The sequence below is a fragment of the Felis catus genome, chromosome C1, assembly GCF_018350175.1.
Source record: "Felis catus isolate Fca126 chromosome C1, F.catus_Fca126_mat1.0, whole genome shotgun sequence".
Lineage (NCBI taxonomy): Eukaryota > Metazoa > Chordata > Mammalia > Carnivora > Felidae > Felis > Felis catus.
This window is the reverse complement of record NC_058375.1, coordinates 26628234-26771399: the sequence shown is the minus strand read 5'-3', so window position 1 is coordinate 26771399 and position 143166 is coordinate 26628234. Positions and strand designations below refer to the sequence as shown.

At 46.1% G+C, this 143166-nt stretch overlaps 2 protein-coding genes across 8 annotated transcripts; both read left to right on the top strand.

Moving 5' to 3' along the window:
* The first annotated feature begins 32138 nt into the window (after positions 1 to 32138).
* On the top strand, positions 32139 to 94489 carry DLGAP3 (DLG associated protein 3). 4 transcript variants are annotated; one of them, XM_023258445.2, is made up of 12 exons: positions 32139 to 32326; positions 53473 to 53555; positions 54852 to 56009; positions 60431 to 60636; positions 60950 to 61022; positions 71947 to 72160; positions 72444 to 72757; positions 73089 to 73174; positions 91000 to 91484; positions 92432 to 92523; positions 92761 to 92904; positions 93617 to 94489. In XM_023258445.2, exons 3-12 carry the CDS (start codon positions 54903 to 54905, stop codon positions 93833 to 93835), a joined length of 2940 nt encoding a protein of 979 aa, XP_023114213.1. In that variant the 5' UTR covers positions 32139 to 32326; positions 53473 to 53555; positions 54852 to 54902; the 3' UTR covers positions 93836 to 94489. The 4 variants fall into 4 exon arrangements, with proteins under 4 accessions (XP_023114213.1, XP_023114215.1, XP_011283044.2 ...); XM_011284742.4 differs by lacking the exon at positions 32139 to 32326 and adding an exon at positions 36394 to 36417; XM_023258446.2 differs by lacking the exon at positions 32139 to 32326 and adding an exon at positions 48623 to 48955.
* Positions 94490 to 99269: 4780 nt separating this feature from the next.
* On the top strand, positions 99270 to 103265 carry SMIM12 (small integral membrane protein 12). Of its 4 annotated transcripts, none has more exons than XM_003989843.4 (2): positions 99270 to 99421; positions 102334 to 103265. In XM_003989843.4, the coding sequence occupies exon 2, from the start codon at positions 102339 to 102341 to the stop codon at positions 102615 to 102617; it is 279 nt and encodes a 92-aa protein (XP_003989892.1). In that variant the 5' UTR covers positions 99270 to 99421; positions 102334 to 102338; the 3' UTR covers positions 102618 to 103265. The 4 variants fall into 4 exon arrangements, with proteins under 4 accessions (XP_003989892.1, XP_044891451.1, XP_023114212.1 ...); XM_045035516.1 differs by lacking the exon at positions 99270 to 99421 and adding an exon at positions 99499 to 99640; XM_023258444.2 differs by lacking the exon at positions 99270 to 99421 and adding an exon at positions 99499 to 99648.
* The last annotated feature ends 39901 nt before the right edge of the window (positions 103266 to 143166 follow it).

Sequence of the window (143166 nt, the reverse complement as noted above, 5' to 3'; positions counted from 1 at the left end):
AAAAGATTTATTTATTTATTTTTTCAACGTTTATTTATTTTTGGGACAGAGAGAGACAGAGCATGAACGGGGGAGGGGCAGAGAGAGAGGGAGACACAGAATCGGAAACAGGCTCCAGGCTCTGAGCGATCAGCCCAGAGCCTGACGCGGGGCCCGAACTCCTGGACCGCGAGATTGTGACCTGGCTGAAGTCGGATGCTTAACCGACTGTGCCACCCAGGCGCCCCAAACAGCAATGAAAAAGATTTAACTGCATGCAATAACATGGGTGAATCTTACAATTGTAAAACTGAGCAAAAGATCCAGACGCAAAAAGCTACACTCTGTATGATTCTATTTTTACATAAAGTACAGGCAAAGCTACTCTATGCCAATAGAATTTCAAAAAACAGTGGTTATCTCTTGGAATGTATTAAGTGGCATCATGCATAAGGGAGCTTTTATGGGAAACCAGAAATGTCTATATCTTCATCTGGATAACAATTACATATGTAACAATTCACAGATCTATACAATTAAGATCTGTGCAATTTATTGCATATAAGGTATATCCCAATAAAAAAGAAGAAACTCTTATACTTCTAAAAAATGTATAGGAGTAATGATGTGATAACCATTTAAAATTTTAAAAACTTATTTTTAAAATCATTTTTTTTTACATTTATTTATTTTTGAGAAACAGAGTGAGACAAAGTGTGAGCGGGGGAGGGGCAGAGAGAGAAGGAGACACAGAATCTGAAGCGGGCTCCAGGCTCTGAGCAAGCGGTCAGCACAGAGCCTGATGCGGGGCTAGAACCCACAAAGACCTGGGATCATGACCTGAGCTGAAGTCGGACCTTCAACCGACTGAGCCATCTAGGTGCCCCAAATTTTAAAAACTTCCGTTAAAATTCTAAAAGTTTCATTTAAAAAAATATTTAAGGGGCGCCTGGGTGGCGCAGTCGGTTAAGCGTCCGACTTCAGCCAGGTCACGATCTCGCGGTCCGGGAGTTCGAGCCCCGTGTCAGGCTCTGGGCTGATGGCTCAGAGCCTGGAGCCTGTTTCCGATTCTGTGTCTCCCTCTCTCTCTGCCCCTCGCCCGTTCATGCTCTGTCTCTCTCTGTCCCAAAAATAAATAAAAAGCATTGAAAAAAAAATTTAAAAAAATATATTTAAAAAATTTTTAATTTCAGTATAATTAGCATACAGTGTTGAATTAGCCTCAGATGTACAATATAGTGATTCAACAAATCTGTACATTGTTCAGTGCTTATTATGGTAAGTGTACTATTAATCTCCTTCACTTATTTCACCCATCCCCCCAACCCACCTCCCCTCTGGAGTTTGTTGGTTTGTCTCTTTTTCCTTTGTTCATTTGTTTTGTTTCTTAAATTCCACATATGAGTAAAATCATATGCTATTTGTCTTTCTCTGACTGACTTATTTCACTTAGCACTATACCCTCTAGACCATCTATGTTGTTACAAATGGCAAGATTTTGTTTTTTTCTGTGACTGAGTAATATTCTATTGTATATGCATACCACATCTTCTTTATCCATTCATCTGTCAATGGACACTTGGGTTGCTTCCAAAATTTGGCTATTGTAAATAATGTTGCAATAAACATGGAGGTTAATATGTATTTTTGAATTAGTACTTTTGTATTCTTTGGGTAAAGATCCAGTAGTGGAATTACTTCCCACCAACAGTGCACAAGGGTTCCTTTTTCTCCACATTCTTGCCAACACTTGTTGTTTCTAGTGTTTTTTATTTTACCCATTCTGACAGGTGTGAGGTGATACCTCGCTGTGGTTTTGATTTGTATTTCCCTGATGATGAGTGATGCTGAGCATATTTTCATGTGTCTGTTGAACATCTATATGCTTTCTTAGAAACAAATGTCAGTTCATGTCCTCTGCCCATTTTTTAAAATTGGATTATTTGTTTTTCTGCTGTTGATTTGTATAAATTCTTTATATGTTTTGGGTACTAATCCCGTATCAGATCTGTGATTTGCAAATATCTTCTCCCGTTTAGTAGGTTGTCTTTTTGTTTGTTTCTTTTGCTGTGCATAAGCTTTTTATTTGTAGATAATTATTTTTTAAATATTTTAGTTTTAAGTAATATCTACACCCAACATGAGGCTGGAACTCACAATCCTGAGATCCAGTATCACATGCTCTATTGACTGAGCCAGCCAGTCACCCCTTGTGATAATTATTTTTGACTTCCGTATTTTCTTCTGGTATTTTCCAATATATATAATACTAGCTTGAGGACTCTGAGAAGATGGCAAAAAAGGAGTCACCAGGAATCTGTCTCCCCACCGAGAGGACAATTGCACTGGCAGAATCTCTCTGATGCAACTGTTTTGGAACGCTAGAGTCTTTGAAGGCTTGCAACTTCTGGGGAAAACTTAGGATGGTAAATTATGGCTAATTTTGGTCATTCTTAGCTATTAGTACAATAACACCATCCCCTCCCCCTCAGTCACATAGCAGACAGCTGCGTAAGTATTCCTGGAGCAACTTGCACATAGTACATGGGAGATAGGGTGTGCAACTATGATCCTGTCTTCCAAATATACGGGATCTGTGCTCTGATCACTGATAGTTGCTTCTGATCAAAGAGGTGCAAAGAGATGTGCGGCCATTGTCGCACCACCCTGATCCCCCCTTGTTGAAAAACACATTTCTGCTGAAGTGATTTGCAGGAGATTTAAAGGGTCAGGGTCTCTTTTTCCTCCTTTATTTTTGCTTTTTCCCTTTTGAGAGACAGATATGTAAGATTAGAACATTGAAAAGCAACTGCATATATAGAGAAAATTAGAAAGTGGCCACACTTGCCCAGGAAAAGGTCCAGAAAGACCAAAGATATTAAGCTTACACCTTATTCTGACCCTCAGCACAGAAATGGTCTAAAATGACCAAACAAACAAAACTCACAGTAAATAAAAAAAAAAAAAATAAGATTGAGTAAACCCTAGGGAGGGGGAGAAAATGATTTCCTGAGTTACCATAATTTTAGATTCAAATTTGTTGTGTTCAGCAAAAAGTTCCAAAGCATACAAAGAAACAGCAAAGTGGCCCATTCAAAGGAAGGAAAGGGGTGCCTGGGTGGCTCAGTCAGTTAAGCGTCTGACTCTTGATTTCAGCTCAGGTCATGATCTCAGGGTCTGTGAGCTCAAGCCCTACATCCAGCTCTGTGTGCTGACAGCTCAGAGCCTGCTTGGAATTCTCTCTCTCCCTCTCTCCCTGCCCCTCCCCTACTCACACACACACTCTCTCTAAATAAATAAACATTTTTTTTTTAAAAAAGGAAGAAAAATAAACCACCAGAAATGGTCCCTAAAAAAGACCTAATGGCAGACCTACTAGACAAAGACTTTCAAACAACTGTCTTAAAGGGCACCTGGGTGGCTCAGTTGGTTAAGCATCTGACTTCAGCTCAGGTCTGATCTCACTGTTTGTGAGTTCAAGCCCTGCATCAGGCTCTGTGCTGACAGCTCAGAGCCTAGAGCCTGCTTCAGATTCTGCAACTCCCTCTCTCTCTGACCCTCCCCCACTCACGCTTTGTCTCTCTCTCTCTCTCAAAAATAAATAAACTAAAAAAAAAATTAAAACAACTGTCTTAAAGATGCTCAAAGAACTAAAAAAACTGTGTGGAGAAAATCAAGAACATGGTGTATGAACAAATGAAATATCGATAAAGAAATAGAAAACCTAGGGATTCCTGGGTGACTCAGTCAGTTGAGTGTCCAGCTCTTGATTCTGGCCCAGGTCATGATCTCATGGTTCATGGGATAGGGCCCTGTGTTGGGCTCTGTGCTGACAGTGTGGAGCCTGCTTGGGATTCTCTCTCTCTGCCCCTCCCCTACTTGTGCTCTCTCTTTCTCTCTCAAAATAATTAAATAAACATAGAAAAAAAAAAAAGAAGGGAGAGATAGAAAACCTAAAAGAAATCTGAAAGAAATTCTGGAAATGAAACATACACTAACAGAGATAAAAAATTCACTAGAGGGATTTAAAGGAAGATGTGAGCCTGCAGGAGAAAGAATCAGCCAACTTGAAGACAGGACAATGGAAAGTATTGAGGCTAAGAAACAGAAAGAAAAAGATGAAAGAAAAGTGAGCAGAATCTCAGGGATCTGTGATACAATCAAGTGGACCAACATATGTGTCCTAAGAATCCTAGAAGGAGTAGAGAGAGAGAAAGGGTCAGAGTTTTTGAAGAAATAATGGCTAAAAAATTTGATGAAAGACATTTGATGAAAGACATGAATATAAATGTCCAAGAAGCTCAATGAATCCAAGTAAAATGAATTCGAGGAGACCCACACCAAGGCACATTATAACCAAACGTTCAAAAAACCGAGAGTCTTGGGACACTTGGCTGGCTCAGTTGGTACAGCATGCAGCTCTTGATTTTGTGATTGTGAGTTTGAGCCCCATGTCGGGTGTAGCGATTACATAAATAAATAAATCTTTAAAAAAAGAGAGTCTTGAAAGCAGCAAGAAATAAGTGAATCATTATATTTGAAGATTGTCAAAAGATTATCAGCATATTTTGCATAAAATTTGGAGGCCAGAAGAGAGTGGCCAATATATTCAAAGTGCTAAAAGAGGGGTACCTGTCTGGCTCAGTTGGAGGAGCAGGTGACTGTTGATCTTGCGGTCATGAGTTCAAGGCCCACCTTGGGTATAGAGATTGCTTAAATGAATAAAAACTTAAAAATAATCCCAAAGTCCTAAAAGAAAAAAACTGTCAATCAAGAATCCTATATTTGCAAAACTGTCCTTCAAAAGTGAGGGAGAAATTAAGACATTCTCAAATAAACAAAAGCTGAGGGTGTTGGTGGCCACTAGACCTGTCCTGAAAGACAGGTAGAGTCCTGCAAGGTGAGAAGAAAAAACACAGTAAACAGTAATTTTTTAAAAATGTTTTTATTTATTTTTGAGACAGAGAGAGACAGAGCATGAGCAGGGGAGGGGCAGAGAGAGAGGGAGACACAGAATCTGAAGCAGGCTCCGGGCTCCGAGCTGTCAGTACAGAGCATGATGCGGGGCTCGAATTCACACACTGCGAGATCATGACCTGAGCCGAAGTCAGACGCTCAACAGACTGAGCTACCCAGGCACCCCAGTAAACAGTAATTTAAAGTTGTATGACGAAATAAAAGATCTCAGTAAATATAAATAGATAGGCAATTATAAGCACTAGTATTACTGTCACAATGGTTTGTAATTGTATTTTTTGTTAGTTTTCTACCTGGTTTAGAACACTAATGCATTTATTTATTTGTTTGTTTATTTATTTATTTATTTATTTATTTTTGAGAGAGAGAGAGAGATAGAGAGAGAGACAGACAGAACGTGCACTCGTGCACACACAGGGGAGGGGCAGAGGGAGAGGGAGAGAGAAAATCTTAAGTAATCTCTATGCCCAGCACAGAGCCTGATGCAGGGCCCAATCTCACAAATGGAGACTTAACTGACTGAGCCACCCAGGCACCCCTAAACGCTAATGCATTTAAAGAAAAGACTTATTAATGTAAAGCCTGTATTACTATAACTTTGGTTTGTAACTCCAAACCTTGTTTTTTACACAATTTGGGGTACTAATGCATTTATTACTTTATGTTTTTGGACACTTAATGTTTAAACATGCAATTTTGGGCACCTGGGTGGCTCAGTCAGGTAAGTGTCTGGTTTCAGCTCAGGTCATGATCTCCCAGCTCGTGGGTTCAAGCCCCACGTTGGACTCTGTGCTGACAGCTCAGAGCCTGGAGCCTGCTTTGGATTCTGTTTCTCCCCCTCTCTCTGCCCCTCCCATGCTTGTGCTCTCTCTCTCTCTCTCTTAAAAACAAACAAACATTTAAAAAATCTTTAAAAATGCAATCCTGTGATATCAACAACCAAAAGGGATAGGGACAGCTGTAAAGGAGCAGAGTTTTTGTATGTTATTGAAACTGAGCTGGTATAAATACAAATTAGAGTGTTATAACTTTAGGATGTTAAATGTACTCCCCATGGTAACCACAAAGAAAATAGCTTTAGAATATACACACAAGGAAATGAAAAAGAAATCTAAATGTTTCACCAACAAAAATCAACTAAACGCAAAAGAAGCTAGTAATGCAGAAAATGAGGGACCAAAAAGGTAGAAGCCATGTAGAAAACAAATAGCACAATGACTTAAATAAGTCTCATTAGCAGTAATTACTTTAAATGTAAATAGATGAAACTCTCCAGTCAAAAGGAGCAGAGCTTGGTAAATGGCTCAACTGTCTAGTATCTACAAGAGACTCACTTGAGACCCAAAGGCACAAACTTTGAAAATGGAAGGATGGAAAGATTCCATGCCATGGCAACCAAAATAGAGCAGGAGTGGCTATACTAATATCAGGTAATACAGTATTTGAATAAAAAAAGTTTACAAGAGGCAAAGAAAACCATTACACGTTAGCAAATGATTTAATATGGTAAGAAGATATGCTTTGCTCTCCTGCACTTCTCAGATACTGTATTTTTATACACTGAACGTTTGTGGTAACACTGCAGTGATATTTTTTCCAACATTTGTTCATTTCATGTCTTTGTGTCACATTTTGCTGTTTCCCATAATATTTCAAGCTTTTTTTCATTAGTATTATATTTGTTATGGTGATCTATGATCAGGGATTATGATTTGATGAAAGTTCAGATGATAGGTAGCCTTTTTAGCAATAAGTTATTTTTTTAAATTTTTTAAAAATGTTTTTATTTATTTTTGAAGCAGAGAGACACAGAGCATGAGCAGGGGAGGGGCAGAGAGACAGAGAGACACAGAATCTGAAACAGGTTCCAGGCTCTGAGCTGTCAGCACAGAGCCTGACGCGGGGCTCAAACTCACAGACTGTGAAATCATGACCTGAGCTGAAGTCAGATGCCCAACCGACTAAGCCACCCAGGCGCCTGAGCAATCAGTTATTTTTTAAATTAAGGTATGTACATTTAAAAAATTTAAAAAAATTTTAAACATTTATTTATTTTTGAGAGACAGAGAGAGACAGAGCAAGAGCAGGGGAGGGGCAGAGAGAGAGGGAGACACAGAATCTGAAACAGGCTCCAGGCTCTGAGCTGTCAGCACAGAGCCCCATGCAGGGCTCAAACTCATGAACCGTGAGACCATGACCTGAGCTGAAGTCAGATGCTTAACCAATAGCTAACCAGGCGCCCCTAGGTATGTACTTTTAAAAAAAAACATAATGCTATCATACACAAAATGGACTATAATATAGTATAAATATAACTTTTACATGCACTAGGAAAGCAAAAAATACACTAAACTCACTTTATTGTGATGTTTGCTTTATTGTGGTGGTCTGGAACCTAAGCTGCAGTGTTTCTGAGGTGTGCCTGTAAAAACTTTTCACACCTAATGGCAGATGATCAAAATATATGAAGCAAAAACTTACAGAATTGAAGGGAGAAATAGGTCTACAATGATAACTGGAGACTTCAATGCCCCACTCTCAATATTGGATAAAACAACCAGACAGGAGTTAAGTAAGGAAATAGAAGGCTTAAGCAACACAATGCACCAACTACATCCAACAGACGTATACCGAACACCCCACCCAACAACAGCATACACATTCTTCTCAAGTGCACATGGAACATTTTCCAGGATAGACTATATGTTAGGTCATACATTAAGTCTCAATAGATTTTAGAAGATAGATATCAACAAAGTATCTCTCTGACCACTATGAGATAAGGTTAAATGAAACAGTACATTTTCCAAACAACCAATGACTCAAAGAAACCACAAGGAAAATTAGGAAATACTCAGTTGAGTGAAAACAAAAATGCAATACGTTGAAACTTATGAGACATAGAGAAAGCAATGCTAAGGGGGAAATTCATAGTTATAAATGCTTACATTAAAAAACAGGAAGGATCTCAAACCAACAACCTAACTTTATAGCTTAAGGAATTAGAAAAAGAATGAACTAAACCCAAAGCAAGCAGAAGGAAGGAAACCATAAAGATTAAAGCAGAGATAAATGAAATAGAGAATAGAAAACAATAGAGAATGTCAGTGAAACCAAAAGCTGGTTCTTTGAAAAGACTAAGAAAATTGACAAATCTTCAGCTAAATGGACTAAGAAAAAAAAGAGAAAACTCAAGTTACTAATATCAGAAATGAAAGTGAGGACATTATTCCTGATTCTATAGAGATAAAAAGGATCATAAGAGAGTACTATGAACAATTGCATGTCAAAAAATTGGATAGCCTAGATTAAATGGACAAACTCCTGGAAACACAAAACCTAACCAAGACTACATTATGAAGAAATAGAAGAATCTTTATGTAGCTATTATAGTTAGGAGATTGAGTCAATAATCAAAAAATCTCCCAATGAAGAAAAGTCCTGGACCTGATGGATTCATTAAGGAATTCCACCAAAAATTACAGAATTAACATTATTCCTGCTCCAACTCTTCCAAAAAATTTAAGAGAGAATACTTCTTTTTTTTTCAAAAATTTTTTAATGTTTATTTATTTTTGAGACAGAGAGAGACAGAGCATAAACGGGGGAGGGTCAGAGAGAGAGGGAGACACAGAATCTGAAGCAGGCTCCAGGCTCTGAGCCACCAGCACAGAGCCCGACGTGGGGCTTGAACTCACGGACCGTGAGATCATGACCTGAGCCGAAGTCAGACGCCCAACCGACTGAGCCACCCAGACGCCCTGAGAGAATACTTCTTAACTTATTCTATGAGGCTAGAGTAACCCTGATACCAATCTAGACATAGATAATACAAGAAAAGAAAACTACATACCAATCAATATCTCTGAACACTGATGAAAAAATTCTCAACAAAATACTAGCAAACAGAATTCAGCACCATATTAAAGGATTATGCACTATGACCAAGAGAGATTTATCCCTGAAATGCAAGGATGGTCCAGCATATGAAAATTGATCAGTGTCATATTTGACATCAACACAATGAAGGGAAAAATCCACATAACCATCTCAACTGATGCATTTGACAAAATACAACACTTTTTCATGATAAAACCACTGAACACACTAGGAATAGAAGGAAACAGCTTCAACACAATAAAAGTCAAATATAAATAAACCACAGCAGACATTATACTCAATGGGAAAAGACTGAAAGCTTTTCCTCTAAGACCAGAAACAAGGCAAGGATGCCTACTTTCACTGGAAGTTTTAGAGCAATTAGGCAAGGAAAAAAAATGCAACGTACAGAATGGGAGAAAATATTTGCAAATGGTATACCTGATAAGGGATTATTATCCAGAATATAAAGAGAACTCCTAAAATTGTAACAACAACAAAAAGCAAGCTGATTCAAAAATTACGAAAGGACTTGAATAGACATTTTCCCAAAGAACATATATGAATAGCTAGTAAGCACACGAAAAGATGCTCCACATCACTAATTTCTAGGAAAATGCAAAGCAAAACTGAGACACCACCTCACACCTATGAGGATGGCTACTATTAAAAAACAGTAATAGCAACAGAAAATAACAAGTGTTGGCAAGGATATGGTGAAATTGGAACTCTTATACACTGTTGGTGGAATTATAAAATGATACAGCTGCTGTGGGAGACGACATAAGGGTTTCTCAAAAAATTAAAAATAAATTACCATATGATCCAGCAAGTCTACTCCTGGGTATATACTCAAAAGAAATGAAAGCAGAGTCTTCAAGAGATAGTTGTACAGTCATGTTCACGGCAACATTATTCACAATAGCCAAAATGTGGGAGTAACCCTTGTGTCCATCAACTGATGAATGGATAAGCAAAATGTGGCATATACCTATATTACATCTTAAAAAGTAAGGAAATTCTGTAATATGCTATATCATGAATAAAACTTGAGGACATTATGCTAAGTGAAAGAAGCCAGTCACAAAAAGGCAAATGGTGTAAGATTCTACTTATATGAGGTACATGGGGTAGTCAAAATCCTAGAGACAGAAAGTGTAATGGAGTTTTCCAGGGGCCATGAGGAAGAGAGAATAAGGAGTTATTATTTAATAGGTAAAGAGTTTCAGTTTTACAAGGTAAGAAGAGTTATGGGGATGGATAGTGGTGAAGGTTGCAACAGCAGGATGAATGCATTTAATATCACTGAAATGTACCCTCAAAATGGTTAAGATGGTAAAATTTATGTTATATGTCCATTACTATAAAAAAGGAAATAAACTTTGTTGTTCAATATGACTCTTGTTCCTGTAAAATCTAGTTGACTGAAGTAATATTTACTTATTGAAATTTTATATATAATTTCTTCTCTCACTATATTGCCCATTATATTGTTAATCTCATTTGAACTCTTTATCTCAGAAATGATTACTCATTTTGTCATTACCCTTTTATCCACTTTACATGTTTTCCATTCTATAATAAAATTTCAAAATCATCTGTACTATACCCAGAAAATATCTATTGATTTCTGGAAATATAGTGCTTTTGTTAGTTACATACCAAATATAATATTATCCTTTTAATAATATCATGGCAACGTTCTTTATCAAAGTGCATATTTGTTTAGTGCTGACAATTGTTGCTCCTTTTTTTATCCTTTTCTTCAGACATCTTATTGGATGTAATTTCAACAGTTTTAGATCCAGAGGGACAGAGGCATCCTTGTGTACTTTAATAAATTGTGGTGTGTGTGTGTGTGTGTCTGTGTGTGTGTGTGTGTGCGCGTGTGTGTGTGGTATGCAAGACTCTCCTAATCACAGGGACCAGATATGGACCTCTTTTCCTTCAATTTAAGGAGGCTACTGTCTGGACCCATATGTTTGCTTTCCCAACACTTGGCCTGTAGTAAGAAAATAAAATATTGAGAACAGTCTTCATTTCAAATAGTTAGACTTATTGTCCTCATAAGTGGGAACAGCCGTTTACTGTTTCCTACATCTCAGGCACAGTTCTACACATTTTATACTTACTAGTGAAACATTCAGTATTTAATCACAAGAATTCTATAAGGTAGTTTCCACTGTTATACCTATTTTAACAGATGAGGAGACTAAGGATAGAGAGGCTAAGCAAATTGTCTAAACATTAAAATACCCCAAGAATGTCAACACTTTGCTGTTAAAATTTTCTCTCTTGAATCTAGGAGAAGCACAAAAATTCATAACAAACTATGGTTCCCAGTTCTTGTTTCAGAAACTACCGTCATCAAATCTATCTATCTATCATCTATCTATCTATCTATCTATCTATCTATCTATCTATATCTATCTATCATCCATCTATCCTGGAGTTCTCATACCACAGGTCCACCTGTCTATGAGGGAGAGTCTCCTGGGAGTCCCACAGACATCTCCAACTCAACATGTTTGAGGTAATATGAGTAGTTTTCTCCTCCAGTCTTGCTTTTCCTCCTGTGATTTTTATTTTAGTGAATGGCACTGCTCAGTCATCTGAGCCAGACCCTGGGGAGATCTGAGCCTCTTCCTTTCTTCTTCTACCAAGTTGTCCTTATTTAAACATATAATTTAGTGCTGATAATGTGCTGTTTCTTGATTAGGACAAGTTACAGGAATGTGTTTACTTTGTGACATGTTGATCAAGTGGTACACTTACAATTTATGCAGTGAATATATGTATGTACATATGTATGCACATTATATACAATCCAGTTGTAATTCAATATAATTATTTTATAAATTTAAAAATGTAATTTACTTAACATTTTAATTAACTTAAAAAAGAAAAATATACTTCAAGAAAGCATTTTAAAAACTGCTTTAAAAATAAATGTGGGGCGCCTGCGTGGCTCAGTTGGTTAAGCATCCGACTCTTGGTTTCAGCTCAGGTCATCATCTTGCGGTTTGTGAGATCGAGTCCTGGGTCAGACTTGGGAGTCTCTCTCTCTCTCTCTCTCTCTCTCTCTCTCTCTCTCTCTCTCCCCCCTGCACTTTCTCTCTTTCTCTGTCACAAAATAAATTTAAAAACTTACAAAAATGATATAAATGTAACAGAATGTTATGGTTGTGTATGAACTGGGGCTCAGGTGTTTCTGAGAAAGGTTGGACAAATCCTCCTCTCTTTGTATCCTTTTACATCTAGTGATTTACACAAGGCCTGAGGAACCCCTGGCGAGAAGTCTTAAACTCTTTTCAGAGATATACAATATGGTGGATGAAAGGGGTGACCTTAAAGAGAAACCAGATGATAAGGAAGGAGACCAGAAACCACTGAGGGAAAACTCCCTATATAAATGGGAAAAGTTGTTGAGTACATAAACCAGCTCTAACGATAGGTCACAATAATGGAGAAGAGTGCCCAGGTATAGGACACTGGCTGAAACTGGAGGTGATTCCAATCCAACCACTCTGGTGGCAGATGTGCATCCTGGGAGACATGCATTATGAGTTTTAATTGGAAGAGTTAAATCACTGATTTTTTTAAGTTTGTTTGTTCATTGATTGATTGATTGAGAGCTGGGGAGGGGCAGAGAGAGAGGGAGAAAGAGAATCTCAAGCAGGTTCCATGCTGCCATCACAGAACCTGATGCAGGCTCGAACTCACAAACTGTGAGATTATGACCTGAGCTGAAATCAAGAGTCAATGCTTAACTGACTAAACCACTCAGGTACCCCTAAATCATTGATTTCTGAAATACCCTGGGGCTCAGTCAATCTCGTTATGTGGTTCCCCTCCTCTCTTACCCTGAGCATGTCTCAGGAGAATCTCTTTCTTACTTTCAAGGGGTGAAGACATGGACTTTCTGCCTTGAGTGTGATGCAGTGTCCAAGTTTCATGGCCTTCAGGCTACAGCTGAATTCTAGCACCAGCATGTGGGAGTTCCTACATGGGGTGGTAGGGATGACATCCATAGGAATAGAGTTCCAGCAGGAATATGACTCTTATGGAGACAATAAATCCTGAGGTTATGGAGTCCCTGCCTGGATGTCTATGGCAGTAAGAAAAAGAAGGATATAACTAACAGCTCAAGCAATTTCATGGCAGGACCTCTCCAACTGAGCATAACGTAGAAAAAGCATTCTCTCTATTTCACAAGAGATAACTTTAATCTCAAGCATCAAGCCAAAGCTGCAGCATTTCAGCTCCACAAACAATGGCTTGTGGCAATGATGGGATTCGATTGCCAGTGTGGGGTGGCACTTTCATGAATGGTTGGGGCCTGAGCATGCAGATTTCTGGCTCAGCTAGCCATGGTCCAGAGCTCCCACTTTTTGCTTGCTTGCAAAAATCCTTGGTTTTAAGCTAACAAGATCTAGTTGCAAATGTTGATGGGTGACATTTGTATTACCAACTGGTAAAAGTTGAGAGTTTTGGTTATCTTTGTACAATTACACGTAGGTGTGTGTGCATGTGCATATGTTTATATAAGACTTGGTCTATACCCATGTTCTTGTTAGAGTGTTTCTTTCTTTCTTTTTTTTAAAATTTATTGAGAGAGAGAGAGAGAGAGAGAGAGAGAGAGAGAGAGAAAAGAATGATTGGGGGAGAGGTACACAGAGAGAGAGAGACAGAAAGAGAGAGAGAGAGAGAGGGAGAATTTTAAGTAGGTTCCATGCTCAGTGTGGAGCCCACTGTAGGGCTCCATCCCACAACCCTGGGATCATAACCTGAGCCAAAATCAAGAGTCACATACTCAACCAACTGAGCCACCCAGGCACCCCTAGAGTGTTGCTTCTTAGAACAAATTTGACCATGTTGTTCTTCCTTACATGAAAACTCTTCACTGACTCCTCATTGCCTAGAGGTCCAGCTTCTTAGCCAGGTTCACCACACCCTCCATAATCTTGCTCCTGTCTGTATCATTAATCTCATCCTCCTCTGCTATCCTTACACAGTGTAATCATTCTGAAATGGTACTTGGATTCCCACTTTCATTGAGTGTCTCGTATTTAAATTTTTCTACAACTATTTTGGAAATTATGTACTCTCTTTCTATTCTTTTATTGATTACTCTAGAAATTTTAACATATTTACTTATGAAAGTCTGAAGTCAATCCCCTTACACCGCCACTCCCACCCCAAATACAAGGACCTTGGACACTTTAACTCCACTTTTTCCTTTCCAGAGATATAAGCTACTGTCCTACGTTTTAATTTCATCTTTGGAAAACTCACCAGAGCTTATGATTACTATTTTAACAGTCATGGTTTATGCATATGTATCTACATATTTACCATTTTCTTTGTCTTTATTATTTCTTGCATCCTAGACCTTCCATCTTAGATCACTCCTTACAGAGGAGATCACATTTGGTCTAAAGAACTTTTCTTGGATACTAGCCCTTTGTCCGATATGTCATTTGCGAATATCTTTTCCCATTCCGTTGGTTGCCTTTTAGTTTTGTTGGTTGTTTCCTTTGCTGTGCAGAAGCTTTTTATCTTCATAAGGTCCCAGTAATTCACTTTTGCTTTTAATTCCCTTGCCTTTGGGGATGTGTCGAGTAAGAGATTGCTACGGCTGAGGTCAGAGAGGTCTTTTCCTGCTTTCTCCTCTAAGGTTTTGATGGTTTCCTGTCTCACATTTAGGTCCTTTATCCATTTTGAGTTTATTTTTGTGAATGGTGTGAGAAAGTGGTCTAGTTTCAACCTTCTGCATGTTGCTGTCCAGTTCTCCCAGCACTATTTGTTAAAGAGGCTGTCTTTTTTCCATTGGATGTTCTTTCCTGCTTTGTCAAAGATGAGTTGGCCATACGTTTGTGGGTCTAGTTCTGGGGTTTCTATTCTATTCCATTGGTCTATGTGTCTGTTTTTGTGCCAGATTTTGCAGTTTTAACATGATGTAATAGGTGTGGGCTTATTTCTATTTATTCTATTTGAAATTCATTGGGCAACTGTAGCTTGATACCTTTATCAATTCTGGAAAAGCATCAGCCATTATCTCTCCACATATTGCCTCTACCCCATGGTCTCCCTCTTTTGGGGGGGCTTCTGATTAGATGTATGTTTGGCCAACTCACATTACCCTTCACGTTTTGTAACCTCTCTCTCAGAGCTTTCTCTCTCCAGGATGTCTTCCTCATATATTTTTCAGCTCTTTCTGTTCACTGATTCTATTAGCACCTGCATCCAGTTGGCTGTTAAACCCATTTATTGAGTTTCTAATTATAGTTATTATATTTTTCATTGCTAGAAGTTATATTTAGTTCCTTTTCTTATCTACTTGATCATTCTTTAAAATTCCTGTTCTTTGCTCATATTTCAAAATTGTCTTTTATTTTTTAATGAATCTGAGACACACAGAATTAGATAAATCTTAATCCTTGATTCATGGTCACTCACTGTCATCATTGGACACAGACCTCTATTTTGTGTATGAATGTATGTGTGTATGTATGTATGCATGTATTTTTTTTTAAATTCTTATTAATTTATTTATTTTGAGAGAGAGGGGTGGTGCAGAGAGAGGGGGAGGATCCCAAGCCGGCTCCAGAGTGTTAGCGCAAGCCCGTCGCAGGGACCGATCTCAGGAACCTTGAGATCATGACCTGAGGTGAAATCAAGAGTCAGAGGTCTGACTGAGCCACCCACGCACCCCTGCGTGTATTTCTAAAAGAATGTAATGAATTACCTAATCCCACCATCCAACTCAAGAGCTAGAAGAGCTACCTATCTGCTTCTTCCCATCCTATAATTCTGCTTTCCCCCTTCTGAAATCTGTGATTATTGGGGCACCTGGGTGGTTCAGTCGGTTGGGCGATAGACTCCAGCTCAGGTCATGATCTCTCAGTCAGTAAGTTTGAGCCCCGCATGGGGCTCTCTGCTGACAGCTCAGAGCCTGGAGCCTGCTTTGGATTCTGTGTCTCCCTCTCTTTCTGCTCCTCCCCCACTCGCACTCTGTCTCTCTCTGTCTCTCAAAAATGAATAAATGTTAAAAAAAATTTTTTTTGAGATCTGTGATTATCATTCATTTTTTTGTTCTTATAGTTCTAATAAATATATATGTGACCTCAATATATTGTTCAGTTTTAATAGTTTCTGAACTTTATGAAGAGTATTATGGCATATATAATATTCTGGGATTTTAAAAAATATCTGCATTATATTAACTAAGACTTTTCTATATTTTTGCACACTCTATAATTTCCGTTGTGAGACTATTCCATGACTATTTTATTCATTCTTCTCCTAATGAACATTTTGGTTGTTTCTATTTTTTTCTACTATCAACAGTCTTGCTATGAATATTCCTTTATCTATTTTTTGATAAACATGAGCAGAAATTTCCACTGGGCACATAGCTATGGGTGGAATGCTGGGTTGTAGTGTACATAAGATAAATAGTCAGTGCACATCAGTATAGCTACAGGCTAACATCTAGGCTGGTTGGTCAGGCACTCCACTCTGGTCAATATCCATGTGACATTGGTTGTTAATACTTTGAATATTATCCTTAAGGATTTATGAATGGCAGACTTTGTAAGCTAATATCAAGTTATTTTAAATCGTTGTCCTAATTTATACTTCCACCAGAAATAATATGAGATTGCGTTGATCCACATTATCTCCAACATTTGGAATTGACAGATATCTTAATTTTTGCCAATCAGATGGGTATGAATTGGTATCTCATTCTGGTCTTGACTTGCATTTCCTGTTTATTAATAAATTCAAGCATCTCTTCAAGCATATATGGCCATATGCATTTCCTCTGAGAATTTCCTGCTCATATATCTTGCTCATGTATCTTACTCATGTATCATTCATGTACTTTTCTATTTGATTGTCTTTTTTTTTTTTTAAGTTTATTTATGTATTTTGAGAGAAACAGACAGCATGAGAGGTGGAGGGGCAGAAAGAGGGAGAGAGAGAGAGAATCCCAAACGGGCTCAGCACTGCCAGTGCAGAGCCTGATGCAGGACTTGAACTTACAAAACTGCAAAATCATAATCTGAGCTGTAACCGAGTTGGATGCTTCACCAACTGAGCCACCCAGCCATCCCTGTCTTGTTCTTATCGATTTGAAAGAGTTTATTTTATTTTTTTATTTTTTTTCAACGTTTTTTATTTATTTTTGGGACAGAGAGAGACAGAGCATGAACGGGGGAGGGGCAGAGAGAGAGGGAGACACAGAATCGGAAACAGGCTCCAGGCTCTGAGCCATCAGCCCAGAGCCCGATGCGGGGCTCGAACTCATGGACCGCGAGATCGTGACCTGGCTGAAGTCGGACGCTTAACCGACTGCGCCACCCAGGCGCCCCTGAAAGAGTTTATATGAAGAAAATTTAAAATCCCTTATGCCAATTCTTGGTCATTTATGTATATAATGAATATGTCCTCAACATTTGTAGCTTTTCACTCTCTTTAAGATGATTTATAAAATAAAAAATAATCAAAAATGAAAAAAGATGATTTATGAATAGAAGTTCTTCACTTTCATATAGTCGAATGGGTCGATATTATCTTTCCGAGATAGTGCTTTTTGTATGCCTTGTTTAAGAAAACCTTCTTAATCCAGGTTCAGAAAGATATTTACCTATACTTCTGTGATGTGTCACACTAGTTTCATGTGTCAACATGACTGGGTCATGTGGTACACAGATATTTAAATATTACTTCTGGGTATGTCTGTGAAAGTGTTTCTGGATTAGATTAACATTTCAGTAAAGCAGATTGCCTTCCCCAATGTGAATGGGCCTCATCCAATGCGTTGAAGTCTGAAGAGAATAAAAAGGCTGAGTAAGAAAAAATTCTCTGTGTCTGCCTGTCTTCAAGCTAAGACATCAGTCTTCTGCTTTTGAACTTGGACTCCAACTGGAACTTATGCCATCTGTTCTCCTGGTTTTCAGACCTTTGGACTTGGACTAGAACTATACCATTAATTTTCTTGGGTCTCTAATTTGCCTACAGTAGATCTTGGGACTTCTCAACCTCTATAATTGCATGAGCCAATTCCTTATAATAAATCTTTATATATATATATGTATATATTTAACACATATATAAATTATGTATTTGTATATATATTTATATCCTTATTTATGTAACTCATAAGCAAATACATATTTATATATGCAAAATATATTGACACGTATTTTATATTAAATATATACATATATATATTTTTAAGATTTTTTTTAAAGATTTTTAAATTTTAAGCAATCTTTACACCCAATGTGGGGCTCAAACGCACAAACCCAAGATCAAAAGTTGCATAGTCTACTGACTGAATCAGCCAGGCACCCCATATACTTAATGTACATAATGTACATAAATGTACCTTAAAATAAATATAAATCTATCTATCTGTCTATCTATCTACCATCTCCTATTGGCTCTGTCTCTTTGGAGAACCCTGACTAATACAATTTCTATAAGACATTTAAATTTATTTGATATTTAAGTCTTTAACCCATATGGAACTGAATTTTGTGCATTATGTAAAGTAGGGATCCAATTAATTATTTTTCTAAATAGATCATCAGTTCCCCTCCTTTTCCCATATATCTGCTATGCCACCTCTGTTGTACATCTAAGTTCCATATGTAAATCTGTTTTGAACAATCTAGTCTATTGTACTGATCATTTTGTATCTCTGAGCCAGCATCAAATGGTCCTGATGCTATACCTTCTTAATAATCCCTGGTATCTGATAAGGCAAATCACACCACTTTATTCTTTTCTTCAGAAATGTTTAAGGTAATTAATTAGATCTCTTAGTACCCATTTTGGAGCTTTTAATATGATTTCCAATTAAAAGAATCCTGGATTCTTGGAAAAATGGCTATTTTTCACATCTGGATAGAAAATGTACAAAATGAGTCGAAATATTTTCTAATATTACAAAATGAGGAAATTATAAATATTTCTGGGACTGCAAATGGCCCGGTGGCCAACTTGAACCCTGGTCAAAGATGGAAAAATAGAGTATAAGTACAACAATAACTTTGATGGGTTAAAATACTTCAAATATATTTTAATACATACATTTGTAATGATACTAAAAATCTCTCACTGGTGACCTTTGGAATATGCTAGTGAACCATTACTTTTGTTTGATCATCTTACTTTGTATTGGGTTAAAAAAGACACAGCAAAATGCATTTAAATGTATAGGCCTTAATATGTGCAAATTAAATGTATAATCTTAAATGTATAAATTGATGAAAATTTACATTTATATACATCTATGTAACTATCACTCAGTATAAGGTATAGAATAATTCTTCTCAACTCTTAACGTGTATATGTATCAGCTGGTGATTTTCAAGTTCTGATTCAGTAGGTCTATTGTGAGACCTTGGATCGTATGCATTTAATAAGCTCCCAGGTGATGCTGATACTGATGATTTGTGGCCCACACTTGAGAAGCAAGAATATAAATTCTTCTATGTTGTAGCGTGTAGTAGTAATAGTAGTTTTTTTTTTAGTTGCTGAATGATTTTCATTTGTTAATAGAATTACTATTCCTACATTTATTACTTATTTTACCATTAATGGACATTTTTGTTTCCAATTTTAGGCCATTATCAATTAAATTGCTGTGAAAATTCTTGTACATGTCTTTGGGTGGACATATGCACTTACTTGGTAGGGAGTATATACCTAGGAATAGAATTGTTGGGTCATAGGGTCTCTGTATAACTTTAGCAGATACTGTCAAACAGTTTTCCAAAATGGCTATACCGTTTCGCTCTTACCAGCAAGGTATCAGAGTCTTGGTTGGTCCATATTTCACCGACACTTGTACTGTTCTTGTTAAAATACAGTTATCCTGTTGAGTGTGTGGTGGTATCCAATGCAGGTTTTCCGGCCAGTGGGAGACCCTCTTTCGAGAAGTTCCTCCTCAAGTGATTTTTTTTCCTACTAAAATTTGTGGCTTGTTTTTTTGTTTCATATTGGCTTGTAGGGATTCTTCACAGATTCTGGATGTGAGTTCTTCATTTGATCGATATACTGCAAATACCTTTTCCCAGTCTGTGGTTTGTTTCTTCACTCTCTTTAATGATGTCTTTAATGAACATAAGTTTAATTTTAACAAAATCCAATTTGTCAGTATTCTTTTCTTCAATTTTTGAAAGTTGTGGTAAAATACACATAACATAAAATTTACCATCCTTACCATTTTTAAGTGTACAATCAGTGGCATTAAGTACATTCATACTATTGTGCAACCATCACCACCATCCATTTCCCGGACTTTTTCCCTTGCGAAACTGAAACTCCGTACCCATTAAATAACCACTCCCCATTCCCGTTTCCCCTCAGTTGCTGGTAATCATCATTCTACCTTCTGTCCCTAGGATTTTGACTACTGTTAGTACCTTGTGTAGGTGGAATCATACACTTACACTTATGGAATAATACAGTATTTGTCTTTCTGTGACTGGCTTATTTCACTTATTTCTTTGTCTCTTGCAATGTTTTTTGATTTAAAATTTATTTTGTCTGATACTAGCATAGCCACTCCTGCTCTTACATTACTGTCCTCTCTTGTGCTTATTTTTTGTAGTGAAATGCTTGTATTCCTTTCTCATTTCCTTTTGTGTATATTTTATTTCTTTTTTTTCTTTTTAAAGTTTATTTTTGAGACAGAGGGAGATAGAGCATGAATAGGGGAGGGTCAGAGAGAGAGGGAGACACAGAATCCCAAGCAGGCTCCAGGCTCTGAGCTGTCAGCACAGAGCCCGATGCGGGGCTTGAACTCATGGACCGCAAGATCGTGACCTGAGCTGAAGTTGGACGCCTAACCGACTGAGCCACCCAGGCGCCCCTATTTCTTTCTTTTTTTTTTTTAAAGTTTATTTAGTTATTTTGAGAGAGAGAGAGAGAAAGAGAGCGAGCATGAGCTGGGGAGGAGCATACTGAGAGGGAGAGACAGAATCCGAAGCAGGTTCCCCATTGTCAGCAGAGAGCCTGACGCCAGGGTTGATCTTACAAACCATGAGATCATGACTTGAGCCAATATCAAGAGTCCTATGCTTAACCAACTGAGCCGCCAGATGCCCCATTGTGTATATTTTAGAGCTCTTTTCTTTGTGGTTACTATGAGGATTTCATTGAAAATTTTTAAGTTACAACTACTTTGAATTTATACCAGCTTAACTTTAATAACATACAAAAAGCTCTGTCCCCACTGCTTTTGGTTGTTGATATCACAAAATTATATCTTTATATATGGTGTGTTCTCAAACATAAACTAATAATTATTGTAAGTGCATTAGTCTCCTAAATTAGGTAGAAAACAAGATGTGAAGTTACAAACTAAAGGTGCAGTAATACTAGCTTTTACACTAACACTTTTTTCTTTAAATGTATTAGTCTCTGAAATCATGTAGAAAACAAACAAAAAATGCAGTTACAAACCATTCTTACAATAATATGAGGTTTTATGATTGCCCATGTTTTTACCTTTACTGAGATCTTTTAAAAATGTTTTTAAAAAGATTTTACTTTTAAGTAATCTCTACACCCAATGTGGGGCTCAAACTTCATGACCCTGAGATCCAGAGTCACATGCTGTACAGACTGAGTCAGCCAGGCTCCTCAGCTTTTATTAGGATCTCTATTTCTCCATACAGCTTTGAATTACTGTCTAGTGTCCTTTCATTTCACCCTGCAGGACTACCTTGAGCACTTTTTTGCAGGGAAGGTCTAATGGTAACAAACTTCCTCAGCTTTTGTTTTCTGGGATTGTTTTAATATCCTTCTTAGTTTTAAAAAACAGTTTTGCCAAATACAAGATTTTTGATTGACAGTTTTTTTTTCTCTTAACAATTTTGATATATTGATGACTCTAGTCTGGCCTTCAGAGTTTCTGATGAGAAATCTGCTTATGATCTTATTGAGGACACCTTGTAATGCGACAGGTCACTTCTCTCTTGTGCTTTCAAAATTCTTTGTCTTTGTCTTTTGGCAGTGTGAATATAATGTGTCTCAGTGTAGGTCTCTTTGAGATCCTCTTTGATTCTTTGAGCCTCTTAGATGTTTATATTCATGTCTTCCACCAAATTTGGGAAGTTTCAGCCAATATTTTTTCAAACATTCTCTCTGTTCCGTTCTCTCTTTTAATCTCCTTCTAGGACTCCCACAATATATTTGCTGGTCCTTTGATGGTATCCCATAGGTCCCTTAGGCTCTGTTCATTTTTCTTCAATCTCTTTCCTTTCTGTTCCTCAGCCTCAATAATTTCCATTGTCTTACTTTCAAGTTCATGGATATTTTCTTCTGCCTGTTCAAATTTGTGTTTGAATGCCTCTAGTGAATTTTTCATTTTAGTTAGTGTATTTTTCATCCCTAGAATATCTTTTTAGATTTTTTTTAAACATTTATTCATTTTTGAGAGACAGAGCGTGAGTGGGGGAGGGACAGAGAGAGAGAGAGAGAGAGAGAGAGGGAGACACAGAATCGGAAGCAGGCTCCAGGCTCTGAGCTGTCAGCACAGAGCCTGATGTGGGGCTTGAACTCACGGACCGCGAGATCATGACCTGAGCCAAAGTTGAATGCCCAACCGACTGAGCCACCCATGTGCCCTTCTTTTTAGGTTTTCTATCTCTTTATTGATAGACATTTTGTTCATACATTATTTTCTTGACTTTCTCCATAGCTTTCTTTAGTTTTTGAATACTGTTAAAACAGTTGCTTTAAAGTCTTTGTCTAGTAAATCTAGCATTAGGTCTTTTTAAGGGACTGTTTCTGTTTGTTTATTATTTCTCTTTGCATAGGTCATACTTTTCTGTTTCTTGGTATACTTTGTGATATATTGTTGAAAACTTGAGATTTGTACCTAATAATGTGGTAACTCTGGAAATCAGAGTTTCCTCCTATCCCCAGGGTTGCCATCTCTGTCTCTCCCTTTCTTCTTTCTTTCTTCTTTCTTTCTTTCTTTCTTTCTTTCTTTCTTTTCTTTCTTTCTTTCTTCTTTCATCTTTATTTCTTCCTTTCTTCCTTTAAATACATTTTTGTAAACTGTTTCTATGCCTAGGATCAACCTGAGGTGTAAACTTAAGGTCTTCTCCACTGTTTTCTGAGACCACGTCTTTTCCTGCATATGCCCAGTGACACTCTAATTTCTCCTATATATGTAGTTGCTTTTAAATATCTTAGTCTTTAATGTCTGGTTACCAAAAAGAGAAAGAAAAATGAAGGGAAAGCAGGATCTAGCTTCTTAAATCCCCTGGAAGTCACTTTAGCCGGGGTGTGTGTGTGGGTGTCTTGCAACAATGAGAGGAGGTCCAAATACAATGGCCACCTCCTCTTTGTCTACATCCTGTTATTTGAAGTAACTTTCAAGGGTCAGAGCACAGATCCCTGATATTTGGAGAAAAGGCTACTTTTGGCACCCTGGCTTCTGCAAGCTGCTCCAAGAAAACATGCACAGCCACCTGTCAGGTAGCTGGAGGTGGGGGATAAGCAGATGTTACTGTGCTAAACCTGAAATTGACCAAAATTAATAGGAATTTATTGTCCAAGTTTTTCCTGGAAGTTGCAAGCCTTTCCAAAGACTCCAGAGCTCCAAAAATAGATTCTCCAGTGCAATTGTTGCCTAGGTAAGGAGACAGGTTGTTGGTGCTTCCTACTCCATCATCTTCCTAGAATCCTACTATGATATTTTATTATATGGTTATCACCTTTTGCATCCTGCTTAAGATTTTCCCACTCCAAAATCATAAAGATATTCTCCTATATTTCCATCCAGAAGATTTAATACTTTACCATTCATCTTTAGGTCTGCAATCCATTTTGAATTGCTTTTTTTCATTAAGGAGGGCACTTGGGATGAGCACTGGGTGTTATATGTAAGTGATGAAGCACTGGATTCTACTCCCGAAGCCAAGACTACACTGTATGTTATTTAACTTGAAAATAAACAAACAAAAAACAAAAGAAAAACAGAAAAAAAAAGAGTTGCTTTTTTGTAGTCAAGATTTTTTAAAAATATTTTTTGATGTCAAGGTTCATTTTTTTAAGTTTTTTACTTATTTTGAGACAGAGAAAGAGAGAGAGACAGACAGACAGCAGGGGAGGGGCAGAGAGAGAGAGAGAGAGAGAGAGGGAGAGAGAGAGAATCCCAAGCATGCTCAGGACTCAATTTCATGAACCATGAGATCATAACCTGAGCCAAGATCAAGAATTGGTCACTTAACCGACTGAGCCACCCAGGCATTCCAAGTCAAGGTTCATTTTTAACCAACTCATGGTTTCTCAAACTTAAAGGGAACAAATCAAATGTTTTTTTGCTTTTCCTGTATGAACTATGCATTGAGGAGAGAATATTTCTCTTCATAGAAGAGATAATTGAGGAGTGATGTTTCTCTTCATAGAAATGATCCAGCTAATAACTGAGGAGGGAATTAAATAATTGGTATATCACCATTTTGCAACCTCTAATGCATAAAAAAGAGGCATCATATAAAGAGATATTACCAGATACAATCATCCACTGATGGAAATATACAGTACTAGCTATAAAAAATTGTTGCCCTCAAATTGAACTTGTGTCTGATCAAACCTCTAGGTCTACTTAAGAATTTTATAAAATTTTACAAAAAAATATGGGGGGATAGAGAAATATGATAAACAACTTTGCAAGAAAACCTTCAAACTATAGGAAATTCTCAAGATAAACAATCTTCTTTCTGCAACAAATGAATTTGCTGAAAAAAAATGGAGAGGGAATCTATAGGTTAAAAAAGACTTCAGTGACATTAATCAATTGTATGAGAAGAATCAGGGAAATTTGTATATTTTACTATATATTTAATGATATTAAGGGATTATTGTTAAATTTTTAGATGTGATCATTACAATTATATTTAACAAAAAATGCCTGTATTTTAGAGATACATACTAAAATGTTTATTAGTAAGATATTATGTCTAGGACTTGCTTCAAAATAATACAAAGAGAGGAGGAAGTGGAAGATGTAAATTAAATGAGATTGGCCAGGAGTTTATAATAATTGAATTGGATAATTGAATAGATACAGGGGGAGGAGTATTATATTATTCTTTCTTCTACATTTTTGTTGTGTGTGTGTGTGTTTGAAATTTTTCATGATAAGAAGTTTAAAAACTGTCCCCTTGTTGTTTACTTTTCCATATTGATTTTAGAACCAGCTTATCAAATTACATGATTTTTTATTGAAACTGCACTGAATCTAGGATCAATATGGAAAGAACTGACTTCATTATAAAGTTATACTTTTTAAATTCATGGATATGAATTATCTTTCCATTGATTAGCTTTTTTAAAATTTCAAGAAATGTTTATACTTTTCTGCATCTTTATTAGGTTATTAAATATCTAACCGCTCATTGTAATACAGTAAATGATGTACTTTTGCAGATTACATGTTTTAGTATTGTGCTAATGTAAAAACATGCAAGTGACTTTTGTAAATTGATCTTCTATCCAGGCACCTTGCTAAATACAGTTGCATCTAACAATTTGTCTTTCTTTTGTATTTTCTAGGTAAAGAGTTATATCATCTGAAAATAATGTTAGTTTTATTTTCCCTCTTTAATCGTAACATGCATGTGCCTAAAAAAGTACCTTAAAAGAAAATTTGATAGGGCTACAATAGATAGGAAATAAACAAATCCACCATGATAGTGGGAGATTTCAATACATTTCCTTAAATTGGTGATAACACAAACAGATAAAAATACACTAAATATGTGGAAGACGTGAACAATAAAATTGTACAACAGAGACTTGACAATTAGTACAATTAAAGAGTACAAAATCTTCTCCAGAACTATCTTAGTATCTATCTTACACTACTGAGAAAACTCAGTAGTGTAAAACAAAAATAAGCATTTAAAAAATACCTCAATGTCTATGGGTCGGGAATTCAGGAGGAGCTTGGCTGGGTGGTTTTGATTCAATACATCTTTTTAAAAAATTTTTATTTATTTTAGGGGGAGAGAGGCAGAGAGAGAAGGGGACAGAGGGTCCAAAGTGGTCTCTGTGCTGACAGCAGAATTGGCTCAATTTTCTCATGAGATTCACGGAGATGATTTTAGTGACTGCAGTTATCTGATGGCTTGATTGAAGCAGAAGTATCTACTTTCAGACTGATTTACCCACATAACTAGTAAGTTGGTGCTAGTGGTTGGAAAGAAGCCTCAGTTCCTCCTCATTGTAGGTCTTGTCACAGGGCTACTGGAATATCTTCATGACATGGCAGCTGGTTTCCCTTAGGGTGAGCAACCTCAGATAGCAAGGTGGAAACTGCAAGGTGTTTTATGACTTAGCCCCAGAAGTCACATGCTATCATTTTTGCAACATCTTATTGCTTGTACATAGCAGGCTTATTATTCAGTGTGGGAGGTGACTACCCAAGATTATTAATGCCTTGAGATGAGAATAATTGAGGGCCACCTTGAAGACTGATAAGCACATGTGTTACATTTACAAACACCGATTATATACTAGTCACAGAGCAAGTTTCAACAAATTTTAAAGAAAAAGTATCATACGGGCAAGGTTCTTTGATCACAAATATACCCTAAATACTGCTATTTAGAAATGAAAAACATGCTTTCAAATAACTCATGTGTCAAAGAAGAGATCATAATGGAAATTTAAAAATACTCAGAACTGAATGATAATAAAACATGTGAGATACAGCGAAAATAGTTCTTCAAGGATAATTTTTAGCCTTACATATTTATATGAAAAAAGAAGAAAAGCTGAAAATTAGGGAACTAAGTTTCCAACTTAAGTGGTAAGTTAAAGAATAAGTAAACCCAAGGAAAGTAGAATAAAGTAGATAACAAAAATAACAGTAGATATCAAGAAATTAGAAAAGATACAACAGAAAAGATCAGCAAAATTAACAAATTGATTCTTTATAATGATTAAAATATGGACAAAGAGTCTCTGCCAATGAGAACCAAAAAAATAGAGCAGACAAAAATAAATGTTAACCAAAAAAATAGAGCAGACACAAATAAATGTTAACCAAAAAAATAGAGCAGACACAATCACAGAGGAAGCAGAGATTCAGATGATAATAAGAGAATTTTGTCAACAACTTTACAGCAATACATTTGAAAACTTAGACAAAACAGACATAGTATTAGAAAAATATAACTTATTAGAACTGACTCAAAAAGAAATAGAAAACCTGAAATAGTGCTTTAAATATTACTGTTAAAGAAACAGAAGAAATAGTAAAACAAAACAAAACACTTCCCATAAAGAAAACACCAGTTCCAGATAGTTTTACAGATGTGTTTCACCAAATTTAAAAATATCAGATCATTCCAACTTTATATAAACTTTTTAGAGAAAAGAAAAAAGATAATACTTGTCCAACCCATTCTATAAAGCTAGAATAGCTTAGATACCAAGTCCTAGATAACAAAAAAATGAAAATATCAGGCTTATTTTATTTATTAATATAGATGAAAAAAATCCAAAACAAATATTAGCAGATCAAGTCCAATGATATATGTACAATAAATCATAAAGTTCTTTGAGGAAGTTGGGTTTATTTCAGGAAAATAAAATCAAATATCAGGAAAATCTCTAAATATAATTGACCACAACAGCTTATAGGAGAAAAACCACATGATCATGTCAAAAGATGCAGAAAAAGCCCTTGATAAAATTCAATGTGGATTTAATTAAAACTTTTAGTAAATTAGAACTAAATTTGAACTTCCTTTACTTGATCAAGAGAGGTCTCCAAAAACTCTGCAATAAATATCATCATAAAGAAGAAATGCCAGAGCATTAAATTCATACATAAGACAAACTTACCTGCCATCATCACTTCTAACATTGTACTTTAGGACCTGGCCAGCACAATAAAAAAAGGAAAATAAGTGAAAGGCAACAGGATTGTTTTATCTCTAAATATATTAAACAGTTATTTTATATTCTGTGTTTCACAACTCTAAGTTGAGTTATTTGCAGATGTTTCTGCTATTTGTTGTTTTAGCTGGTTCTTGTTCTTTTTTCTTGTTTCTTTTTTTAAGTTTATTTATTTTTGAGAGAGAGTGGCAGAGAGATGGGGCGGTGGGGGGGGGGGGGACAGAGGATCTGAAGTGGGCTCCATGCTGACAGCAGAGAGCCTGATGTGGGGTTCAAACTCATGAACTGCAAGATCATGACCTGAGCCCAAGTTGGCTGCTCAACTGACTGAGCTACCTAGGCGCCCCGCTGGTTCTTGTCCTTGATGTCATATTTCCATGTGTGTTTGGTGATATTTGATTGTGTTCATTCATTTTCTTTGGAACCTTATCTGTGGAAATCATTCGAGGCCTGAACTTTATATTGGCTTCTGCCTGGCACCTGGGGCACTACCAGTTTGGAATCATTTAATGCTAAATTCTTGGTTTGAGGTTTTTCAGATGTCCCAGATAGTTGCATATTGTGTGAGGTCTAAGTTGTAGTTGTGGAATCTCAGGAGATGATTCTTTTTTCCTACATTCATTGCTATTGCCAAGGTTTAAAATGTAATTTTCTTGAGGCACCTGGGTGGCCCAGTCAGTTAAGCGTCTGACTCTTGATTTCAGCTCAGGTCATGATCTCACAGTTTGTGAGACTGAGCCTCGCATCAGGTTCTGATGCTGTCAGCATGGAGCCTGCTTGGAATTCTCTCTCACTCTGTCCCTCCTCCACTCATTCTCTCTCTCTCTCTCTCTCTTTCAAAAATGAATAAATAAACGTTAAAAAAAAAACCAGTTATTTTCTTGCAATTTCCTGGGTGTGGGGATGGGGCAAGTTTTTTCTAGTTCGCCTGTACCTTAGAGTAGAGAGAATGCTTTGAGGTTCTAAGTTTTTTTTTTTTTTTTTTAATTTTTTTTTTCAACGTTTATTTATTTTTGGGACAGAGAGAGACAGAGCATGAATGGGGGAGGGGCAGAAAGAGAGGGAGACACAGAATCGGAAACAGGCTCCAGGCTCCGAGCCATTAGCCCAGAGCCCGACGCGGGGCTCAAACTCACGGAGCACGAGATCGTGACCTGGCTGAAGTCGGACGCTTAACCGACTGCGCCACCCAGGCGCCCGAGGTTCTAAGTTTATGCAGGGGAGTGTTTGCTCAACTTGGGCAGACCCTGTGCTTTATCTTTTTTCCCATATTGCCCTGAGAGATCATGAAAACTGAAGCTCAATTTCACCTGTTAGCAAATACCCGCATGTCAGTTATTTCTCGCCACAATGTTATGGCATAACATACCGTTCAAAAATTCAGTGGCTTAAATTAATAAGCATTTATTATTGCTCAAGAGTCCTCAACTTTGTGGGATGGTTCTTCTCATTCAGCTGGCCTCACTTAAGTGTCTGCAGTCAGCGACAGTCAGGTATATACCTCTGTTGCTCTTGGCTGCTCATGTTTGGGGGTCAGCTGGCTATACCTGACCAAGAGATGGTGGCTCTGATGGTCTTGGCTGGGAAAGCCTGGCTCTCCTGCACCTGTCTCTTGTCTCCAGCAGGCTATCCCAGGCTTACACTCACCGTGGAGGCAGGAGTTCAAGAGAAAGAGCAGGAGTATGCAAGCTCTAAAGCTTAGGCTTAGAACTGGCACGTGACTTCTCACTATTCTATTGGCCAAAGCAAGTGGCAAGTCAGATTCATGGTGTGGGAAAATAGAGTGATCTCTTGATGCAGGGAGTTTCAAAGTCATATGGCAAAGGACATGGATGCAGGGAGAGGTGAATTGGTGCCATTTTTGCAACCAATGTATCAAAACCGCCAAGACTAAAGTTGCCTTCAGTGCTCTGCATACTTCTCTGGTTTTGCCTTCAGTTAGATTTTGGCTGGGGTGATTTTAATTTTCTTGCCAGCTCATTGATGCATTTAAGAAGATTAAAAAAAATTTTTTTTAGCTATCACTTTTTAACACTTATCACGTTTTCAGTGGGAGGATCAACGAAGCACCTAGTCTGCCATACTGCTTGAATGACAGACAGTTTGATGAGTTCTTGTCTCTGCACATGTGTGGTTTTCTACCCTAATTCTCTCTCCCAACTTGGAGCCTACTCAAATGCTTCCTTTATGTTTCTTTGCTTTTCTGACTACTCCTCTTCACTGAGGCAGAGTTGGCTGTTGCCTCTAGACTCAAAGTATTCTGTGCTTATCTCTATTAAGGCATGGAATTCCTAACACGGCAATCATACTTTGTGAAGTGCAGGGTCCCTTGTTAAAGATTAAGAATTCCAAGATAGTGACAGCAGAGCATTAAACCAAGAGTGGGGCCTTTTTAAGTGCGGGACTCTGTGTGACTGCACAGCTCACACTCCTAAGAAGCTGGCCCTGATCGTAATTATTGGCTTACATTTCCATCTCCCTTATATGTCACTGGATGGCTATGAAAGAACACGGCCTAAGGTAAGCCTGTCTGATTAATCATAATCAGTAAATCGTTGTTGAGTTAACAAATGAAAGCTGCCCTATATTCTCAGTTCTCAAGCATATCAACCCTTTGATGACAGCTTTAAGAGGAAAGTAGAAAACCATATTAAATGTCCCTATCCATTATAAGATGCATTCCAACGTCAGAATAGTTAACAAAATGTGTATCTGAGAAACCATGGTGGTGCCTTTTGGTGTCTGACATGATGGCTATTCTCATACTTCATGGAAAGCAAAATGGTTCTTTCGGTTCTAAAGTGGGTTCCTGAGAACAAGTTTCTACTTTATTTTCTGTCATATCTGCTCGTGGGTGGTCCCTGGCCTGGAAATGGTCTGCAACCTTAGCTCATGATTGAAAATTCTTGATGGAACCGGTCTTGTGGGCAGCAGGGCATGTAACCATTCTGCCAGACCCCCGTCCCCAGACTTCTAAGTTTCCTTGGGGAAGGGCTTTCCAAACTCCTTTCTGTCATTTATGTCATGTGGCATCTTGACATAAGGGGAAAGGGTGTAGCTCCCTTTTGGAGCTTTGAATTCTACTTTCCCTGCTCCAGTTTCCCCCTTTATACAAGGAAGAGCCAGGAACCCCAAAGGGGTACAGGGAAAAGGGAATTGTTGAGTGGATGTTCAATCATAACTACTCCAAGATCCGTTCCTGGAGAGGAGGACAGTTGGTTTCTCAAGCCTGCAAGCCCTCACTTCACCACCCCAAAGCTTTCAAGACCAGACAAGGTGAAGGAAGGAAGATGGGAAGAGGGCTTTAAGGATTCCTCTCCACCCCAACTTTCAGCGCCTGAAGCAGTGTTCCCTCACACCCACCCTGGGAAGTCAGGATCCAGGACCAGCCCCTCCCCCACATTTCCAGCCCCTCCCCCTGCGGCTTCCCCCAAGCACCCCCCCCCCCCCCCATTACAGCATCGCTTTGGGCGCCAAGACGGATTCCAGCCAGGAACTGCTGCAGTCAGCTCTCCTCCGCCTCTCCTGGCTCCTGCAGCCTGTGTCCTGGCTCTGCAGCCTCCGGCTGTGCTTCGGACAGTCCCCTTTCCCTTCCCCACCCCGCCCCCGCCATGGCACAAACCCTGGCTCAGGGCCTAGAGGTGGGCGGGCACAGTGGGCAAGGGTGGGAGCCCCAGCAAAGTCGCCAGGTATAGCGGGGTTCTCCCTCCACACTGGGAATGCCTGGGGCTGTGCGGACTGTGGGTGGGGGACTCCGGTCCGTGGCTTGGAGGCCGGGCACAGCGCCCCACCCTGGCAGGGGCTGGGGCAGAGAAAGGGGGCTCCTCGAACCCAGGCCAGGAGCCGAAGTCGGGCAGCTGACTGGGAAAACCCGAAGGGTCTCCCGAGGCAACGTGTATGGGGGGCTGTGTGTGACATTCAGGGTGTGACTGTGCCTCGGTGGGCGCGATTCCGTGCCTGTGAGGCTGTGCGACTGTCTCCCCGGCCGCCCGCCTCGGGGCTTGGGTCCCTGTGCCTAGGTCGGCTGTGCTTGGTCGTGACACCGTGTGCCTGTTCCTGGGTCGGGCGGACACGGACCCGGTGGTCCCCGGGGAGGGGAGCTGGTTCGCACCCCCGAGCTGGGGGCCTCCCCAGGGCTGTCGCTCCGCCCGGCGGGCGCTCCTCCGAGACCCCGGCGGCCGTCCGCCGGCTGCGACCTCGGCCCTCCTGGGTCCGGTGCGGGGGCGGGGAGCTCGGTCCCCCTCCCTCTCCCGGGCTCGGCAGCCCTGCGTGGGGGCGGGGGCGGGGGCGGAGCGCGCGGGCGGGATCCCCCCGCCTCCCCTTCCTGGTCCCCGGGAAATCCAGCCTCCGTGGCTTGGCCGCCTCCCGCTCCCGCGCCCGCTGCCGCTCGGCGCTCGCTCGGGGCTCCGCAGCCGGCGCGGCCCCTCCGCTGGGGGCTCCGCAGTGCCGGGCCCCGTCCCTGCCCGCCCGTCCGCCCGCCCGCCGCCGCAGCGCCCCCGGCCCGGGCCGCCGGCACCATGTAACCCGGCCGGAGCCCGAGCCGGGCCAGGTAAGCCGCGGGGAGGGGTGGGGACGGGGCCGCGCTCGCGGCGCCCTCTGCAGCGCCCCCCAGCCTCGGCCTGGCTGCGGCCCCGGCGCCGCCCACGCCCCGGGCTCCCGCGGCCTCGGCTCCCGGCCCCGGGAGCGGTGGGGGGAGGGCTGGGCCTCCTCCGCCGCCCCCGCCCCCGCCCCGGCCTGGCGGCCGCGGGCCTGACCCCGGACACGGGCAGGGGGACCACGCGGAGCGAGGACCGGCCCTCCGGGGTTGAGCCTCGGGGGCCGGCCAGCCCCGGCCCAGTGCTGGCCGGGGCTGGAGGCTCGGGCCGGGGAGGGAGTAGCCAGCCGGGTTGTGGGGGGGAAGTGGTGGTGTTGGGGAGATCCGGAGAGAAGTTTCCTTTGCAGGTGTGTGAGTGTGAGTGCGTGTCACTGTGTCTGTGATGAGTGTGAGTGTGTCACCGTGTGGGTCTGTGGGTGATTCTGTATGGCAGTGAGTGTATGCAGTGAGTGTGTGCGTGTGTCATTGTGGGTGAGTGTGTGTCAGTGGGTGTATGCAGTGAGTGTGGAGTGTGTTACAGTGTATGTATCTGTAGACATGTGTGTGAATGAGTGTGTGTGCTGTCACCGTGTGTGCCTGTGTATGTCTCTGTGCGTGTGTATGTGAATAGGATGTGTGTGTGCCAGTGTGACTGTGTCTCTGTGAGTGGGTCCAGGTGTCTGTGGCCTGTGTGTGTGTGTTGGCTGTGTGAGAATGTATCTGAGCAGGGTTCATTCTGAATCACTGACACCTGGGCCTTGTCCCTCCTCTCCCCAGGGGATTCCTGGTGGTGTGGAGGCATGGGACAGGGAGATCAGACTTTTCTGAGGTCAGATCATCCCTCCTCCCCTGTGACTCCTCACCTCTGACTCAGGCAAGAGCTGCATTGTACTCCCCACCTTGATCCTCACCTTCACCTACCTCAGGGGGTATCCTCTAGGATGCTACTGGTTGTGTCCTTCCTGCCTGCTGGGGCCCCTGGTGGTAGTATGACCAGGGGTGAGCTGGAGTGTCTGTGTGCTTCATCTTGGAGCCTGGGAACTTGTGTCAGCCCAGTAATGTTTCACCAAGGGCCCTTTAGTGCCAGGAGCTGAGGAGGCCAGGTGGAAGCTTCTGTCCTGTTGTTAGTCATCAGAGCAGGTGGCTGTCTCCCAGACTTCCAAGTCCTAAATTTCCAAGTTCTGGGTCATTTGTTCAGTTCCTTGGCTCCAGGTGGGTCTGTGCTAAAGCTCTTTGAAGTAATAATAGTAGGAAAACAATGCCCTTCTATCAGCCCAGGGCTTTTGAAAAATACTCCCCTCTCAACTCTTTCTTCTTATCCCCAAACAGCCTTGGGAAGCAGGCAGGCCAGGTTAAGCCATATGAAATTGTCAGTATTCAGTTGTTTTTGCTTTTTACCTACGAAAACAGCAACTTCATGTAATTCAACTAAATACAATGCCAATTTACAGATGAGGATGTTGAGGTTTGAGAGGTGAATTGCATTTCTCATGATTTCACCCTGCTAATCAGTGGAACAGAAAGACTCCAACCTAGGTCTTTGGGTGATTTCAAAGAGCTGGGCTGGGCCAAGGTTAAAGAATAGTACTCCCTGGTGTGTTCTCTCTGACCCTGGGGGCACTGATCTTCACCTCACCCCAGCATTCCCTGACTGCTGGGGCTACTTCTGCACCCAGCTGCCAAGGCCTAAAAGGGAGAGAGGGGGAGAAAGAGAGGAGGGAGGGAAGGGAGAGGCTTCGTGAGTTGGCAGTGAATCAGGGTCTAAAAAGGGAGCCGGGAGGGCTAGGGTGGCAGGTGTTTCTAAAAGGAACATGAACATAGGATGAACAGCCTCAGATACAAGCCCTGCATCCCTCACTCCCACTGTCCCACTGATCTAGCAGATAGTGCCCACTGGCATTTTATGCCAGGGTGCTCATGTCCAAGGAGTGAATTTGTATGTAGCTATTGAATGATGGCCAGAGAAAGGACCTTAGAATTAACTTCGTCTAACCTCTTAATTATAAAGTGAGGACACTGAAGCCCAGAGAAGGGAGGGGACTTGCCCAAGGTCACACAGCAAACCTGTGTGTTCCTGGCTAGTCTTAGCCCAGGAACTTTCCAACCCCCCTTGTTGCTTTCCCTTCCTGGAATTCTCCCCCTCCCACCCCCATCCGTGCCCATCAGAGCTCAGCAGAGGGGATTTGAGGAGAAGAATCAAAGACTAACTAAGCCTAAGGCTGTAGATCTTTCAACCTGGGGCCCTTTTCAAAAAGAGAGATAGATGTTATTGGGGATGGGGATTTGTAACCATACCCACCACTGTGTAGGCCATGGGTTTGTCTTGATACCTGCTGGTGAGGGGCTGGAGTTGCTGAAGGCCAGACTCCCAGACTTTTCTTCTGTGGCAGCTCGGCTGCTGCCTGGCACCTCACATCATCTCTCTCCAGCTGATGTTAGGGCTTGAGCTGGCTGAGCTCCATTTTCCTTCATCCCACCCAATTTCTGATGCATTTTGCCTCTAGCTGGCCTGACAATTCCTTATTTCATGGATTCCTGTTGGGTAGAGAAACTTCTGGGGCTTTTCTGGTTTGGGAAGGGTCTATAGTTACCCTTAAACCCTTTCTAATTAAACTTTCTGGAAGTCTAGGGGAAATGATAGGATAATTGTCCCCATTTCACAGACGGGAAGACTGAAATTCAGACAGGGGCCTTCTGTTTGGCTGTTTTTTGTTTGTTTGTTTGTTTTGTTTTTTCTCTTAGTCTACTAAGATCAGTAGAAGAGGTTCTTGGAGTGAGGCGATGAAGGGAGCAAGTAACAAAAGAACCTTTTGTCTAGAGGGGCTTCTACAGATCCCTTCTAGTGTCTTATCATCCCCATGGTCAGGAAACCTTTCCAGAGTCTGATATTATTCCCACTTGGTGGATTCAACGTGTTGTCTCAGTGGGAGTTGGAAGAACAGCTGTGTACCCTCCACTATACAAGCATTATGTCTTGATTCCTTCTTTACCCGCCCCCCAGTCTGAAGACTGCTGGCTCAGCGGGCCTCCTGCTGTCTGGGGAGTCTGGGTTTGAGCTGGGGTGAGGCAGTGGCACCATCGTTATGGTAACGAGCTGCCAGCTCATTGTTGCTAATAACTTGTCGAGTCCCTGGGCTCAAATGCAGCATGCCTTCCCACCAGCTCTTCTTCCCATGTCACAGAAAGAAAAAGTGAGGCTCTGAGGGAGGGGGCCAGTAAATAAGGGCTTCTAGAGAAGTGGATGGCCTTGTCCTTGGATTGTAGCTAGAGAGCTGGGGGTAGGTCACTGGGGGGCTGATTTACACGTTTGATTACATAAGTTTGGGTATGATTGCCTGAGCTATTACATGTGAATACACTCAGAGCATTCTTGTATAGACCTGTACATGCTAGCTGACATGTTCATATGCTTCTACACAGCAACCCACATGGAAACATGCTTTCAAGTATCAGAACATGCTTGCACATGAATACTGCCTCTACCATCTGCACATAAGTCACCCAAGAAATCTGGGTTTGTGGGGGTGTCCAGGTATGTGGGTGGGGATCTGATCTTTTTCTGATGCAGCTTCAAAGTGTCTTGTTAACAAAGGGACAGAATGGTACCAGGGTTCCTCCTTCCTTCCAGTCAAGAGCTGAGAATGGGAGTGGGCTGGGAATGATGTGGGGGGCTCAAACTCCCCGCTCCTGAAGGCCCCTGCCTCTGTGTCCTTTGAGCTCAGGTATCTCCTGCTCCCCTCACTCTCTGTTCTTTCTCATCCTCTCCTCTTCCTATGTGTAAATATTAAAGAGCTGAGCCTGCAGGGCTGATGTAGACATGGGGAGAGAATGAAATTAAAAAGGATTCCCTTGCCCCCATCTCGACACCCCCACCCCGCAGTCCCCCGCTACTGCCTCCTCCCCTTTCCCTTCTCCCCTCCCCTCAATCAGTGCTTCCACATGTCTCTCCTCCCCCCAGTCCAGATGGGAGCTGGCTCCTTCAGAAAGGGGGCTCAGATCAGGGTGTGGGGAGCTACCTCTCTCTGCCTCCCCCCACCACATCTGCCTACAGGGCTGGGAGCCCCCACGTGAGTATTTCTCTTATCTTTGGGGTGGTGGTTAAGAAGGAAAAGTGGTTTTTAGAACCAGCTGTGAGTGGCGTTGAGAGGCTCAGGGCTGAAAGGAGGTGGGTGGGGTCCTCTCTCTAGGCTCCCTCAGGGAAGCCTCGTGTCTGGGTTTCTTTTCTCTCTTTGGACATAGAAGGAAGGGAGCAATACCAGGTGCTCCCGGTGGACGGGAGCGAGTGTGGGATGGGCAGGGGAGAGGGGCTTCTGTTTTAAAGAGCACCCTTGTGTGGTGGGGTGAAGCATCCTGGGTTTCTGGGGACTGGCCCCTCAGAGTCGCTGGGAGCTGTCCCGAGTGCTGAACGGGACTCGGCGGGAATCTGCTTCTTCGGAACTGTCTTGGGTCTTGAATGGGGCTGCGTTGGGACCCGATGATGGAATGGTGACTAGGCAGTGCTGAGGGCTCACTAGAAAAATTCTCCCAGATGACCCACTTTCCAAGGAAGGAGTCCCTGGATGGAAAGATAGATTCTGGGGTCCTCCCTCTGTCTTTGGCCTCACAATTATTAGTGGTATTTGAGAAAAGGATTCCTCTTTTCCTGTTTCAGTTCCCCCTCCCCTTTCCAAAACCACCTTTCTGTTAGTGTGGAGGTAGGAATGGAGGATGATATTGTGGCTGTGAGCTCTCTTCTGGATAGTTTTTAGTGCAAGAAGCTCAGGGGTATGGGCACCAGCTTTTCTCTTACTGGGTCCCAGAAGTTCAGACTCAAGACAGTTCTGGATTAGGAGAGCTTAGGTTTACTAGTTAGGCCTGGGGTAGATAGAGCTCAGGAGTTCAGGACAGTTTGATTGACTATGTGGTACTCCTTTGCCCAGCATACTTTGGAATTGAGGCAGGGGACAGTTAAATATTCTGCAAGCCTGTCTCATGCTCTGCCTACCCCAAACACAGCTCAGAGCAGCATTTGGGAGAGACTTTTGTTGGGGAGGAAGATTTCCAAGCAAAGGATTCAAGAGTGGGTGGGGTTGTTCAGAGCCACAGAGCAGAGAAGGAGGAAGCCACTGGAGACAGGGCAATGAGAAGAGGAAGATCTGGGGGAGAACCCCCCCCCCCTGAAATTAGGGGATAGCGTCTGGGTTTCAATCCTCAGCTTCCTTGGAAATCTTTTCCCCACTAACCTAGAGTTATCTCAATTTTCTGGGTTCTTGGACTTCGTCTTTGTAACTCAGAAGGGAATAGAGCAAGGCCTTATTTCTCCAGGTCCTTTCCCTTGTCATCCCAGGGGGATGAGAGCCAAATGTCAGGACATGCAGATGAGACTATGGGGGAACAACAGGCAGGAGGGGTTGATGGCAGCTTCACTTCCCATCCCCAAGGGCACAATCAAATATTCAAATGGGATCCTTCTTGAGGGGAGAGCAGAGAGGGTTCCAGATGATGCTGGGCAAAAACTGGGTGTGGCAGGGAGTTCAAGAAAAGGGGGAAGTATGTAGGGACCCCAAGCTGAGCCAGTTCATTCTTTCCCAGATGTGACTTCTCGTTAATAAGGAGCCCATCACCCATCATGGTTTTGATGTAACTCATCAAGATGATTCTGCTCTTCTCTAGCTGCTTGGGAGGAGCTGAGTTTTCCTATGCTGTGGGTGCTGGGAGGTGGTGGGTGTGGGTGTGGGTGCCTGTTTGGGGAGGGGAGGTGTTTGTGCTCCACTCAGCTCCCTTGGTTACATAACAGCTTTGATAAGACTTTACTTTGGATCTGCTGCTACTGCCTGAAGCAGTCACCCCTCCACCCCCACACGGAATACTGGATGTCCACCTCCCTCTCCCTGGCCCCTTGGAGAGTCCTGCTATTCATGATCCAGTGTTCCGGCAGCCACTTTCCTGCTGGGAGGTGTCTTCAGCTTCCCTCCCTGCTCCCTACCCAGCTCCTGTTTTTTTAAATACTTGCTTTTTTTGTTATCTTGAGCCAAGGTCATCATCTTTACATTTTGGAGCCTTGAGATCCTCTCTTTGGCAGGGTCCTTGGGCTGGGGTGGAAGAGGTCCACTGAACATCATGAAGTTGCCCTCTAGGAAAGGAGAGGCATCTCAGGAGGTTTTAGGGCCCAGAGATAATCTGACTGTTCCTTCTTCTGCTCCAGTAACTGTTTTGGAGTCTGGGAGCAGTGGACCATATCCAGAGGTACTGGGAGGAAAAACTCTGATCTTGATATTTTCTCTTTATTTTCTCTTTTTAAATTTAAGAGTTACATATGTATATGGGGGTGGGGGTGGGAGCTGCCTCTTCGGTGGGTAAAAGTACACCTACTCCAAGGTGCACCTGCTTCATTGTTACTGATCCTCCAGGTTGCCTGAGGAAATATTGGTTACTACAGGCATCGGACAAAGGGATAACAGAGCCCATTTTTAGAATGACTTTTTTTCTGAGAGTGGGTGGGAATGGGGTGTGTCCAGGAGTGGGACATATCCTATTGATAGTAGGAACAACTTTCCAAATGGAGAAGTGGGAGACTGGCAAGAAAGAGAGGGAGTGCAAACCTGTGATGTCCTTTGGAGAGAATATGGACTCCTGGCTTTCTTCACAGGATAGAAGTCAGGGGATGGACTGTATATCTCTGCTCTTCCAGTGCACATGTATGTGTTTTTCTGCCTGTGAGTGGGTATGTGACTGTGGATATGTACACATATGCATGAGTATGGTGTATGAATGTATTCAAACACATTAACGGACTTGTGTATAAGTGTTGAGACATGTATACCTAAGTATATGTATGTATGACTTTATGTGCGCATCCACGTATATATGTGACTTCGAAGACAATTAAACCTATGTGTGAGTGTGTGTGTGTATTGGGGTGCTCACTCAACGGTGCATATGTGTTTAAGTTTGCATGTGAGCATGGATGTGGGGACATATGTGCACACATGAATTAATAGCATATGAATATATGCACTTAAGTTGGGTCATGTGAATAAATGTGACCGAGAGAAAGAGTGAAAGAGAGAGAGAGATTCTGGCTAAACACTGGGGCTGTCCAAAAGTTGTTTTCCCACAGGCTTGAATTTGATCCACTCTGATGCCTGTGGCTCTTCTCCAGAAAGCAGCCTCTTTGAGATGTCTCAAATTTTCATGTTCCTCACTACCATCCATAGGATGTGGGTTTTCAGAGGAGAAACCTATACAGGCCTTGAGGATAGCTAAGTGAGGGAGTCGAACCCAAGCTGATCAGATGCTATGGCGCTTAGGAGTGTATGTGGGGAAAGAATATGGGAGATTAAACATTAACATGATCACAGACATTTCAAGAATCAAGCAGAACAAAGTAGCCTTGGTGGGTGAAAGGGGCAGGGATATTAGAGAGGCCTGAGTATGTGTATGAGTCTCACACGTGCAGGGCATGTGGCAATATGTGTGTATGTGTGTCTGTGTATATTACTTGTCTATGCTTCAGTATGCCTACCTTGACCTAAATGCACATTCTAACATGTACACACATGAATAAATCTACAGGAATGTATTTGTCACCATGTACTTACATGCTAACAAACATACATATAAACAGAGTATGCAGAGATATGTGGGCATATGCTAACACTGGCCTAATTGCACCTGGTGAGTGCATACATGTGCACCTCACTCACCCACTCACATGTTAACAACAGCCTGCAGATCGTCCCTTTTACACCACATGTGCCTCATCCAATGCATCCCTTCATTCAGCCAATGTTTATTTTATGCCTACGATCTGCTACAGTCTGTACTGGACACTGGGGATGGTCCTTGACCTCAGGTAACTTACAATCTAGGGAAGGTAAAAGACCTGGAACCAAGTAAGGAGAGTATTAAGGAAGGTGGTGCAACATAAATGTTCGTTGGAGATGGTGGAGACCTATAGAGAGGTTGGTCAGTTCTGGGGTGGGGAGGAGAAGGGTTTGGCAAAGGATCCATAGAAGAGGAGGCCCTTGAGCCACAGCCTGAAGTTAGAACAGGTATTCCCCAGGTGGACAACTGTAGGAAAAGGTGTTTCAGTGACAGGAAATGTCCTAGCTGGTCTCCCTATTTCCACCGTTGCCAGCCCCCTCCCCCACAGATTCTCCCCTGGAAAACCAGCCTGAGTAAGATGAGGTCCTGCCTTTCCAATGGCTTTTCATCTCAGAATGGAATCCAAAGTGCTTAGTGGGGCTTGAGTGACATAAATGCTGACCTCCCAGTCACCAGTGACCTCCCTGATCTCAGGTGTCATCCCTACAAGGGCTGCCTTTTGGTTCCACAAGAACCAAAGATGGTGAACACAGTCCCACCTTGAGGCCATTGTACTAACTTTTCCCTCAGCTTGAAACGTTCTTCCCCCAGATACCCATGTGATTTGCTCTCTTACTTTATTCAAGTCTTTGCTCAAAAGTCACATTTTTGGAGAGGCCTCCCCCACAGTCAATCTTGACTATCCCCTTGTCTTTCTGTCTCCTCACCCCACTCCATTATTAAATATCTTTGTTTATCATCTTTTTCGGAGTCAGGGAGCCAAGCCCGAGGCTGATCAGACGCTGTGGTGCTCAGAGGTGTATGTAGGGGATATATACCCTATACATTCTAATATACATGCTATAATACATGCTGTACTAGAATATAAACTTCTTCAGAATGGGAGCTTTGTCCGTTTTGTTCACTGCTGTATTTACTGTGTCCAGAGGAGTGCCTGGCTCGGAGTAGGTATTCAATACATATTTGTTGAATAAACACATTTTAGACAGATCACACTGGCAGCCAGTGAGGAGAATAGATGGGGGTTGGGCCAAGATGTGAGGTAGGGAGACCAGTTAGGAGCCTGCTGAGGTAGCTTTGGTGAGAACTTAGGATGAGGGCCGCTTTGATGTAGAACAGTGGAAGTAGAGGTGGATAAAAGGAGATGCAATGTGTAAACACATGCGTGCATGCACTCCTGTGCACACACATGCACACGTATGTATTTTGGCCAGTCAGATCTATTGTCTCAGCTGGAGACAGCTAAGGAAGAAAGTAAAAATGTCTTTATGTGTGTATGTGGTTTGCATGTCATGAACACCCCATGGCAAGCCGGACACCTTCCAGATAACCCTGGCTGACATTCTCCCTTCCTTTTGGGTCTTGTCACCACCACCCCACCTAGGCCTACCCCTGCCAGCCAGATTACAGAGGGCTGCTGTGTAGGGGTCCCTCTGGTTCCATTTGGTCAGTGATACAGGGCTCCTGCCTTAGGGAACAGGGTAGGGAACAACATTCTGGACAGGGAGAAGGGTCTTAGGAGGTCAGAGCCACAGAGACTTAGGACAGAGGCCCTTGGGTCTGGACCCAGACCCGGAAAGGATTCAGGGCTCTGGGCCAGCCTTCCTGAAGTCAGATATGGTGGAGGCAGGGCAGCCTCCTCAGCATTTTCCCTCCCCTCTTCCTCTCCCTGCTCCATTCTGGGTCCTCTCTCCTGGTGGGGTGGGTGCCTTGGCCGAGTATGGGCTCAGGAGTGAGTGGTTCCCCCAGGCTGTGATGTGAATTCAGGTATGTGGGGACATCCAGGGAAAAGGGACCCGTTTTCCAGAGGATGGGGGGGGGGGTTGGTGGGGGTGGTAGGGGAGGAATCTCTCGGAGAGTCTCAACTTTGGCTGTTTTCCTCTCTCCCAAGAGACACGGGGAATCGCGCCGGTGTAGCAGAGTGCGGGACTGAGGTTAGACCTCAGGCGGGGCTGGTTGGCGGCGGGCGGGAAGGGACTGAGACTCGAGACGTGGGGCAAGCCGGGAGGAGGGCCGGCGAGAAAGGGGAGAAGTGGGAGTGGTGGGCCAGCCCCGCCCCGTGCCGCTCCCCGAACTGGGGTAGGGCCGGTTAAGGCCTACAGCCCTCTTTGAGCTGCTCCCCCAGACCTCCAGGCTCGCGCTCGGGTTGCCTCATCCCCCCGAGGCCAGTGCTAGAGCCCCCTGCAGGCTCTAGGTGTCTGGGGGCCTTCTGCCAATCTCCTCTCCATCTGGACTAGGGGCGGGGGCGCTGTCGCCGCTCCCCTCCCACCTGGGCTCCGAGCTTGGGGGTTGGGCCGAAGCTGCCGCCAGAGCCGCCCACCTGCCCGCGGTGTCATGGCAACGACTCTGCCCACGTGGACGAAGAGGAAAGGGAGAAGAGAGGAGGTATCACGACAGACGTGAGGATGGGAGGAGGCTCCTCAGGGTCCTATGTGCTGGAGCCCCCACCCTGCCCGTGGTTTGGCCCTAGCTGCTTTCACCCCAGGGCCCCCAGGGCAGGGTGGGGCTTGAGCTCCAGTCCTGGCCTCTGAGTGCCCGTGCCCTTTGGGTGTCCTGAGTAATGCTGATGACCTTGGCCTCCTGTGCTGGGGGTCTCCCTGGCAGCGTCCTGGGGGAGATGGGGCCGGGCCGTGGCATGTGCAGATCTCTCCTCACCCCACCCGACAAGTCGGGGATGGTGCCTGGGGCTGAGGGGATGAGAGCCCGACCTACTTCTCCATTTTCTCACTATTTTTCAAAAGGAAAATGACCCACTTTTCAGCCAATGGGACTGGGGCCTGCTCCCAGGCTGATTCCGTGAGCCCCCCTGCCCAGGCCTCTGCCCCATTCTCAGCCTCTTAGCCACGTGCTGGACCCACTTCCTGAGGGAAGCAGGTGCACCTGTGTGGAGGGGTCCTTCCCTGCCATCTGCATCAGGCTGTGGAGGGACCTGCTCTGAATGAGGCAGGGGTGTGCTAGGCCCCTACCGATGGTAGGATCAGCCCCACTTTGGGCGGACCCCATTGGCAGCCACAGTCCTGGGCAGTTTGAGTGTCTGTCTGCTATCCCCATGCACTCCCAGGATGCATCTGTGGAGGGGAAGGGAGGGGTCCGGGGGGGGGGCACAATCCTCTCACTCTGTATCAATGGATGGTGGTAGGCTTTCTTCTCAAGCATGGAAAGGGAGAGCCTGTGGCCCTTGAGAACCATGTCAGTCTGTCTGTCTGTCTGCCGGCCTGCTAGAGCTCCTCCCTGAGAGCACTCCTGGAGGGTTCTGTCCATCTCTTTCTTCCCAAGCCCCTCCCCCTCTCTAGGATATTGGTCTGGGCCTCAGAGCCCCCTCCCTCCCTCAGCTATATTGGCCTGGGCTGGCTTGGGGGGGTGATTAGGGATTTAATTATTTAGTTTCTCCAGCTCAATAGATTAATTCCATCCATCACAGGCAGGCTGAGCCTTCTCCCCCTTTCAGGACTGCCTGGCCAACCCCAGAGGGAGGGAGCATCATTGCTCACCTGGGCCTAGTACTGGATCTGGGAACAATGGATAAAGTTCTTGTTGGGGGAGGATTTGGTGTACGACATTGAGCAGATGTGGGTGCCTGAGTGATGTGGAATGAACATGTATATTTGTTGTTTGGGGATAAACATGTGAATGAACATGTATGTGAGGTTTGCATCTGTGCAGCTTCTCTGTGTAGAAGCATCAATGTCCATTGGATAAAAATGCAGATGTGTGAACCCTTGTGGGAACAAGTTTGTGTGTATTTGTGCACATTATGTAGATGATGCCTATATATATGACAAATGCCACGTGAATTGTGTTGGATGATATGCATGGCTGTGTAATCTGACTCTGGATGAGCACATATGTTAAACTGTGAATAAGCAGCCTTGGCAACATGTGCCCATGTGCGAGGGAGGGATAGCAGGGATGGAGGTTTTCTGAGGCTGAGTGATGAGTCAGGACACACTGGGAGTCCACTTGGGGGCCTCATCAAATCCATTTGGTCAGAGAGACATGCAACTTTTGACCTGCTTGGGCTTGGTCTCCCAGTGGTTGAGAATGTTGGGCCTGGACTCAGACCAGATTTCAGTTCCTCTTCCTCCACCCCTGTGACCTTGGGCAATTTTCTTTATATTTTTCAATATGCCTCAGTCCCTCATCTGTAAAATGGGAGTAAAAATGGTACCCACTGCAAAGGAGAGTTTGCGAGGATTGCATAAAGATATGCATCAAAAGCACTTGATACAATGCCTGCTCTGTTGTAGGCATTCACAGAGCTGCACCTTGGACTTCAGAGTTGAAAGGCAGCAGACGTTGTCTGTCTGAAATGTGTTCAGTGCTTGAATCCATTCTATAGCATCCCTCCAAAGTGGCCCTCCAACTTCTGCTAACATGCTTCCCTAGACAGAACATGCCCCGTTCTTCAGGAAACCCACATCACCCTGGTCCAGCTCTGCCTGCTGGGGAGTTCTGATCCAGCTGCAGGCAGTCATTTCCCTGCTGCCACCTTCTGTCTCTCCTCTACGCCCTGTGCCCCAGCTGAGGGGTACTACTTCTTGATGGCTCAATCACTTACTGAGCATCTATTATATGCCAGGTCTTGTCCATACAGAAACAGATCGGATGAATCCTGGTTTTCAAGGAGCTCACAGGCTACAAACAAATATTTACCCTATTGGGTTGAAGTATGGGGCCTAAGAGGAGATAGCAACTGCTGTGTCCTGGGATTGATGGGGAGGGCACTCGTAAGTAAGTAAGGTTTCTTGGAAGAATGGATACTATTCTTCAGAGGGCAGAGCTGGGAGGGCAGGCCTTCCATACGGAGGGATCTCACAGTCTGTACTGTCTCCTCTCCCCATGCTGTCTCCCACTGTGGTTGTGGCTCCTGCTAAGCCTAGAAATCCAGAGAGGAGAGCAGAGGCTAAGGTACCCTGGAGGCTGGGACAGGATCAGGCAGTGGTAAGGGGTGGGAGGTGTTACCACGTGAACTCTGGCAGTCAGCCAACCAACCGGCCTTCATGGGGGCCCTGTGTGTGACTCCCCTGTAGGAGAAACCCAGAGGAGGAGACAGGTCTTGATGCAGGCAGCCCCCGTCCAAGCTGACACAGAGAGCTTACAGGACGGTGTGCTAACTCAGGAGGCAGACCTAAATTCTGGATTCCATGAGGAAACCAGACATCTGGGCCAGATAGTAAGAAAGGCCATGGGCCTGGCCTGCCTGAGAAGCTGCTGCCCAGTGGACCCTTGCCATGGGCTTGGGATCCTACCTGTTGTTCTCTAATGGCTCTGGCAGGGTGAAGTCTGGCAGCATCATGGAGGCCAGAGAAGCAGCAGCCCAAATTTTATCAAACACCTGCAAATGGCAGAAGGTGCTGGGGTGCTAAAGTCAAAAGAAGCCACCATATGGAGACATAGTGTCAGCTGCCTTGGTTAGATCAGCTTGTTTACTCATTGCCACAACCTTAGGAGGTAGGTATTATCCCTATTTTCCAGATGAGCAAATTGGGACTCAGATAAGCAAGTTTTTCAGCGTCATGCAGGTAGGCTGCAATATAATGGTTTGAGGCAGATGATTGTCTTTCCAATACCCAGCAACAAGGTCACTGGGCTTTCCCTTTCAGATCCCTGGCGGTGGAAGAGAGACCACCAGCCCTGGCTTCAGGGTTTGGTGGGTCTGCAAATCAAGGGCCTCTAGTCTCAAATGCCACTATCTTTGGCCTCCAGGGCTGCTCTGCTATCTTCAGCATGCTCAAGGTGTAGGAAGTCTTCCAAAGGAGCTCAGGCAAACAGAAAGTCCTGGGTGAAACATGAAACAAATGAGTTTCCAGAGCACCCATTTCTGATCCAAACCTGAGTCAGGTATGGCTACAGCCTTTGCCCACGGCCATTTGAGAATGGTCTTAGAGACCCTGCTTCCAGACCTCACACACTTTAGTGGTTTCTCCCTCATTATCAATAGGATTGATGGACAGTTTGCCTGTATTATCTTAATCTTTGTGACAATGCAATGAGAAAGGAACTATTTTTGCCCCCATTTGGAAGTTGAGGTGAAGAGAGCTCAAGAGAGATGAAGGGCCTTCCTTAAGCCCACATGTCTAGTAAGTGGTGGACCTGGGACATGAACCCAAATAGTTTAACTCAAGTCCCACAGTCTCTCTGACTAGCTGCCTCTGACCAGGGTCCTCTAGGAGTCTGGTCCTAAGAGTCTTGCCTTACAGCAGTGGGCAGGCATGACTTCCCCCAAAGGAGGCTTCTGGAGATCTTCAGGAGGGGGAACATGGACATGACAAGGCAGAAGAGACTGAGAATTGGTTCACTTGGCAGGAAGGGAGGAGCAGGCCAAAAGCAGTTGGCCATGGCTGCAATTAGGAAGGAGGAGGGGGTGGTGGAGACCAGGCTGAATTGTGTCCCGCAGGGCCTTTGGCAGCCCTGGAGAAGGAGGAAAACTGAACTTTGCTCTGGTGTCTCTTGGCTATATGGCCCCAGCTGGGAGAGGAGCTGGAACCCAGAGAGTCTGAATAAAGAGACCTACTTGGTGTGGGTGGTGGACCCTGAGCCCTGAGATTCCCTCTTCAGAGTCTCATTCTTGTCTGCAGTGTGGGGAGAGTCATTTTCCCCACTCTTTCTTCCTCTTTCTCCCAAATGCCTTCCTTGAGCTGTGCAAAGGGGCACATCTGGAGAGACCCAGATGCAGCTAGAAAAAAACCCATCTGTATCTGCCCAGTTGAGAGGGGCTAGATAGGTATGGTGAGCAGGGCTGGGTTTGGAGGCTGGTCTTCTAATACTAAATCCTTTAGGGGCTCTCTAAAGCTTTTAGATGGAAAGGAGTGGAGGTCCTTTCTCTGGGCTATTGGGCACAGGAGTAGAGTGGATGAGGGTAGCAAGTGAAGACTTTCATTCATACAGATACACAGATATATATGTCTATATTTGTATATCTATATATTTAGTTTATTTTTTGAGAGAGTTAGTTTATTTATAGGGAGAGAGAATGAGTGGGGGAGGGGCAGAGAGGCGGGTGGGGGGGTAGAGAATCCCAAGCAGGCTCTGTGCACTGTCAGCACAGAGCCCAGTGGGCTCCGATGTGGGGCTTGAACTCACAAACCGTGAGATCATGACCTGAGCCGAAATCAAGAGTTGGACACTTAACCAACTGAGCCACCCAGGTGCCCCCATGAAGATATTTTTTTGAGCACCTGTTAATGTCAGACATTGTTCGAGACACCCAGAATACTGCAGCACATGAAACAGACAAAGTCCATGCCGTCCTGCAGCTTATGTTCTACTATCAGGAGACATACTATAAACATGTAACAGATAAAGAAAATAATCTCAAAGAACAATAAGTGCTATGAAGGCAATGAAGCAGGCTGATGTAGAGCGTACCTGGGGGATGGGGCTCAACTTTAGTTAGTGAGTGGTCAGGGAAGGCCTCTCTGAGCTGAGACCTGAAAGATGAGGCAGAGGAAGCCATGGGAATATCTGGGGCAGAGCGTTCCAACAGAGAGAACATCAAGTGCAAAGCCCCCTGAGGTGGGATTTTCAAAGAGATTATAGGTAGTGTGGGTTATTCACAGACTGAGCACTGTCCAATGGGTCAGGAGATGGATTTAGACTTGCCTCTACCTAAATGTCTCGAGTGTTTTGGGGCAGTAAGCCTGTTTTCTGTAAAATTCCTACCCTAACCCCCCAGGAAGACTTGATTAAATAAAGCAATAAAGGGGAATGAAAAAGACCCCAAGCCTTCCTCCTAATATTCTGTTCCTCCTTCCTTCTCCATTTTCTGGGGGCAGTAAGTGTAGGAAGTTTTTCTCTGGGGTCCTAAGGGCTGGTGGTAGGATTGAGAGAGGTCAGGGACAAGGGCACCAGCCCAGCTACAAGAGATGCTGCCAAAGGCAGCTGGGCAAAGCCAAGTGTTGAAATGGTCAAGGGGGCTCAGGCAGAACTGGATGCAGGAGGAGGCAGACAGCTGGGGGAGGAACGCCTACCCATGTACACAGCAGTATGGGCTACAGGTCATTGGCTGTGTGTTAAGGCTCCCCAGTAGTGAGCCCCCGCCACATATGCTGCTGTTAGGACAGGGGGTGGTGGAGGACCGGACAGGAAAACTGAAGCAGAATCCTGGCCATGCTGGTTAAGTTGACACAGGGAAAGGGGATGGGTAGGCAAAGCCTGAAACTTGCAGAAGCCCAGGACTACAGCAGCAAAATGAGTTCCAGGCCTTGCTTGTGGCAAGCTCTGTTGTGTTGGAACTGGTATGGGGATGACCTCATAGGTTCCAGTGTGAGGGGACTAGATAGGGCTGATCCCCAGCAAGAGAGCAACTGTACCCCTTTGCTGCCATCTGGACCATTGTGTCCAGCGTGTAGCTCTCCCAGACAGCTTCGTGGGGGGAGGCATGAATCGGATAACATTTGATTTTTGAAATCTTTATCTTTGCTTTGCCCAAGGCATTGCTTTGTGTCTACCTCTGAGACATTGGCTTTTGCCAAACACGTCTGGCTCCCTGGTGCCCAGGTGTGGACAGCCTTGACTAAGAACTGCTTTTTTCCCAGCAGAATACCTTTGGTCTCATATGGTTGTCCTGGAGAGATTAAGTGACCCACCCAAGGTCACACTGTAAACCAATAGAGGAAGTTAAAAAAAAATTGAAAGGACAGATAATGAGAGCTACTTTTATTAAGTATTCTGTACGGTACAAGGGCTTTAAAGACTGCACTTTGTTAACCATCACATCACTATTACCTTTCTGATGGTTCTATTATTATTGCCATTTTACAGATGAGAGGCTAAGACCTGCCCAAGGACACACAGCAAGTGAGTAAGTGGAAAGGGACTTGAACCCAGAAAGTCTGACAACAGAGTCTGCACCCATAACTGCTTTGATCCAGGGAGTTTGTGAGTTGCCTGGGTCTCAGAAAATGAAAAGCAACTGATTTGGCTGGGCAGGGCCCTGGGGGAAAGAAAAAGAAAACACTGACTCTTTCCTCTGCAGCCCTTTTCCTTCCTCCATTTTCCATTCTTTTTCTGGAAGGTAATTGCTTGGGGCAGTGACAACCTCCTGGCGAATTACACAGCTGGTTTCCCAGTGAGATTTGTAACAACAACCCCGCCAGCCTGGCGGCCCGCAGCAAGTTCCGGTTTAAGAAACTAATTGCTGGATTGTGTAGTTGGTGCTAAATTGGGTAATTTCTTGGTGACGGCATGTGTGCCAGTTCTTCCATTCCCAGATAGATTCGAGCTGCATCAGAGAATTTGTCATACACGGCACCCTCCCAGACTCCTCCACTCTCCACTTCCCGAGCTAGCACAGGCAATTGCAAAAGTGGCTGTTTCCCTGGGCCCAGAGGTTCATCACCTGAGCAACTCTCTGTGTCCTGGGATAGTAGAGAGGTGACTTCATGCAGTAAGATGGGGAACATACCACCAGCACCTAGAATTGTCATAGGGCTTCAAGGAGCTTCCTTTACTCTGTACTTATCTGACCTTGGACTTGGAACAAACTCAGTACTCACCTTTGGGGAAAAGGCTAAACCATATACCACACTCTGGTTTGCTCTGGAGTGTGTGGGTACATGTGAGGTTTTTGTTTGTTTGTTTTCTTCTTCTTTTGACAAATTCACTTTCATTACTGTGTTTACTTCAGAATGGCTTTTAATAAGGGTGTCTTCTCTGGGCTGACAGCACAGGTGGGAGGAAAGCTAAGATGTTGGGGTGAGGCAACACTGAGTTTGACTTTGGGTTTTACCACCAACTCTGTGACCCAGGACAGATCAGTTAGCCTCTCCCAGCCTCAGTTTCTTTTTCTGTGAAATGGAAGTGGGGGGATAGTACCGATCCCTTGGAATAATTGTGGAAATTAAATAAGATGTCATAAGTGAAATGCTCACATTCACTCAACAAACACCTGCCATATGCCAAGCATCATTCTGGGGGCGGGGGTGAATAAGATGGATGAAATTCCTACACTCACATGGAGCTTACAGTGTAGTGGGAGAGACAGACAATCTCCAAATCACACACATTGAAAATGGTAATGATATAAGAGCTATACAGGTGCCTAATGCCTTGAGAGCAAACAGCAGGGAGATCTGACCTAGTCGGGGAGGCCAGAGAAAGCTGCCCCGAGGAAGCAACAACGGGGCTGAGATCTGAAGGGTGTGTAGGAGTTAACAAGGCAGAGGTGGGCGGGAAAAGCTTTCTGGACAGGGGGAACAGGTCCCTGATGGGATCATGGGATTGCAAAAAGAGTGGCCTGGTTGGAGCAGAGAAAGCAAGGGGGAGCATGTTGTGAGAGGGTGTTGGAAACGTAGGAAGGGCCGGACCCTGCAGGCCTTGTTGGACAGGTTATGGTGTTTTATCTTAAGAACATCAATAAGCCAATAAAGAGGTTTAAGCAGAAAAGTGACAATATCAGATTTCTGTTTCCAAGTGACCATTTGGATTGGAAGCTGGGTAGGAAAGGAAGTAGGGAGACCAGTTAGGAGATTTTTCAGATGCTCAGGCAGGAGATGGTGTTCTGAGTTAGGTGGATTGGTTAGTGGTGCTTTCTACTTACAAATACAGAAAACCTGGCCAACAATGGTTTAAATAAAGAAGAGTTTATTTCTTACCACATTTAGGCCCAGAGGAAGGCAGACGGCTTATGTTGGTTCCATGGCTCAATGACTCCAGGACTAGCATTTCTGGGATTCTCTAGGCCTTTCTCTCATGGTGGCAAGACAGGCCGCCTTAGCTCATGGCTTCATGGTTGTATTCAAGCCTAGAAGAAAGGGAGGAAGGATGGTACTAGCAAGCTCCACTCCTTTTATCACAAAGGCAGAATATTTTCCAGAAACCATCGAGTTTTATGTATGTATCATTAGCCAAAAGTGAATCCTGTAGCCTCTAGTTACAGGTGCTGGGAAGGGGGAAGGGAGGTTGAGAGTGAGTTTTAGCTAGGCAGCCAACCATTGTTGGTGGATATGGAAATAGTGGGCAGATCTATTTTTAGGAAGCAAAATCCGTAGGTCTTGGTGATAGATGGAATTATTAGTCCCCTCCTTGCTTGTTTTGCCTCTCTATGGATTAGTATATAAGGTGACAGCAGGAGAATGTGATGGTAAAGCATACCATATAAGAGGAAGCCTGTATAATCCAATCTACATCAATGATGTCTTTTCTTTAGGAAATCCGTAAATTGGGTATCTCCTTCCCCCAGCAGTTTGCATTTGATCATAGTTTAGTATTTGGATATTGGGGATTTTGCAAATTCAGAATAAAGCATTCACATGAGGGATTACATTGTGTAATCTTTTAGAGTTCATAAAATGGTTTCATATACATTTTATCACTTGATATTAAGATCCTGGGAGATAGATGAGTGGGCATCATCTGGTCACTTGTCTAGTGTCACACACCTTCTGGTCTCAGAGCTTGTACTTTTTCCACTACCCAGTGCTACCCTATAGGACATGGGTAGTTTGTCTGAAGAGAAGCCCATCTCCCCTGAGACTTAGAGCTGGGAGAACATGGGCTGATGCTAAAGGGACTGAAGTTTGATAATCTTGATGGAGGTTCAGAGGCTTCACAGCAGCACCTGTGTGAGGCGGGGCCAAGGAGTAGGGGGAGCCTGGGAACATCTACCCTTGGTAAGCTCAGCATGACACTCCTTGATGTGACCACAAACAAAGCAAATGAGATGGTCTGACTCACTTTTGTGCTGTGAGTCTCAAACGTGGGTCCTGCCTGGGCAAGAGGAGGAGGATCATGATGTGGATGAAGGACCAGGCTATCAAAATTTCTTTCCAAAGCAAAGAGATGCTTCCAAGAGCTTTTCCAACAACTGCTTGTGAGGCCTCTTGGTCTGAAGTCACTTCTGCTTCCCCAGAGAAGGGCAGTGGGGAAGAATTGTTATCTAGAGCCAAGCAGTTGATATCTGTGAGGTCACCCCAGGTTCTCTCCAGAAAAGGTAACCAACAGCTTTTCCAGTCCAGGCCACAGGGTGGGCCAGGGGCTGGGCATGTCTCACCCTCTCCTCTGTGGAAGATTTCCAGGAGACTCCACCATTGTCTCCGTTGTCTCACATTCCTCAGGGTCAGGAAGTTCTTCCTGATGTCTGACTGTGTCTCTTCCACTACTATTAATCATGCCTGCAAAGCTAGCTCTTCTTCCTGACATCCCTGTGTCTAATAATGGCATCATTAGTCTTCCAGTCACGGCTGCTGCAAACTTCAGAGTTGTCTTCCTTCCTGACTCTCTCTCTCTCTCTCCCACCTCATCCCAGTATTTGCCAAACCCTAAATGTCTGCTGGAACTCCCACAGCCCACCCCTAAGAATTCCTTATTTGCCCACCTCTTCTGCCTTTGTGCCTCCTGTTTCCTCCTCTGGGAATTCTCTCTCCCCCACCACTTTGTCTTCAGAACACACAGCCATCTTGTTCTCCATCCCAAACACATCGTTCTCTGGGAAGCCTCCTCACTCTCCCTCTATTAAATCTGTTCCTGTCTTCATCTGAACTAGCATAATGTTTTGCTACCCCTTTCTAGTCCAGTCATTTATTCATCTACTTGGTGAACAATTTATTAAGCACCTGCTCTGGACAAAGCCCTGAGTGAGGTGTTGGAGATTCAGAGATAAATAGATATGGTTCCTACACTGCAAAAGACCACTTTCTAGTTGAGAGGACAGAAACTGAAACAGACAATTTCAATGCAGTATTATGTTTCTTTCATGGGGGAACCCAGGGTGTTATGAAAGCCCAATAGAGAGATATAACCCAGAATAAGAGTACAGAAAGTCTTTAAGGGACGGTGAAGCTTCATCTGGATAAGTGTTAGCCAAGAGAAAGGGTTGAAGGGAGTAGATGGAAGGAGATTCTAGGAGGAGGGTACAGCTTGTGCAAAAATATAGCGACTTAAAATAACCCTGTCATGTGGGATTGGTCCCTTGTTAGACTATAAGCCTCTCAATGACAGAGACCACACTTAAATCACCTCTACACACTTCTTACTTAGAGTCTTACTTATGGTAGCTGCTCAACAAATATTTGTGGAATGGAGTTATATTTGAGGGCAATGGAGGAAAAAAAAAAAAAAAAAGCAGTGGCTCAGCACCATGGACAGATCACACAGACACCTGCAGTTGGAGGTAGTCCAACCTGTAAGCTCATTTGCATGTATTTGCATAATGAAGCCAACTTCATTTCCCGGGGGTCCAAAGGCTCTGCATCATGGGGGATCTAATCAGTCCTGGTTTGGGGGGTTGGGAAGGGAAACTGTCAAGGCCAGAGGCTGGTCCTCTGAGGACTCTGGGAGAATCTCTTCTTTTGCTCACTACTCTTCTTTTCCATCAGGAGCCAGTGGTCCTGAGCCTTCTGAAGTTAGAATTCTGTTTGGTGGTGGGGATCCTGACACCAAGGATGGGAAACCCCAGATGGTGAGTTGTAGGAGCCTGGGAGATGAGGAGTAGATTGAGGTTCCGAAATCAGAATGACTTGGGTTATTCTGGATGCAACCTGAAACAGTGGATATGGAGAGGTGGTGGCGGGGAGGAATGGAGGATGGGTCTCGGAGGTGCTGCTGTCTGGAGTCTTTGAGGCTGTCATCCCCTCCTAGTCAGCAGATGGCCCAGGAGCCTGGTCTAGGATGAGGGAGGGCGCCGTCTGCCAGCTCCTCAGTCCCTGTCCCTCCTGCTGACACCCCCTCCTGCTGTAGCTCCTGTCCTGGCAGCTCTGGAGTCCTGATTGGAGGCAGTTCTTGCTGAGAGCTGACCTCTCTGTCCTGTAGCCTTGGCAAGCCTGGGATGGGGGCCAGGGGCACTGGTTCCAATGCTTTCTCTCCACCACCTCCCTGCCCTTCCAGCCTACCGTTCCTGGGAGGAGGAACTCCTGAGTTCCAATCCCAGTTTAGGATTTAGATGCTGCCTTGTACAACCAACGTTCTTTCTCTTTATGGTTTCTCCTCCCTGTGTGACTCCCCTACAGTGGAATGGGGGTGGCCAATGGGAGTGAAAGGCAAAAGGGGAAATTTCACTGGGGAACACTTGGAACCCAGAAGAAGAAGAGGCAGTCATCTTAGGTTATTCCTTCCTGTCTCAGCCCTGGAGTGGGTGGGGGGGGGGTGTGGGAGGGAGGAGAATGAGCCTGCAGCCAGATGGAAGGAACAGGGTGTGGAAAGAAGGGGAGGGGGTGGGTATGTAGATGCAGGTCCAGCGTTCTCTTTGGTTGCTGCTGCTGGAGGCCATGACCCTGAGGCCTGGCTCCTCGAAGCAGTGGGTGTGGGTAGGGCTGGGGCAGAGGTGTGGCTCTGGATCAATTTGCCTACAGCCAGTTTGTTGAAAGCTAGTTCACCTAATGACTGGTTTCATATATATATATATATATATATATATATATATATATATATATATATATAGTCTGTTTGGGTATCCTTTTATTTTGGGTACCCTAAGGATTTTTAGAAACTCATTTGGCTGAGGGTATTTTGTCTTGTGAATAAGTATTTATCAAATTTGCAGCATTTGACGAATGATGGCGTTATTTTGTGCCCTTGTGTCTTTGTCTAGTATGACTGTTTTAAGGAATTTGAAGCTCATTTGTGGAAAGATAGTACAATTAATTACAATCAATTGATATGCATTACCTAAAGGGATACTGGAATACCTAATAATAGATAGTTTTAGGTGAAGTGGCCTGTTGTTCATTCCAAATCCTTTTTCTCTTTATTTTCCCAGGAGGTTCCTGGGGCCTGGCCCCCAACACTATGAAGAACCCTTGCTGAGGCCATGAGGGGTTACCATGGCGACCGCGGTAGCCATCCCCGCCCAGCCCGCTTTGCCGACCAGCAGCATATGGACGTGGGCCCAGCTGCCAGGGCCCCGTACCTGCTGGGCTCCGGGGAGGCCTTCTCCACCGAGCCCCGCTTCTGTGCCCCGAGAGCTGGCCTGGGACACCTTTCTCCTGAAGGGCCCCTGAGCCTGAGTGAAGGGCCATCAGTAGGCCCTGAGGGAGGGCCAGGGGGGGCCGGGGTTGGGGGGGGGAGCAGCACCTTCCCCAGGATGTACCCCGGCCAGGGCCCCTTCGACACTTGTGAAGACTGTGTGGGCCACCCTCAGGGCAAGGGTGCCCCCCGCCTGCCTTCTACACTCCTGGACCAGTTTGAAAAGCAGTTGCCAGTTCAACAAGATGGCTTCCACACACTCCCATACCAGCGAGGTCCAGCAGGGGCCGGGCCCGGGTCAGGGCCAGCGTCTGGCACTGCCCCGGAGGCCCGCAGCGAGAGCCCCAGCCGCATCCGGCACCTGGTTCACTCTGTGCAGAAGCTCTTCGCCAAGTCCCACTCTTTGGAGGCCCCAGGGAAGCGGGACTATAATGGGCCCAAGGCTGAGGGAAGAGGTGGCTCTGGAGGAGACAGCTACCCCGGCCCGGGCTCTGGAGGCCCCCACACCTCCCACCACCACCATCACCACCACCACCACCACCACCACCAGTCCCGGCACGGCAAGAGGAGCAAGAGCAAGGACCGCAAGGGGGACGGGCGGCACCAGTCCAAGGCCGCTGGCTGGTGGAGCTCTGATGACAACTTGGACAGCGATAGCGGCTTCCTAGCGGGTGGGCGGCCCCCTGGGGAGCCTGGTGGTCCCTTCTGCCTGGAGGCTCCAGATGGGTCCTACCGGGACTTGAGCTTCAAGGGGCGCTCGGGCGGGTCAGAAGGCCGCTGTCTCGCCTGCACTGGCATGTCCATGTCACTGGATGGACAATCGGTCAAGCGAAGTGCCTGGCACACCATGATGGTCAGCCAGGGCCGGGATGGATACCCAGGGGCTGGGCCAGGCAAGGGACTCCTGGGTCCGGAGGCCAAGGCCAAAGCCAGGACTTATCACTATCTGCAGGTGAGGTTTTGGTGGGGGTGGGGAACAGGGTCCTCAGTCCTCATTGAGGTTGTCACCCGGGGAGCTATCAAAGGGGTTGGATGGGAGTCAGTTGTCCCCATGATGGAGGCCTGGAGGCAGGGAGGTTCTGCCTGGCCTCACTGTGTCACCTCGAGCCCCTTTTGGGATCTCGGTTTCCCCATTTGTACAACGAAGAGGCCCTTCTATTCTGACATTATATGTCACTGCCAGGAAGACCTCCCTTCGACCTGCTGTTTGGACAAGCTGTGCTGGCCTCTGTCTCATGAGCTCGGAGGCAGAATGAGGTTGAGGGTAGGCAGTGGACAGGACAGTGTGGTACTCCCTGGCAGTTGCTTCCCTTGAGATTAGAGGTCAGCAGTTGGAAAGCAGTTCTCCTGCCCCCAGGCCTTCTCCAGACCTCTTTTCTGCTCAGATCTGGGTGGTCCAGATACTGTTTGAATATGAAGGTCAGTTATTTCCAGAATGTGCCTGTGCTGGGGTTTGTCATTCTGGGGTGCCTGCAGTAGGACACCACAAGGCTGTGGAAGAGCCTTGGGAGCCTGTCCTGTGGGTTTTCCTAGGCTGGGGACACACTGAAGTCTGAGGCCCAGATACAACACCAGGGCAGGGCTTCTAGGGAGTGGATTGTGCCCGTGATAGTTGGCATGCTGTCTCCATCCTGTCTCACCACTTGTGTGGTCTCTGCAGGTGAGGCGAGGAGTTCTGACTCCTCCTTATGGAGCCCTTATCCATCCCACACTGTCCCCTCTCCATCTTCTCACTGAGGTGGGATCGGGTTCTTCTCACCATCTTCTCTCTCAACCTTCCTTTTCTCTGCCTCAGGACCCTCTCCCATACCCCTCATACCCCTGACTTGCTTTTTTTTTTTTTTTTTTTAAGTTTCATTTATTTTATAATCTCTATGCCCAACATGGGGCTCGAACTCATGACCCCGAGATCAAGAGTCACATGTTTTTCCTACTGAGCCAGCCAGCCAACCCTCCCACCCCACCCCACCCTGGACTTCTTGAGGCCTCCCATGGGTTTAGGAGGAAAAGTCATTACAAGGTCTGGAAGTCCAGCAGACTTAGAGTTATCCCCCAAACCCACATTCCACGTGTTTAATCCACAGTCATTCATTCAGTGAGCTTTCCTGGGTGCTGTGGATATAAAGATGAAGACACAGACGCTGCTTGTGAGGAGCCCACAGGGTCGAGGTGGGATTGACAAGGAAGCAGGTAGAATAGAGTGATGAGGCTGTGATAGCACAGTGCCCGAGGCACCGTGGGGGCACAGAGGGGGCACCTCACCCACCTGGGGTGGTGGTGGCCAGGGGACTGCTCAGAGCAGCTTCGGGGGAGAATGGCCCCTGAGCTGAATCCTGGTGGAGCTGGAGTTGGTCGAATGCAGAAGAGGATTAAGGGTCTTCCAGGAAGAGGCTACAGCTTGTTCAAAGGTACAGAGAATTGACCTTGCATGTGTCTTTTGGGTGTCCCTGGCCTTGCTGGTAAGTTCTTCACACGTTAGGGCTCTTCTGGGTGGAGAACTTACAAGAGCTCAAGGGAAAGCAAGAAGGGCGGGGGGCGGGGGGGCAGACAGTAGGGAAGGTTAGAAACTTCTTGGATTCAGGACTTCTGGGTTGTCCTTGAATTGCCCCTTTCCTGGGTAGAGAGGTCCTCTAAGTTGGGATTTGAAGGGTCCAGCAGAAAGGGCCAAGGAGGGAACACCAGCCCTTCTTCTGCTATAACTGAGCCCTGGCTGTCCCTGGAGCTTCACTGCCACTCCGCTGCCTCCTGCTGCTTCTCCAGGGCTGCCCTGACCTCTCTGGGGGCTTCCTTTTTAACATGCACCTCACAGTGTCCTGCAGAGGAGCGAGGAGCTGCAGTGGCTGTGGAGTGGGAGCCCTGCAGTGTGGCAGAGAGTGCCCTGGCTATCCCATCTGCTGGCCTGTCTCTCTCTGCTTGCTTGTGGCTCCTCTCTGTAGAGTGCAGGGAAGGGAATGATTCCTTGGGGTCTGGGGTTCTAAGACATCTGAGGATTGCAAAGTCAGAGCCTGTTTGGGGGAGAACTAACAGATTGCAGGGACCTTGCACAAAAGCAAGGGAAGCTGGCCCCATCAGACCAGGTGTCTTTGTTGGATCCTTAACCCTTTTGTTGAGACCCTATTTCTCCCACTGGACCTCAGCTCTCCCTCAACCCTCTTTTGAACCCCTCTTTGTCCTCAGAGCCCTTGTTCCTTTATGTTCCTCCCTGCGTTACCCTCTTCTGATTGAGTTCCAGCATCTTCACTGAGCCCTGCTCCTCCTGGTGGGTTACTTCCATCCTGGGAACCCATTCCGTCCCTGGGTCTCTGTTCTCATATTTATCTCTGTCCCTTCACCTAGCCTCACCCCCAGAGTCTCTGTTCCTCCCCTGAACCCTATGCTGTCCCTGAATATTGACCTTCTTAGTCTCCATCCTCACCCCATTCAACCTGTTTCTTACAACAGGTGTTCGAAATCTTCCTTGCCTGCCCCAGCCCTCTCCCCCACACCTCTATTTATACGTCATTCTTCCTAGTGTAGGCCAACCATCACAGGTTCCCTCACCTTCCTGTCAGCCACCTACGGATTCGTCTAGATCCCCAGCCACCCCCATTGCCTTCCTTCTTGGCTCAGAGAAAAAGCCAAGACCACTCACCCAGACTGATCCCTCCAGCAGGGTTTGAGCCCATCTCCCCGGGATCCCCTCTATCCCTGAATTGACCGCCCCTTCTCCATCCTACATTTAAAGGCTAGCTTTGTCTTTACTGGCTCTTTCTCTTATTCTGAAAACATGCCCAAGTCTCTCATCCTACAAAATCTTCAACTCCGTACCCCCTTCTGTCTACTGTCTTCTCTTCATACCCAAGTTCTTAAAGCATAGGTTCTACACCTTCACTTCCTTTCATTCTCCCTTTATTACAGTCTGACATCCACATCCCCTGTCCTCTAAAATGTTCTGGCATTGGTCCCCAGTAGTCTCTTGAAAGCTCTCCTTGAAAGGCACTTTTCAAGGCTTATAATAATAATAGCTAACACTTACTGAGGACTTACTATGTGCTGGGCATGTCATATTGACTTATTTATCCTTCCCACCAACCCTGGGATGTAGGCATAATTGTCATTACTGATTCATAGATGAGGAAACTGAGAGAGTAATCAGTTTTGCCCAAGTTTGCCTAGCAAGTGACGGGGCGAGATTTTGAACATGGATTTTAACTCCTCAGCCCGAATTACTAACCTCTCAATGCACTGTGGCATTTGACATTATCAACTCCTTTTATTCTGGAAATGTCTCCCGTTTCCATGACATGGCATTCTCCTGACTTCCCTCCTACCCCTCTGCCCACTCCTTCTCAGGTGACTTCATAGGCTTTTCTTCCTTTCTTTGCAGTCCCCTTTTTAAATGTCAGTGAATCCCTCCCCAGCTCTCTTTCTTCTTTCCCCTGGGCTGTTTCATTCACCCCTATGGATTCAGCTGCCGCCCATGACTCCCACGTGTCTGCCTCCAACCCAGATTTCTCCAGTGAACTCCAGAACTGAACATCCAACCACCTGCTCAGTAGTTCTCTGCCAGACTTAAGATGCTCAACCCTGACCTATCACCTCTTCCCCAAACCTGCTTCTCTGGGATTCTGTGGCTCAGTGAACAACAGCACCATCCCCCAGGTCCTCAGCCAGCAGCCTCCCAGTCATCTGTGACTCCTCCCAGCGCACCCCCCACCACCCCCTCACCCCCTACATCTAATCAGGCTCACTGATGCTCCTTAACACCTCATTTCCATCTCCTCGTCCCCCTCATTGTCATGGTCTTAATTTAGGCTCATCATCTCTTGCCTGGCTAACAGCATAAGCCTTTTAATTGGTCTCCCTCCTGCCACTCGATCCCCTGCCCTTCTCCCAGCGCTACACAGTGCATCCCCCCTTTGGACTGTCAGAGCGCTCTTTCTGAACCAAATTTGATGGCACTTCCCTGCTTAGAGCCCTCTGTGACTCCTCAGAGAGGGAAGGAGGGAGAGTTGGAGGATTTAGGATGTCAGCAGGTTAAGAGAAGGAAGGAGCAGGAGGGGTGAAAGGTGAGGGCAGGTGATACTTCACTGCGGGGGGGTGGGTCAACACAGGTCACTTTGGCCTCCGATCTTCAACCTCTTGGCACTTGGCATATCACCTCCAAGACTCCATAGGTGGCCCTCAATTAAGTAGTAAAAGGTCCATGGAGGATGATGAGGCATCTCCTGTAAGGGAGGGGACAGCTGAAACCTTACCTCCGGCTCCGCTTCTGCATGCCCCTGAGCATGGCCTGCTCCAGCTAGCAGAGCGCCCCGGCAATGGGGATAGAGAGTTCTGGCTTCTAGATTTCATAGGGACGTGTCTGAGAGACAGAAGCCCCTGTCCCTGCAGGTGCCGCAAGATGACTGGGGGGGTTACCCCACTGGGGGCAAGGATGGGGAGATCCCCTGCCGCAGGATGCGGAGCGGCAGCTACATCAAAGCCATGGGGGATGAGGAGAGTGGAGACTCAGAAGGCAGCCCCAAGACGTCCCCCAAAGCAGTCGCCCGGCGCTTCACCTCCCGCCGCTCCTCCAGCGTGGACCAGGCCCGGATCAAGTAAGGACAGGGAGGGCTGGGGGCGGAGAGTGGGAAGCTGATGCTGGGTCCCTGCAGGAGATGTGCACCAGAGGGGTTCCCTGCCTAGGATTCGACTGGGGGAGTCTCGCTTTGCCCCACAGAAAGAGGGGGTCCCTGGTGAGATAGTGCCTCTCTGAGTGCCTCTTTAGGAGAGTCTCTTCACCCAGGAGTCTCCTGGGAGGATCCCTGTCTGGGGGTTTCTGAGGTATAGAACCTGCTCAGAGGCCCCAGTGCTATTATTCCCCCTTCTAGCAGACCCCCATTCTGAATCTGGAATTTTGACCTTTCCCAGCTGCTGTGTCCCACCCCGGATCCATCCCCGGAGCTCCATCCCTGGCTACAGCCGTTCCCTCACCACCGGACAGGTAGGGATGGTCCAGCACACCTGAAGGAAAGGGTGGGAAGGAAGGGGGGTGGAGTCAGTCCCATACTCAGCCTATGCCTGAAAATCAGAGGTCTGCCCATGGAGAGAGCCCAGGTCTGGTTCTGGGGGAGCTGGGAGGCCTTGGGACTCCTGGATCTGACTCAGCCTGGGGGGTCTCAGTCACATCCTTCAAAGCCACCGAGGGGCCTCTAAGTGATGAGTTTGCAGGGGCAGCATCAGTTTTCTGAGGTTTTCCAGTCCTGTCATGGCCTGATTACTCCCAGTTCGCCCCATGCAAAAGGCAGGCTTGATTGTGCAGATGGTACAGGGATAGGCAGAGCTGAGGTCTGAGAGATGGCCTGTGCTTGAGTTCTCTCCCCGCCACTCCAACCATTGGAAGACACGGCAACGCCTCTGTTTTCTCATCTTTAAAATGACAGTAGTAGTGATATTTATCTCAGGGGCTTTGTGAGAGTTCCGTGAGAAAATGTATGCAAACACAAGGTACCTGGCTCCAAAGTGGTACTTTATAAATGTGAGTTCCATCCCTAAGTGTAGACTTTCCCCTTAGCTAAGCAGAGGCGGTGCAGTTTAGTAATTACATGTATGGCATGAATTGGAATTCTAGCTCAGCTCCTTACCAGCCGAGTGACCTGGGGCAAGTTACTTGACTTTTTTGAGCCCCACTTTCTCTATTTAAAAATAGGCATCATAATAGTGCTCGTGGCACATAGCCAGCACTCAGTAAAGGTTAGCTATTTTTACTGTTTGCCAGGGAAAAAAGATCAATGCAAAAAAGCAGTGCAGAAGAATGTCCACATTGGCTCCTATTGTTTGCTGCTGAGGTCTTTGTTACATTTCCTGAATCAGGGAATCTGATTGGCACAGCTGTTGTTTCTCATCAGAGTAGCCTATGTTGCTCAACCCACTAGTTCAATGCTCAGTCCTCATTTTACTTGACCCATCAGCAGCATCTAACACAGATGAGGACTTTCGCCTTCCTGAAACACCTCAGTCAGTTGGCTTTGAGGACACCATACCTTTTAGGTTCTCCTAGATTCTCTCTGGCTGCTAACGCTTGGTCTTGTCACCAGTGCCTCTCTAACTCGCCAGGATCTGAACACTGGATTTTTTTCAGGGCTTAGTTTCTGGACTTCTCTCTACACTCACTCCTTAAGTGAGCTCATTTAGGCTCATGGCTTTGAATATTACTTTATTTTATTAAAATTTTTAAAAATGTTTATTTGTTTTTGAAAGAGAGAGAGAGAGAGAGAGAGAGAGAGAGAGAGCAGGGGAGGGGCAGAGAGAGAGGGAGACACAGAATCCAAAGCAGGCTCCAGGCTCTGAGCTGTCAGCACAGAGCCCGATGCGGTGCTTAAACCCACGAACCGTGAAATCCTGACCTGAGCCAAAGTCAGATCCTTAACCAACTGAGCCACCCAGGCGCCCTGGCTCTGAATATTATTGAGGGCCTGGTGACTTCCAAATGTGTATCTCCAGCCCCAATCCTCTCATAATTGCTTGGCATTTGTGTCTAACTGTGTACTGAAATCTCACTTGGATGTTTAGTAGACATTTCAAATTTAAGATATCCACAACGAAACTGCTAGTACCCTTACCCCATTCCCCCTACCTCCCCAAACGTACTCCTCCGTCCACTGTCATCTCTGTTTCAGGTAATGACAACTTTATCCTTTTAGGAGTTCTGATCTAAAAGCCTGAAGTCAGTCTTGACTCCTTTCTCTGTCTCACATGCCCCATCCAAGCTTTCAGCAAACCTTGTTGGTCCCATCTTCAAGTATATCCAGGACCAAAGCACTTCTCACCTCCGATGCCACCACTCCAGCCTAAGTCACCATGGCCTTTGTCTGGGCTTTGACACTGCCTCCTGAATGGTCTCCTGCACGTGCCCCTGCCCCACATCATTCTCTCTCAGTACATCCCAGAGTGATCATTTCAAAATAGAATTACGTTCACTCAAAACCCTCACCTTACTCAGAGGACTTACAAGGCCCTGCACAATCTGTCCCTTGCTACCTGCGAATCCTGCTTCTAATGCTCCTCCGCCTGTCACCCGCTGCAGCCACAGTGGTCCTCTTGCTACCCTTCTGACACCACAGGTGTGCTCCAGCTTTTTGTCTCCTTATGTTTTAGGTAGGTCTTTTGTAAATAGTTTAAGGAATTTAGTTTATATCTATACTGACAATGGCTTGAGGGTTTGGTACATTTACATTTATTGTGGTTACTGGTACACCTGTATCAATACAACAGTATTACTGCTGTTTCATTGTGTGCCTTCTATTTCTCCTGCCTTTTGAGTGATGCTTTTCTACTCCTTTCCTACCTTCTTTTGGATTAGTTTTCTTCTTCATTTTTCTTACTACCAAATCCCACACTGGTTTGGCAGTTCTATTTTCTATTTTCATTCTTTGTGGTCACTCTTATAATTTTCATGTGCATATTTGACTTAGCAAGGTCTAAATTTGACAATTTCTTCTTTCCTTAGGATACTTTAGTTTTGATGACCTCTTCCCTTCTTATTGTACATGTTGCCTGGTATTTTGTCCCATGTTCTTTTTACCTCTCCAAATTAGTCTTTATTATTGTCACATTAAAAAATTTTTTTAACATTTTATTTATTTTTGAGAGAGAGAGAGAGAGAGATTGAATGGAGGAGGGGCAGAGAGAGAGAGGGAGACAAAGAATCTGAAGCAGGCTCCAGGCTCGGAGCTGTCAGCACAGAGCCCGACGCAGGGCTTGAACTCTTGAACTGTGAAATCATGACCTGAGCTGAAGTCAGACGCTTAACCAACTGAGCCACCCAGGTGCCCAAATTTTATGCTGTTAGTACTTGATCATATAGACTCATATCTTTAACCCCTCCCCCCATAACTTCTTACGTTTCATTCCTTCCTTTTAAATATTCTTTAGTTACAATAAATTACGTTTAAAAAAATAAATCTTCTTTAGTAATTTTTTCAGTGAATGTCTGTTAGTATAAAACTCTGCCTTAAACAAAAGATGTAGTCTGCCCTCGTTATTTAACATAAATTAGCTTATTATGGAATCTTAGGTCAACATTTATTTTCTCTCAGTGTTTTGAATGTATTCTTTTGTCATCTGTCTCCTCTTGTTGCTGTTGGGAAGTCTGCAATCAATCTAATTGTCTTTGTGCATAGTTTTTCATTTCTTTCTGATTGCTGTTGAGATCTTCTCTTTGATTTTGGTGTTCTGCAGTTTCATTGTGATATGTGTGTGTGCTCCCTGAATCTGAAGATTAATGTCATTCATCAAATCTGGAAAATTCTCTCATGGTTACTGTTTGTTGGTACATCTTTTTTCATCCTTTTACTTTCAACCTACTTGTGCTTCAAAAAAAAAAAAAAAATCCAATCTAACAATTGCCACCTTTCGAATGAGGCTTTCTTGTTCATTCACATTTAATGTGATTATTGATATGGTTGGATTGCGTCATATGTCATTTTTGCTCCTCTGTTCTTTCTTTACTGTCTTCTCTTGTATTAAATGAATGTTTTAGTGAACCATTTTAATTTCTTTGTTATTAATTCCCTTTTACTATATTATTTGAGTTATTAGAGTTGCTCAAGGAATTACAAAGTGTATCATAACTGATTAAAATCTAAGTAATTCTGGTAAAAAAATTAATTCTGGTAATTCTGCTCCAATGTGTCTCTTTTTTCTCTCCTCTCTTTGTGCTGTTATTGTCATGTACCTTTCCTATGTATATGCTATAAACTAACAGTTATTATAAAGGAATGTTGGTATTATAAATAATAGCTTTGTGAAATTTTGCACCTTTTAAAGAAGTTAGGAGAAAAAATGAGAAAAACATATCTATAGAGTTTTTTATATTTGCCATTTCTGGTCCCCTTCATCTCTTCCTGTGGATTTGAGTTACCATGAGGTATCACTTCCCTTTAGCCTGAACAACTTCCATTGTTTCTTGTAAGATAGGTCTGCAACAAATTCTTCAGTCTATATGTATTTGGAAACATCTTTAATTTTACTCCATTTTTGAAGAATAATTTTGCTGAATATAGAATTCCTGGCTGACAGTTTTTATTTTATTTTATTTTAAAAATATTTTTAAACATTTATTTATTATTGAGGGACAGAGCATGAGCATGGGAGGGGCAGAGAGAGGGGGAGACACAGAATCCGAAACAGGCTCCAGGCTCCGAGCTGTCAGCACAGAGCCCGACGCGGGGCTTGAACTCACGAACCGTGAGATCATGACCTGAGCCGAAGTCGGACGCCTAACCGACTGAGCCACCCAGGGGCCCCAGTGGCTGACAGTTTTTCATTTCAACATTTTGAATATACCATTCCACTGCCTTGAGCACTCATTGTTTCTGATGAAAAGCCCGTTGTTAATCATATTGTTGTTTTCTTGTATGTGATGAATTGTTTTTCCCTTGTGCTATTAAGATTTTCTCTTGGTTTTTGGCTTTCAACATTTTGACTGTAATGTATCTGGCTATGGATCCCTTTGTGTTTAACCTACTTTGAATTTGCTGAGCTTCTTTAATCTGCGGAATAATATTTTTCATAACATTTGGAAAGTTTTGAGCTGTTATTTCCTTGTTCCTTTTTCTTCCCCTTTCTCTCTTCTTCTTTTAGAATTCCCATTACATGTATACTGCTTTACTTGTTATTGTCCTGTAGGTCTCTGAAGTTCTGTTTATTTTTATTATTTTTTCTCTCCGTTCTTCAGATAGGATAATTTATACTGATTAAGTTTACTGATTATTTCATATGCTGAGCCGTTCTAGTGAATTTTTCACTTCAGTTATTGTACTTTTCAGCTCCAGAATATCTATTTGGTTCTTTAAAAAAATTTTTTTTTCTATCTTTTTGTTGTGATTTTTTATTCATGAAGTTATTGTGCTTTCTTTTAAATCTTTCAACATGATTTACTTTACTTCTTTTAACATATTTGTAATAGCTGCTTTGTAGTTTTTGTCTGTCGATCAGACATTTGGGAACATTCATATTTTCTTGTTTATTTGCATGTCTCATAATTTTTTTGTTATATTCTGAACATTTTATTTATTTATTTATTTAATTTTTAATTTTTTTTTTTAACGTTTATTTATTTATTTTGGGGACAGAGAGAGACAGAGCATGAACGGGGGAGGGGCAGAGAGAGAGGGAAACAGAATCGGAAACAGGCTCCAGGCTCTGAGCCGTCAGCCCAGAGCCCGACGCGGGGCTCGAACTCACGGACCGCGAGATCGTGACCTGAGCTGAAGTCGGACGCTCAACCGACTGAGCCACCCAGGCGCCCCTATTCTGAACATTTTAGATAGCATATTGTAGCAACTCTGGATTCTTATTTTACCCCTTGATTGTTATTGCTTTGTTTATTATGTGTTTGTTAATCCCTGGACTAAATCTGTGAAATCTGTCTTCCATGCTAAACGTGGCCTCTGATGTATTCACTAAATTTCTTTTCTTTCTTGTTTTTATTTTTAAGCCTGCCTTCCTAGGAGTTGTCCTGTGTCTGTATAGCTTAGTGTTCAGCCAGAGATTGGTCAGAGATTGTGCTCAAAAACCTTAAGCCAGAAAGGCTTCTCTCTGCTTATGGTTGTGTGTGTGGACTTGGGAGTACAAACTTCAGGCTCTTTTTAAGCCTACCCTGAATTTTACTTTTTGCCAGTCTCTCTTGTGTTATCTCCGCACATGTGCACAGGTCCCATTGGCCAGGGAGGTGTGGGCAGCTCAAGACGTCTCTGGTCTCTGCTGTGTATGCACTCACCCCTACTTAACTCAAGATATGTGGAGAGCTCATCAAACCTTCTCTAGCTGTTTCATCCCCTGAAACTTCTCTGTTAAATCTCTGCCTCATCTCTTAGTCCATTGCTTGTCCCAAACAGCATTGAAATCTCAGCTTAGCAGTGCTGCTGGCTATTCCTGCTCTATTCCCCCCCCCCCCCCCCCCCCCCCCCCCCGTTCTTGATGCTATACCTGACAATGTTCCAAATTAAGTGAGCCCAAATTAAGTGGCAGTGGCAATGAAGCAGCTGTTTTTCACAGCCTGCCTCACCCTGATTGAACTATTGCAACTGATAGAGCTGGGAACTTGAGTAATGGGAGCAGCCCCAGGCAAGGCCACCACGGACTCCTGCTGTTCAGTAATTTTCGTGTATATGTTTCTTTCTTGTATACCTTTGACTGATTTTCAGAGTGAGGAAATAGTTATTTTTGACAGTTTTGTCCAGCTTGTCACTCTGTCATGCTTGAAGTTAGAAGTGTGGAAAATTCTCCATCAGTATAATTATCTCCAAATATTGCCTCTTCTACATTCTCTCTATTCCTTCATCTGGAGCTCCTATTATTTGTTTTGTTTTAAGATTAAAAAAATGTTTATTTTATTTTATTTTATTTTTTTGAGAGAGAGGCACAGCTCAAATGGGGAAGGTGCAGAGAGAGAGGGAGACATAGAATCCAAAGCAGGCTCCTGGCTCTGAGCTGTCAGCACAGAGCCTGACATGGGGCTTGAATCCACGAACTGCAAGATCCTATTCTTTCCTCCATGCATCTTAACCTCTCGTTCATATTTTCCATCTCTTTGCCTCTTTATGCTGCCTTCTGGGTAAGTTCCTTAGATGTATCTTCTGATTCACTAATTTTCTTTTCAGTTGTGTCTCATCTACGATTTAACTCATTAATTATGTTTTTATTTGACTGACTTTTTTTCAGTTCTGGAAAGCTGGTTTGGTTTCTTTTAAATATTTCTAGTCTTCTTTTCAAAGTTTATGTTCTCTTCTTATATTTTCAGTTTTATCTTTTAAGTTTTAGAAGTTTTAAACATAGTTTAAAAGCTAATCTATTTTAGCTAAGGTAACACGAGTTGCTGTAACAGATGAAGCTTGAATTCTCAATGGCTTAGCTCAATAAAAGCTTAGTTGTTTATGTCACAGTTTGTTTTAGTTATCTATTGCTGTGTGACGTATTATCCTCAAACATAGTGTCTTAAATCAACAAATATTTATTATCTCACCATTTCTGTGGGTCAGGAATCTCAGTGCAGCTTAGCTGGGTACCCTCTGGATCAGATGACTCACATGGCTTCACTAAGACGTTGGTCAGGGCTGTAGTCATGTCACAGCTTGACTGGAGGAATATCTACTTCCTTACTCACTCATATGGCTGTTGCCATTTGATGCTCACTGGCTATTGGCCAGAGTCATCAGTTTCTTGACATGTGGGACTCACCATAGGGCTACTCAGAACATAACAGCTTGCTTCTCCCAGAGCAAAGACTCTGAGAGAGAGTGCCCGAGATGGAAGCCACAATCTCTTTGTAATCTCATCTCAGAAGTGACATTCCATTGTATCCGCCATGTTCTATGTATTACAATAAGTATAGGCCATACTCAAGAGGAGGGAACTATACAAGGGTGTTAATGCTAGGAGGTGGACATCATTAGGGGCTGTGTCGTGGGTAGCGTACCACATGGTCTGGTATGAACTCATCTTCAGTGGAACTTTATCTGTGACAGTCCTGAACAGCCTGGGTTAGAAATTTGTTCCTCAGAAAATACTTTGCAATCGCTTCTGTTAGACTATTCTTGGTCTGGGACCATTTTATGTTAATTTTTAATTTGCAGGGAGGTGTCTGTCACCCAGGCCTATGCAGACAGAATCCTGTATCTATGTGAAGACCAGCTTGTGGCTACAAAAATCTTAGAACATTGGCCTACTTCTCCCTCCCTCCAGTGCCTAGATTACAGACTAGCTTCCTATTATCATCCTGTGCTGATAATTAATTTTTTTTTAGTCTACTTTTCACGAAAGGTTTCCCCTTTCCTACCTTTATGGAGGTTCTCATTTCCAATGCTGTGTTTCATGTGGGCCCAGCGCCTTACTCCCACACCCAAGTGAGTGTTAATACCTAAACCCGTTAGTCCCTGAGACCAGCAACCTGCACCCCCACCTTCCACCGCCCCTGGGCTGTTTGCAGCCCTGACTCACACAGCTAATATTCTGATTTTCTGGTCTCCTCTTTGCTTTTGTCCCCTGGGGACACATCGTGCTTTCTTGTGAGCTCAGCTATGCATATAAAACATTTCTTATATTTTATCCAGTGTTTTAGAGTGTTTTGAAATGGGAGTGTTTTCCAAGGTTAGCTAAACTAAATGACACAGGTAAACTATAGAGGATGTGGCGTAGCCCCCAGATGAACCCGCCAACTCTAGCATGGACAATTTCAGTTAGACCCAAGCAAAGCGTTTTCTGCTAAATATCCCACACCCTGGGAAATATTTACGGATTCTGAGTCTGATTTGGAAAAAGGCTAAGGTTCCTATTTTCTAAGAGGATTCTTTGACTTTGACTCTACTGAAAGTGGGGGCTGGGGGAAACAGGGTGGAAGGCAGTGCAGGGATAATAGGAGAATTCACAGCACAATGTTACAATTTTATAATTCTAATACAGTAAAGATCAACACCGGTGCAATATTCCTCTGGGAGTCTATACAAGTCTGTGTTTCCCTTAGGTCCTGGTCCCTTGTGGAAACACTTCAGAAGCTCCTCTTGGCCAGTAGAGATAGAAAGTGTGTCCCCAGGGAGTTTCTCACCTTCCCTCTGTCTGCCTTGGATAGAATTGGTCATAGGAATAGCATATGGTTGGGATTTCAAGAGCTTCAGAGACTCTGGGAAGGAGAGGCCTCTGAAAGGTAATGTCATTGTGATTTAAGACCCTCTGCTATATGCCAGATATTATGTCTAGAACTTTACACACAGAAGAGGCTTGGAGATACAGAGATGAGCTGCAAAATGAGATTCCTTCCATCTGTGGTATCCAGAATGCTCTCTACTGGAGTTAGATCAACTCTCCTATGCCCCAGAAGGGACTCTCTGAGCTGGATTGGTTCTAGTTGGGGAGTATCTTGAGCCTGGCCTAGAAATAGCAGGAGTTAGATCAGCTTCTGAGCTTTAGGAAATAAAACTGGTCCTTGGTACCCCAGAGGTCCAGAGATAGGAAACTTGCAGAAGTCATGATGAAAACCACAGCTGCCACAGAAGTGTGGCCTGTGCCAAACATGGCAGAACTTAACTTCTACAGGATCTTGGATTGATTTTTCCATGACCTGTGATTTCTGTACACTTGTAATGAAATTATTTTATTTTATTTTATTATTATTATTTTTAATGAAGTTACTTTAGAACAAGCCGCAGAAAGAAGTCCAGACACTCCTTTTTGATTACTGGGCCCACACTGGAACCACTGAATCCAAATTTTCACAAAATTTTGTCCCTGAGCTTTGAAGCAGCCAAAGCAAAGAGAGGCATATGGGTAGAGAGCCTTGGGTTCAGATCCTTGGAGTGGAGCTTGAGTTAAGGTAGGTTTAACAAGGTCCTCAGGAGATTCTGATGCTCAGTCAGCCTGGGAAAAGAGCCAGGAAACCTGGCACTTAACTTTGGTAAATCACTTACAAGCTGGGCATCTTTGGACAGTTCATCGGCTCTCTCTGAGCCTTAGTTTGGGCAAATTAAGATCAGTAGAATTGGATGGAAATTTCTGCTCAATTTGAGGTAGAATTTAGTGATGTCATGTTATGCTTTGGAGGTGGAGTTATGGAAATGTCAAGTTGCATTTTACACGTGAGCCAAGCCACTACTTTATCTGTTGATTGCACATAAATATGATGTCATGAATCTCCTGGGAGATGTCACAAGTTGCAGCCATGGGACACTTGGTGTCATATTTACCATGTGGATGCTACCGAGGACCTTATCCATGACTTCCTCCAATGGTCTCTACGTAATCACTCATGGGGGGATTTCTCTTGGGCTCAATCACAGGGAATAGTTGTGGTTCTCATGAGCAGTGGCTTGCTTCCAGGTAGGTCCTGAGACCTTCACATGTCATCCACTGAAGGCTTAGGATGTACCAGTACCTGCACCAATGCCCCACATGTTTTTCTTTGAGTCCCCTAAATATCCCTATGAAGATGGTACCATTATCATTCTCACTGGGCAGGTGATAAAACTGAGGCCCCAAAGCTTTAAGTAGTTAGTGCTAGGAAGGTGCAGAGCCAACATCTGAGTCCAGGTGGGTATGGCTCTGTAGCCTGTGCAGGCAACCTGCAGGCTATACTCCTTGATGCTTTGGCTGCTCTGAAGCTCAGGGTCAAACTTGTACTCATCCTGTGCTCTGGGTGTAGAGCTTATCCCTGGACCACCTACCTTTATTTTTCCTTTGTGCCAGTTTTCTCATATAATACGAACGATGCTGCAATCTCTGCGGTACATTTAGTCTTAGTGCAGTGCTAGGGGACACGGTTCCATGAACAGAATTTTCGTTTTGCTTTTTTTCTTAGTTGCTTTAATTTTTTTAAACCACCATGGATTCTGTACCAGAAAATATCAAAACAAAAACTTTTGCTCCGTCACTTACCCATTAATTTCTGCCCTGCCCCATGGTATATATATCTCTATAGGGTGCAATCAGTTTTGTAATGTAATGGATCATAAATAATAAAATAAAAGGCACGCACTGCCTTCCCTGCAGTTCCCCACCTCCATACTGGGCAGGAGGGTGGATGTCCCTGGTCCTCTCCCTCTGGGTTAGGTGAGAGAAATGTGAGGGGCTGGCTGTAGGTGGAGAGAAAGATGAGGCAGTCCCAGGTGTCCGGGAGAGGCATAGATGGGGTGGAAGGAGAAGTATTTAGGGTAAAGAACAGACCCCAAGACAGTGGAGGCAGGCCTGAAGAGCTGCACAGGGCGTAGGATCCTCAATCCTTCTTCTTTGCACAGAGTGAGGGTTTCTTTTTGTCCCAGTATCACACAGAGGCAGTCTCTGCAGATCCAGATACATTCCTAAGGCAATGCGCCTCAGAGACACCCGCTTTCATCCCAGCACCCCTGTAACTATCCTCCCTACCCCCCTGCCCCCAGCTCAGTGAGGAGCTGAACCAGCAGCTGGAGGCCGTGTGCGGGTCTGTGTTTGGGGAACTCGAGTCCCAGGCAGTGGACGCCCTGGACCTGCCCGGCTGTTTCCGCATGCGGAGCCACAGCTACCTCCGGGCCATCCAGGCCGGCTGCTCTCAAGACGACGACTGCCTGCCCCTCCTTGCTGCCCCTGCCTCTGTCTCAGGGAGGCCCGGCTCCTGTGAGTGTGCCCTCTCTGCACCCCCGCCCGGCCCTAGGTTGGAGAGCACCCTGGGTTCTGGCGCTGGCCCCAGTCACAGCTGTGCTGTGTGATCTTGGGCAGCTGGCTTGCCTCTCTGGGCCGCATGATGGGGAGAACAAGCCTCGGCTCTGTACATAGCAGCGCTTGGAGGACGCGTGCCTGCTGCCTCCTCTGGCACCGCGTGGGTGTGGGGCGGTGGGCCACAAGACACCCGCTGGGACGCGAGTTTCTCACCCGCTGCGTTTCTGCGTTCCGGCCACAGCCTTCAACTTCAGAAAGGCCCCGTCCCCCATCCCGCCGGGAAGCCAGGCCCCGCCCCGCATCTCCATCACGGCCCAGAGCAGCACCGACTCCGCCCACGAGAGCTTCACGGCCGCCGAGGGCCCCGCCCGGCGCTGCAGCTCCGCGGACGGGCTGGACGGCCCGGCCATGGGCGCGCGCACCCTGGAGTTGGCTCCGGTGCCACCCCGGGCCAGCCCCAAGCCCCCTACACTCATCATCAAGACCATTCCTGGCAGGGAGGAGCTGCGGAGCCTGGCGCGGCAGCGGAAGTGGCGGCCGTCCATTGGGGTGCAGGTACGGCAGGACGAGGCGCCGAAGCAAGCTCAGGCCCTGGCCGGTGGGGATGGGTTGACCTTTTCCTTGGTCTGCTCTGTGCCTGGTCATCGACAGGGCCCTTACAACCAGTCCCGGCCCACTCCCTTGTCACTTGTCGTGGAGCCATCGCCTCTACTGGTTGCCAGTACCACGCCTCTGACCTCCTGGGTCTCTTTTCTTGTTGGGTCAGATTGTCTTTGCAGAATCTGCCCACTGGCTTGGGGCTCAGCCTCTGCTCACCCCTCTGCCTGGGGAGAGCTTGTGTCCCTTGTCTAGCCCCGGCCACTGACTCCCACTACCCTGCCGCCAGGTGGAGACTATCTCGGATTCGGACACGGAGAACAGGAGTCGAAGAGAGTTCCACTCCATTGGTGTTCAGGTGGAAGAGGACAAGAGGTAGGTCTGGGTGGGGCTATCTCAGGCTTCCTTGGGGGAGAAGAGGAGAGGAGGCTGCACAGTGCCTCTCTTGGTGCGGTCTGCCTGCACACCCTCTCTTTCTGGACTGCGACTAGAGCCCTCCTAATGGGGAGGAGTCTGGGCAGCCACAGAGGTTACCCTCGGAGATGTCAGCAGGGCAGCCATCAGATCTAAAGTGAGTTCTCCTTGTACCCGTGCCTGTCCCAGGTGTTCCGAGGCGACAGGAGTGGTTGGAGGAAGGGGCTGGTAGGGAGAGGTAACAGGTAGGTGCTGAGCAGGCCTCCAACAACTGTCCTTTATGGGGGATAGCAGGATTTTCCTAATCCCTCCTTATGACCTGTGGTGTACAAGTATGTGAGCTCAAAAAGAAACAAATAAACATGAAGATTGCCTCTCAGGGGCCTCTGGCAAATGTAATACTCCTCCTCACTTGGCTCACACAAGCATTTAACCAGTCAGGGGTACCTATTACATGCCTGAGTCTGTGGTGTACCCAAGATAGTAGAATTACCAGCAGCCACTATTCTGGCATTAGGTGGCCTCAGAAACACTGCTTCCTTAATTTCCAGCTGAAAAATTAGCATTCAGCTCTGGAGGGGATACTGGGAGGAGTCCCTCTGTTGTTGGCTCCCTATGGGAAGATGCTTTCTCTAATGACCATGTGGCAGTGCCACAGTGGCCCATCTGCCCTCTGGGCTGCAATGCCACCAGGCCAGCGGCCCTAAGTATGGTGGCTGCAAGAGTTTTATGGTAATCTGTGTTGTCCAGGCCATACGCACTAGAAGAATAAAGCTAGAGTCTTAGTAGCAGCCCCTTCAGCTGTTCCCAGCTGCCACTGTTGGGCCTTTTGACCTCCCCTAAAGTTCTGTTAGCTATTTCTGGGAACTCCTGGGAGTAGTGTGTGTGTGTGTGTGTGTGTGTGTGTGTGTGTGTGTGCGCGCGCGAGCTCGCGCGCACGCACGCACACGCCTGATCAAGTCGTGGGGTTCCTGTGGGCTGCACCAGTTTTCTTTATGCACGCTCCAGCTCCCTGCCGTTCCATATGCTCCTGAGGCTGTAAATGCTTCCACCAAGAGTGATCAATAGCTGCCTTGTTGCCTCCATTGCTCCTGAAAGCCACTGTCCTCCAAACTCTTAATATTCCACAAAGATCCCAGGAAAGGAGCGCTTTATGGTAAACCCAATTCACAAGTCCATGACCTGAGTTCCTGATTGGTGGGGTAGGAGTCATGGAGGGAGGCAGCTCTGTGTTCAGAACTCTTCCCCCAACTCTAATGCTACTCTGTGGACCATCAACCAAACCCACTACCCACACTCACTCCTTTATAAGGCTTCTTGGTCCCTCATCCAGTGAGACCCCTGGGGGTCCCCCTATTCTTCCTAACAAGCCTGAATCCTGGAAAGAGTGCAGTAGACATTCTACTGAGATTCTGGCTAAATCAGTAAACTTTCATTCATTCATTCATTCATTCATTCATTCATTCATTCATTCAGAAAATGCTCATTGAGCATCTCTTATATGACTGTTCCTATTAAAGGCTCATGGAAACATCAGAGACATGAGTCTTGCCCTCACAGAAGTTATGGCTTGGAAGGGAACCAAGGCAGTGAATAAATACTCCACAGAAAGAAATATGATCATGCATTATGGTGTAATATGTAATGGGATATTATTACATGTTATGGTGGGAATATGAAAGAAAAAATCTAAGAGAGAAGGGATCTTATTTAGGGTAAGTGGGTAACTCAAGGATTGACTGGGAATACTCAGGTGATGATTGTTGGTGGAAGGGTACCAGGAAGAGGGAATAGCATATGTGAAGGCACTTGGGCAGGACAGAGTTTGACATGCACCAGGAACCAAAAGAAGGTTCTGGGGCTGGTGTGGAACGAGATGGGGCAGTGGTGAGGGAGTGGATTGGAGAATAGGCAGAGGTCAGGTCATGCAGAGCACGGGCATGATAAAGAACTGGAATTTAATTATAACTAATGAGTAGCCATTAAAAGGTGAAAGAAGCATGACAGGATCTAATTTATGTTTACAAAAGATCACTAGCTGCTAAGTGGAGAATGAACTTGAGGGAAATAATAGTGAGTATGGGGAGTCTAGTAAGCAGGAATGTTTCCTGATACAGAAGAAAGGTGATAGAGCCTTTTGCATCATAGAGGACCTCTTTTTTCTATTTTATTTTCCAATTGGGCACTACCAGTGCACGGGAAGATTATAAAGTTTTATACGTTGATTTTTGTATTCAGCAGATTAGCTGCTGTCTCCTATTAGGACTCGTAGTTTGTCTGAAAATCATGATGGATTTTCTATATAGTTGATCATGTCTTCCGTAAATAAGGATATTTCTTTTAAATCTGTATTCTTTTAATTTCTGTTTCTTGCAATAATGCATTGTGTAGGACTTCTAGTTCACTGTGGAGTGTAGCAGTCTTGTCCCATTCCTGACATTGGTGGTTATCTTCTCAAATCCTGCTCACAAGTTAGGTGATGTTTGGTACAGTTTTAGGTGGATACTATTTATCAGGTTAAGGAAATTCCCTTCTATTCCCAGTTGGCTAAGAAGTTTCATTTTTATTTCCTTTTAAATAGAAAATGAGCTGGAATTTTATTGCATGCTTGTTCAGAATCTACTTGGATGATCGTAGATTTTCTCCTTTCATCTGTAATGTGAATTATATTAATAGATTTTCCACGTTGATCCATTATTTCATTCCTGGGATGAACCCTGCTTGATGCTATTGTCAGTTTGGATTAAGTTTTGCTGGAAGTAGCAGAGCCTCAATAGAATCTTTAAAAAAATTTTTTTAATGTTTTCTTTTGAGGGGGGTGCAGAGAGAGAGGGAGACAGAGAGGATCCAAAGTGGGCTCTGTGCTGACCAGAGAGTTCAGTGCGGGGCTCGAACTTGTGAACTGCAAGATCATGACCTAAGCCAAAGTCGGACGCTGAACTGACAGAATCACTCAGGTGCCTGGAACCTCAATAGTATCTTAAGTGAGTTTCTCCTTCACTTAGAAAAAGAAAGGCCTGGAGGTAGAAGTGCAGTGTCAGGATCCAGGCTTTTTCTATCTTGCTGGTCTTGCACTCTGTGCATCGCCTCCTTCCCAGGAGCTGATGCCCAAGCTCCAGCCAGTCCTATCTGTATTCTGAGAAGTACCGAGGAGGAAGAGAGGAGGGACACAGTCCTTCCTTGTAAAAAAGACTTTCTGAAAATTACATATGACATGCTCAGGTACCTCATCATGTGGCATCTAGCTACAAGGGAGGCTATGAGATGTATAGTCTTAGTTGGGAAGCAATGTACAATGAGCAGGGCACATTGCTGAAAATCAGGGTTCTTCTGGCTAAAGACAAAGAGAAGAATGGACATACGGAACTCTAGTGGCTTTTGTCGCAGTCTTGCTGTATTATTTTTATATACATTACTGGCTTTTTGAATAGCTACTACTTTAAGATGTTTTTGGGGTTTATTTTTGAGAGAGAGAGAGAGAGTGTGTGAGTGGGGTAGGGGCAGAGAGGGGGGACAGAGGATCTGAAGTGGGCTCTGTGCTGACAGCAGCGAGCGAGATACGGGGTTCGAACTCATGAACCATGAGATGAACTTGGATGCTCAACTGACTGAGCCACCCAGGTGCCCCTACTTTAAGATTTTTATATCTGTGTTCATAAGTGATATTAGATGACGGTTTTGCTTTATTGTTGTTATTCAGTTCAGGCATTTAGGTTATGCTGGAGTCCTAAAATGAGTTTGGAAGCCTTATCTGTGTTTCTGTTCTTTGGAACAATTTGTGTAAAGTAGGAATTGTCTATTTCTTAACGTTTTGGTAAAAGTTGCCCATAAAACTATCTAGACCTGATGCCTTTGGGGCTAGGAGAAACTTTTTGAACTACAGCTTTAGTTTCTTTCATGGTTATTGACCTATTCAGGTTTTCTTTTTCTTCTTGAGTCAGTTCTGGTGATTTATATTTTTCTAAGAAATGGGCCATTATACAAAAAAAAAAATGACAGTTTAAAAAAAATTTTTATAACATTTATTTTTGAGAGAGAGAGAAACAGAGCATGAGTGGGGGAGGGGCAGAGAGATAGGGATACAGAATCGGAAGCAGGCTCCAGTCTCCGAACTGTCAGCACAGAGCCTGACATGGGGCTTGAACCCACAAGCTGTGAGATCATGACCTGAGCTGAAGTTGGATGCTTAACCAACTGAGCCACCCAGGCACCCCAAAATGACAGTTTTAAAACATTTTTGGCACAAATATTCTTTGTCATAGTATTATAATTTTATAAGTTTTTATTGTATCTGTAGCTTATGCCCCTTCTTTTCATTCCTAATACCATATATGTATGTCCAATCTCTATTTCTGGATCAATGTTGTCTGAGGTTTGTCTGGTTTATCATTTTAATATATTTTAAAGATATATATATTTTTAGAAGAAGTTATTTATTTATTTTGGGGGGGGCGCAGAGAGAGAGAGGAAGAGAGAGAGAATCCCGAGCACGATGTGGGGCTCAAACTCACAAACCGGGAGATCATGACCTGAGCTGAAACCAAGAGCCAGACGCTTAACCAGCTGAGTCACCCAGGTGCCCCTTAAAGTTATATTTTATCAGTCTTTAAGAAAACTAGCTTTGGGGTCATTAGCCTCTCTATTCTTTCTTTTTTATCTTTAATGTTTCCTTTTTTTTTTTTTTTTTACTTTTGTGTTATTATTTTTCTTTTTCCTATCTTCTGTGTCTTTTTTACAGTTTCCTGAACACTATTTATTTTCTAATGTGTGTTTTTAAGGCTATAAATTTTCCTTTTAGATATACTGCTATAACTGTATTTCATGAATTTTGAGATGCAGTATTTTTATTGTTCAGTTCTAAATAGTTTGTAACTTTTATCCTAATTTCATTTTTCACCTGTGAATTCCATGAATTATTTACAAGTTTTTGTTTTGTTTTGTTTTAGTTTCCAAATTATTTTGTGGGGGGTGGTGGGGAGCTATCTTTCCACTACTAATTTCTAAATTTGCTGCATGTGGTAATAGTATGCATTCAGTATATTTTTTATTCCTTAAAATTTGTTGAGACTTCCTCTCTCATATATACATTTATTATATAAATGGTCAGACTTCTAAATTATATTTTTCAAATGTTTGGCTTTGATTTTTGTTTACATTTTTTAGCCAGTTCTGAGAGAGTTGTATTAAAAATGTCTCACCATGATTGTGGATGTGTCATTTTCCCTGGTACTTTTATTAGTTTTTTCTTCAGTTTGAGAGTGCTACTTAGAAGTATTCAGGCTTATGATTGTTATGTCTTCTTGGTGGGTTGCCCCTTTGATCATTAAATAGGCTGCTGATCATCCTCACTAAGTTTTTTTGCCTTGACGTCTATTTTGCCTGATTTTATCATTATGGTTGTTTTCTTTTGGTTAATTTTCCAAAATCTCCTTTTTCATACTTTGATTTTCAACCTCCTTATATCCTTTTTAGATCTGTTGCTTGTAAGCAGTGTGGGGCTAAAATTTAGTAGATGTATTTAGTCTATTTCTATATATACATATACATATACATATACATATACATATACATATATATATATTGATTACTCATTTATTTGGACTTCTTTTTATTATCTCTTTAACAATGCCTTTTCTACACCCCCCCCTTTTTTCTTTTTTAAAGTAAGCTCTATGCCCCACATGGGACTTGAACTCATGACCCTGAGATCAAGAGTCACGTGCTGTACTGACTAAGCCAGCTAGGCACCCCGTCATGCTTTTTCTTTGCTTTCCTCCTCTCCTACTTCTCTGCCTTCTATTGAACTGATCAAATTTACTTTATTTCTTTTTTCCTTCTACTGCTTTGGAAGTTTACATTTTAGTAGTGATTTTCCTCAAATGTTTAGCAAATATACTTAGTTTCATATTTTTCTACTGAAGTCTAAAACCAGTGAGTATTTCTACCCTTCATGGGCAAACACCAAGAAGCTTGGAACACCTTAATTTCCTTCTTAACTCCCTCTTCCCATCTTCCATGTTGTATTTGTCTAGTATTTTGACTATACCTCCTTAAAAAAAAACTCCGCTAAAGCAGCTGTTCTTATATCTTTCATGGTCTAATAGTTTAGATTTACAAGCATATTATAGACCAACTTACATGTTCACTATTACTTGTTACTGCCCACTCCGTCCTCATGCGTTCAGTGTTTTCTGTGCTGAAGTACTGCTTCAGCTTGGGACCAGTTTTAGAGTCCATGTCCCTTCTTGAGGTTTCTGGATTTCAGTGCTAGCACTCACTGTAACTCATACCCACACACAAAACGGACTTCCGGGCCACATTTCTGAAGCATGACCTGCATTTTCTAGTCCACGTTTGTAAGTAAAATGACCCTTCGTGGCTGCTGGCTTTGTACATGGGGTCTCCTTCCAGCTCCCCAGGATGCACGGGTTTGGGGGCTTTCCTCTCTTCCTCCCTGAGCATTACCATCTAGCCTCTAGCATATGTCTGGCCCACTCTTCCTGTGGCTCACTTGGCTTAGATTCCCTCTCACTTCTTAGGTTTTGAATTTCCTTTTTGTCTCTAGTACCTGATGATTTCTCTCTTTCTATTTTCAAGCTTGGCACTATAGCAGAAACACCGTTTGACTTTATTTTATCCAGTGTTTCTCTGTGTTTCAGTGTGTGTGTGAGTGGGAGCTTTTCAAGTTAGTTCAGTCTGCCGTATTGATCAGTTGTCTGGACTAGGCTGATAGCAGTAGATACGGAGAGAAGCGGACCAATTTGAGAAGCATTTTGGAGCAAAGTCATGGAAGGACAGGGACAGGCTGAGGGGAGGTCTTTCTTGCTCTTGTGTAGGTATTCGTGGGGTCTTGGTGGGGTGAGCTGGTGAGGGGGAGAAGGTGTTGGATAAATGTCTAAAGAGCTGAATTGCCCGGGACAGGTGATCATGCTGGGAATCCAAGGGGGTGACAGGTGGGGAGAGAAGAAATCTGGCGCATCTCTCTGGCCAGGCTCCCTTGCTTGTCTGCTGCAGGCATCCTTAGTTATCCACCTGCACTGTCCTTTGTGTCCCTTATGTCCCTGGCACTTTAAGTCTGACTTACCACACACCATGCCCCAAATGGTACATAAAAGCGAGCCATGACTACCAGCAGCCTTTCCAGGCAGACATCCAGGAGCCCCCACCTGCTGCCGCCCCATTTTCTTGGACTCTCTTGTTCTTACTCCTGTCTCACTGGCCCCGGTATCTGTCATCTCTCTCTGCCCGTTGGTTTTAGAAATTGCCAGAAAGGAAAGGTCTCTCCTCTTCTGCCTTTCAGTGTGTTCCCTGCCAACCTGTTGGGTGAAGAGTTCAGATTTATTGCCCCTTAGACCTGTTGCCGGTGGGTTTTTCCAGTTGCCCATAACTGTGGTGCCTTGGCTTAGAACTACACAGGGATGGGTGGCTGTGGGTGCTTCTTCAGTTCCATCTCCGCTGCACCCCCAACTAAGATTCATTTGTCCACAGATATTTATTAGACCCCTATTATTTGTCAAGTACTATGCTGGGCACTGAGGATACAAAGGTAAGTGGAACCAGACAGCCCCTGCCCTGTGAAGCATACTGCCATGTTAAATCTGAGTAGCTCATAAATGATGTAGAAGTACAGCTGTGGTGGTGCCACAAAGGAGAGGTATGTGCACAGTTGAGAGTGTATCGTAGGGGGCTTTGACCTGGTCAGGGTTTGGCGTGGCTTTCCTGAGGAAGTGACACTTGGGTAGAGATCTCGATGAATGGTTAATACAGTTTAACTAGGTGGAAGTGGGAGATAAGAGTGTTCTAGGCAGAAGGAACAGTATGTGCTAAGTCCCTGTGGTGGGAGGGAGCATACTTAAGAAACAGTTACCAGGGCTGTTTTAGGGCATCCTACAGCACCTGTCTACCCAGACCCAGCATACTCTGGGCCAGGATAAAAGAATGCATGGGAGGGCGCCTGGGTGGCTCAGGCGGTTAAGTGCCTGACTTCAGCTCAGGTCACGATCTCACGGTTCGTGGGTTCGAGCCCCGCGTCGGGCTCCGTGCTAACAGCTCAGAGCCTGGAGCCTGCTTCGGATTCTGTGTCTCTCTCTCTCTCTGCCCCTCCCCCACTTACACTCTGTCTCTCTGTCTTAAAAATGAATAAACGTTAAAAAAAAAAAAAAAGAATGCACAGGGATGCCTGGGTGGCTCATTTGGGTAAGTGTCTGACTTCAGCTCAGGTCTTGATCTCATAGTTCATGAGTTTGAGCCCCATAATGGGCTCGCTGATGTCAGCACACAGAACCTTCTTCGGACCCTTTGTCTCCTTCTCTCTCTGCCCCTCCCCTACTCATGCTCTGTCTCAAAAATAAAAATAAACGTAAAAAAAGAATGTATCACATGACCTTGCTAAATGTTAGAAGACTATTCCTGGGGCCCTTTAAGAACATAGAAACCATATGAGTTTTGCTTCAAACTCTATGGGAATCCCCTCCTATCTTTTACCAGTAGATCCTTCCTATTAAGAGCTTGTCTTAAATTCCAGATTTAGCAAAAAGAAAACAAAATAAACAAAAAACACCAGAATGCTCAGTTAAGTCTGGTTGTCAGATAAACGATGAAGAGGTTTTAGTATATGGAGTCCCCCCAAATTGCATGAGATATACTAAAAAATTACCTGTTACTTATCTGAAATTCAAATTCAACAGGGGCTCCTGTATTTTATCTAACAACCCTACTTATACCCAGCTGTGCCCAAACAGGGCCACCTGGAGAACTCTATGGGAGGAAGGCAGCCCCCTCCCCACCCCACCCCACCCTTTCCTTAGCATCATGGTAATTTCTGACTTTGGGGCCTTGGGAATGGCATGTACTGAAAGAATAGAAGCCCCTGAGCCCTGGGAAGGAAGTTTCCATCCTCATGAATTTGTACTCCCAGAGCAGTCATGCGAAAGCAATGCACTGCTGATTGACCACAAGCCCTGGATGTGGATGCGGCCACTGCTCTTCTTAAATCTCCTACCCTGGCCCCACCTGTTACTGTCTTAGTCCCCAGGCTGGGGTGGTGGACTCAAGGCCCCTGATTGATGATATATATAAGCCTTTAGCTGCTTTCTCAGAGAGGGAGCCAGTACAATAGGTGTACCTTGCTGAAATGTCACTGCCCTTCCCCCTCCCTGCCCAGTTCCCTCCTTACACCCCCGCCAGCCTTCTGCCAAATACTCCTGGCAAAACCTCTTGACGACTCCTGAATGCTGAGCATTCCTTGGACGCTGTGTCTCTTGGGATAAACCAGTTTCTTCCCAGAGCCCTTTGTGTTATCCCTTAGAGAATCACAGTAGAAATGTCTCCCTGAAGTAACCATGTAACAACTTCCAGAATCATCAGGAATGTGATCATTGTCACCCCAAAGAGCTCGAGGGGGGAGGCTTCCTCAACCTTGTTAAAAAGCTTGGAGAGATGGGCGCCTGGGTGGCTCAGTTAGTTAATTGTCTGACTTTGGCTCAGGTCATGATCTTGCGGTTTGTGGGTTCGAGCCCCGCATCAGGCTCTGTGCTGACAGCTCAGAGCCTGGAGCCTGCTTCAGATTCTCTCTCTCTCTCTCTCTCTCTCTCTCTCTCTCTCTCTCTCTCTGCCCTTCCCCCACTTGTGCTCTGTCTCTTTCTCTCAAAAATAAAGTGTAAAAAAAAAAAAAGCTTGGGGAGAAAATATTGTGACAGGCATTGTTAAGAAGTAGTGATGATTCACAACTGAAGCCAGTTTATATCCTGTGTTTACAGCTATTGGTGAGACCACAGCAAATACTGCCAAGAACAGAATTAAGTAGGGACATAAGCCCTGGACTGAAAATTCATCTGTTAGAGTTAGGATTAGGTTTGGTTGTAAGTTCCAGAAAACCCCCAGTATGACAGAAGTTTATTTCCCTCTTGCTTACAAGAAGTCTAGAGAGATTAGGTTGAGAGCTGGTAGGTGCTGTGCAGTGTCGGGACCCAGGCTTCTTCTATCTCATTACTTCTCCATCCTTAGCACTTGGCTTCCATCTCATATTCCCAGATGGCTGCTTGAGTCCAGCCATCACATCTGCATTCCAGTCAGCAGGGAGGAGGAAGGAACAAAGAAGGGTACATTTTCCTTTTAAGAACATTTCCTGGGAGTTGCACATACCCCTTCTGCTTATATCCTGTGAGCTAGACCTTAGCTATATGGCTATCCCTAGCTGCAAGGGAGACTGGTAAGAGAATCGTTATTCAAAGTGGCCATGTGTCCAGCTTAAAACTGTGGTATTCTATTACTAAGGAAGAAAGGGAGGATGGATATTGGGGGATGATTAGTGGTCTCTACCATCCTTCCTTCCAACCAGCCGACCCATCCACCAACCAACCAACCAACCAACCAACCACTCAGCCAACGTTTATGTGAGGAATGGCTCTATTTATAAGGGAGACAGAAATGCAAATAACTAACTATAATACAATGTGCTTTGGAGTACAAAAGAGGTTTTATTCAGAATGCCCTGTGAGAACAGATGGAAGTGATCAGCAGCAATCACAATAATTAATAACTACAATCCCTCACTGGGTTCTCAGTGCTACATTCCCACTATTGTATTTGTCTAGCTCCCTTTCTTTTCAGTGAGAGCTATAAACCTCCCTGCCTCTCCATACAATAGCTAACACTTACAATGGGTAGGCCAGGTGCTGTTCTAAGTTCTTTACATATATTATCTCACGAGAATCCTGTGATCATTCTCATTGATAGACAAGGAAACTGAGGCACAAGCTGTAGAGCTGAGTTTTGGATCCAGGCAGTCTGGCTCCAGGGAGCATGCACTTAACCACTTTGCTGGGCCGCGTCCCCCTAAAGCTGCTCATTCACATTTCTTCCCCCGCCCCCCCGCCCCCAAATATCCAGCCCACTCACTTCATTGTAATGATTGGGGTCATCTGTGGGACCTCTCTCCACTTCTGGACCGACCCCCACCTATTTGCATCCCTCCCCTCCTCTGCCGTCAGTCCTGCCTGAGGTTAGGGCACTCCTCTTCCTGATTAAAGCTGCCCCTCTCCCACAATCCTGGGGAGGCAATGGAGTGTACTGTTGTAAGAGCTGGTCTCCACGACCAGACTGTACTAAAAATTGTTTTTGATCTTTAAAAATTTTTTTTTGAATTTTTATTTATTTTTTAATTTACATTCAAGTTAGTTAGCATATAGTGCAACAATGATTTCAGGAGTAGATTCCTTAATGCCTCTTACTCATTTAGCCCATCCCCCCTCCCACAACCCCTCCAGTAACCTCTGTTTGTTCTCCATATTTAAGAGTCTCTTCTGTTTTTCCCCCTCCCTGTTTTTATATTTTTGCTCCCCTTCCCTTGTGTTCATCTGCTTTATGTCTTAAAGTCCTCATATGAGTGAAGTCATAGGATATTTGTCTTTCTCTGACTAATTTCGCTTAGCATAATACCCTCCAGTTCCATCCATGTAGTTGCAAATGGGAAGAGTTCATTCTTTTTGACTGCTGAGTAATATTCCATTATATATATATATATATATATATATATATATATATATATATATATATATATACCACATCTTCTTGGTATATATTCATCCGTCGATGGACATTTGGGCTCTTTCCATACTTTGGCTATTGTCGATAGCACTGCTGGAAACATTGGGGTGCATGTGCCCCTTCGAAACAGCATAGCTGTATCCCTTAGATAAATACCTAGTAGAGCAATTGTAGGGTAGTTCTATTTTTAATTTTTTGAGGAACCTCCATACTGTTTTCTAGAGTGGCTACACCAGCTTGCATTCCCACCAGAAGTGCAAAAGAGATCCTCTTTCTCCGCATCCTCGCCAACATCTGTTGTTGCCTGAGTTGTTAATGTTAGCCTTTCTGACAGGCGTCAGGTGGTATCTCATTGTGGTTTTGATTTGTATTTCCCTAATGATGAGTGATTTGGAGCATTTTTTCATGTGTTGGTTGGCCACCTGGATGTCTTCTTTGGAGAAGTGTCTATTCATGTCTTTTGCCCATCTCTTCACTGGATTATTTGTTTTTTGGGTGTTGAGTTTGATAAGTTCTTTGTAGATTTTGGATACTAACCCTTTATCTGATATGTCGTTTGCAAATATCTTCTCCCATTCTGTTGGTTGCCTTTTAGCTTTGCTGATTGTTTCCTTTGCTGTGCAGAAGCTTTTTATTTTGATGAGGTCCCAATAGTTCATTTTTGCTTTTGTATCCCTTGCCTCTGGAGACATGTTGAGTAAGAAGTTGCTGCGGCCAAGGTCAAAGAGGTTTTTGCCTGCTTTCTCCTTGAGGATTTTGATGGCTTCCTGTCTTACAAATATTTAGGTTTTTCATCCATTTTGAGTTTATTTTTGTGTCTGGTGTAAGAAAGTGGTCCAGGTTCATTTTTCTGCATGTCGCTGTCCAGTTCTCCCGGCACCACTTGCTGAAGAGACTGTCTTTATTCCATTGGATATTCTTTCCTACTTTGTCAAAGATTAGTTGCCCATATGTTTATGGGAAAATTTAAAAAAAAATTTTTTAGTGTTCATTTATTTGAGAAAGAAAAAGAGAGAGAGAGAGAGAGAGAGAGAGAGAGAGAGAGAGAGAGAGAGAGAGAATGAGAGAATCTGAAACAGGCTCCAGGCTCTGAGCTGTCAGCACAGAGCCTGATGCAGGGCTCGAACCCATGAACCGTGAGATCATGACCTAAGCTGAAGTCAGATGCTTCACTGACTGAGCCACCCAGGCACCCTCCTCCCCCCAATTTTTTTTATGTTTATTTATTTTTTAGAGAGAGATGGAGACAGAGCATGAGTGGGAGAAGGGGCAGAGAGAGAGAGGGAGACACAGAATCTGAAGCAGGTTCCAGGTTCTGAGCTGTCAGCACAGAGCCCAATGCAGGGCTTGAACTCACAAACTGTGAGATCATGACCTGAGCCAAAGTTGGGCACTCAACTGGCTGAGCCACACAGGTGCCCCGATAACGGTCTAATCTTAAGAGGCCACTTGTTCTCTTTAAGCCTCAGTATTCTCATCTGTAAGTAGGGATGATACTGACACTCTTATCGTGGGACTGTTTTTGAGGACTTAGCATGTTTTTATGCAAAATGCTAAGTCTAGCACACACTAAGTGCTCAAAGCATGTTAGTTATTATTTATTGCCCTTATGTTTGGTCCTTTGACTACTGCCTCTTTCCTCTCCAATCAGTTTTTCTTTACAGGTTGTGTTAGTTTCCTATTGCTGCTATAATCAATTATCACAGATTTAGCAGCATTGAAGAATACATTAAACATTTTTTAAAGTATTTATTTATTTATTTACTTATTTACTTATTTATTTATTTAGAGAACATGCATGTGAGTAGGAGGGAGGGGCAGAGAGAGAGGGTGGCAGAGAATCCCAAGCAGGCTTCTCGCTTGGGAGAAGCGTTGGCAGAGCCCAATGTAGGGCTCAGACTCATGAATGGTGAGATCATGACCTGAGCCAAAATCAAGAGTTGGACAGTTAACCAACTGAGCCACCCAGGTGCCCCAATACATTTTTATTATATTACTTTTCTAGGGGTCAGAAGTCTGAACTGTGTTTCACTGGGCTAAAATCAAGGTATTGGCAGGACTCCTGGAGGCTCTGGGAAGAATCCATTGTGTCACTTTTTCCTGGTTTATAGAGGTTATCCACATTCCTTGCCTTGTAGCCCACTTCTGTCTTCAGAGCCACAATGGCAGGTTGAGTCCCCACATCACATCATCCAGCCTTGATCCTGTCATCCCATCTCCTTTGGTTCTGACTTTCCAGTCTCCCTCTTTCGCTTATAAGGACCTTTGTGATTAAATTGGACACACCAGGATGATCCAGACTTTTCTCCTCATCTCAAGATACTTAATATAACCATATCTGCAAAGTCCCTTTTGCCACGGAAGGTAACCTATTCAGAGGTTCCAGGAGCTAGGACGTGGACCTCTTTGACCATTATGCTGCTTCCCCTGTAGGTTCTCTCCTGTCAAGATATGGCATGGGAGAACCATTCTAGACAAAATATCCCTCTCTTCCCCTCCCCCGGCTTTATTGAGATACAATTGACAAATAGCCAAAATATCGCTCCCTTAAAGGTATACTGTTTTCTCTCTTCCTCGTTTCTCAACTAACCTTTTTGAAAGAATTGCCTTGCCTAGTTTTCTCCACCTCCTGACAACCTCCTGCCATCTGCCTCAGCCTCCATGCTCCATCAAACTGGCTCTTGCCCTGGTCTCCCGAGGCTTCCATATTGCCAAATCAGTAGACACCTTTAATTCTCAACTGGCTGTATTTTCCATGTCAGTTGCTCATTCCTTCTTGAGACCCTTCTGTCTTCTCTCTGCCTTTAGGTGACTCTCCCCTGGTTTTCTTCCTCTTCCTCTGTGGCTTAGATGCCTCTGGGGCTGCATTGTCTCCATCCACTCATGAAATGTCCATGTTCCCCAGGGCTTTGCATCTCTGTTCCATTGCTCTTTTCTTAGGTGATCATGTCCCACACTGCTGGTTTTATTCTCTATTTTTATTTTTAATTTTAAAAAATATTTTATTTTTTTCTTTTTTTAAATGTTTATTCATTTTTTTGAGAGAGAGAGAGAGAGAGAGAGAGAGAGTGAGTTGGGGAGGGGCAGAGAGAGGGAGACACAGAATCCGAAGCAGGCTCCAGGCTCTGAGCTGTCAGCAGAAAGCCCAGTGGGGGGGCTCGAACTCATGAACCGTGAGACAATGACCTGAACTGAAGCTGTACGCTTAACCGACAGCCACCCAGGCGCCCCTAAAAGATTTTATTCTTAAGTCATCTCTACACCCCACATGGGGCTTGAACCTAACAACCCCCAGATCAAGAGCCGCACGCTCCACTGACTGAGCCAGCCAGGTGCTTTACACTGCTGCTTTTAAATACTACTTGCACGGGGTGCCTGGGTGGCTCAGTCGGTTGGGCAACCAAATTCGGCTCAGGTCATGATCTGACAGTTCATGGTTTTGAGCCCTGCGTCGGGCTGTGTGCTGACAGCTCAGAGCCTGGAGCCTGCTTCCGATTCTGTGTCTCCCTCTCTCTGCCCCTCCCTTGCTTGTGGTCTGTCTCTGTCTCTCTCTCAAAAATAAACAAATATTTTTAAAAATTAAAGAAAAATACCACTTGCACAAGGTTGACTGACTCCTGCTGAAACTCTGCCACTTTCTGACCCCCTGCTGGGAGTATTGGTAAAGACTGTGCTTCTAGTATTCCCATAAGCTCTAACTTTTTTGGTCTTCCTTGAGGTAGACATGGTGAAGAGGCTTCATTGAGGCAGCCTGGGGCACTTATGCAAGCTTCTGTTCCAGCCCATGTGGCCTGTTTCCATCAAGACAGAACGTAATTTTCTCAGGATCCCCTCAGAGGTGAAAGGCAGCACGCCAGTGGTGCTGAAGGACAGAGCCATGTTCCATGAGGGTACCAGGGAGGCAAACAGGGAAGGCAGGTCTTCAATAATGTCTTTTACTGGGGCAAGCCCCACCTTTACCTGTGTGGTTTGCAACGGCTGGAGCTCTGAAGGAGCCAAAGGTTAACGGGAGCTCAGAGGCACAGAAATATTCAAGATGGATATTTTGAAAGTGCATCCCAACAGTTCAGTTAGGCACACAAGACTCTCACCTGAAACCGAGAACAATTGAACTGAACTGGGGGTGGGGGTGGGGGGGCTGTCTCCCAATGCAAGAAGGCCGCTGAGGGAGATGCAGTGCTGAGGATGGTCTTGGGGGCAATCAGGAGGCTCACAGAGGAAGACATGACTTGAGTAGGGAATGGACAGGGAGGGATGGAGGAGGAGGAGGAGGAAGACCGTTTCAGAAAGGCTTAGAGTCAGGGCCGGTGTAATCGACTTGGGGAATGAGGAGAATGCGGGGGGGGGGGGGTGAGGTTAGAGAAGAGGACTGCTTCCAGACTAGATGCTAGCATTGGGGAAATGCCAGCAGAGGAAACCCGAACTTTATGTTGTTGGCAGTGGGGAGCTGTGGAAGAGTTTGGGGCATGGGAATGAGCTGGGCAGAGATCAGCTTTAGGAAGACTGCTCTAATCCTGAGTGGATTGGAGGGAGGGAACATTCCCTCAGTGGTGAGGGAATGTTGGGCCCCTGATCTGAAAATATGCAAGGTATAATTTTTGAGAGAGGAAGTACCTTAGTGATTTTTGGTCCATTCCTGTCATTTTATATAGGATGTATGTGTGCATGTATGCTTATGTATAATTATATATATTGTATGATATATTTTACACACTAGATGGAGGGGAGTAACTCCCCAAAGGCACACAGCAACAAAGCCAGCGTTAGAACTCAGATCGGATTCCTCATCTAGTGCTTCTCTTTGGTGCTGTGCTGAGTGGAGACGGAAGTGTCTTAAAAGGAGTCTGGTCCAACATCAAGGCAGAGGCTGATAGAAATCTTGACCAGGGCAGGACAGAGCAGATGCCAGGGTAAAGATCATGTGGGAGGCAGTGCGGATATGTTCTTGCTTTCTCTGTCTCTCTGGGTGGGGGTTGGGACATAGGGCTTGTTGGAGACTGCACATGAGTGCATCTCTCTTTCCTGGGTCCTGCAGCATCCTTCTGGGCCTGGTTTCTATGGCAACAGGCTCCCAGCAGGCAGCCCGCCAGCTGGAGGGAAGCAGGCAGGCAAGACAGGCAGGGAGAGGAGGCCTGGGCAGCAAGAGGAAGGCTGAAGTTGTGGGGGTTGGAGGAGACTCCTGGGAAGCTTGAGGGGTCCCTAGAGCTGGCCCCCCAAGTTCCCCTTTCTTTAGACCGTAATGGGGTGGAGGTAGCTTAGGACATATGGGTCTTTCTTTTTTGGTCTGGAAACTTCCAGACGTCAAACTTCTGTTCACCCCTCCCCACCACCCCCACATCTCCTGACTCCCACTTCTTCAAGCATTGTCTGACCCCAGCTCCATGCACTTCAGAGGCTACTGACTTCTTCATAGGAAAGAACTCTGAACTGAGGAGGGGGTGAAACAGAAGAAAGCCAACTGACTTTCTGTTTTGCAGAGGATTTGCATATTAACTCAAAGACAAGAAATTTCCAGGCCCTATGTCATTCCTGCCAACAACTTAATTCAACTCCACTGGCACTGGCTGACTGTGTCTGGCCAGGCTCTGGGCTGAGCTGTGGGGCTCCCTAGAGAAGTCCTTTCAGCTGCAGGCTCCCCCCACCCTCCGGCCGCTCCAAGGCAGTTCTTCCTGATGTTCCAGCAGCTGGTGTGCTGGGAGATGCTTGGGCTGTGGAGCCAGCAGCCGTGGGTCCAAATCCTGGCTCAGCTGTTTTGTAGCTGGGTGACCAATGGCCTCTCTGGGCCTTAGTTTACTCGTTTCTGAAGGGCTGAAGACAAACCCAGGCAGTTGTTGTAAACTAGCAAAGGCATGCTGTTTGTCCAAATGCTGAAATGTTTCTGTGTTCATTGGTAAAGAGCCACCACCCTGGTCCCTCTCTCGCCCTACGCTTTGCCCCTTGCTTCTGCAAGGCCGTGCTCTGAGCACTTTGGGTGCGTCCATCCTGATTGCTGTATGCCAGCATCTTTTCTGCCCACCAAGTACAGATTGTTAAATATTCTGAATACCTCCCCTGTCCAGAGGCAGTGCAACAGGAATTCTGTACCCACCTGCAAGGGCTGGTATAGTTCAAGGTCGTGGATTAGCGTCCATCACATTGTAGGTTTCTTTTCTTCTTCCTTTTCCTTTGGGCCTGGGGTGGGGGTGAGGATGGCGATGAGAGCAGGAAGGGGCAGGGATGACAGCCACCTCTCTCACCAGGCGGGCAAGGTTCAAGCGCTCCAACAGTGTGACGGCGGGTGTGCAGGCAGACCTGGAGCTGGAGGGCCTGGCTGGCCTGGCCACAGTGGCCACAGAAGACAAGGCCCTGCAGTTCGGACGTTCCTTCCAGAGGCACGCTTCTGAGCCCCAGCCCGGGCCCCGGGCCCCCACCTACTCAGTCTTCCGCACGGTCCACACACAGGGCCAGTGGGCCTACCGCGAGGGCTACCCACTGCCGTACGAGCCGCCGGCCACCGATGGGTCACCAGGCCCTGCCCCTGCCCCCACCCCTGGCCCCGGGTCCAGCCGTCGGGACTCCTGGATGGAGCGCGGCTCACGTAGCCTCCCCGACTCAGGCCGCACGTCCCCCTGCCCTCGGGATGGCGAGTGGTTCATCAAGATGCTGAGGGCGGAGGTGGAGAAGCTGGAGCACTGGTGCCAGCAGATGGAGCGCGAGGCGGAGGACTATGAGCTGCCGGAGGAGAGTGAGTGGGGGACCCTGTGTGCGCGAAGAGATCACCACTGGGGGTGGGCGGAGAGCCGTGGAACAGGGGGGGGGCCCTCTGGTTGGGCTTGAGTGTGCCTCTGTGAGGACTTTGACCTCCATACGTCTCCCCTTGGCAGCATGGCATGCCGGGAGCTCTTGGAAGGAAGTGGGGAGCAGCTTCAGAGGCTGAGGTCAAGGTCGGACAGGGAAAGTGACCAGATGAAGGAGCTGGGCCTCTTAGGAGATGGCTGCCAGTCCAAGTCACCCAGTCCATGGGGATCAAGGGGACTTTCTTCTCATCTGAGCTGGTGTGGGAGTCCAGGTCTGATCTAGCGAGTCGGACCATACTTCAAGGCAGAGGGCAAGGCAGTGCATGATGTTAGATCACTGTCTGAGGCCTAGGTGAAGGAGACACAGCCCTGGACTGAGGGAAGCCATGGCCCTTCTCTGCAAATCCATCTGAGGGGAGACAGTCATACGTCAGAATCCCTACATTTATGGGATAGTGACTAAGAAGACAAGAGTCAGGCATATGAAAATTTCCATAATTCTTAATGAGCCAAGGAGTCCTATACTGATGAGTGACAAAATTCGACCGATGGTGGTCATCAAGCTAGTGCCTGGCTAAGCCTAAAGGGCCAGGTTGGGGCTGGCTTCCGTCTGTTCCATGACATGGGAGGGAAGAGAGACACAGGAGCATAGGTGCTTACGAAATGGAGGTTGTATGAAGGAAGAAACACTGGTGTCTGAGGATACAGCTGGCCTGGTGAAATGGGGTAGGAGCTGTTTGTTAGGAACTTGAGGATGGGATGGGGAGGGGACTGGAGGAGACAGACAGACAGAGAGTGCCAGATACGGGAAGGTTGAGTCATTCAGGGCAGACATCTTGGAGGCTGGGAAAGGAGTGTCATCCAGCCCTTCCCTGAATCTCCTTCTGCTCTCCAGTCCTGGAGAAGATCCGCAGTGCCGTGGGCAGTACACAACTTCTCCTGTCCCAGAAAGTTCAGCAGTTCTTCCGGCTGTGTCAGCAAAGCATGGTGAGTGCCCATGGGCTAGAGCCTACCAGGTGTGCGTATGCCTGGAGGTGAGACCAGGTGTTTGTGCCCAACAGGGAGAGGCCTGGGCTCGCTCTTGTCTCGCTGGCTCTCATGCCCCCACCCCACTGTCCCAGGTTGAACTTCCTGACAGTGAGGGTGGATGGGGCTTTCTCTGGTCCTGGCTGGGGCACAGATCTTCCTGACTGGCTGCCTCTCCTCTGTCTCTCTCCACTAAAGGACCCCACTGCGTTTCCCGTGCCCACCTTCCAGGACCTGGCGGGTTTTTGGGATCTCCTGCAGCTCTCTATCGAGGATGTGACCCTCAAGTTCCTGGAGCTACAGCAACTTAAGGCCAACAGCTGGAAACTCCTGGAGCCTAAGGTAGGGGAGAGTCCCTTCAAGCCAAAAGGACAGACTGGAAAATGCCCTTCCCCAGACAGACCTGTTGTGGGGAGAGGCAGGGGAACAGAGGACATTCACAGGGAGCAAAGGCAGTCCTGGACAGGTGATGGTGACCATCTTCTTTCAATATGATCCCACTCTTGGTCACTGCCATCTGCTTGGCCCTGTGCTCATCACTGCCTGAGCTGCCAGAGCCCCGAGGTGGCTGCAGCCGCCTAGGACCAGCTGTAGGTTGAAGCAGCAGAGGAGCGAAATTCCAGACTGCCCTTAGCTTGGACCTAGGCACAGCGGGGACCTTGGCGGGCCCGTCAGCCCTCACTTCACTAGAGGTTGTCTGTGATGAGGCCCAGACGTCCAGTAGCGAACCCCCATTTCCTTGCACGAGTCGGGGAAGCCGCACTCCTCCCGACTGGGGGGATATCGCCCACTTCCCACCGTCTCAGAGGAGTGAGCGCTCTGATGCGAGTAGTCGCGAACGGCGACACCAGGGGGCGCCAGGTTTCCTAATTTTTAATGAAAAGTGGCTTTTGACCTTGCCGCAAGCACCCCCGGGACTTCTTGGCCGGCGTCGGTGGCGGCGGCTTCGGACGGTTCTCCCGCGCGGGAGCCTGGTGTCAGTCCCACGGGAGGCGGGATCGGGGGCGGGGGGACCCCGACCTCCAGACTGAGCCGCCGCCCCCTCTCCCGGCAGGAGGAGAAGAAGGTCCCTCCGCCGATACCAAAGAAGCCCTCGCGGGGCCGGGGCGTGCCGGTGAAGGAGCGCTCCCTGGACTCGGTGGACCGGCAGCGGCAGGAAGCGCGCAAGCGGCTCCTGGCGGCCAAGCGCGCCGCCTCCTTCCGCCACAGCTCGGCCACCGAGAGCGCCGACAGCATCGAGATCTACATCCCCGAGGCCCAGACCAGGCTGTGACCGGCCCGGCCCGCCCAGCCTGGGCCCGGGCCCGCGGTTTTCTACCCGTACTGTACACCCAGCGTCGAGGTCACTGTGAACGCGGGCCGCCCCGTGCGCCCGCCCCGCCGGCACCGCACGCCCCGGCCCCTCCTGCCCGTCACACTCTCGTGGGTTTTTTACCTTCCTGACCCCACGCGAAGGCGCCCGGGCTGGGCTGGGGGCCGTGCCTCTCCGCCCTGCGCCCCCACCTGGACTCCCCTCCCTCCTGGTCCGACGCTTCGTCCCCACCTCCTCCCCACGGGCACCATCTCTGCCATTACTACCCCCCACGGGCCAGGCCGGGCCGGGTCCCCCATCTGGGCTCTGCGTCCCCCCCACCCCTCCCCCCACCCCGCGGGGCTGGGCTTCGTGGGGATCAAGCTTCGTGGCTTTTTATGAAGAATCCCGAACCCCACCTAGGAGCCTGCCCCACCCTCCCAGGGGCTCCACCCTCAGCCCGCAGCCCACCGGGCCCAGGGACCACAGTGGCTGGACCAACCCAGGACCAGGGCGCCTGGGCCTCTCCCCTTTCCCAGCTGCTGGGGAGGGGAGACGGGGCTTCCCCTCACCACACCTGTGGCTGTTCCCACATCCCCTTGAGTATCCCAGGAAAAATAAAACGGCAGAACTGCACTCGAGCCGGCTGCTCTCTCCAGAAGGAGCCACCTCTGCCCCGTGCATGGGAGCTGGGGGTGGTCGGGAAGTGGGTGGTGTGGGAGGGGAGGCCGGTAGCCGCTCTTTTGATATGGGGAGAGCCCAGTCGCCTGAGCCAGCTGGGGCAAAGGGGATTCGGCCCCCTGGTGGCTGCGAAGGATCTGAGCCCTACTGGAGGGGCCCGGGGGCAGTGAAGAAGGGAGGGTTTCCTCCTCACTCCTCCTCCTAGTTTAGTCCATTTCTCTGCCTCTCAATGCTCCCAGGCTTCCCTCCACCAACAGGGCAACCCAGAGTCCAAAGCCTGGTTCACCGGCAGGCCTGCGCTCAATAAACAGGGTTTGCTGTTATTCTTAGACATGGATGGATACTGGTTTCCCTTCCCCGAAGGGTCCGGTGTTCCCTCTGTTCCACTCACTACTGATCAGCAGCAGAAACATTATTCAATTTAGTGTCACATTTTTCTGATGCCTCCTCTGGGTGGGCACTTTGGTGGGGGGGGTGCCGGGGGGGGGGGCAACAGAACTTTCCTGGGAAGCTAAGAAGAAACCCAGACCTGGTAGTGATGGCTAATGTTTATGGGATGTTTGCTCCGGGTCAGGCAGGGGGAGAGTGATTTACATGAATGGAGCTCATCCTTATGACAGGTGAGAGAGCTGAAATCCCGGACAGGTTCAGTGACCCGTCCAAAGTCACAGGCAGGGCTCATAGTGGTGGACCCAGGTCTGTCTAATGCCAAACCGTGAGCTTTTAGCTCTACAGCTTTCCCAGTCCAGAAAGGGTTTGATGACAGCTCCCACCCTGTCTGGCAACCCCTTCTGGTCCTTGGGGTTGATGTGTCACCCTGAGGCAGGAAGAAGAGCCATCCAAGTCTCTGACTGCCTTTTTGGGCCACATTGGACTAGCCAGTTCTCATTCATTTATTTAGCAGGTATTTATCAAGAACCACTGTTGGCACTGGCCAGCACCTGGAACATAGCCCTGAACAAGTGTAGTTGCTATCCTATGGCACTAACGGTCTTATGGGAAAAACAGATAAGTAAACAAGCAGTTACAGAATAAGGGTGAATGCTGGAAAGAGCCACTGGAGCAGTGCCAGGGCTGGGAAGAATGTTCCAAGGTCTGATAACAGCTGTGCAAAGGCCAGGAGGAGGGAAAGCATTGGGAGTGCAAAGGCTTGACCATGCTGGGCTTTTGGGTCAACTTGAGGAGAGTGGGTCTGGGTCCTGAGAGCCACGGGGAGCCACGGAAGGGTTTTGAATAGGAGAGTGGCAGAAGCAGCTATTTTCCAGGCTGGTGTGGGAGACCACCTGAAAAGCATGAGGTCGTACACACACACACGCCTAGATGAGGCCACTGGAAGGTAGAGAGGAGCCCTATATGTTCCAAATTCCCCAAAGTGAGTCAGCTTGGAGCTGATCCCAAACAGATTCCTGGGCCCTGTCCAAGACTGTGAATAGACTCTCTGCCCCCAAATGAGTCTTTAACAAGTGTGCCAGGTGATTTTGATGGGCAGCCAGGTTTGAGAACATTTAGGTTGGATGACTGTCCAAAAGTTTCAACTAGAAATGCCCATTTGTCTATTTCCCCTGGACTTGCCAAGTGAGCCTTTGGCTGGGTCACTTTACTTCTCTGAGATGGAGTTTTCTCATCTCTAAAATTGGGTTTGAACTGGATGATACTCAGAGCAATCCTCTCGAGTGGATATTGTTACCATCATTTACAGCTGAGAAAACAGGCTTTCAGAATTTAAACTTACCCCAAATCACAAAGCTGAGAAGTGGCTTCGTCTGAGTTTTACCATCTGCACTATACAGCTCTTTATGGGTCTATGTCTTTTCCCAGAAACTGGGCTGGGTTTTCCAGGACCATGAGGTATATGGGACTGGCATAGAGGAACAGGACAGCCCTGAACAAGTGTAATGGGCATCTTGCTACAGACAGGACGTCTACATCTCCTCATGTGGGGCTGATGTGGCAGGGAGTCCCTGGATGTTGAGGCCTGGGGAGATGTGCTGGGCTCCACGGGCAAGTGAAGGGTTAGATCCAGTCCCTTTGCTTAAATTGCTCCCTGTTTGGCCATAGCCAGGCATATAAACAGACAGGTACATACAAAGGGAGGCCTCTCCCAGAGGGGCTGAGGAGACCAGAGGATAGAGCCTCTAGCAGCCAGTTGATTCTAGGAAAGCTTTCTGCAAGAGGGGCGTTTTGAACTGGGTCTTGCAGGATAAGTTAGAGTTTTGCAGCAGAGGAAGAGAGGGAGGATGTTCATTTCAGGCAAAGGGACCAGCTGGGGCAAACGAATGGTAGGGTAAGTGTATGTGGGGTCATGGGAAGAGCAGAGACTGGCAGTAGGTGATAGGCTCAGAGAGAGGCCAGAAGGGACCCATGGGAAGAGAGGGAGTTTTAGCTGGAGATTTCAAGGTTTTATTTAAGGTTTTGAAAGACCCTTTGGCTAAGAATGGAAATGGACTGGGAGGAACAATGGAAAGCAGGAAGACCACTCAGGGAGTTGCTAAGGTGGTCCAGGTAAGAGATGATGAAGAACTTCAGAGACATTCCAGAAAGCATAAGCTGGGTTTGGGGAATAATGCGAAGACGAAGAGATTTTGAAGGTGTCATTTAGGTTTTTGGCTTAGGGAATAAGTAAAGCCTTCAGTGGACACAGGCATTACAGAAGGAGGAAGCAATTTGGGGAATACTGAACATACCAGTGACCATTTACTGAGCACTCGGGGCGGGGGGGGCAAGCACTGTGCCAAGCACTTTATACACAGAAGGTGATATAATACTCAGAACCACCCTAGGAGATGGGAACTTATTGCCTGTGTTTAAACAAAGGATGTAAACAGCTTTTCTGAGATTAGCAGGCAGCAGGGCCAGAATTTGAACCCACATTTGATTCCTAAGTCTGTACGCTAGAGCTCCACTCAGTTCTGCTTGACGGAACTACCAGCCATCCCTTAAGACTCAGCTCAAGGGTAGGTGCCTCTGGTGAGCACTCTCTGATTCTTCCTGGGCTCCTCTGGGCTACTTGTGCATGCTTCTGTTGTCACTCCCTTGGCAGTTCACAGACCCCTCTGCTTTCAGGGCCGGGCAATCTCTTCAGAAAACTCCTGGGACAGGGGTGGTCACAGTCAATTTTGCATCCCCATTGCCTAGAACATGTGGATTGGCTGGCTGAATGCTAATTATTCTAGGCAATTCTATTTCCTTCTCCTCTCTTTTGAGGAACAAGTTCTGCTAATAATGGTTTCTTACACATTTACGTGTTTCTTTATACTGTTCCTTTCTCTCTATCTCCACTTCCAGAGCGTAGCACTTTTTTTTTTAAAGTTTATTTATTTATTTTGACAGAGAGGGTGGGAGAGGCAGAGAGAGAGGGAGAGAGAGAATCCCAAGCAGGCTCCAGGCTGTTAGTGCAGAGCCTGACACAGGGCTCTATCTCATGAACCGTGAGATTACAACCTGAGCTGAAATCAAGAGTCGGACACTCAACTGACTGAACCACTCAGGCACTCCAGCACTGACTTCTTTGAGATCATAGAGGAAGAGCAGCTAAGTGATGCCCTAAGCAATCTAGGAGGCTTCCTGTTTGGAGGTGTCCCTGAAGCTGGAAAAATGAGCCAGAGCTACTTTGGTAAAGAAAGGTGGGAGGGGCATTCCAGGTAGATGAAAAAGCATAGTAAAAGAAGGCACAGAGGTGTGAACTGTTTGGTCTGCATGGAGGAATATGAGTTTAGCCTGTGTCCTACAGATAAACATGCTTGGCTGAGACTCGTGGAACAGATGTCAGAGGGGCTAGTGGGGGGTTACGGAACTTGAGCTTTGGTGTTTTTCTCTACACAGTTGACCCCTGAACAATGAGGGCATTAGGGGTACCCACCTCCTGAACAGTCGAAAATCCGTGTGTAACTTTTGATTCGCCCAAAACTGAACTACCAATAGCCTACTTTTCACCACAAGCTTTACAGATAACCATTGATTAACACATATCTTGTATATTATATATATATAATGTACTGTCTTCCTACAATAAAATAAGCTGGAGAAAAGAAAATGTTATTAAGAAAACCATAAGGAAGAAAAATATATTTATGGTACTGTACTGTATTTATTGCAAAAAATCCGTGTATAAGTGGACCCACACAGTTTCAAACCCCTGTGGTTCGAAGGTCAACTGTATGTGATCAAATACGTGTCTGTACAGGGCATAGTGGATACAGGGGGAGTGAATACTTGTATCTGAGGGGTCAGATAAGACTTAGGTTTTACTGCATTTCAATTTTTTGTATACCAACGATAGTACCATTTATTTCCCTGTTGCTCTGTGCCTGGCACAGCACTTTACATGCATTATCTCATCAAACCCTCCCAACCTTCTGTGAAATAGGTGTTATTACCTTTATGCATAAGCTGGAAAGGAGGCGCAGGCTGATTAATAATGTTCCCAAGGTCACATGGCTAGAAAGCTAGCCCAGCTCTGAAGCGTTCTTAGAGTTCTAGACTATATTCTGCTAAGAGGATCTTGAAGTCAAGGAATCTGTCTTTAATTTTTGTGTGCCCAGACCTAGGTCTTAGAAGACGCCTAATAAACATCAGTTGAATAAAGAATGGATGACCTTCCACTTTCTCCCCGCGACAAGCACGGGCTAAACCGTCACTGGGAAACCTCCATACCACCAGGGGGCGGAGTACCCTTCTCTGTGCAGCGGGGCCTGCTGAGGACGCCTAGCTTCCTCTGGTTCTCTGGCTGGAGCTCAGCCAATCGCCGCGCTCCGAGAGAGCAGGCGCAGGTGGGCGGGATCCCGGGGTGAGGGCCTGCGGGCCGCTGGGAGTGGAGACGTCGGTGCTCCAGGCGAGTGAGCGGGCGGAGGACGGGGCCCGGACGGTGCAGTGCGGGCTGCGGCGCAGGTGAGCACGCGGTCCCGGCGGGCAGTTCCCTCCCCCAGAGCGGCCGCCGGGGCCGCCCGTTGCCGGGGGGACGGCTCCAGGCAGTGACCTCTGAATTAGGCAAGGGTGATCGCGAGTGTCTGCTCCCGCCCCGGCCTGACAGCTCCTCTCTTCCCAGCGCTCGGAAGCTGAGTCTGGGCTCCCAGCAGACCCTTTGCGACTAGGGCTTCTCGGCCTCAGGCACGTGGGTGAGAACAGACGCCGACAAGGCCACGAGCCTGGTGGGATAACGGGCAGGGCCTGGGAGCCCAGAGGAGGGAGAAGGGCAGATACTTGGACGTGGACCTCAGTTGCGCTCCCATCTCTGGGCTGGCCTCGAGTGACGGTCAGGGTCGGTCCTTCCACCCTGTCAGCTCTCATCTGCCCTTGTTAACATTTCTCAAATCTCGGAACTGCGGCTTCGGGTCTCATTGGGTCTCCGGGGCGCCGGTACAAGGACAGGCTTCCCGGGAACCCACTTGACCTTTACCGGGCACTCAGGCTCCCTCTGTGTTGGGCCGGAAAGAATACGTTCCAGTATTTGCTGCTTTCATTTTGATACCCCAGGGATGACTTGGAGAGTATTTAGCTTCTTGGAATCAGAAAAGTAGCCTGCTGTATTCCTGCCGCCTTTTGAGGGCGAGGGGGTGGGTGACTGCTGTGATTTTACACTGGCGGGTTGTCTGAGCTGTCATTCATTCATTCAACAAACTGTTTTGGGGAGCTTTATACCAGGCGGGGGGGGGGGGTGGTGCACACAGACATGGTCCTTGCTCTCTTGGAGCTTAAGTGTTTTGAGAAATGCAGATAAGTAGGGTAGGCTGCCAGCCCAACATCTGTCACAGAGAAAGTGGTTCTAAGTGTTGAATAAATGAATGAATTGACTAGTTGGGGAATGATTAGAGTGGGCAGGACGACAGAGAGACCTTTGCTGCATGTGGGGAGTGATATGAATTGTGGACTCATGCTTGCTGTGTTTGACGGCAAATGAGGGATCTGAATGGAGGATTGCTGTTTAGAGTAAGTGTTTACTTATAGGGAATTTGCATAAAAGGAAAGAAAATGAAGTATTAGGTTTGAGGTTCTTCATCGGAGTTTTAACAACTTCTAAGTCTTATGATTTCACAAATCTGAGTAATCTGAGAGTTTGCCCAAGAGGGAAGCTCTTCCAGATAGTGACATGCCAAGTAGATGGGAAGAAATTGCAGGAAGCTCTCCCCAAGTCCAGGACTTGGAGGAAACAATACACCTGTCTGCAATGTGTTCTTAACCACTAGAAAGAGCACAAGCATTGAAGTTTGGAGAGGCCTGGATTCACAAGCTGTGGCTGTGTCACTTCTAGTGATCCTGGACAAGTTAACATAATGTCCCTGAGCCACTGTGGCCTTAGACACAAATCTGGGCTGATAATTCCTGCCTCATAGAGGTGTTGTAAAGATCAGGTGATGACTAGTGTGTGACTTGTCCAGCATAGGGCCTGGTGCTAAGACAAAGGACCCAGAGGGGAACCTTGAGGCTGCTGCAGTCTTTTTCCTTGATGCTGATCCATTATAGTCTTGGTGCACAGAACACTGGATTTCTCCAAAGAGAATTGGAACCAAAAAGAGAGAATCATTTTATCCTTGGTGAGGTTTCAGTTGTACACTTTAGACCAGAGATAGCCAAGTTGGAGAAACACCTACAGAGTGCAAATGGAATGATCTTTTAGTTGAGACTTTGGGCAAGTTAGTTAACCCTCTGATAATGCCATCTACTTCTTAGAGTAGACATGACGATTAAAGGGAATACTGTATATAAACTGCTTAGCCCAAGGACTGGCACGTAAGAGCTTAATTTACTTACTTTCAGGACGCTCCAGAGCCATTCCACCTTTTTTTTTTTCTGCCATGGGCTTGTACAGTGTTTTTTTGTTTGTTTGTTTGTTTTTTTACAGAAAAACTCAAGCCCTAGTTTTTCAGTGTTGGTGATATTTTTAGGAGTTTATTATGCAAAATGAGGGTATGGGCTTGGTTGAAGAGAATGTATATTGTTATTTATCTATCTATCTATTTTTGAGAGGGGGTGGAGGGGCAGAGAGAGGGAGAGAATCCCAGGCAGGCTCCACGCTCAGCAAGGAGCCCAACGTGGGGCTTGATCTCCTGACTGTGAGATCATGACCTGAGCCGAGATCAAGAGTTGGATGCTTAACCAACTGAGCTACCCAGGTGCCCCGAAGAGAACGTATTTTGAAAGAGGTTTGGGCAGCAGTTTTGTAAAGTATAAATATGTCTCATTGTTAGGGAAATCAAGGTCAGAATAGGAAAAAATCATCATTTATATAACATCCAGAATGGTTGAGTAATGGATTAGGGTTTTGGCCACTTAAATATGCTCCTTATTATTTTTGTGAGGCAAAGAAACTACTTCTCATTATCTTGGAGCCAGGAGACTCACAGTGGGACTACACATGGTAGGAAAATTATGGCTGGTTGTGTTCATGGAGAAACTGCATAGAGCGGAGAAAGGCTCTTGTCCATTCCTGTAATGTTGGCAAACTGTGGAGGCAGGGCCTGGGGTCAATAACAGACTTGAATCTTTGGTAGGTAAGCTCAGAGGTTCCCTTGTGGGGAACACTGCCATGCATGGTTGTGTAATTGTCAAAGAGCATAGTACATAAAAGAGATTCTTCCCCCTTTCCCTAACAATCATGTCTTTGAAAACTGCCTAGGTTGTTTCAGGGCCCGAACTGTTGCCTAAAGCAAGGTACCCTCTTGGATTACTCTGCCTAGGGTGGACGCTCAGTAAATTGTGCCAGGCTTCCTGGGAAGTGGAGAGCCCCAGTGGGTTGGGTTGTCCGTATTCGGGGAAGAGGGAGTGCTGGTTTCTCCCTAATGCGGCCTTGTGCTCTTCTGCAGATGTCATGTGGCCTGTGCTCTGGACCGTGGTGCGTACCTATGCTCCCTATGTCACATTTCCTGTGGCCTTTGTGGTCGGGGCTGTGGGTTACCACCTGGAATGGTTCATCCGGGGAAAGGATCCCCAGCCCGCGGAGGAGGAGAAGAGCATCTCTGAGCGCCGGGAGGACCGCAAGCTGGATGAACTGCTAGGCAAGGACCACACCCAGGTGGTGAGCCTTAAGGACAAGCTGGAATTTGCCCCTAAAGCTGTCCTGAACAGAAACCGCCCGGAGAAGAACTAATGGAGGACACAGAGCCCCATGGGTCCTTCTGTGGGCCATGAGTGGCCCTGCCACCGTGTCTACCCGGCCCCAGAACCCACATGTCATTTGCTTTGTTGCTTCTTCTGGCCCTTCCCGCACCACCCAGCCTTGCACATACTGGCTGCTGTTCTGTTGCCAGGCAGACACGTGAGCAGCCGAGGGGCCAGTGAAGAGGAAAGGCCCTTGGGGGTTCTGGCCTGAAGGTTGCATCCGTTGTGTGGTGCGCAGGCTTCTGCGCTTCTGGGCGTGCTGCTGGGAGAAGTGTTATAAACGATGGCCGTCTGCTTCTGCGGGGAGGCTCTTCGGCCTCGGCGGGGAGGGGCTGGAGTTGGGGCTGCCTTAGGAGGCATGCCTGCAGGCCTAGTTCCTGTGTGCACTGGGAAGAATTCAAAAAGCTACCTGGCTTCTTTCACTAGTTTGCCCTCTTCCTGTGCTCATTCTTCCTGAAATCCTATCCTATCAGGTCAGGAAAGAGACTCCTCGGGGAGGAAAGCCTTTTTCTGTTCTTGGAAGTCCAGGCAGTTTGCCTTGGGACAGGTGAATTTGCTTGAAAACAGTCATGATTTTTCACCCCCCCGCCCCCCATCACTGTATGGTACAAAACTTGATTAAAGTGGCATCTGAGAACCACTGTTGATTGAATCCTATCTTCCAGATAGTGTTGGGGTCTCCTTAGGAGTTATGCAAGTGCAGGCACTTCAGGGGTGGATAATACTGGCCTTTAACTAAGGGCTCCGGGGCCCAGGCAATGAGTCCTGGACGTGCAGGTTCCCAGCAGCCTTTTTATCATGATGGGAAGAGGCTTATAGGATATTTCAAAGTGTGAATTCAGTGTAGACCAGGGAGCTTAAGAATTGCTATCAAATTTCCCAGTTGTACACAGAACTACATTTTTCCCTATAAAAATAATATATATACATTAAAGAACATTTGGTAGAGATTTAAAAAGGGTCAGCCCCATGCCCAACCCCAACTAGGCCTCTAGTACAACTACAAAAGTAGCATTTTGTTCCCTTTCACTAATTCTTGGCATAGGTTTTTAAGATTTTTACATTATTGTCCACTTAATTTTATATTCTTTCTTTACATAGTTTCTCATATCGTAATCATTTTTTCTATCTTATCACATGGTCTTCACAATCCTACTTTAATAGCTTCACAACTGCCCATCAAGTGGGAAAAATGTAGTTTTCAGTAATTTCCCAGTTGCTGGACATTTGGATTGTTTCTGGTCGTTCACTAGTGTAAATATTGCAATGAATATCTTTCTTTAAGCTTTTCCTGCATTTTGGAGTCAATGGCAGGAACCACAAATGACATTTTGGGTGAAATGGATGTGCAGTTTTGAGGACCTTGATGCATAATACCAAAGGTCTTTCTTAAATGGCTGCAGGAATTTATACTAAATGCTGCCGCTTAAGATGTCACTAGTGCTGTTGGAAGGGCAGTGAGAGCAGAGGGTGGGAAGAGGTGTAAGAACCTATTGTCCATGAAGTCAACTGACATTTAACCTAAGTGAGCAAAAGCAAGTAAGGAGCATATGATGAAGAATGAACTGTCTTTCAAGGTGATGGTGGTGGTGGGGTGGGGGGGGGGGTGGGTTTGTCCTGCTTCTCTTCTCTTGGGATCTGAGGCCTGCTGGTATAACAGGTGGGTGGAGGTGGAATTCCTGAACAGGTGGGGTGGGTGGAGCTGGGAAGATGTGGAAGGGGGTGGCCAGAGGAGAGAGCAAGTCGTTAGTGGCCCTCCTCAGTCCCTGAAGCGAGTGGGGATGCTGAAATGAGCCACTGTTGCTTTTAGGGAATAAATCTAATGAGTGTGGGAGTGTCTACCACTGAGGTAAGTATGAGATGTCTGGTTCTGCAAGGGTGTGCCGAGCTCAGCTTGGTTAGCCCGCTGGCGGGTGACAGACCAGTGCTGCCGCCCTGTGGTGGTCCTGAGCATGACCAAGCCTGGCAGCCCTTCCCTGGGCTTAACAAGGAGTGGCAAAGGCGCATGCCCCCAGGGGTCAGTCGGGGGAGGGGGGGGGTGCTTAAGTGAGCGGGGCTTAAGTGAACAGGCCAGGCCAGGAATTACAGGGACCGGCCTGCCTAAAGGGGGCAGTGGCCATGCAGCATCTTCCAATTTGTGATGCCAAATTTTTCGTTTTTTTTTTTCCTTTTTTCTAAAAGATGCTAGAAATTTAGAATATTACGCATTTTTTTTTGGAAACTTGATTTTTAAATGTTGACATTTGATTTTTTAAAAAGAATTCAAAGCCTGCTAACATACCCGTGGATTTAATTTCATCCGGTAGCTGCCAATTTGTGACTTCTCAAACTGTCCCTTTCCTTTCAGTGAAATCTGCGAGCTATACATTTTTTTTTTTTAAAGCAGTATAACAACTTGTGGCAAATATTAGGGCCCAGGATTAGTTTCTCTTGAAACCAGTCTAATAGATATTAGATACTTAATATCTAATACCAGTCTAAGCAGAACTTTAGAGGATAGAAAACCTACAGAAACCGCACCAAAAAAGTTGTCCCACAAACTAAGACATTTTTGGATTTGCAGATATTTCAGAATAACCCTGTCACTGCTGATGTAGCTCCGCCCAGGGCCTGGCTGCCGAAGCCCTGTCTTTGGAAACCTACATTGCTCCCTTCCAGGAGTCTCATTTTATGCCCCCTCTTGGGCAGTTTCATTTCCTAGGGTTTGCCCTCACTGAATCTCTGCCGCCAGCAGGTCTATTAATATCCCCAGCTGGCTCTTTCTTTCCCACGGCTGGCCGGGATCTGCTGCCGCGGTGGAACTCTGACACAGTGCGCGCCTTCTTGCCTCTGCTCAGGTGACATCGAGTAGCAGGGTTCCTGTGGCTGTGGGCAAAGACAGGCCAAGGTGGCTGGAAGGAACCAGGGCACTGGTTTCTTCCATGCTTGCTGATTCACCTTGGAGGCACATGTCCCTCTTCTGGACTGGCCCATTGTCACGACTCACTGAAACACATTATTAGTAAGGAGAGGTGCTTGGTGCTTGCTAAAGGTGCTTGGCCCCTTCTCGGGTGTTTTCTCGGTCCAGTGACGGTGGGTGGCTTTAGAGCAGGGTTATCCTGTCTGAGCTGGGCAGGAATCACTTCTGTCCCCTCAGAGGCCCAGTGTCTGGTGCTTTTCCACTCCCTCTAGAGCCTTTCCTGTGCCTGTTGCTGTGTTAGCACAAGTCAGCTGGGCAGCTGCCAGGATAAGCTTGCCAGGGAGCCCTTTGACTCTCGTCGGCTTCCCAGGGTCCCAGGCTGGTGGGACTGTTGGCCGAGTGAAACACCATGGGATTAGCCTCCCTGAAGCTGCCTGGGAGCCCGGCAGCAAACAATGGAAAAGCTGTCTTGCCTCCCTTTTCCTTTTCCACTTTGGTGTGGACGTCTCTGCACTTGTAGAGTGGTGAGCCAGGGCAGCGTGGCAGAGTAAAAATACAGTGCGCTCTCGAGTCCAACAGTTGAGTTATGAATACTGCCTCCGCAACTAGCTGAATGACCTTGGGCAAGTCACTTAGCCTTTCTGAACCTCACTGTCCTCATCTGTAAAATGGGGATAAGAGTACCTATTTTTGCTGGGTGGCAGCAAGGCTAAGGTAACATGTAAAGTTTTTAGCAGGGTCTATGACAACCAGTAGGTAGGTGCTCAATAATGTTAGCTGCTTTCATTTTACTGCAGGAAAAGCCTCCATTTCCTGCAATAGTTGCATGCATCCTTGTGATCCTGGTGAAGTGGGGATCTGGAGGCAGGACCAGGCTTGGCTGGGAGAATGATAACAGGACCCTGACAGGCCTGGTGGCTGAGGACTTCTTAGGAATACTTTACAGAAGGGACTGCCTTGGATAAGAACCAAGCTGGCCAGACCTGTGTCACTAAGTAGCAGTTCTGTTGGTGCCGTCTGCAGGGTCAAAGATGGGAAGTGGAGAGCAAGGGGTTGCAGAATCCCCAGGAGTTCTGTATCAGGAGCACAGGTAGAGGAAAGAGCCTTGGACTTGGGGACAAGGAAACTGGGTGACATGGGACATGACCTTTCACTTCCTCTGGCCTTGGCTTCTCCACCTGCAAACTGGGGACGTGAGTGTGTTCCCTGCTGATGGTGTAAAGAGAAGGAGAAACCAATCCCGAGGACGCTTTGAAAACCGCAAGTGCTATGTGATAGTCCAGTGAAGCCTTACTTCTAGCGCACTGGATGGCAGCCAGTCTGAATAATGAAATGGAAATAAATGCTCTTCTATTCCTTTTCTGTACACAGTCTCCCAGAGTATTTGCTAAAGAGAAGTCTTTGGGATACCAGCTTTAAGAATGGAGAAGAGTAATTAGTCTGGATTTCCCTCCAGTATCGAATGATGGGTTTGCAGATAGCTCCGTAATCTAGTTGTGTGACTAGCAAAGTCACTTCACTTCTCCAAACATCATCTGTAAAGTGGGGATGCTTCTGCCTCCCTCACAGAGTTGGGAAGATTGAGGGAATCCACCCCAGGTTTGGCGTGGAGCCCTCCCCCTCTGTCCTGTTTCTCCCTTGTTGTCTGACTCCCTCCCCCACCCCCCCACTTGTGGGCTCCATTGAGCCAACCTGCAGTTACCCTCCTCTGTATCGCATCATCTTGCCTAAACTGTCAGTCTCTTCCTGGAAGTTCTTCCTATTTCTGCCAGCATTTTCTTTCTAAAAGACATTTCTTTTTTTTTTTTTTTAATTTTTTTTTTTCAACGTTTATTTATTTTTGCGACAGAGAGAGACAGAGCATGAATGGGGGAGGGGCAGAGAGAGAGGGAGACACAGAATCGGAAACAGGCTCCAGGCTCTGAGCCATCAGCCCAGAGCCTGACGCGGGGCTCGAACTCCCGGACTGCGAGATCGTGACCTGGCTGAAGTCGGACGCTTAACCGACTGCGCCACCCAGGCGCCCCTAAAAGACATTTCTGATGAGGTCACTGCTTAAAGACCTCCATGGCTCCTCTCACCAGAGCCCCTGGCATGCCTCACTCCTTCTTTCACCAGCTTGCTCCAGCCTCCCTCCCATCATCCCTGGGACAGAGGCCAGCCTTTGCCGCTTCCTGAGCACATGATGCTTGTTCCAATCCTGATACCTCTATGTCCATCGTGTGTCCCTCCTCCTTGGCTACTTGGTGAACTCCTGTGACGCTGCAAGATATAGTACAGGCTCAAAGGCACTTTCCTAAGCGGAGGCTGTCCTTCCCTCCCTGCTTGTCCAGCCCTGTGGTCATTGTCCTGTGGCATTTGTTACAAGGCACCGTAACGGGTGTGTGTCTTCCCCCGTTAGACTGTGAGTTCCTTGAGGGCAGGCGCCACGTCTTATCCACCTCTGCCCCTCGCAGGGGGCCTGGCACAGAGTCATTTTCAATAAATGTTGAGTGAATTAAGAGGCCCCTCGAGTGTGATTCTGGGGTGGAGCCGACAACTGGGGCTGGGTGCGGAGACCAGCTTCTATGGAAGCTGAGGGGGCAAGACCACCGGGCGTGTGCTTTGAGGCGCCTGGCCGCCTTGAGCTAATGGCGGCACTGTGTTGCTACTGCTTTGTCTTCCCCGAGGCTGGTCATGAGTGAAACCAAAACAAGCCACTGGCTTCATTTTCCCAGGGGAAGTGGGGCTTGGGCAGAGGGCTGGCTTTCCCCACTGGGTGGGACCTGGACCAGCATAGCCCATGATGAATTTGACCCTGATGACTCTGTAGTGGGGAACAATGTCCTCAGGAAAGCATTCAGGAAGCCCTTCGTGTAGTAGTGATCAAAGCCCTGCAGCAGCTCGGCAGGGTGGATGGGAACGCTCCAAGGAACCCGGCAAGGCCCTGGGATGGAGCCCAGGGAATCCCTTAATGCCCTTACCAGGTGGGGCTCTCCCTCAGCCTCAGCAGAACCCTGGGCCAACCCTGGGGGACACGGAAATCCTAGGGAGGCCTGGGAATGCCGGGGGGTCTGAGGGAGCCCCTGCTTTGGGAGTGTCTCCGTTTGTCTCCATTCATCCCTTAGGCCGGGGAGGGCAGGTGGGCTGCTAGGTGAGGCAGGCTTCTGTTTCCTCATTTCACCTAAAAGCTGAGGCAAACCTTGTATTCACAATAAGCCGTCTTCATTTGTCCCTCATCCCCAGTGAGTTCAACCAGAAGGGAGAAGAGCACTGGTTCCTGTTAGGCTGACAGGGGATCTGAGGCCCCGAGCGGGAAATGGCTCACCCCAGATAACCAGCAGAGCTGGGTTTGTAGCCACCCGGTGCCCCCTCCCCTTCCCAGTTTACATGTTGTCATCACACCAAAGCAAGGTCAGCTGGCCTGCAGACCGGTAGACCCGATGAGGGAAGCACCCTTTGAGTGCAGGCTGGCCATAGGGCACAGCTGGGGCCCTCTGTGGGCGGCTCACGTGACATACCTCGGATGGAGGCCGCAGCCTGCTTTTCCTGCCCCTTCCCACTTTCGATTTCCCAGTGCACGGACCACAGACAAACCTTTAGGGGTAGCTCTGCCTCTCTGATGCTCTCCAGGCTGTTTTCCCCACGCGCAGGAGGGTAGAAGGTCACAGACTTTCCCACAGATGGAGCCCCGTGTGTTTATAATTTGGTCAATTGATGACAAGGTTTGTTTATCCACTGTTGTCCCTAAAGCCCTGTCCTTGGCTGGCTGTCACCTCCCTGACATATGCTGGGGCCTCGAAGGGCTCCGATCCCGGCCCTCCCCGCTTCCCCTCCAAGAAACTCAGCTCTGGAGTTAGGCTGCTTGGGTTCAAAACCCAGCATAGCCACTTAGAACTCTGAGGCCTCATCCAAGCTGCCCAGCTTCTCTGTTTCAAGTCCACGTGTCAGGTGGGCTAATACAGGACTTATCTCAGGGGGTCATTGTGAAGATTAAGAGAAAACATGCAAGGCATTTGGAACTGAGACTCACTGATAGCCCTCAGGAAAGGTGGTTATTTTGATTCATAGCAGTTTTTTTATGTTCCACGCATGTACTCTTGCAACAAGGCCCTGTTCTCTGGGCTTTAAGAGGAGGTTCCTGAGTGTAGAGGGGAAATGGGCCTATAGTAATGCCGTGGCAGGAGGCTGGGGAGTGGTGAGGGCATTCTGATCCTCAGCTCTGAGGCCCTTTGGCTTTGCCATTTGGTGCTTTTCTGCCCCAACCCCTGCTTCACTGTCTCCCCCACCCCCCAGCCTCTTCTGCATTGCTTTGGCATCTCGCAGCATCCCCCGGTTCCAGCTGGGTCCCCGACACCCACACAGCTCTGCCTTGGTTGGCCCACTCATTGGCCTGTAGGCAGGTGGAGGTTTCTGGAGGAGGCTGTAGAAGCTGGGCATCTGAGGGGAAGGGCCAAGCTGAAGGGGTCCTTCCTGGGTTATCGTGGCTCTCGGAGCACCAACCCAGCTGACAGTGTGTGAGGAGGAAGTCCCCCCAGACCCCTCATCAAGAGGAGGGTCTTAATTTGCTAGGGTGGCTGCAACAAAATACCACAGTCCAGGTGGCTTAATCACAGGCATTACTTTTCTCACAGTTCTGGAGGCTAAAAGTCTGAGATCAGGTGCCTGCAGTGTTGCTTCCTTCTGAGGTCTCTCTCCTTGACGTGGAGATAGCTGCCTTCTTGCTCTACCCATGGTGGTCCCCCTGTGCACTTGGGTGGGTGACACCACGTCCGGGTGTCTTTTGTATCCAAATCTGTTCTTGTAAAGACAACAGATTGGATTAGGGCCCACTCTTAATGGCCTCGTCTAATTTAATCACCCCATTAAAGGCCTTATGTCCAAACACAGTCACATTCTGAGGTACTGGGGGTCAGGACTTCAACATGAATTTTGAGGGGACACAATTTTGAGGGTAAGGCAGCGGTAGGGAAAAGGCTGCCTCTGCCTCAGGGGAGAGACTTGGGTGTGGGGTACCCAGCCCCCTGAGGCAGGGGCCTGCTGGCCTCTGGCGCTGGCCTGGTTCTGGGGTGAAGCTGGTGCTGGCTCCCCCTCGCCTCCCCAAGAGACCGTAGGGTAGCAACTAAATGCCTGAGGCCGGAAGACACTGTGAGCTGATTATCCCTGTGGTCTCTGGGGTGAAGGAACAGTCAGCGGGGCCCCAGACATGGGTCCTGTCCTTCCCCTGCCTTATCAGAGCCTAGACGCCCTTCCGCCTCGAGGCAGCCTTTACAGGCCTGGCCATGGCCCCAGGCTCTCCCAGTGGGGGCTGACTTTGAGGGGAGAACTCAGCTGCCCTTGTGTTAGCTGAGCTCTGCAACTCACAGTAAGTATCCTTTCAGGTAGGGAGCGGTAGAAAGGCACCGAGAATTATGATTTTTTCCAGAAGATTTACCTGCCTGCTTGGGTTGGTTCATGCTGATATTCCAGTATAGACATTCTCCCTTGAGCTCATGTGTGTTTTGATAAAAGCAGAGCAGGGTGGGAAAGTGACTCAGATGTTTGCTGGGATTCGGAATTGGCCACAGATAACCAGCCAGCACCTTGCTTTGGCCCGGAGCCCACCTCTGTGTCACTTTCATGCAGCCCTGTTCAGCGGATTAGAGAACATTTCAAGGGCCTCTGATGGTGCCCTGCCCTTCCCCAACCCTCGTTGTGTCCCTCTGGGGTCTGCAGCCCTGGGGCTCGTGTGGCCCCTGGTTCCCTCAGGGTCCAGAGCCAACGTACAGGCACGGGTGATGGATGCTTTAGGACAGGCTGCCAGCCGCCTCCTGCCCAGCCAGCTCAAGTCCTGGGATTGCGATGTTCCGGCCTCTTGGAAGAGAGCTGGAGGACAGCCGCCCCGGTTCTCTGGTGGCCCTCATTAGTCTCGGCACCTGAGGCAGACAAATCCCAGCCAAGAACAGGGACTTAAGCTTGCTTGCTGAGCTCCTGCAGGCTAAGTGTTGGGTGGGTGCTTCACGAAATCTCACTTAATCCTCCCAAGATGCCTGCAAGACAGGGATTGTCTCCATGTTAAGGAGGTGGAATCTGAGACTCAGCCACTAAGCCACCCTCTTAAGTCACAGGTGGAGAAGGTGGTGCCACTTAAGCCCAGGTCTGCTGGCTTCGGAGTTCTTTTCTACCCCAGGGAAGCTGGCGGTCCCTGCTGATTTCACTGTGCCCATGGCCTTTCTTCCCCGGGGACAGGGAGGGTGGAGGGTGGGAAAACTGGCGAGTGCTTCCTCCCTTCCTTTCCATCTCCAGAGACCTCTTTGTTCTCCCCAATCCTGGACACTGTGGGCCTGGGGCTCCTCACTGGCTGAGCTGGAGCTCTCAGGTCTCCAGTGGCTAGCTGGGAATGAAGAGGGTAGTCACCCCTTGACCTGTCTGGCTTCCCACACCAGCCCCCCTCCCCCAGGCAGCCACAATGGCCTGAGGCTGATTCAGTGCCTCCTTTATCGAAAGTGGAGAACAATGCTCAGAGGCAGGCTGCTGGCGGCTGGGTGGGTACAGCCCCCTGCCCTCTGAGGGTTGCTTCTCCAGTGCCAGGAAGTTGAGGGAGGACTGTCCATGTCTGGGGTCTGGGGTAGAAGGCCTAAGGGGGCACGTGAGAGGAGGGGGTAAATGGTACCCTTCCCTTATTCCCAGACCTGAACGTGTCTCCCAGTACAAAGCAAGGCTAGGGGTGGTATGACTCCGCCTCCCATTAGCTGGGTGACCCTCTGCCAATGACCTCATTTCTTTGTGTCCTTGTCTTGAACATGAGGCTTTACTTCAATGTCACCAGGTAACAGAGAGGAAAGCTCTCAGTCTAGTGCCTGACTCCATAGAAAATGCTCAGTTGCATTTGTTCCTAGCTGCCCCCTGTCTTGCTCTCTCTGATCAGCCTCTCTTGGGAGGCAGGGTTCATGGGGGAGGCACTGCCTGGGAAAAGACTTTTCTTGGGTCTAGCTGGAGCCTGGAGGGAAAGGAGGCCTCCCTGCTCTCTTGCTGTGCTGTGCTTTTCATGACCCAGAGGAAGCTGAAGGAATCCTGAGCATCCATTCTGATAGGGTAGATGGTTGAAGGGGTGACTGAAGAGGCCTTCATAAGCCTAGAACCGTGCTCAGTGTGTCCCAGAGGTATGCAAGGAGACACGGGAAAGCTTTTCCCAGCAGAAGGCCTGAGATCCTGGAACTGGGGGCTAGGGGACTGTTACTGAGGAAGGCCACACAGTCTTTAAAAATAGGTCATTTTGTTCTGATTGGGCTTGGGTGGGGTTTGGCAAGGAGGTGGAGAAACAGGGCAGAGGCCAGCAGGGAATTCACCCTTGAATCAGAAATGAGGTGAGATGGGTGGCTTTCTTGGCAGGGAGAGTTGAATCCTGCCTGGGCCAGGGGGTGGACAGGGAAGCCCCACCACTGCCCCTGCCCCCAGCTTTGCCGAGCTGTATTTTCAGAGACAGCACAGGAAGTGGGCTTTCACAATGTCAGGATACAGGAAGCTATCGGACTATTGAAGGCCACTTCCTGTGAGCTGGTCATTCACATACATTTGTCACCGGCTATCAGGCCTTTTGGGTCCTGCCATTGTCTGGAGGGGCTGCAAAAGCCTGGGGCCGCCAGCAGAGGCTCTTGGACACAGAATGCACTATTGTGCTGAACTGGCAGCACCCCATGGGGTGGGGAGGAAAGCGGTGGGTGAGAAAGGGACAGCCTGCCTCTCATTGTCACTGACTGCACAATGAGGTTGGGGGCTGGGGTCCGCTCCTGCTCATGGGAGCCTGAACTTCTGGGAGAAGGGATGGCTGCAGCAGGAGTCTGCTTTCGGGCGTCGTGCCAGACAGACCTGGAAAGGAGTTCAGGCCCTTTATAAGCAGTGGTGGGTTTTCTAGATCTCTGCCAAGAGCCAGTGTGATATAAAACGGGCTTGGAGTTGAGCAGACCTCGACTTTGAGGTCATACTCTGCCGCTGTCACCTGTGTGACTTTGGCCAGGCCCCCTCACCTCTCCGAGCTTCAGGTCTGCTCCCACAAAACCAGAAGAATCACAACCACCTCATAAGATGATCAGTACTCGAGATGGTCTGTTGAAGTTCTTAGTACCTGGCATGAAATTAGAGGTCTGAGAAATGTTAGTTCCTTCTCCACCCTCATCTCCTTCCCTTCCAGCTCACTTCTGACCCCGCTGTCTGGTCCTCCAGCAGTGAGCGAATCAGCGTGTGCAGGGGAGTGAAGAGGTATTTTAATATCAGCCCAAACAAAGCAGAGCTGTGCCTTCCCCTATGCCAAGAATATCAAATCAACTGTTAATTATCTGCACTAATGGACGGCACAGAAGCAGATCATCTTTCTTTGGCCATGTGCCTTTGGCCTTGTGTGTGAATCTGGGTGTGTCTGAGTTCTACAAATTCACTTCAGGCCAAATGGAGAAGTTGTAACAGGGCAGACCTAGCTCAGGAAGAGGCAGGTTAGAGACGTCTGGCAGCCCGGGGCTTTGCCCTGCTCAGCTCTGACCCGTCAGTGCCAGGAAGGGGCACTTTGTTCCTCGGCTGTGTAATGAGGTGGAAAACCAGGGGCTTTGAGGTCATACACATGGGTTCAAACCTTGACTCTGGCCCTAACTAACTGTGTGACCTTAGGCAGGTTATTAAAGCTTTTTGTGTCTGTCTTCATTTGTGAGGTGGGGATAATCTCACTTTGCAGGGTTTCTGTGAGGACGAAATAAGGTAATGCATAGGCCTTTCTTTTCTTTCCCTTTCCCTCTTGTTCCCTGTCCCTTCAGCCCTACCCTGGACAGAGAGCCATTGCTGGTAGCCCCTGGTACATGGACACGGTTAAATGTTTGGATCTCAGAAGGTTTTACCGCCCCACCACACGGAAGAGCCAAAACTGCACTGTTTGATATGGTGGCCACTTGCCATGTGCAACGATTAAAAGTGAAAAGTAATGGATTAAAACTAACAATTCAGCTCCTCGCCAGCTGCACGTGGCTGGTAGCTACTGTACTGGACAGAGGAGCCAGAACATTTCCATCATTGTGGAATGTTCTGTTGGACAGCGCTTAGCTGGAGGATGTGCTATACCGCAGAATCTGATAAGTAGAAGAAAATAAATGAGTGAGGAGAGAGGGCTTGAGTGCGATAATGGCCCTCTTCTCCTTGGAGTGTCTGTGGGGTTTGGACTCTGTGTATGGTGCTCTTCTTCCATCAGTGGAGTGAGTCCAGAGCACACTTGGGCCAACACTCAGATGCCAGGGACCTCTGAGTGAGCTGCCCAAGTCGGCCCTGTGCCCCAGGGTTGGGCCATCTCCAGCCCTTGCACGCAGACACAGTTTGCCCTGTGTGCCACACCGCCCACACAGGTGTGAGTTGTGGCTACTTAGGACTTGGGGGGCACGACGGCCATAAGACTCTGTCTCTAAGCCGCTGCTCTGGGCTCTCTTCCCACATGGCCTTGCGATGACACAGCCTCCTCCCAAGCATAGTCCTGCATGTGACTCTCAGCGTCTTCTCACTCCGTGCTTAGCTGCAGGGGCCGACCTCACCACTCAGCCTGGTCTGATCCCGGAGCCTTGGCAGGCCACTGGGCTCTAGAATTAGCTTTTGTTGCCAACAGCCTGGTGTGTGTGAGTCCTGGGCATCCCTGGACCTCAGCTGTCTGACTCCCAGCTATGCTTTTCCAGCTTATCCAGTTTTTAAGCCCTGCTTAGCTTCCTGACTCCCTGACTGGGCTCGTTACTGTCTCCTTACCTTTCTCTCTTTCCCCTCAGAGGGTCTGGGCTGGTTTCTGTGTTCCTAAGCTGTGGACTGGGCTCCTGCTCTGAATATCCCCATCCCCTAAAATTCCAGTTCTGGAATATGTCTGCTTTGAGTATCAAACTGGTCTAAAGACATCAGCATTGGGCTGGATCTTGCCTTGGAGTAGCTCAGCCTCCCTGTTCGGGTCCTAGCTTCCTGTCCCTTCCCTGATGGGACGCTGATGCCTGCACCAACAGAGGAGTCCCAGTGTGTCTGACAACTGAGGCCACTGGGTTGGCCTCATGGGCTTGCCTACCTTGAGCAGGCATACAGACAATCCCAGCAGCTAGAGTTCAGAGGAGTTTGGCAGGTGCTAAGGTTAGGAGTGGGTCTGGGGTCACACATGAGGCCAAGTTGGGAGAGATCAGGTTTCTTTTGCGCAGAATATATTCTCCTGTTGCATATTTCACAGGTGGGGTCCCTGAAGGAAAGAAAAGAGAAATGGCTGACTCAAGGCCACACTGGAAGTCTAAGTAGAGATCAAACACCCATCTTTGTTTCTACTGACCAGAAGTCTCCCAGCCCCTTTCTCCACCCAGGCCTGGGGTCACTCCTGCCCTAGCACAGAACACCTTGTTCTCTTGTCCCCCATCTGAACTCTTCTCTTTCCCTCTCTGTCCTTGGGAAGTTGTAGTGAAAGAGGTGGTCCCCGGGCATCAGCTTTCTGAAGATACTAGAACTGCCCCTACTACCCATTCTTGCCTCTGCCTCATTTGGCTGCCAGCTGAGCAGTGGGGGTGTCCGGGGAGGTGTGTCAACCCAGAAAGAACAATGGGCTGCCCGTGCCATTGTTGAGAGAGGCCCATGGGACCTTCTGGCTGGTGCCCCCTCCCGCTTTCCTTCTCCCTGGTGCTGCTGCTTTGTGCTGCCTCTCCTGGGAGGGAAGGGAAAGGGCATGTGGAGGCTGGACAGCGCCTTAAGCAAGTGGCCGAAATCCAGCTTACAGCTTTTCAGGCAAAAAGTGCTTCATAGTTTGCGAACCAGCTTCAGTGGCAGCCATGAAGGCCACCAGTACTTTCTCTGCTCCTCTCACCTCTGGGTGTCTCTCTGCGGTGGCACTGACCTCTGTGCACACCTGTTTCTTCCATGTGGAGGAATACGGCTGCTGAGAGCTCCCAAGTCTGATACAAGACAGGTTCTATCACAGGACTGACTGTAGTCCTTGCTTTCCAAATCCAGAAATCCCCAGACAGGAGGTCCACTGGTCCATGTAGCTGTCCCTTGACTGACAGGTAGTAGCCAGGGAAGGGCAAGTATTAGGCGAGAATGTGGCCGCTTCTGCAGTGGCCTGGGGAATGGGGCCAAAGTTTCCAGAGAAGGCAGGCAGTTTCTTAGGTGCATGATGAGGGTGGGGGCAGGTGTGATGGCACCTCTTGGGCAGGGCAGGGGTTTGCAAAGGCCTTAGTCCTCTGTGCTGCTGTGATCACTCACCACAAATGCACTGGCCTTAGGAAGGGAGGTGGGGTGGGATGACTAAGAGGATTTCTGGGACGTTGGCATTGACGTGAACATCAGGGGTGCCCAGGTAGACTAGTGTACTGGAAGGATCATGGCTGTGGAGCCAGAGACCCAGCATGGCACTGGCTCTCCCACCTCTGCAAAGGACTTGGCCTCTTTGAGCTCGATTGACATCCATAAAGGTTCATGAAGTGTGGCTTTCCCTGGCTTCAGCAACCTATGGTTACAAATGAAATCGCATTGACGTTAAGACCTTACCTTTTCTGCCTCCTAGCTCCGCATCTATAGGACCCCAGACTTCTACTTGGTCACAGAGTCCCCAGGATATGCCATGTGTGTTTGTAGCCTGCTGTTTCATGAGTGGCCCTGGCCTGCGGGCCCCAGAAGGGCTACAGGGGCCCTGCTTCCAAGCCCAGTGCTGTCCCAGTGCCCTCAAACCTGCAGACAGGGTGCCAGCTGACATCACATGTCCCTCAGCCCTTGCTGAACTGGAGCCACGTGGAATTCTATGAAGAAGTGGAGAGAAGGCTCCTCTCACCAAATCCAAGTTGTACTGGGTCACTGGGCCCCCAAACAGTGTGGCTTGTGAGCCTTCTCCCACGTAATCCCCTGGGAAAGGCATCTCCCCTGCTAGCAGCTCCCCCTCTCTCCCTGAGCTTCTGGCCCAGTCCTAGCTGAGCCGGGGGAAAGTGCATCTTGCTCTGGTCTCTCTCCAGGAGCTCCCTTTCTGTGTACTCCCCCATGTTGGACCCTCCTCTTGTGGAGGGATGCTGGGAGGAGAGGGCACTGTCATTTTCATGTGTCAGATACAACCTGACTCCAGATCCTGATTTAGCCTCCTCTGGAAATCCCTTCTTCTCCACAACAGCAGTGACCTTTTAGAAGGGTTGGTGTGTTGACTAAAGGAGATACATGACGGATGTCCAATAAATGGTAGTTCCCTTTCCTTAAGCCAGGAGTTCAGTGGTCTCCTTTTGGGAAGGCAGGGACGATGGTACCTCTTATCTGCTGAGGGAGTAGGTGCGGTGAGGGTGAGGAAGGCCTGGCCTGGCCTGGCCAGATGAAGCTAGTGTATATCCAGCCTAGCAGCTCTTCTGTGGTTTTTTCGGATGAGCTCCATGGGTCCCAATGTGGTCGAGTCAAAGGTCCCGGCTGGTTGTTAGATGTGTCAGAGTTTGAGCCAAAAGGTCATGGGAGGTAATCCTGCTGAGAACTCAGACCTAGGAGGGGAGTGAGGGACTACCTTGTTTCCCCTGGATGACTTCCTGCGGTGTGCGTAGCTGCCCCCACCCCCCAACCCCCCACCCCCGCCAGCAGGAATCCCCTCTGGAGCAGTCCTTCTGTGGCAGCCCAGCCCAGCCAATGGCTACTCAGGCTCTGCTAGAATGTTTCCAAAAGCAGGACCATCAAAGAGAAAAAAGTGTGTTTCACATTCAAAGACATCTCCATGTGTTGGAATGATGACAGTCTGGCAGGGCTAGGGGCATTTGGGTGGCTCTATCAGTTAGCCATCAGACTCTTGATTTTAGCTCAGGTCATGATCTCATGGTTCGTGGGATCAGCCCAAGTCAGGCTCTGCCCTGACCTCATGGAGCCTGCTTGCGATTCTCTCTCCCTCTCTCTGCCCCTCCCCTACTCATGCTCTCTGTCTCTGTCTCTCTCCCTTTCTCTGTCCCTCCCGTTTGCACTCTCTCTCTCTCTCTCTCAAAAAAATAAAATGAAATAAATACTAAAAAAATCTAGCAGAGGTAGAGGGTAAAATAATAAACTGAAAAAAGAATGGAAAGAGCTGGTTAAAGATAGTCTCAAAAATGACCTCGGGGAAGGTGGGGACAGGGACTCAATGAGGAGGGTGGGGGAAGGGTCTAGGCTAAAGTCACTGGGGCAGCTTTGGGATCTCCCTGAGACGAAGAGATCTTTCACAATGAGATGTTCTGAAAGCTAGGCCTAACTCTACCCCTGCCTCCCCCCCCCCCCCCCTTTTACTTGGAAAAGTTCCTCAGAGAAGGTTCTGGCTGGATCACTCATTCCCCAGCAAAAGTTGAGACCAGGTCATTGGCCCCTGAAGAGAGCACAAAGAGGTGGTGCCCTTGGGGAACAGGCAGCATAAAGAGTCAACTGGAAGCTGCTTCTGATACATAGAAGCTGTTGGCTCCCCAGGGGGGATGGCTTGTGTACTCAAGAAGGCTCTCAGAGCTGCCTTTCACCCAGGGGCATAACATAGAGAGGTGTCCACCATGACCTGCTGTCTGTCCGTCCAGCCTTCACTTTCCAGGAAGGGACATAGAACCCTAGGATTAGCCACGTGCACACATGGAAGTGCATCACACACACCTCTGGCACCCTCGTGGCTCATACACATACATGGATCCTGACATACGCATGTCACTTCCTCCCCATCTTCAGCCACTCTTGTCCTGGAGAGTTAGTTGATGCAGGCCCAGGACTTCTTGTCTCCTCCTCTTCTGCCCTCACTGCCCCCCTCTCAGCCAGCCCCACCCCTGAGAAAGTACAGCTCAGGGGTCCCCAGGGCTGCACAGGAAATGCTTTGCACACTATGGGTCAGCCAGGCTATTTTTTGTCCCAGAACTGGAGGGAGGCTGGGCTGGGAGTAGCCAGTCATGACAGTCAGCTGTTTTCTGCCTCTTTCTCTGTGGCCTTTTCTCTGCCTCTACAATTTGCAGTGTTTGTCTGTCTCTCATGTCTCTATCTTGTCTCTGTATTTCTCTTCATGCCCCAGAGTCTTTCTGACCCACTGTCCTTTGCTTCCTTTCACTTGACTATTCATACCCTTCAAAACTCAGCTCTGTGCCACCTCTTCCAGAAAGCTTTCCTGATCCCTCCTATCCAATCTGGGCTCCCCTCCCCTTTGCTTCCAAGAGCTCAGAGCAGGATGCTCTCAGAGAATTGCACTGTGTGGATAAGAAGTGTCTTTGCCTCCTGGCCAGATTGTGAAACTCGTGAGCACAGGCTGTGAGGTGTGCCATTGTGAGCCCTCTTGTCAAGGGATACATAACTTGCCTAACAACAGATGGCTGCTGAATTGCCTTTAAGGAGGGTGGGTTTGGGCAACTGCAAGGCTTCTGTTTATCTGGGTGAGCTGTGTAGCTTTGGAGCCAGAGAAGAATTACCAGGAGAGTCAGCATAGTAAGGGGCTAAGGCCAGAGAAGGATGTATTAGCGTCCTATTGCTGCTGAAATGCATTGCCACGAATTTAGTGGCCTAAAACAACACAGATTATTTATTTTTTATTTATTTTTAACATTTATTCATTTTTGAGAGATGGAGAGACAGAGTGTGAGTGGGGGAGGGGCAGAGAGAGAGGGAGAGACACAGACTCCAAAGCAGCCTCCAGGCTCCGAGCTATCAGCACAGAGCCCAATGGGGGGCTCCAACCCACGGACTGCGAGATCATGACCTGAACCGAAGTCAGACGCTTAAGGGACTTAGCCACCCAGGTGCCCCAACACAGATTTATTTTTACAGCTCTGGAGGTCAGAAGTCTGGAACAGACCACACTGATCCAAAGTTGTTTCTCTCTGGAGTCTGTAGAGGAGAATCCATTTCTTTGCCTGTTCCAGCTTCCAGAAGCCACCTAATTCTTTCCCACATGGCCCCCTTTTCTCTTTTCTCCATCTTTACAGCTATTTTGAGTCCTCATGTCACACCACTCTGACATCTACTTCTGCCTTCCTCTTCTACTTTTTATGATCCCCTTGATAATAGAGAATAATCTCCCCATCTTGATGTCAGCTGATGACCTTACTTCCATCTGTCACTTTAATCCACCTTTAATCCACCATGTAACCTAACACTTTCACAGGTTCTGGAGATCAGGATGTGGACATCTTGGCGAGGGTGGACATCATTCTGCTTACCACTTGAGCTACTAGTGTGGTGGGAGGGAGACTGTGAACAAACATGTCTGATGAGTTTGGGGGGAGATCTTGTGGTGGGGTGTGCATGTCCCCTTTATTTCTTACAAACTCTCCAGCACTTGGACACAGTGCATATTTTCCTTGGGGTACATGTGAAGGCACGCAGACCCTGGCTTCAAGGGTTGGCATGAGGCAAAAGCCCCGGGTTTCCCACCCCAGGAAGAGCTGAAGGCTGATTTATACATTCATTCATCGACCTGTATGTGCCGGGTTAGGCTTCTAAGCTCACAGCCCTTAAGTCACTCACAATCCACTGGGGGAGGCAGGTGTACAAACAGGCAAGTTCACTCTAGGGTGGGAAGGTCGGTCATGAGGATCTGCACAGACAGAGCACAGAGGAGGCCCTCCACTTAGCCCGGAGAGAGGAGAGGCCAGGAAGACCTCATCTGAGTTTTGAGGGATGAACAGAAATTCACCAGGTGAAGATGGGAAAGTGTATTCCAGGCAGCCTGGGATGTCAGAGAAGGGAACAGGGATGAAGATACAAGGCAGCATGAGGTATGTGCGTACGTGTGTGTGTGCACGTGTGCACGCATAAGTAACTGTGAGTACAGGTCCTGGCACATTAGTGGCACTCAGAAAATATATCTGGAAGAAGTTCCTCAGTGTTAATGCTGTCCTATTTCTGTTTCTAGGCCCTTCCAGACATAACCAGATAGGAGACACCTCCTTTTGCGGAAGTCCCCCTTGAGTTACTATGACTTATCTGAGAAGTCTTTTTCAGGGTCTCTCATTAGGAAAAAGAGGAAAGTTATTTCCTATCTGATCCCCAATGTAAGAATAATTCTTCTTGGGGGCATCTGGGTGGCTCAGTCAGTTAACCATCCAACTTCGGCTCAGGTCATGATCTCTAGGTCCGTGAGTTCAAGCCCTGCATCGGGCTCTGTGCTGTCAGTTCAGAGCTTGGAGCCTGGTTCAGATTCTGTGTCCCCCCCGCCCCCCCGCCCCTTCCCCATTCACACTCTGTCTCTCAAAAAATGAATAAATATTAAAAAAAATTTTAGAGTAAATCTTCATATCTGAAGAAGGATGCTATATACTTTACTGAATCATTCGTAATGTCTCAGCTGATATATATATATATATTTTTTAGTTTGTTTCCCCGCTGAAGAAACTGAGACTCAGAGAATTAACAAACATTTCCCAAGGGCCCATGGCTGAGATCCCACAGCTGGACTCCAGCACTCCTGCTTCTCAGCCAGGAACTGCTGGGGTGTCTTGTCCCCTTCCCTCTGGTGCTGAGGCAACTGGGAGCTGGGCCTGGGTGGCCTGGTGCTGCCCAGGACTCTTCTCCCCCGCTTCCCCCAAGGAGTTTCCTGAAGGTGGAAGTGGGTCCTGAAGTCCTGAAGGGTGCCGCACCTGGAGGGTGAGCTCATGTCAGCAGACAGAGCAGGGAAGGCAGTGCCAGGCAGGGGAGGGCCTGAGCACTTCCCTTGGCCCAGGTCCCTGCCTCCACCTTTGCCTCCTCTTCCCGGGAATGGGTCCTTTCCCTGGGTTCTGGACTGATAATCAGGAGGCCAGGGACCCAGTGAGGCCAGGAAAGTCCCTCAGTTTCCCTGTCTGAAAAGGAGGATTGAGTTAGATGGGGGTTTCCCTGTCTGCTGAATACTCTTCAGGGAAAGGGTGGCATGGACAAATGAGGGAAAAGCTCCTGCTCCTGGACTTACACAATATTCAGTGGTGTATCAAGGCTCCGACAAGTCCTGAAATGAAAAACTCAAGTTATCCAGGGTCTGTCACTTGGCCTTTCTCACGCTCCTGTCCTCACTGTGTCCCACTGAGCACACATTGGAAAATGCTGGCACAGATAGTCTCTAAGGTCCTTCCTCACCTCTACTTCCAAAATGTAAGTTCCTTGCGGCAAAGGTGTACTGTTGACACTTGTCACACATTTTTGTCTATCCAGCACCCCCAACCCCCTCTTTGTCGTGAAGGGGTCACATATGAGTCTCGGAGGGTAGCAGAGCCCCATCTTTCACTACAGAAGCCTCCCTTTGCAACATACATCCTCCTCGTCCTTTCTGGCAGCTTGGGTGGGGACACGGGATCTAGGCTTAGGGCTGAATCCAGAGACAAGACCCAAAGATAAAGGCCAGCAGTGGTCTCATTCAGAGAGGCTGAGCCTGCAGGCGGGAGGGACACTCACAGCATTCGGCATGAGTTTTCTGCCCACAGTGTTGCCTCAACTGGAGCTCCTGCTGTCACACCTGCCTGGGTTCCCCACGGTTCTCTAGGCCTCATTTTTTAGTCTTCCTACTACTACTCTATATTCTTCCAATAATCTTTTCCACACGTGTTAGCCAGAGTTGTTATTACTTCTGACAACTAGGAATCCTGACTGAGCACATAGTAGATACTCCATAAATATTGGTCAAATGCGTCTGTACAACCAACTTCTGACCCACGACTAACCCCACTTTTTCGGCAATCTAATCCAGCTTGGTCTGGTTCTGCAACTCCTGAGTACAGACCCTCTGTGGGATGATGCAGCCTGGGGAGTTTGGAGATGGGTCAGACTCCATCTCTGTCTCCTGGGACCCCTAAGTCTTCTGTGGGAGACTGACCCACGCCAGCACAGAGGGCCTGACAGAGTCTGTGGGAACACAGGAGAGTCTTGCTAGCTGAGGAGACCTCCTAGCTTGGTGCACCTGACCTGGGTCTTGAGAAATGGATAGGTCAGGATGTGAGGGAGCATTTCCAGGCTGAGGAAACAGACAAGCCAAGGGAGGCAGGCGAGCCTGGAGCCTGCAGGCCTAGTCGTGGGAGTCACTGAAGTGTTGAGTAGGGGACGGACATAATGACAGCATCAGTTTGGTGCCACAGGAAGAGCCTGGGTTTGGGGGCCAACAGCTAGATGTTGCCACTTTTGGAGCTATGGCTCAGGCAAGTCACTTGGACTTTCTGAGCCCCAGTTTCCTCTCCTATAAAAAGGGACACAATAAAACTCAGTAGAACCATTGCAAGGATTTGAGACTTATATGATTTAAAGTACTTGGCATATAGTAGGTGATATGTTTTGGAGTGGTGGTGGGGGTCTGGATCTGATGGCCAAGAAAGAAAGGTGATTTTATTAAAGCACAGGGACAGGACCCCAGGGCAGAATGAGGTGCACCCCTGTTGTGAAGAGTGACTGATTGTATTCTATGGAGTCAGATGAGGTAAAGACAAAAGGGAGGTTCCTAACAGTACTTTTACATGCTAAAGAAGACTCCTAAGATACTGGAGGCCAAGCTATTGTCAAGCTAAGGTTGTTTTTTCCTCTAGTAAGGCATTAAGACAGTAGGGAGTTCCTGGAGGAATGTTTTACTCTGCCCATCTCACATATTTGTCAATGGGCTGTAGACTATAAAGAAATTTAATTTTACCTGCCATTTCCTTCTTGCCTTTGTTTCCCACATTGCTGTGGAGGGGAGAGTGATGTTGGGGCTCCAGGAAACTGAGTCTATGGGTTTCTGGAGGTTAGGCTATTAATAAGATTGTCTCTTTATTGTAATTTCCTAAGACATTTGTAAACTGATGGAGACTCACGTCCTGCAGGACTGTGATCTCTATCAGTTAACCATTGGTTTTTCCCTTTCCTTTGTTCTTGGGCAACCAGAAGTACCAGAGGAATGTCACACATATCCCACAGGGGCAGGTGTGTGTGTGTGAGTGAGGGGGAATGCAGGATGTCAGCTTGCCTTATGCTGCCTCCTCAGTAGGCACCCAATAATAGATCATAGTATCATCATCAGATCCCTATGCGAGAAAGATGAGCCCCTTCTCTCGACAGACTCCTTGAGAGTAGATCTGCCTTTTATCTCGTCATCCTTAGCATAGCTCCTGGCACAGAGTAGATGCAAGGTAACGTTGTTTGACGAAGAAGGATGGACAGAACACTGTAGCCAGTGTGGAGGAAGGAATGGTGGGGTGAGACTCCCTGTCCCCACAGTGGAGAGAGATGTGTGCCTCATGGCTCTGTCACCCTTTCACTGCAGGGGGTGAGGAAGAGCAAGACTTCATAGACCCGAGAGTGTCTTGCCCTGTGCAAAACAGAGAAAAGAGAAGCTTTTGATTTTGGACATGCTGACTTTGAAGCACCAAATGGGTATAGGAGAGATTGGGCTACTCTCATATGAATCTAGGAATTTGGCCCAAAGGCTAAAGTACACAGAGAGAGGGGCGCCTGTGTGGCTCAGTTGGTTAAGCGTCCGACTTTGGTTCAGGTCATGATCTCACGGTTTGTGGGTTTGAGCCCCGCATTGGGCTCTGTGCTGACAGCTCAGAGCCTGGAGCCTGTTTCAGATTCTGTGTCTCCCTCTCTCTCTGCCCCTCCCCCACTCGTGCTCTGTCTCCCTCTGTCTCAAAAATAAATAAACATTAAAAAAAAAGTACACAGAGAGAGACTTTAGCTCAAAATATGGATAGATTTTTGGGACTAGGTTGCCATTGAAGGTGATCAGATTCCCATTGATGGAGGTATATGAGAAGAAGCTGGCTGGCCATTGGTGGAAAGGCTAGACCACAATCTAACACTTGGTTGTATAGTGCATCAGTCAGCATTTTCTGTGTAATAAAGCCTGAGTGGTATACAACAATAGGGTGCATGGCTCACAAGTCTGGAGTCAACAGAGGTTGGCTAGGCAGCTCTGCTGACATTGGATGGGCTCATTCACATGTCTGGGGGCTGCTGCCTCGGCTGCTGTGGCTCGGCGCGTTTCCACCAGTCTCTGCTCCCGCAGGCTAGTCCAGGCATGCTGTCTTGGCTGTGGTGGAGATGCAAGAGAGCAGATGTAAACATGCAAGACCTCTGGGGGCCCAGGCCCAGAGCTGGCACACAGTCATTTCTGTTACATGTTGTTGGTCAGAGCAGGCCACGAGGCCAGCCCAGATCCAGGGGGTTGGGGGTGGGGTGGGGTGGACTCCATCTCTTTAGTGAGAAAAGCTACAAAGTCAGCTACGAAGTCATCTACAAAGGCTGTGGGTCCAGGGAGGGATAAAGTATTAGAGTCATGAATGCCGTGCGAAATGGGTGGTGATTAGCCCATTGTTTTAAAGTCTGAGTTCCTGGTAAACCTAAATTTTGAACATTTTCTTCAGGGATCCCTGTAAGGCCTGGGGGAGGGTGAATGGGTTGGCATTTTTTCCTTTGGACTGTTGTATAAAAGCCTCTTAATTCAGTATTAATAATGCATTATTAACTTGGCATTAGTGATGGTAAACACTATTGGGTCCTCACTACAAATCTGGTGTGTTTTAGCTCCCTTGTTAATCCCTGTGAGACAGGCATTATTACTTTACCATTTTGTTGGGGAAAAGACATCGAACCTTAGAGAGGTCGAGCAATCAGCCTGTCTGATTTTGAGGTCCTGGTTCTCAAACAGGGAGCCGGCAGGAGAGAGGATGGGTTGGTAGAAGAGCTTGAGATCCAGTCTCCGAGGGAAGGGCCAGTGTGCTCCGAGGGGGCTCAGAGTTTGAGATCCTGGAGGCAGAGCCATACTGAGTGTTGAAGCTACCCCAGGTGGGTCTGGGCCTCTGTGGCCAAGGTGTGGGCTGAGGAAAACTCATCTACTTCTTCAACTGCTAGCTGCTGAGTGCCTCTTTTGTTCCAGTCACTGCTCTAGGTACTGGAGACATAGTGGGGGAAGAAGATGCACCAGGTCTGCTTTCTTTAAATTTACTTTTCAGTGGAGGGAGACACTAAACCTATAAGCAAATCATAATTAATCTTCCGCCAGTGACAGGCACTAAGGGCCAGGCCTCCCTTCAGGAGATTTCCCAGAGGGTTCAAGGCTGTGTTGATGACATAATGTACAGGTGAGAAGTCACCTTATGTGCTCCCTGTGGGTCTGTGCAGCAGGACCACTGGGAGATCACAGCTCTGAGGTAGTCCGGCCAGAGGCCAAGTTTTTTTGGATTGAATTCTCAGGCCAGGACCCTAGGAGCCCTGGGGGCAGGAAGCAGGTGTGGAGTTGGACAAGAGCATGGCAAAAAGGCAAAAAAAAAAAAAAAAAAAAAAAAAAAAAATAGCGCCGAGGACAGTGAGGGAAGATTAGTGAGGATTGTGACATCAGAGAGGTAGGGGTAGGGCCCTGGGTTATGTGCAAGAGGATGGGGTGCAGGCTGGACCCCTGGCCTTAGAGAACAGCCTATGGACCATTTCTTGAACAGGGTCTGGGCTAAGAAGCATAAGGTCCTAGAGGTCAGTTCTGATGCCAGCTCAGAATATAGTTGCTGAGAGTCGTGTGGAGGATGGGTTTTGTAGCAGCATCTCCCTTCAGTGGAAAAGAGCCTGGATTGAATCAACATGTCTGTTGGGGATACAGAATGGGGGAGGAGTAGCTCAGTGCTGTGGCGGGTGGGAGGGCTATTTGGTCACTAATATTCTCGAGAATTGCCAGTGCTTAGTGATAATAAGTCAATAATAAAATTAGTTTTATTACTTACACATTTGCTGTAGACAATGGACCCCTTTATTGTCCACACCTGGGGTAGACGACCCCCACCCCCTGTGGCGTCCCTCTGCGCACATGCAAATGGTAGGATGAAAACAGAGCAGAACACCCCATTTCTAGCATCTGTTATAACCCCCCAGTGACTGGATGCGTACTCCCTCTTTTCCAAACACTTGGAATCAGAAGATAGCTGGCTGTGATCAAGTTGGACAAATCACTTGAATTTTCGAACTTTTCCTCATCTGCACAGTGAGGTGCCCAGTGTGGCATTCTTTGTGCACCTGCATCGGGCACTTTGGCATTGAATGATTGGGCCACCAGGGGTGGTTTGTAAGAGTCCCTGGACGTAGTGGGAGAAGTGGTGAAGGGTGTTTGTGGATTATTATATGGCTGCTGGACAGTAATATTAAGACCTTCTTTCTGAAAAGGAGGAAATAAATCCTGCTCCCACCTTTTGGAGGGGGAAGTCATGGGTGGGGATGGAAGACGGGTGGAAGGGGGGAGGACCCAAGGACATAGTTCTCTCTGGACAGGGTCAGAATGGATGAGGATGGTGAGGCTTATAATCTCGGGGAGGGGTTCAGAGCCTGGGGGGTTGGCTGCAGGGGCTGTGACTCTTGGTGAGAGGTTATCCATTTACCTAGAGCTGAAGATGGGCCCATGGGGTCTGAGCCTCAGTACACATAGGTCTGGGCATGGCATGGCCTGGGGGAACATTTTATAGTTATATCTACAAAATGGGGATGATTTCTCTGTTTACTAACTGTGGCAGAGGCTGTTAGAGCCCCACTCATGCCCCTTTGGCACCTACCTGAGGACTTTCTCTGGCCACAGGACAGTCTCAGCCCCTCGGAGGCAGTCTCAGAGAGCTAAGGTGCCCAGGAGCAGCCCTCAACCAAAGATGGGTGGCAGTGATGGGGGATTATGTCAGCTTCCTTGCATCTCTGGGGGACAATTCTGTTCTGTGTTGTGTTCCTAGTGTGACTGAATCCCAGTTGCCCACAGCTGTCTTGACACACTGATGTGCCTAATGGGAACTTCCTAGGATCAATTCCTGAATTAACTATGCTGCACTCAAATCCTTACCTCAGAGTCTGCTTTAGGGAAATCCCAAACTGAGACATTAACCTAATGGGTCTGTTGTGAGCTTCCTTATGAAAAGTGAGGGTAGCTATGGCAGGTCGATGATAGCCCCCCAGCAGCCCCAGTAAATGAATACAGCAGGCTGTACGTACTTTGTAAACTGGAGACCCTCACAAATATGAAGGGGCTCGCTAGGGCACGATGAAACAGATCATGAGCTTTGTGGTCTGGCAGATGGGGATTTACATCCCAAGAGCTGTGTGGCCTTGGACAAGTCACTTTGCCCCTCAGTCACCTTTTGTGAAAAAGGTAATGGGAAGCAATTCTTGTATCTTATTTCCTCTCTAGTATTGAAAATGGTGGTATTGGTAAGGGGGCTGTCCCAGAGACTAGCCGAAAAATGGGCACCCAATGGATGGGTGCACTTTTGCTATCAAACGTTAGCATGCGTGTATTTCTGAGGTCAGTGATGGTACTGGTGGCTTGGAAGCCCCTGTCCTCTCTTTTCAGTGTGGGCAGACTTGGAGTTGAGTGCTTTATCCCTGGAGGGGCCAGGAGCTCACTGTCCCCACCCTGACTCTGAAGCTGGCATTCTGGCCTGAGTGACCTCCAGGGTGGGCCCAGCCCTGCCCCTGCCCCTGCCTCTGCAGCCCTCGTTGGCAGCCTGGCAGCCAGGCCTGTCCATGCTTATCAGCTCCTGTGTTTGCTCAGGATGGGTACGGGCCTCCTCCTCCCCCTCAGAAAACAAGAAAACATGTTTTGCCAGTGGCGGGGTGGAGTGGGGTGGCCTCTCTGGCTTCCAGCCTGTCCCTCAGCAGGGCCGCCAGCGGGCAGCAGCCTGTTGTTATTGGAGGGATAGCTGGCTCTCCGGCCGCCTGTTTCCTCCAGCTGTCCAAGCATGGCTGGCTGGGGAGGAAGCCCCCAGTCTGCAGGGCCCTAGCCGAACCCCCTGTCACAACAAGGGAACAATGGCCTGGATGGGCTGGTGGGTGGGTAGAAGGGCAGCCTCCTCTGTTCCCTGCTCCCACCAGCGAAAGGGACAGTTTGTTGGGAGGTCTGCTCCCTGCTTGCCTCCCCCACCTTGTTTTCCACCTTGTTGGGCATACTGTCTCCCATCGCAGGGCCAAGGAAAACAGTGGTCTCAGGAAATGTCTCTGGGCTGTTGCTGGGGTTCAGCAGCTCTGGGAGGTAGCAGAGCTGGGGAAGGGAACCAGAGAGGGAGAGGTGTTGCACAGGCTCCATTCTTTCTGGGACTAGCTAAAGAGTCATGATCTGTTTCTCCAGAGAACCTCAAGGACTTTGTCTTCCTGCATCTTGTGTCTCAGGCCCAGTGCATGGTCTGGCACATAGCAGATAGCAGAAATGATTTGTTGACTAAATCAATGAAAGATCGAATGTATGAATAAATTCAGTTTCTAGCTCTGCTACTACTGGCTATGTGACTTTCAGCAGGTTACTTAACCTCTCTGAACCTTACTTTCCTTATCTGTAGAAAAAGTGCTTCATAGAATTGTTGTAAAAATAAAATATACTTCCATCATTTTGAGTCTATGATACAATAAGCCCAAGAGATTGTAACTAGTGTTAGTACATGATTATTGCCATTGCTGTTGTCCTCAGTGTGTGATTTAGAGGAGATTGCCACAATATTTGCAGTAAGAGGTCTACAGTTTTGTCTCCATAGGTACAGGAAGTGGTGCTGAGCAGATGTTATCTCTCCTGGGGTGGGGTGTGCCTCTTCCCACACGTTCACAGCCCCCTACATTGTAGGCGGGCTCCTGGGCCAGTCTGGGTAGCCCTTGGGGATGAGGCAAGTAGTTTGGGGTTCATTGCAGGACTTAAGTGTATCAGAGGCTGTGTGGGCCCCTATGATCTGTTATCTAGTTTAGTCTTCACAACAACCCTATGAAGAAGACATTATTATCTGCATTTTACAGATGGGGACACTGAGACTCAGAGAGATAGAGTCACATGGCCAAGGCCACACGGCTGGTAATTTATAGAGAGATTTGGATCTAGGTCTTAGAAACACAAAGTTTTGTTCATTCTCTTGTGCTTCAGTGCCTAGAGATAAAGACATGCTACTTAGATGTGGGATTTGGTCTATCAGTGACTTTAGAGTCAGGATTGTAACCGAAAGTAAAGTAAAGATGGAGGTTTGAGCATGGAGCCGGGGATGGAAACTGAAGAGTGGGAAGCTGATCCCAGCATGAACTAGGGCTTTTGAGGAGTTGCGTTCAGAGTACGAGGGACAAGCATAGCATGATACTGTGTATGGGTATACATATACATATGCATGTATTGGATTAGTCAGGGAGGCTAATGGTATAACCACAACAATAAAAAAACCAATCCTTCATGGCTCAATACAATAAAGGTTTATTTTTTACTTATTTCACAGTCTGGCACACCACATGGGCAGTCAGGTGGGGACGGGAGCTCTGCTCCATGTGGTCATTCAGGGACCCAGGCTCCTTCCATGCTGTGGTTCCATCATCCTCTAGGGTCTCAGAGTCATCCATGAGACCATCTCCATTCTCCAGGAAATGGAACATGCAGAAGACAACCCACTCTTAATTGCCTTGTTCAGAGGTGACTCATACCACATTCATCTGTATTCTCTCAGCAAGAACTAGTTGCATGGTCCTACCTAGATGCAAGGAGGATAGAAAAGGGATCTAGCAGTGTGTCCAGGAAGAAGAGACAACATGATATGGATGAGCCCCAGCAGGCTCTAACACAAAAATATCAGTGATTTCTTTATTTCTGTATATCAATTATCTATCTATCTATCTATCTAACAATTTTTGAACTTTCTATGTGCAAGATACTGTGCTAAGCTTTGGTCCACGGGGTACAGGCAAGGCACTCTGTGCTCGGGCAGTTGCTAACAGGACTGATGCTTGTTTTATTCAAGTTACTGGATCTGAACTTATACAGAAGTACCTAGGTAAAGGGGCTCTAATAGTTTGCAAGCTTTTTGAAATGGCCAGAACAAAAAAAGCATGTCTTATCTTTGATGAAGTTGATGCTATTGCAAGGGCTTGTTTTGATGATGGTGCTTCAATGCTGGAACTGATCAATAAGCTGGATGGTTTTGATATTCGAGGTAACATGGGAGTACTGATGGCCACTAATAGATCTGACGCTTTGGATCCAGCACTGAGGAGGCCAGGGAGATTGGATAGAAATATTGAATTTAGCTTACCTGATCTAGAGGGTTGGACTCACATTTTGAAGACTCATGTTCATTCCATGAGTGTTGAAAGTGATATCAGATCTGAATTGTTAGCATGACTGTGTCCCAACAGCACTGGTACTGAGATTAGAAGTGCCTGCATAGAAGCTGGTATGTTTGCCATCAGAGCAGGGTGAAAAATTGTTACTGAGAAGGATTTCTTGGAGGCTGTAAATAAGGTCATTAAGTCTTATGCCAAATTCAGTGCTACTCCATGCCATATGACTTACGACTGAGCCCTGAAGGCTTTCATGGAAACACTTCTTTTAATTGGAATCCTAACCTTATTATAGACTTGTTAATGGCCATTACACACAAAAAATGAAAGGGTTTCAAAATTGTATGGCTTTTTTCAGATGTCTTTTCTCTGTAGTACAATGAAAGGTGATATTTAATATCATTAGGCAGAAAAGCTTATCACAATGTATGTTGACTGTTTTGATCCACTACCATTTAAGCATCCCATATCATAAAGTGCTTGCTTAGACCACGTATGTTCTAGGCAAATGCTGGCTGGGTGGTGATTGTATCTTCCCATTTGCCTAGTGAGGTGGGTCTAATGCATGCCAAAACTTTCCTACCTAATTTACTTGGAGAAGAGCTGGGGTTCAAGTCCAAGTTTGTCAGCTCTATCACCTATGTTTCTCCCCTTCATACTCTTCTGTTCTTCGTCAAAATAGCCCATCTCAGCACAGGACCAAACAGGACCATTCAATGTTTGTTTATTTTTTTCCTACTATGTTGAGTAATACAACTTTGGTCATTAAAAAAAATTTTTTAATGCTTTTATTTATTTTTGAGACAGAAAGAGACAGAGTACAAGCAGGGAAGGGGCAGAAAGAGAGGGAGACACACAATCTGAAGCAGGCTCCAGGCTCTGAGCTGTCAGCACAGAGCCCCACACGGGGCTCAAACTCACGGACTGTGAGATCATGGCCTGAGCTGAAGTCGGATGCTCAACTGATTGAGCCATCCAGGCACCCCAGCCATTTTTTTTTTTTTAAAGTGGAAGAAGCATCTGCTGTATTAGATTTTGCTTTGCTATTTGAGTTGAGTTCAAGTTAATCAAGAAGAATTAGTGATTTTAATGACCAGTGATATGGTAAAGAAGAAAAAATATATATATACACATAGTCATCTAATTTAGGTTGGTTTCATACAGAGAAGTACTTATTTTCATCTTATAAAATAATGGTTTAAAATTTTGGTAAAGGTCCTGCTAGACTTCTGGTCTCTAACAGTGAGTTATTTTTTTAAAATAAAGTTATATTTGGGGCAGCTGGTTGGCTTAGTCAGTTGAGTCTCCGACTTCAGCTCAGGTCTTGATCTCATGGTTAATGGGTTCGAGCCCCGTATCGGGCTCTGGGCTGACAGCTCAGAGTCTGGAGCCTGCTTCAGATTTTGTGTCTCCCTCTCTCTCTGCCCTCTCCCATTTGTACTCTTTCTCTCTCTCTCAAAAGTAAAATAAACATTAAAAGAATTTAAAAATAAAGTTTTATTAGGATCCTAAAAAACAAAAACAAAAAAATACTGTGCTAAGTTCTCAATAGAGGTCATCTCATTTAATCCTTGCAACAACCCTGGTTGGTTAGTACTAAGGAAGATGACTTTTTTTTTTTTTTTTAACGTTTATTTATTTTTGAGACAGAGAGAGACAGAGCTTGAATGGGGAGGGTCAGAGAGAGAGGGAGACACGGAATCTGAAATAGGCTCCGGGCTCCGAGCTGTCAGCACAGAGCCCGACGCGGGGCTTGAACCCACGGACTGCAAGATCATGACCCAAGCCGAAGTCGGACACTTAACCAACTGAGCCACCCAGGCGCCCCAGGAAGATGACTTTTTACAGTAGGAAACTACCAACCATTGATCTGCTTTCTCCCACTGAAGTTTTATCTTTTCTAGAAATTCAGACTAATAGAATCATATAGTGTATCATCTTTTATGTTTGTTTGTTTGTTCAGTTAGCATGTTTCTGAGATTCATCCTGTTGTTGGTATGTTCAGTTTTATTTTTTCATTTTAGCCTTTATGGTGGGTTTTGTAGTGGTATTTCATTATGGTTTTAATTTGTATTTCCTTAAATTTCCAAAATGTTATTGAGCATCTCTTCACTTATTTCAGTTATTGCCTTTGATGAAGTCCCACTTATCAATGTTTTCTTCTATGGTTTGTGCTTTTTATGTTCTGATAAATGTTTATCTAACTCATGAATTTCTCTTCTTTTTACTTGTAGAAGTTTTATATTATTAGCTTTCATGTTTAGGTTTTTACGGAGCTAAGGTCTCAGGTTCCTTCCCTCCCACCCCATCCAATTGTCCCAGCATGTTTTGATGACAAAACTATCCTTTCTCCATTTATTTACCTTAGCACTTTTGTGAAAACTCAATGGACCATGTATGTATGGATCTATTTCTGGACTTTCTATTCTGTTTTATTGGTCTATATGTTTATCCTTATACTGATACCACACTTGTTGATTATAATAATTTTATAGTAAGTCTTGAAAACAGGGAGCATATGTCCTCCAACCCAGTTCTTTTTCTAGGTATATTGCATTTTTTATAAGTTTAGAATCAGCTTGTCAATTTCTACCCAAAAACCCTGCTGGAATTTTGATTGTGATTGTATTTAAACTATATTATATTTAATTTATGTTGTATTTAATTTAGAAATCTCTTTCAGGGGAACTGATGTCTTTTTTTAAATGTTTGTTTATTTTTGACAGAGAGAGAGAGAGAGAGAGAGAGAGAGAGAGAGAGAGAGAGAGAAGGGGAGGGGCAGAAAGAGAGGGAACCACAGAATCTGAAGCAGGCTCCAGGCTCCAAGCTGTAAGCACAGAGAGTGATGTGAGGCTCAAACTCATTAACTGTGAGATCATGACCTGAGCTGAAGTTGCATGCTTACCCGACTGAGACACCCAAGTGCCCCTGGGGGAATTGATGTCTTAAAAACAATGAGTCTTGTTATTCATGAACACTCTTAGTGTTAAATGGGTTTTGACAACTGTATATCATACAGAATAGTTTCATTGCCCTAAAATTATCTATTTGCTATTCATCTTTACCATTCAGGCCTATTCATCCCTTTCTCCTCCCTAACTCTTGGCAACCACTGTTGTTTTTACTATCTTCATAGTTTTACCTTTTCTAGAATATCATATAGCTGAAATAATACAGTCTTTTCAAATTGGCTTATTTCACTAAATAATATGCATTTAAGTTTCCTCCATCTCTTTTCATGGCTTAATAACTTGTTTCTTTTTAATGCTGAATGATAATCTGTTATCTGGATGTACCACAGTTTATTTGTCTACTTACCTGCTGAAAGACTTTTGGCAACTGTGAATAAAGCTATAACCATCTATACACAGGCTTTTATATAGAAATTTCAAATCTGGGTAAATACCAAGGAGCACAATTGCAGGTTGTATGGTAAGAGTATACTTAGTTTTATAAGAAACTACCAAACTGTCTTCCAAGGTGGCAGTGCCATTTTGCATTTTCACCAGCAATGAATGAGGTCCTTGTTGCTTCATATTCTCACCAACATCTGGTGATTAGTGCTCTGGACTTTGGAGATTGTAATAGGTGTGTAGTGGTATCTTGTTTTAATTTCCATGAGACATCCGATGTGGCATATCTTTCTATATGCTTATTTGCCATCTGTATATCTTCTTTGGTGAGATGTCTGGTAAGGTCTTTGGCCGATTTTTTAAATTGGGTTGTTGATTTCTTATTAAATTTTAAGAGTTCTTTGTATATTTTAGATAGCAGTTCTTTATCAGGTGTCTTTTGCAAATAATTTTTCTCAGTCTGGGGCTTGTCTTTGCATTCTCTTAATAGTGTCTTTCAAGAGGAGAAATTGTTCAAATTTTAAAAAAATCTTTAAAAAATGTTTATTTTTGAGAGAGACAGAGAGAGCATGAGTGGGGGAGGGGCAGAGAGAGAGGGAGACACAGAATCTGAAGCAGGCTCCAGGCTCTGAGCTGTCAGCACAGAGCCCAATGCAGGGCTCGAACCCACGAACCGCTAGATCATGACCTGAGCCAAAGTCAGATGCTCAACCGACTGAACCACCCAGGCACCCCCCCCCCTTTTTTTTTTTGCATGTGGATGTCCAGCTGTTCCATCATCATTGGTTGAAAAGACTATCCTTTATTTGTATTGCCTTTGCTCCCTTTTCAAAGATTGACCATATTTATGTGGGTCCATTTCTGGGCTCCTTATTCTGTTTCACTGATGAACTTTGCTATTCTTTACCAATACCATCTTGATTCTTATAGTTTTATAATAAGTCTTCAAGTTGGGTAGTGTCAGTCTTCCAGCTTTGTTCTTCTCTTTTAATATTATGTTGGCTTGGGGCGCCTGGGTGGCGCAGTCGGTTAAGCGTCCGACTTCAGCCAGGTCACGATCTTGTGGTCCGTGAGTTCGAGCCCCGCGTCAGGCTCTGGGCTGATGGCTCAGAGCCTGGAGGCTGTTTCCGATTCTGTGTCTCCCTCTCTCTCTGCCCCTCCCCCGTTCATGCTCTGTCTCTCTCTGTCCCAAAAATAAAAATAAACGTTAATATTATGTTGGCTATTCTAGGTATTTTGCCTCTACCTATAAATTTATGATTGGTTTGTTGATATCCATAACATAACTTGTTAGGATTTTGATTCTGATTACATTTAATCTATAGATCAAGTTGGGAAGAACCGACATCTTGATACCATTTAGTCTTCCTATCCTTGAACATGGACTATCTCTCCATTTATTTACTTCTTTGATTTCTTTTATCAGAATTTTATAGTTTTCCTCACATAGATCATGTACATATTTTATTAGAGTTATACCTAAATATATACCTTTTTGGGGAGGTGGTAATATAAATGGTAGTGCTTTTTTTTAATGATTTTCTTTTTAAAAATTTAAAAATATTTATTTATTTTGAGAGAGAGAGAGATAGAGAGCAAGCAGAGGAGGGGCAGAGAGAAGGAGACAGAGAATCTCAAGCAGGCTCCACACTGTCAGCGTGGAGCCCAATGCAGGGTTTGAACCCATGAACCATGAGGTCATGACCTGAGTCGAAATCAAGATTCAGATGCTCAACCCACCAAGCCAATATTGTGCCCAATATTGTGTTTTTAATTTCAAATTCCAATTGTTCATTGCTGGTATACAGGAAAGTGAGTGATTTTCGTACACACACACACACACACACACATATAAAATATATATATTTTAAAGTTTATTTATTTTGAGGGGGTAGGGGCAGAGAGAGACAGGCAGAGAGAATCCCAAGCAGGCTCCATGTTGTCATCACGGAGCCTGATGTGGGGCTCGAACCATGAACCGTGAGATCACGACCTGAGCTGAAATCAAGAATCAGACACTTAACTCACTGAGCCACCCAGGCACCCCTGATTTTTGTATATTACACTGCTCTAACCCCTGAGCTATGGAGACAACCACATGATTTTTGTATATTAAGCTTGTATCCTGACAGCCTTGCTACATTGCTTATTAGTTCCAGGAGTTTCTTTGGTTGATTCTTTAGGATTTTCTACATAGATAATCATGTCATCTGTGAACAAAGACTGTTTTATTCTTTTCCTATCAATATCAATATCAGCTAATCCAAATCCACTTCCTAATGATACTATACCATTTCATGAGTAGTGTGAGTAGCTTATAATAAAATAATCCTAGTTCTTTCCTACTGTCCATTTCACTTATGTGTAGTCACACACACACACACACACACACACACAAATGAATAGATATTAGCTATTTTGTTTTTTTTATTTTTTAAATGTTTATTTTTGAGAGAGAGAGAGAGAGGGAGAAAGAGAGAGAGATCATGAGCAGGGGAGGGGCAGAGAGAGAGGGAGACAGAGAATCCCAAGCAGGCTCTGCACTGTCAGGGCAGAATCCCACGCAGGGCTCTAACCCACAAACTGTGAGATCATAACCTGAACCCAAACCAAGTGTGGGACACTCAAATGACTAAGCCACCCAGGTGTTCCAGCTATTCTTGTTTTTGAACCAACTTGTTAGATCAAATAAAAATAGAAAAAATTAAAGTTAAAAAATTTTTTTAATGTTTATTTTATTTTTGAGAGAGAGAGAGAGAGAGAGAGAGAGAGAGAGCGAGCGAGCAGGGGAAGAGCAGAGATATAGGGAGACACAGAATCTGAAGCAGGCTCCAGGCTCTGAGCTGTCAGCACAAAGCCTGACATGGGACTTGAACCCACGAACTGTGAGATCATGACCTGATCCAAAGTCGGGCGCTCAACTGACTGAGCCACCCAGACGCCCTTCTCTCTTTCCTTTCCTTCTTTCAACATTTCTTTCATGGCAGGTATACTGACAACCAATTCTCTCAATTTTTGTTTGTCTGAGAAAGTCTTTATTTCTCCTTTATTTTTGGTTGGTGACTTTTTCCTCTCAACTCTTTAAATATTTCACCTCACTCTCTTCTTTCTGAGAAGAAATTGGATGTAATTCTTAGCTTTGCTCCTCTATAGGTAAGGTGTTTTGTTATTTTTGTTTGTTTGTTTGTTTTTGTTTGTTTTTGACTCTAACTTCTTTCAGGACTTTTTCTTTATTTTTTGATTTCCTGCAATTTGAATATGGTATGTCTAGGTGTTAGCATTTTTTTGGAGAGACATATTTTCCTTGCTTGGTGTTCTCTGAGCCTTCTAGATCTGTGGTTTGGTGTCTGACATTAATTTGGGGAAAATTCCGAGTCATTATTTCTTCACATATTTCTTCTGTTCCTTTCTCTCTTTCTTCTTCTGGTATTCCTATTATGTGTATGTTATACATTTTGTACTTGTCCCACTGTTATTGGATATTCTTTTTTGTTTTGTTTTGTTTTTAGTCTTTTTCATTTTGCTATTAGTTTTGAAAGTTTCTATTGAGATATCTTCAAGCTCAGAGATTCTTTCTTCGGCTGTGTCCAGTCTACTAATAAGCCCATCAACAGCATTTTTCATTTCTGTTACGGTGTTTTTGATCTCTACTATTTCTTTTTTATTCTTTCTTATAATTGCCATCTCTCTGCTTCCATTGCCCACCTATTCTTGTATCCTACTTTATCCATTAGAGTCCTTAGCATATTAGTCATAGTTGTTTTAAATTCCCAGGCTGACAGATCCTGTCATATCCATGTCTGGTTCTGATGTTTGTCTCCTCAAACTGTGTTTTTGCTTTTCAGTATGCTTTGTGATTTTTTTCTTGATAACTGGTCATTACATAGTGGATAAAAGGAACTGCCGTAAATAGGACTTTGGTAATATGGTGGTAAGGTGTGGGGGCAGAGGAAGTGTTCAAAAGTGTTATGATTAGTCTCAGTCTCTTAATGAGCCTGTGGTTCTTGACTGTGAACTTCACAAGTGCTTCTCAGCTGGTTCAAAGTTTCTCCTGAGGGCAGATGTTGTTCAGAAGAACAGGACTCTGGTGTGTTTCCAAATGGCTACTTTCCCCTCCCATTGCAGGAAACAGAGGGGATTTTTCTCTGATATTCACTGTGAGAACCTAGTTGGGATTTTGAAGGCAAAACTCACAGAAGTGTGGGGATCTCCCCACACAAACTTCCCTCTGGAATTTTGGATTCAGACTTGTCCACACTGAGTTTCTAGGATTTGTTAATTACCGTATAGGTCTTCCTACCCTGGCACTGTTTCTGTCAGAGGTCTCAGCCGATGGGTCTGGTCTATTGTGATTTTCTATATTCACCTCTTGGCCTTTCCTTTTTGGGGGCAATACTTTGTCTTGTGACCTCAATTCTCTCATAGATCCAAGGAAACTTGTTGATTCTTCAGTTTGTTTAGCTTTTTACTTGTTATTAGGATGAAATGGTGACTTCCAGACCCAACATCCTGGACTGGAAACTGGAAGTCTCACTTTCATTTTCAAAATCTATTTTCCCTGGAATTTAGAGTTCTGGATGGACAGTTCTTTTGTTATTGTTAATTCTTTGTTTTTATTTATTATTTATCATTATTTATTAAGAAATATTTCAAAACTTCAGAAATGTATAGTATAATAGAGTGCCCAGGAATCCATTCCCAGTATTTAACAAATGTTAATACTTATGTACTATAGATCATTTAAAAAAAATTTATAATGATTTGTTGGAGTGCCTGGGTGGTATACTTTGTTGAGCGTCCGACTCTTGATTTCAGCGCAGGTCATGATCTCATGGTTCATGAGTCTGAGCTCTGCATCAGGCCCTGTACTGACAGTATGGAGCCTGCTTGGGATTTTCTCCCTTTCCTCTGCTCCTCCCCCACTCATGCGAGTGCTCTTTCTTTCTCTCTCTCAAAATAAATAAATAAACATTTAAAAAATATGTAACAATTTCTTGATTCAGTTGAAATGGACCTGCACACCTTCCTAAAACCAATTACCTTCTCCACTTTTTGTTTTTCTTTTTTTACCATCATAATAAGTGCATTCCTTAATGGGTCAAATAGGTGATGGGGATTAAGGAGTGCACTGATAATTGCTTTAAAAAAATTTTTTTTAATGTTTATTTATTTTTTGAGAGAGAGAGAGACTGTGAGCGGGGGAGGGACAGAGAGAGAGAGGGAGACACAGAATTGGAAGCAGGCTCCAGGCTCTGAGCTGTCAACACAGGGCCTGTCGTGGGGCTCGAACTCACGGACCACGAGATCATGAGCTAAGCTGAATTTGGGCGCTCAACTGACTGAGCCACCCAGGCACCCCTGGACAGTTCTTTTTTAACTTTAAATATATTGTTCCATTTTTCTTTGGTTTACTTACTTTTTTATTATTTATTAATTTTTTTTTTTAATGTTTATTTACTCTTGAAGGAGAAGATAGAACGTGAGTGAGGGAGGGACAGAGAGAGAGGGAGACACAGAATCTGATGCAGGCTCCAGGCTCTGAGCTGTCAAAACAGAGACCGATGCAGGGCTCCAACTCACGATCTGTGTGATCATGACCTGAGTGAAGTTGGTTGCCCAACCAACTGAACCACCCAGGCACCCCAAGCTTACTTAGTTTGTAATGCAAAGTTTTCTCTCATTCTTTATTCTTTATATATAATGCTTTTTTAAAAATTGTGGATGCTATTAAGATTTTCTCTGTATCTCTGGTTTTCAACTATTTGATTATGATGTGCCTTGGTGTGACTATAATTATATTTATTCTCGTTGTGTTTCACTGTGCTTTTTTAATGAGATGTTTATGACTTTCATGAAATTTAATTTTTTCAGTCATTTCTTTCTTAAATATTTTTTTAGTGTCTTCTCTTTTCCCTTTTCCACTTCTAGTATATTCCCACTTCTTTTTAGACTACTTGATATTGTCTCATAGGTGATGGGACTCTTCTCAAATTTTTACTTCAAAGTCTAATCTGATGTAAATCTCATCCAGTGTATTAAAAATTTCAGATATTGCATTTTTTTCTATGTAAGTTCCATTTTAGTCTTTAAAAAATATTTTCCATTGTTGTCTTCAGTATGTTCATGTTTTCCTTTATATACTTGACCGTAGCTTTTGATATATATAAAATAACTCTTTTAACTCACTTTTTTTGGTAATTCCTTCATCTCTATAACTATTGAGTCTATCTCTATTTATTAAATTTTCTCCTGGTTACTGATTACACTTCTTTGTGTCTGTTAGTTCTTATTAAGTTGTATTCCTTTAAAAAAAAGTTCAAATTGTTCTAGCATACAAATAAGTTACTAAGGATTAGTTAGATCCTTGTGAGGCTTGCTTTTAAGTTTTGTTAGGGTGGGTCCAGAGAATCCTTTAGTGTGCAGCTAATTTAACTCCACTACTATGCAATACCTTTGTCAGAACTTTTCTCAATGTCTTATGATTTATGTGGTCTCTCCAGTCTGGCAGATGGAAACATAAACTATTTCTGAGCCCAGAAATAGTTCCAGGATTTGTTCAGCTTATAGTTTTCCAGGGATTCTTGCCCTGTCTTCAGAGAGTTTCACCGTGCACTTGAGGGACCCTTCTGAGGATCTCTGGAGTTCTTTCTCTGTGAGGCTGCATCTTTTGTGGTATTCTTCCCCAGAAAGTCTAGCTGTCTGGACCTCCCTTAAATCTGATCTCTTTCTCTTTGATTCAGCAAAATTTCTGGTCTCTGTTTGACCTGCTTCTCTGCTCTGAAGCCTGAAAACTTTCCACACAGTTAACTGGGACAATTATAGTGCTCACCTTGTTTATTTCCCTTCTCTCAGGGATGATAGTCCCTTGCTGCCTCTTGCCCAGTGTCCAAAGGAATTGATTCATAATATTTCATTTAGGTTTTCTAGTTGTTTCTAATGGGAGGGCATTTTTCATAGCAGTTGATTCTTTGTGAGTAGAAGCACAATTCTCCATTAGTTTTAAATTTTAATAACTTCTAAAACTTGTTCTATAAGTTTGATTTAGTTCTCTAAAATGTATGGACCTTAATTTCTTAACAAGATCTTTTTTCTCCCTTTTTATTCTTTTTTTTCTAATGATTTTAAACATATTTGTTTGTATAACTTACCTATTTACATACTGACATTGTGTAAGTTATTATCCCCAAACTTGGAGGCCTAAAACCAAAACCACTTATTCTTATGCATCTGCTGATTGGCTGGGGCAGGTCTGCAGAGTGAGGCTAGGCTCAACTGGGAACTTCTGCTTAACATGGTGGCAGCTGGCATGGCTTCACTTCTCACTGCAGATCTGTGGGCAGCCGGGACAGCTCTGCTTCTAGAGTGTTCTTTTAGGGCCCTAGCTGAAAGGGCAACAGCCACTCAGGGGAAGATCTTCTCATCATAACTGAAGAGTCACAGAAGAACAAACAGAAATATATGAGCCTTCTTAAGACTTACTCTGGGAACTGATCCATGGTTACTTCCTCCACATGCCACTGGTCAAAATAAGGCATCTACTTAAGCTCTAAGTTAAGGGGTGTAAAAGTACATTCTGCCTTTGATGAGGCCATTGCAAGGGTGCAATGCAAAGAGGGATAGAGTGTTGGGGCCAGTAATAATTCAATCTGTCACAATTCAATCTATTGACCCTATTCAATGGTTCAGTGATTCAAAGTTTTGGGGAGGTCAAATTGTTCTGTATGTTGTTTTGTTTACTCTAATTCATAGTGTGTTATTTTCTTGTGTGTCTTGTAATTTTGTTTTGTGTTTTTTTTAAGTGTTTATTTATTTATGTGAGAGAGAGGGTGAGTGGGGGAGGTGCAGAGAGAGAGAGAGAGAGAGAGAGAGAGAGGATCCAAAGCAGGCTCTGTGCTGATAGTGGAGAGCCCGATGCAGAGCTCGAACTCATGGACTGTGAGATCATGACCTGAGCTGAAGTCAGACACTCAACCAACTGAGCTACCCAGGCACTCCAGTGTTTTGTAATTTTGGATTGTGTGTTCACATATGGTGGGGCTTTTCCTATGGGACTTCCACGTGGCTTTCCTTGAGGAAACATCCCTCAAAAGTGACTTTCTTCTAAGTCCCCTGAGGCTTATATTGGATAAAGACTACTTGGGGTATCTGGCTCTCACAAAGAGTAGAAACTGAAATCCATACTTGTGTGAGAACATGTCTGTGGTTACCAAATCTCAAGGGAGGACTTTTCCCCTCCTATCAGCACCAAGGCCAGGAGAGAGAGGCACCAATGGCTTTTATGCAGGAGTCTCACTTCCAACTCTGCCACAACTGGGCCCAAAGGCTTGTCTCCTGTTCCAGTTATCATTATTGGATATTGG

Coding starts and splice junctions, on each gene's coding strand:
- DLGAP3 (XM_023258447.2), top strand. CDS start 54,903: ATGAGGGGTTACCATGGCGACCGCGGTAGCCATCCCCGCCCAGCCCGC. Junction 56,010..60,430: donor GGACTTATCACTATCTGCAG/GTGAGGTTTTGG, acceptor CTGTCCCTGCAG/GTGCCGCAAGATGACTGGGG. Junction 73,175..90,999: donor CAGGTGGAAGAGGACAAGAG/GTAGGTCTGGGT, acceptor CTCTCTCACCAG/GCGGGCAAGGTTCAAGCGCT.
- SMIM12 (XM_003989843.4), top strand. CDS start 102,339: ATGTGGCCTGTGCTCTGGACCGTGGTGCGTACCTATGCTCCCTATGTC.